This window comes from Culex pipiens, chromosome 2 (genome assembly GCF_016801865.2).
Source record: "Culex pipiens pallens isolate TS chromosome 2, TS_CPP_V2, whole genome shotgun sequence".
Lineage (NCBI taxonomy): Eukaryota > Metazoa > Arthropoda > Insecta > Diptera > Culicidae > Culex > Culex pipiens.
The window spans coordinates 188,489,070-188,610,965 of record NC_068938.1 but is presented as its reverse complement, the minus strand read 5'-3'; the positions used below and the strand labels follow the sequence as shown (position 1 = coordinate 188,610,965).

The window sequence follows — 121,896 nt, the reverse complement described above, 5'->3', positions numbered from 1 at the left end:
GAGAGGTCTTTAGTCTGGTGTTTAGTGTTAAAGCGAGTGGTGTTGTTTTAAGTGGTGGGTGGTGGGATCTTGGAACAACAAAAGACTTTTGCTCGGTTAAGACTTGATGCGTTCTAAATCTACGACACCAAGCATGAGGAAAAAAAAGGCAGGATATGTTTTCGATTATCGACAATATTTAAAATATACCGTAAACATGACAACTTTATGTGTTTTGAAGTTCTGCTAGTACTTAGTTACATAGTCTGTATAAAAATAATAATTACACAATTTTTTCTATTGATTTGTGAGACATTTCCATACAAGGAACTGACTTGCCTTTATTTTGCATATGGGACAGCACCAAAGTGATTTTTGTTTTGGTATTTTTAGAACAAACATAACTTTTTTTATTAAATAGGCTTGATGTAGATGTTAAAACAAGACCATTCTTAGGTTTATCTCAAAATCGACAAAAATACATATGGGACGGACTTGCTTCGAGCGGCAGTACCCAATTTTATTTATATGAATAGTTATTTTTTTAATTTTGTTAGTTTTGAATTTTTGAACTTCTTTTAAATTCTTCTTTTAAATTCCTATTTTTGTAATTTGAAAAAAAAAAACATATTTTAGTATCAAAATTCATGTATTTTTGCAAAAATAACATGATTTTTATAACTTTTCCCACAAACATGTCTTTTCCTGTTCCTGGCTTTAGGGCTTTAGGGTTGTTATTTTGATTAAGCGATTATTAAGCGAAAAAATAAACACTTTAGTGATAACAAGTTCGATAATAGACCTGTTTTGGCGGAACGAAAGTTCACTACAAAGCGATTTGGCGATACATAATTTTGGACAGATGTCAGAATTTTCTAGCTAAATTCTCACAGAAATCTACTAGATTTCACTTCACTAAATTATTCTGGCCAAATTCTCACATAATTCTGGTACCCAGTCACGAAATATTCTAGAAGAGCTGGTTTTGTCAGAATCCTGCTAGAACGGTGGAACATGTCTGCTAGAATGTTGTAAGGAGTAGGGGGTCACTCGTGTGGGAAATGATTACGGTATTTGTGAATGACCCCCGGACAAATTTAGGACTAACTTTATGTGGAAGGGGGAACACGCCCCCTCCTGTTACCGCCAGTGATTCCGGCAGAATCAGCTCTGCTAGAATATTTTGGGACCGGGTAGTATCAGAAACATTCTAACTTTTAAATTACAAATTTTGAACTTTCTACGAATATTCACTAACTTAAACTTTTAATCCAACAAACGACCTTTTAAACCGAAAAGTTTATTTTTCTTTTGTGTAAAGAAAGTTTGCTTCAGATATTTGATAAAAATTTCTCGACTTTTTTTTATAAGGTCCTATAAATATATGAAAGACAATAGGTTATAGGACCTTTAAAAAACCACTGAATTTGTTCCTGGTGTCATGTCCGTTGATCCTTATTGTGTCCTTATTGCTTTTTGTTTATGTACAAATTGCACGACAAATTGCCTTTGTGCTCAAAAAAATAAGGCTTTCTAGGCCCAGTGAAAAAAATATAATTTAATTCTCCTCGTTACAGTGTCCTGATGCAAACAATGATCGAGCTCGAGCTGTTACAGCCCTGCGAAGTATGTTGGCAGACATGTCGAGCGGTCAGTAAAAAAACCAGCTAGAAGTTGCCTGACAAAAAACTTTTGCCAGAAATAGATAGGAAACCTGATGCAAACAAATGTTCAACTGTCATGTAAACATACTTTGAATGTGTTGGTAATTTTCTGACTAGAAAGCCTTATACGCCTCATCGTTGAGTGTTATAAAATATATTTTTGTAATTGGGTACTAAAGCCCTATTTCAATTTTTATGTACAACGGAAAAAAACACGATTAAAAACCATTTCTGATCAAGGGGCTGGAAACTCTAATATTACTTAGGAATACTGAGTATACTAACGATATTCCAGTATACTTGTTAGTATACTAACCGAAAAGCAATAAACGGTTAGTATATTAAGATACTCTCAGTATATTGGTAAGTATACTGGAAATATGTAAAGGAAATAATAAGTATACTAACATATATTTTGATATACTGAGTAACATAATAATTATAGCTCTAAGAGTTTCCAACCCCTTGTTTCTGATGACTTTTTTTTCATTTGAATGCAAAAAAAAATACAAGACAACATTTTTTCGATGGATCAACTATGGTCCCCTTAAAACGAGCTGTCAAGTAGAAGCTTTTCTGTCAAGAAGAACCGCGAGGTTAATTTTTCAAAATTGATTTAAAAATCCATTTTAAACTCTTTGTGGTCGTACAAAGGGTCATTGTACTCAGAAAAACAAGCTTTATCACTGTATACAATAATATCAGCAATCTAAGCTTCATTTTAGGACCCAATTCCGTCGTGAAACTACTTACTTTTTCTGTCATTCTTGAACGACGAAATAGTCTACTTTTTTGTACCAAAAATGACAGAATCGAATAGCAACACTTTTCAAAATAAATGCTGAAAAGTTCTACTTTTCAACACTGAAATGGGTGAACTTTTCTGAACTTTTCAAAAAAATGTTACTTAATCCACCCTAAGGTGATTGGCGCCTTCCTCACATTTAAAGGGTGCTATCCAAAATGCAAAAAGTGCGTAAATAACACTTAAGTGCTTATAACTTTTGATAGGGTTGTCAGATCTTCAATGTTTTGGACGCGTTGGAAAGGTCTTTTGAATACCTATCCAACGATAGGTCGCATGAGAGATCCGGACAACGTTTTCATCAACATATCTGAGATCTGGCCTCCAAAAAGCGTATAAATAACACTTAAGTGCTTATAACTTTTGATAGATTTGTCAGATCTTCAATGTCTTGGACGCGCTGGAAAGGTCTTTTAAATATCTTTCTGAAAATGTATAGCATGACGGGTTTTCTTACAAAAACCACCCTTTTTACAATCTTCCGGACTTTTGTTAAATTCGTTTTTTTAGCATAACTTTTGAAGTAATTAACTAAACTGCATAATTTTTAATAGCGACTTATGGGACCCCAAGACGAATCGAATGACGCCAAAACGGACAAAATCGGTTCAGCCAATGTCGAGATAATCAAGTGACAATTTTGTTGATCAACATCCCACCACACACACAGACATTTGCTCAGAATTTGATTCTGAGTCGATAGGTATACATGAAGGTGGGTCTAGGAGGTCTTATTGAGAAGTTCAGTTTTCGAGTGATTTTATAGCCTTTCCTCAGTAACGTGAGGAAGGCAAAAATTGATTTAAACGATTTATTGACAAAATACATGAAAATTTGATTTTATAACAATTATTTCACTCAATGGGTGTTTTTCGGAATTGCAAACAATGTTTTATGGAATTCGTTGCAAAACTTGTTTTTTTCGGTAAACCTCGTTGGATAAATGTACGACTCGTGCTGGAAAAATCCTCTTTTTGCAACTTGTTGCATAAACTACTACTGAAAAATATTTATAAAACATGAAATTTACTATCTGTTTTCCGTGTCAAAGAGATTTCCTCATCGACCAAAAAGCAAAATTATCTGCGATGTTTTCGCAAAGTGTCACACTTTTGATGTTGCGCTACATCCTTGACATCTGTTTGTCACAAGTGTTAACAAAGGTTGTTTACCAATACATTTTGAAGGATTCATTAAAAGTTTCAGAACAGTTTTGTGTCTTTTTGTAATTTCCGTAGTTATGTTCCGATAATTCCTCCAGAAATAATGCATTGCTACAACATTCCAACGATCGACCCGGATCTGCGCCACGAAGAAACCATTCTGCAGGCGATCAATGTGTTTGAATTTCTGAATCAGGTGATTGATGATATTTTCGGAAAGGTCAATGCAAGAATCGAAACGAACCGCACCCGGCTCGATAAGATAAACGGCCGCATCGAAAAGGTCAACGAGGATGTGGCCAAACTGCGCGAGACGAAAGAGGCTATTGTGATCTACTCGCCGTGTCGATATCCGGCAGCGGATCTGGATGTGACGGTTCTGCCGACGTTTACTCCTTCGAATGGCATCCGGATGAAGGAAAACGACTTTGTGCTGCAGGACAGGACGTACGTTCCGACGCATTCGTACCAGGAGAAGATCCAGTTTTATCACGTCAAGAGTTCTACGGATCGACATCGGATTTATTCGTTTGATGGGACATCTCAGGAGAGCCGAAACGTTCATGAAGGAATCCAGTTTTTGGACTCAATTTTGCTGTTTAACAGCAAGGATTTTGCCATAGATTGCTCCGGGGCTGTCGATCAGTCAAGATCGAGCAAAAAATCCGGCGCAAGTCGCATTCGTGAGGAAAAGATCCTCTCGGCTTCGTCTCCAATCATCCGCAATCGTTCCCGCCGAAAGGGACAGGAAATATTTTACACGCCTTCGTTGAACGATGCCCCGAAAATTGATGTTCCCGTAGATTTGCCAGACCTGCCGGGAATCGTCACAAACATTCAGTATGCTGGAAACAACACCCTGATCGGTCCGTCTCTTCAACTGGCCCAAATCGCCGATCAGCTTCCGGAACTGGACACTTTGGTGGCGACCGAAGCTAAGGAAAAACCTCCCCAGAATGTTCCGCTACCATCGGTCCCCCTCCCCACTCCGATCGTCAACAGTCCAACAGTTTCCGCAGTCGCTGCTGCACCGCCACCACCTCCTCCGCCTCCGCCACCACCCCCGCCACCGGAAATGCTTGTCAGGAAGGACGACGAAAGTGATGGGGCAACGCGCCCCGTGAAGAAGGAACCGAAGACACCGGTTCCACCGACGACGCCGACCCCCGTCGATGCGCACTTTAATCTGATGGAGGCGATTCGGAATGCTGGCGGCGTGCAGAAAGCTAAACTAAAACACAGCGAGCCCAAGCAGGGCCGGACGGATTCGGTGAGTGAATTTGTAATGTTGGTTTTGAGAACATTTATTTTATTTTAATTTTTTTTTATTGAAAAGCACTTTAATAAGAATAGTTCAGACTGTTCAGCTATGTTTAATCTTAAATTTGACTGCTTTGAATTTTCAACACTAGGTGGTTTGACAAAGTCAAATTAAAAATTGACAAGGTCTGATTTAAAAAAAATTCAATATGCTGCAAAAAATCCAACGTCAAATTTAAGATGGTATTTCCTTTATTGATTTGTATAGAATGCTATGTATTCTTTAAAATAAGTTTACCCTTAGTTATTTACTTTTCTTGATAATTATAAAGATATGGAGATCGTTTTCAAACTTATGATCTCATTATGACCAAATATCTATTAGGATTTTTTGTATCGTTTGGTCGAGTATCTTGTGAAATAATTTTCAATAAAGTTTGTTTTTTTTCTAAGTCAGTTATATTAGTCCAAAAGTACTATTTCATAAGGTTCTATAATTGCCCAAATGTTACTAATAGGTTTAATAAAATACTCTCGAAGTGTAATCATTTTCACTATCCCAGTGAATTATTTTGGCTCGAGCCTCGAGTCGACTTGGCTCGAGTTCGAGCTATGATACCGAATCGGATTCTTTTGGCAAAATTCCACACAAAGCAGATGAAATGTGTTTCCTAAATAATAAGCTAACGGGAACATATCAACCATATTATTTAAACATTTACGGGAGCGAATTAAAAAGTGTTGATTGAAATACTTTATAATAATAAAATAAATGTAGAGATTAACATTGTGCTAAAACCAAGACGAACAAAAAACCAAAGTTTATAATAGTTCAAATTATATTTGGTAGAAGAATAACTTTTATTATCACATCCTTTGAAATTTGTTATAAATTGCTGATTCCGAAAATATTTTATTTTTATTTTAAATAGCGTTTATTTCGTAGTAATTGATGTAACAAATCTTTCAATTGTTCATAGTACGCTTTTCAATTGAAAACTATTTATTTGAGCGAGTCCACGAGCAAAGCATACCCATCTCGCATCGTCCTCAGCAATCTGCCTGAAATTTTCAGGGGTTGTTTGTACATATGAAACTAGCATCTGGCCAAAATATGAGCATTCTAGGTCAACGGGAAGTGGGGCAAATCGGGACACAAAGTTTGAAGGTTCAAAAACGTCAAAATCTTAAAAAGGCTATAACTTAGGCAAAATTCAATTTATTTTCAAAATTCAAAATGCACCTGAAAGGACTTAAAAAATGCAACAAAATTTTAACAAAAAATGAAAGTTAAAAAAAAATAAGAAGCTCCTTTTTCCTGGTGGCATCTAGTATCTTTGGAAATGAACTTAATTTTCAATAAATGTGAATCGAAGATTTTTTAACTTTCATTTTTTAAAGTGTTATGATGGATGAAAATAAATATTTTTATGCATGTTTCGATTGTGAAATTGTCTTAGGAACATTAATATGATAAAATTATCACCAGAAAATGGGATCTAAGGGGTCCCCCGAGCAAAAATATACAACCAAAAAATTCACTAAAAGTAAAAGAGTCCGTCGACCTAGAATGCTCATATTTTGACCAGATGCTAGTTTCATATGTACAAACAACCCCTGAAAATTTCAGGCAGATTGGTGAGGTCCAAACGACGTCCCATACAAAGGGGTATGCCCTGTTCGTGGACTCGCTCGTAATATCATTAACATTAAAAGGCTTTGATGAAATATATTCGTTGAATTTTGTTATTTTTTTAGCAATAATTTAAGAAAGTAGGTTTATTTTCCTGGTTTCACGGAAATTTCCTTATTTCATCAATTTTAAGCTGTCCTCGAAATCGAGAAAATTCATGAAACCTAGTGATTAGTTAGGTTTTTAATGAAAAAAAGTTTGGAGTTTAAAAAATCAAGCCTAAAATTTTAAAAAGTCGCATGAAAACTTAAAACATTTTGCATATGAGTCGTGCTCTGCAGTAGAAGATATTTGAAAATTTAAGAATTTAAAAAGTTTTAAACTTTTGCTTTTTGGGTGTTTTTAAACTGCTTATCCGCTTTTTTCTAGTGGTGTTCCTGTATTTAACCCTGTAACGCCCATGGTTACTCCAGAGCACCATTAATTTTTGTCTTCAAAATTAAATTTATCTGCGACCATGCATTTTTTCAACCTGGATTAGTTTAGTTTATATAGAATGTTAACTTATAACTATTGAAATTTCATACAATTTGGTCGATCCAGTTACGAGTAATGGTGAAAAAAATCTCAATTTTGCTCTGGGCAGGAAGGGGTTAAGAATCAAAGAGTTGAGGAAATTAAAAAAAAAGTAGAATTTAGAAAAGGAATTTGAGAATTCATTAATTTTATTTTTTAACCTAGAAAATTTTAACAGTTAGTGTTGCACAAAAAGACGACATCCATGGTTTTTAATTTCTCAGTGAATTCTTTATGCTAAATGAAGATTTCTGGAGTTTTTTTAAAAGGTCGAATAAACCAAATATTCAGTTTTTGCTTTTTGGGTGTTTTTTAATACCCCTGACTCGAGGCGGTTTTTAAAACACTCAAAAAGCAAAAACTGGAAGTTTGGTTTATTGGACCTTTTAAAAGAAAACTCTAGACTTGCAGGGTTGTTACGGAGAAGTCTAAAAAATCCGCGCCATGTAATAAATAATAATTTCACGAGAAACAAACAAGACAGTTTCATAATAATTTATTTTTTTATGAAAAAAAATGTTTAAAGGCTTCGTCGGAACGCAAAAATCACAAACGTTTAAACAATATTGTACCTATTTAATAAATACAATTTTAAATCCAGAATAGCCTCATGAGGCCATATATCAGAACGCAATTCTTGAAACACCGAAAGTTATACAGACAAATTTATTGCTGGGATGAATTTAACAGAGGGAAAGCCATAACAATAATTTAAGCAAAAAAGGATATCAAAAATAAAAATTTAAACATTTACAAATTTAACAAATTAAAAAAAAACATAACATTTTTAAAAACTAAAAAAAAATCGAAGCTAGAAATTTGTATAATTTTTTTCTAACCAAATTTCTGTAATAAAATTTAAAATTTTCTGTAATCTAAGATGGCGACAAAAATGAAAAAATGTTTTTAAAATTAAAGAATTTAAGATTTTTAAAATTTAGGGATTTCAGATTTAATTTTTTTTAAATTTTTTTATTTACATTACATAACTTTAAAAGACAAAAAAAGGGTTTGGATTTAGGAATTCCTGAAACATCAAATTTTGTATTTTGATGCTTCCTTTTTTGAATGTTTTGATCTTTTTATTTTTTTCCGAAGAATGTTGAAATTTAGAAAAAAAAAATATTTCTACGGGTTGTTCCATCTAAAATTCAAAGACAGAGAGCCAGCTTTTTTTTATAACTTAAAGCTTATTTTTTCTCTCTGAATAATTGATTTATTCATTTGTTTATCAAAATTGCCATCCGCGCGAAATCTGCGCTTGAGCAAAATTGGTTAGCAATTCCGCGCCGTCCGTAACAACCCTGGATTTTAGTCGTTACAATCAGAATTGGTCTAAAGACCTTTTAGTTAAACTTGAGATACTAACCGAATTAAAAATTCATCTAATATATCCAAAATTTCACCTCCACAGACCAAACCTTCTGCTGCTACTGCTGGCGGTCCCCAGAACTTCATCGACGATCTGCACAGCAAGCTGCAGATGCGCCGCAAGGGCATCTCCGGCGCCCGCGAGAACCCGGACCAGCCGGGCAACGTCATTGACCGCCTTTCGGCGCTGATTCCTCCACCCCCACCCAAGATGGACGCCAGCGCCAGCGAGAGCAACGACGAGGAGGATTGGGATTGAACATGTGCATTTACGATTTTTGTTTTTTTTTTTTCGTGTTACAGTTCTTTATTTTTTACGCAAAATTGTTACTGATTACAGTGTGTTTGTGTGTATGTGATTGGGAAATTATATATCATTCGTCAATTCGGTTACACACGTTTGTTAGAGGAAAATATAATAAACCTACACTTTATTTTACGCGTTGATGATGATTTGAATATTGTTCAGTAAATGATGTCCGAAATGTCCAGACAACCGGCTCCCTTCTTAGATGGGCTTAATCTTGAAGTGCAAACCAATCAGGGAAAATACTAAACATTTCAGATCCTGCACCAGATAGTAGAAGCAACGAAGTCCTTCGGGATCTTTCGACTGGTTGACGTCCACCAGCGAGCCCGTCTTGGAGGTAGTGAAAGAGATGTGCTCGTCGCCGATGACGATTTCCAGTTCCTGAAAATTTAAAAATGTTTTTTATCAACCAATTTACGCATCACGCCCAACTGACCCCACCCTCCCGTAAAGTCAAACATAACCTAACAACAAAACTCCCAGCCCAACAAAACAGTTGTGTTTACCTGCCGTCCGACGCGATCCGGCGGCGGCCACAGCGAGTCGTCCTCCTGCATGATCTCCGAGTCGACGATGACGCGCTTCAGCTCCTCCATCACGGACTGGTGCACGTACGCCTCCTTCCGGATCATGGTGTCGTTTTTGTAGTTGGAGTTGTTCGCGTACCGCAGCTTGCCGTCCGGCCGGAACTCAAACTCGAGAAACTCGTGCCCGAACTTGCCCTTGTGGCCGACGTAATAGCGCAGGTAAAAGTCCTCCGTGCTGGAGGCCATCGTGCGGGGGAATTGAGGGTGAAATCCTGTGAAAATCCGGGTTTTTGTGGGTGACCGACTTGGCAAAGCTGATGAAGAAAAACTTTCTCGGGCGTTTGACAGTTCGCTCGCGCTTGTGTTGCAGTTGCAGCCGCGCGGTGACATTACGGTGCGATGTCTTTTTCGGGTGCAGTGAAGGATGTTGCGCGACATTTTTGATGTGACAACTTTTGTTTCAAAGTAGAGTAGGGTCATGCTCCGTTTGTGGATCATCTTCATATTTCTTTTATAAAAAAATCTCAGGTGTGCATTTTTATAACAAAACGTAATGTTGCATTTTGGTTCGATTTTTTTATGGAAATGATTTTTTTCATATTGATTTAAACATAAGGTTTAGTTAAAGATTGTATAGAATGCTGCAGAAAGCAAAAGTAACTTTTTCGCAGGGTTTCCGAGGTATCGTCAGTTGGAAATTACAGCCTAATTAGATGACAGGTTAAAAAAATCTTGTTCATTGATTCGAATTCTTTTTAAGGCTGTATCTCTGAAATGTATTGCCCGATTTTCAAAATTCCTGAGAGAAAATTGAGGAATTTTCTTTGTCTTTGAAAACCTAAAAGCAGCTTCAATACCTTCAATATGAGCACGGTACATTTTATCCAAAAAAATAAAATACGATTGCAAAATCGGTTTTTTTTTTAACTTTTTTTCACTAAAACTCAATTTCCCAAAATACGTATTTTTTTGATTTTCGAGATTTTTTGATATGTTTTAGGGGACAAAAATCCGCAACTTTTGAGCCATAGAGAAACATGTTCAAAAAATCTGCCGCCGAGTTATGAATTTTCTAAAAAACTGTGATTTTTGGAAAAAATCGAAGTTTCATGCAAAAACAAGTTTGATATTATTTTTTAATGTAAAATTGAATTTGCAATCGAAAAGTACTTCACAGATTTTTTGATAAAGGGCTCCGTTTTCAAGATATATCCACCGAAAGTTTGATTTTAGCAAAATATTTGCAGTTTTTCAATTTTAAAAAATAGTAACCATAAGTGACCATTTCTAAAAATATATATTTTTTTTGAGAAGTTCAGAAAATTTGCAATAAAATTGTCTAAGAGACATTGAAGATTGGACCTCGGGTTGCTGAGATAGAGCCGCTTTAAGAAAAAGAAACACGAAAATTGAAGTTTTCTTAATCTCACCAAAATAACCCACCATTTTCTGATGACGATATCTCAGCAACTAATGGGCCGATTATCAATGTTAATACATGAAACATTCGTGAAATTTTCCGATTTTTTCGAAAAAAATATTTTGAAATTTTTTGAATCAAGACTAGCATTTTAAAAGGGCAAAACTTTGAATATTACGCCCGTGTACCTATTTTTTCTCAAAAGTCCTCAACAATACCTACAACTTTGCCGAAGACACCAAATTGATCAGAAAATTCACTCAAAAGTTACAGCTGTTTGAATATTTACATACCATTTTTGTATGGACAGCAGCCAAAATTGTATGGAGACTTGTATGGATGAACCAATTACATAAAATAGATTATGTGGTCATAGGGAAGGCCCCCACAAAGTTTGAGCCAAATAAAAAATACAAATAAATTTCATTTCCGGTTTTGGTAGAGAATTGCTCCATAGGAAATTGATGGACAAAATTTCATCCAAATCAAAAAATGTAAAAAAAGTCGATTTGTAAATATTTTTAAAGTTTATGTCGCCCCTTCAATATTGCCTCTAGGGATGCCACATGGGTTTATAAAATGTCTGTAAAAAGACTGTCTGTGCATTTCTCTAAATAAACTTTAAATATATCATTTAATATTTAATATACCATGACTTTTAGAAATCATGGAAATTTAATTTAATAAAGTTTGTCATATAAAAAAAGTCCAAAATTTGAAAATTCAAAGTTAAAATTTTTAAAAATTTAATTCAAAAGTTCTTTAATGTCGCCATCTTAGATTTAGATCTGATAGCTTTAGAGCATTTTGGAGTCATATTTTAGATAGGATTCAGATAGATAAATGTTTAAAAATATAAAATTCTTGTATCGATTTTCCCGAAATGTTCATATCCCTAGCCTTTTTTAAATTTTATTTATTTGATGATTTGGAACTTTTTAAAATTTTAATTTCAATTTGTTTCAAATTTATTTTGCTATGTATTCTGCGTTTTGAGATTCAGCTTCATGAATCAATTGGGTCCTAAAATGAAGCATAGATTGCTGATATTATTGTTTACAGCGATAAAGCTTATTTTTCTGAGTACAATGACCCTTTGTACGACCACAAAGAGTTTAAAATGGATTTTTAAATGAATTTTGAAAAATTAACCTCGCGGTCCTTCTTGACAGAAAAGCTCCTACATGACAGCTCGTTCCAAGGGGACCATAGTTGATCCATCGAAAAAATGTTTTGCAAATTTTTGCATTAAAATGAAAAATAGTGATCAGAAATGGTTTTTAATCGTGTTTTTTACCGTTGTACATAAAATTGACATAGGGCTTTAGTACCCAATTCTGGATTCCATCTCGGGACGTGACATTCAAGTATCTTAACCCTCTAACGCCCAGAGCTTGCATATCGTAAAAATAGTAAATGGCTTAATTTTGGTACAATAATGCAGGAAATACTTTACTTTGACCCACAAACATCGAATTGGGGCAAAAAAGTAGAATTTGAAGTGGTGCACCAGAGCACCATCAGGAAGATGAGCAACTTTTTTTTAAACCACAAAATCTCGTTTTCTTCAAATCTATTGGTTTATTTGTTTGAAAACGCTTCGAAATGTGTTAAAAACTACTTATTCTTTGCTGTAAGACCATATTTCTGAAGTATTAACTACAAATTCTAAAATCTCTGCATTTTCAGGTTTCTTTGATTGACTCATTCAAAACCCACAAACAACCATTTTCCTGAAAAATGAGGAAAATAATAAAACTATCGGTCTAATAACAATGTTTTTTGTCTTGTTTATGAATAGTCAAAACGTTTATAAACTTTTGTTTTGATAAAAATAAGCTTTTTCTGTAATTTAGAAAAAAGTCCTCCTGAATATTTAGTTGCTCACATGCCTAGGTGGTGCTCTGGTGCACCAAATGAAAAAGGTTGAAAAACACTTAAAACCGGTCCAAACTCATAATGTTATTCACAAGGGTTCTTGTCCATGGTTCAAATGATAGCAAAATATTTTTTGTTTCATAAAATTTTGTGTTTGGTAATTTTTACGGACTTTCGAAAACAGGTCTTATTTATTTCCCTAAAATTGGCCCATTTTTGTTTACATTTCACACTGTAACTTTGCTTGTGCTTAACCAAATTTGATGAAATTTGGGGATGTTAGTATACATTCTACATGAACACCTGCAACTTAAAGCACCATGAAAAGTTGTGTCAGTTCCGAGATATTTGAGTTCAAAGTTCTGGTGCTCTGGAGTAACCATGGGCGGGAGAGGGTTAAGTTCTTCGTCATGTTGGTTATCATTGTAGCATTAACACTGCACCTTTTTATGTGGAGTTTTAAGTTTCTACCAAGCTAGCTCTTTAAAAATAAACTGAGTTTGATTTGACTTGGAACACAAATCCACTGGGACAGAAATATACCGTTAACAGGATCTACCGAACAGGAATTTCCCCTTTGAGCGAAAAAAAATATAGCGACACTTTCCTTATAACTATCTTCTTGTGCCGAATCACGTTTGTTTTTATGCATGAATTCTGCAGAAAGCTTCATTACTTCGAAAAAATCTTTGGTACCGACAGTCACAAACGATGCTTAAATATTTATCCGACATAGTTTTTTTCGGTCGCCCGATTTTGCACAGCTGAATTGGTTCTCCTGGAACAACTTCATCTTCCTGTTTTCATTGTTGTCAAAAAAAAAAAAAATGCAAGAGCGATTAGCCTTGATGACAGATAGCACAAATGCGCTTTCCGCTAAAGTACCTAATATTATGTAAATATCGCCATTTTCGCGAAGTGGCACTAAAGATTACAAACAACATTTTCCACTAAAAAGTTAATCATCCATATTTTAAGTACATACATTGTCTTTGCCATCCAGGCATGGTATCTCCTCCAAGAAATAAAACAACCAGCTAAAGTAGTTTTGTGGCTGTTTAACGAACATGCAAGTCAAGCAGAAGTCTAAAACATTTTGGCGCCAAGGCTTAGTCAGTTTCCCCAGTGTTGTAATCTGCAACGGTGGCTTCGGCGTTCGATGCTTGAATAAAATGCTTTCAAGCAAATTAAACGAGGACCTTCGGATTCAGTTCGTGCCGACAAGTTTTAGGCTGCTCAACTTAGTGATGGACAAGTATTTCTTTCGCTTCTACAATTTTGAGGTTGCATCTCAAATGGTCAAACACAGTTGCATTATTTTTCAAACAGTTCGTTTGTCACGTTTATTCATATACATGTAAGATGTTTTTTTACTGTGTTCAGAAAAAAACGGTACTGGTCACTACTAATAACTTTGTTTTGTGTTTTTTTTTTTGTTTTCACTAAGTATATTTACGCTTCCATTTTGTGTTTGCGCGTGCACGCGCAAACGCTGTGTCTTACTGTTTGCTTTTTTGTTTCTCCCTTCCTCCTAAGCTTACTGTGTTTTGTTTGTAGGGGGTGTTTTTTTTTGTTTTCACTCCGCGCCGTACACATTTCCGCAATCAACTTAAAGGTAGGTGTTGATTTTTTGTATTTTTTTTGCTTTTAAAATTTTTTCTCTTACTTTTTCTTCTTTGCGTTAATATTACATGGCCTTCCTTAAAAAATAAAGGGGGGGAGATGTGTGTGAGTGTGTGTGTGTGTTTTTTGTAACTTTTCAGTGGTGAAAATAGGGGTAAAAAGAGAAAACGTCCGGAGTTGGTGCCTCTATTTTCTACGTACTTTTTGTTGTTGTTTAAAGTCAAATGTATTCGAATGTATTCTTAAGTCAGATGTGACGAAGGGGAAAAAGAAAATCAAGATCGTGTGTGAATTTTGGGCCGCGTCAGCCGCTCGCTCGCTCGTTTCGGTGGTTCGAAAAAAATAATTTTGCGTTATTTTTCCTCCCTCACGACAACACACGCCGGCCGGCCGGGCGCGCACTCAAACACTGCTTTTTTTTCGCTCCCTCTCTCTCTTTCTTTTCTGCCTAAAAACTTCGTGTGTGAGTGTGTGTTTGAGTTGTTTGTTTTTGTCTATCGAGTTCAAAGTTTCTTTTTGTGGATGATTTTGCTGCTGCTCTCGAGAAGTAAGGCCCCGAACATTTATACAATAAATTAAAAATAATCTTTTTTTGTTATTTTTTTCTGGCTTTTTGTAAGGTTTTTTTTTCTCTCTTCTCTTAGCTTCTCCTGCCGCCGCTGCTCGACTTTTTACCCATTGTTCCCTCCCGCGTACCTACATGTTATTTTTTTGTATCGCTCTCTCGCACACAACATACTTTTTCTTAAGGGTTAATTAGTTCAGTCGCTCTCCTCTCCGGACTCATCGTCGTCATCGTCCGAGTCCTTCTTTTTGCTCTTCTTGGGCGCCTTCTTGGCGGCCTTGGCGGGCTTCTTGCCCTTGCCGGCGTCCTTGCTGCCACCGTTTCGCTCAAACTCCTGGACGGCCTTGTTGTACTCGTCCTTCATCTTGGCGGCCTTGTTCTCCCACTCCTGTTGGAAAGCAAAACAAAAAGACAAGGTTGGAATGTTAGTACTGCTGTTGATTGGGTGGGCAGATTTGTGTTAAAACTTACGGTCTTGTCCTTCATGCCTCTCCATAGCTCACCACCCTTCTTGGCGATCTCGGTCACCTTGATGCCGGGGTTCTCCTTCTTGATTCCCTCGCGGGCAGAGTTCAGCCACAGCATGTACGCGGATAGAGGACGCTTCGGTTTCTCGGCCATTGTTTGTGTGTGTAGGTTTGTTTGTTACGAAAAAGAGATCTGGAAAAAAAAAGCAGAAGAAAAAACCCGTTAAAATCTCGCTCCTGGTGAATGCCCCCCTTAAACTTGTAACGGACAAAATTTGAATTTCTCAAAACTGGCAGCATAGTAGCAACAAGCTGTCGACATTTCATCACACACTCACAAGCGCGCGCTAATAAAGCGACCGGTTCGGGGTGGAACGAAGACACGAAGAAAACCCGAATTTTATCTCCTCTCCAACCAGCTAGAGGTATGAGAAGCCGTTGGAGATTCAACGCACAGTAGGCAAAGAAGGAAAAAATCAATTTTCATAAAACGCGACCCAAGTAGGCTGACTGAATGTGTGCGTGTGTGTGCGTCACTAAACACTCAAGGGTTCTCCGCCGTACAAAATGGTGAAGCGAACAAACACAAAGTTGGCTGCTTGGCATTTTTTCGTGTGGACGAGAAGGAGCAGCGGGAAAGGGAATAACGAAATTAACCGTTTATGATATTTGATCGGGGTAGGCTGTGAGAAAGCCAGAGGAGGTTCTGCAAGCTGACGGCATATATGCTGGCAAACAGCCTACTATGGGAAGAGAGCGAAGAAGAGGGGGTGAAGCGTTGCTTGCTTGTTGAGTAATGTTAAAAATGGCGCGCTTTTGAAGCGTTCGTTCAAGCGACGCTTCGACGGGAAGCGCGTGCGATTTGAATGAAATTTTGTTTCGTCTGATTTTGGAAGGAAGAAATGCCATTTTCACGGTTGTTTTTTCACTGTTTAATGGTACAACACTAGAATCAAAGCCATAATGATTAAAAATTTCAAACAAGCCTGAAATGCCTGCAGTTCTGAACGACTATTAACTTAGTTGTGACAAAATAAGAGAATTACTGAATTAAATCAAGCTGTAATAAACAACAAATGAGCACAAATTGAATCAAATTAACAAGCAAGCTTCAAACAAGCACTAATTTGACTAGTTCCAAACTCAACTCCTTGTTGTAGATTGACTGCTCAATGGTTGCTTTGATTGTTGATGACCACCAAGCTTCTTGTTGAAGTCCCGTAAAATATCACTTTTAAAAGGACACAACTCGTAACAACTATTTTCAAACACTTTCACTTCCTAACAACTTACAAGAGACTTCCTTTCAGGACACGAGAGAGTTAAACCAGGAGACAACCTTCCTCAACAGGATCGAGCACGGTACTGCCAAACTGTTTACAAACACGGAAACTGGTCTGCTCTGGTTTCCCCCTCTCTTTCTTCACACCCTTCCTTCCTAGGGTAGGTAGCCCGGTGTGTGGCACAGATTTTATGCCAAGCACACACACGCACGCACACATACAGGACACAAATGGCGGCCGCGTGCGTGTTTACGCGCGCTTTTTCTAACAAGAACACACACACATGAGTGTGGGTTTGTTTTTTTAGAAATGTCCCAGAATGGGACGCGCGCGAGCGTCCCACAATTTGGTTATGTAACGGAAATTGACCGGACCTCTTAAACGTTTCAAGTTATTAAATGAGCGAAAGGAAATTCGGTTACAATCTCGGAGCCTGCTTGGATCGAATGACCTAATAGGTCATAGCGAAAAATCCAAGCGAACACAGCCCAAAAAAGCGCGCCATCGCCCTCAATCAATTTGTATGACGCCGAAGCGAAATTTGGACCCGTTACAAAAACCACGAACGATGCCATCTTCCGGGAATTTCAGTCCCAAAGAGGGCAGCACACGTCTCTCGCTCTCTTGAACACACGCGGTGCTTGGCTCGTGTAAAACTCGTCCATACAAAATGGACGCCTTGTATGAAGAGCAAGCGCACCTCTCCCGCCTGCGCGTCCCCCCGCTTCCCAAACGGCCCGGGACCAGGTCACCTCTAGTGGCTCCCCCCTCTTACTCGTGCACAGTTGAAGAAACGCGCGAGATGAGCCTGTTATAGAGTCGCTCTTCAAGCAGCTTGGGCGAAAATCGATTTTTCAGCTACCGTTGCAGTAGGCTTTGAAATCGCTGGAAAATTCGCGCCTAAATTTTGACAACTTCTACAACCGACGAATTGTTTCAATAGTAGAAAACCCGGAAAAGATGCCGGTAATAAAAACGTAAACACCACCAACACAAAGAAGATTCTCACTCTTGTGTGTAAAAACGCACCTCTTTTCTTGTTTTTTTTTCCCAAGTGTTGGGAAAGCTTCTTGCTAGAGGTTTGAACACACTAACACTTGTACTTTTTCTCTCACTGAAGGTAGAGCTAGAAGCAAAACACAACCGACTGGATCAACGAACGAAGCTACGACTGAATCGTACCAGCTCGAACAAACTGGCTCACGGTCCCAAGCTCCTAGGTCGACGGCTCTACGAGGCACGCACACCACCACCGCTCGAACGCCGTGTACGTACACGGCCCGCATGAACTCCATTCATCCCTTCGCGGTGAACCGCTCGCCAGTGTCGGGCGCGGCCGACGGCGTCGGTAGCCATTTTGAGCGCGGCCTACTACAAGTACCAGCCGAAGAAACGCGCGCCAACCCGGTGAAAACTTTGCAAATGTCAAACAATGCAAAATTATCAATTAAAATCAGCTAGATTTCAACCGGACTCGACTCCAACCCCCTCAACGCAGTGTCAGAAGCCCTCAAAACCACAAACCACGCGGTTTTCCGTCGTATGACGCAAACGGTGACCACTTTCCGGTTCCGACCGTCAAACCCAAATTCCCCGAAAAGTACCCCCAACCAAGCCCGGAAACCCACCCCAATCAACCATCCAAATGACCCCAAACCCCCCCGGCAAACCCATAAACGCCCAAATCTAACCCAAAGACCCAAAAAATCAATCGAATTCACAATCTCCACCAAGTCATTCAGTCACACATGGTACAACCGCCATTACTTCGCTCAGCGGAGGACGGCTTGGTCCAAAGCAAAGGAGAAATTTCAAAACGGAGCGCGCGCGCGATTGCGGCGCCATTCGGCGACCCAGACACAGCCCACTACTACAGGCCTGAACAACGTACCGAAGAGCGCATATTGGTGGTACCGTAATCTGGCCGAACGAATATCATGAAAGAGCGGGTCCGCTCGTTCGTTCATACGGACAGTGCGCAGGGATCGCGTGGGGACGCCTGACGCGATGAATTGGGTGTTCATTTGTATGGGACGCTCGCTGCGCGAGTTCATGGGTTTCGAAGGGTAAGCCACTGAAGCGTCGGTTGGAGGGATCTTTTTTTGGTGGGAAATGTTTGGTGAGTCTACAAAAGTAGTTAACTTGTAACAAGCCAAGGAAGAACATTTTAAATTTTTGAATTTTTACTTGACTTTTTTTTATCGTATTAATAGTGGATTTTATCAAAGTTATAAGTTACGCCATAAGATTTTAGCTAAAATTTAAAACCAGAATTTATTTTTCAACTCAGCGCCGCAGAAATCAAAACAAATGTCAGGCGACAATCAGACAATCAAACATTGTAAACAAAAATAAATGTCGGTCATTGCACAACTACAGTGGAAACTCGTCCGTTAAAAATAGAAAAGAAGGCGCGCAAACCCTCGGTTGGCTCATGTTTGTTGCATTCGTCGGTAGGCAACAAAATTAGTTGATTCTACAAGGATAAATTGTTGAGATTGGTTTGATTATTGAACACCAAATTGTGAGATTCGCTTTCTGATATTTCCAAAAAAGTAATCACGTGATTAATGGAGTCATATTATAGTTTTGTGACCCAAATTTTTATTTGGAGTGAAATTCAGGTGAAGACTTCGAATAATCAAGTACAGTCATCCCACATATTCGGAACACTTTTGTAATAATTTGTCAATAGCAAAAAAAATGCATCTTTTCCGGTGACCCTACTTTTTACTACTTTTTGGGACCTTTATTTTTACATTATCTTGCTATTCCACAAGTAAAAGTAGTACTTTTAAAACAAAAAACTGCAATTCAAGACTAATTTATTCGGAGCAGCAAAACACTGCCTCCAAATTGCCTATTCCACGATTGTGGGATGTTATTTTGGCTCCTACAATTGTGGAACACCTGAATTTAACTGATATTTTCACAAAAGATTTATCAGACCATTCATAACTAAGCTTGAGTTTCGTTGGTTTTAGTGCGTGAAGGCATTATTTTGTAAAAAAATATGTACTCCTGGAGAGAACTAAAGTTTGTTTACATCCGTCCTTGGGCACTCTCCTGGAGAGAACTAAAGTTTGTTTACATCCGTAAGAAAAAAATGTTTCGAATTTGTGGATTTCGTGAGTTGTTGTTTTTCTTTCAAAATTTGATATAAAACGTAAAAATTTACAGTCAAATTTGCAATTTCTTATGAAGGTAAAAGCAAATCATTTTGTTCAATTATCGATTTCCTATGATTTTTGAACGTTGGCCGATCTATAAACTGTTCCGAATATGAGGGACGACTGTAGGTACGAACTGTATGGCAATTTCTAAAAAAAATCTTAGTTTTTTGTGTTTTCGTTTTTTTTGGATTGAAAATTTATAAGGTTTTGATTTCAGAATTTTAATATTATTTTTTTTTATTTTAGCTTTTTAAAACCTTTGAATTTATTTTTTTATTTACGTTTGAATTTGCGTGTTTTTAAATTTTAGAAAGTTTGAATTTTAATACTTGAGCGAGTTGTGGCGCTATAACCACGGCATGTAATGGCCTGGGCATCTGTGGAAATACGATGTCCCATCCCAGTGAGTCCCAAAACAGCACATGGAACACGGACACTTTTCCAGCATGATGGCTTCAAAGAATTAACGTTTAAAAAAACTGTATTGTAAATTGAAAACCATATACTAATAACTTCCATTATCTCATCAACAGTGAGCGAGTTGTGGCGCTATAACCACGGCAAATAGTGTCCTGGGCATTCGTGGAAATACAATGTCCCTTCCTTGAGGGTCCCGGAGCACCAAAACTTCTTAGCATGGTGCTCCCAACGAATAATAACCTAAAACCAAAACTCGGAGCGTATGGTGGTGTGTCCCCACGCTTCTTCCTCCCCTGTAGATTCAGAACTGTATTGTGGTTTGAACACACACCCTGTGCTCAAACTCAATCCAATTCAACGAATCATCTCTGCGGTAAACTTTACGCAGTAGACCTGGCCGGTTTAACGTTTTGTGATGTTTCAATGCATTCTAATGCAATGGTGCACTACAAATGTTAATAAATGACAAGAAGAGGCTAGGCGTCATCTAACCTAAGGCACTCTCCAGGATCCCTTCGAAAGATTGGCTGCGCTAGGGTTTGATTAGATTATATTAGATTTAGAAAGTTTGAATTTTAATATTTATATATTTAAAAATTTCAGTATTTTTTTATTTTTGACTTTTAGAATTTTGAAATTTTTATTCCTGAAATTAAGAGTTTTTGAAATTATTTTCTTAGAGTTTTTAAATATTTTTGTTTTCAATTCCTCAATTCTAGATAACTATTTCAAAACAACCAATGCGCCATGGGTATCATAATTTTTAAAATTTCAATATTTTTTAACATCACGTACAGTCCAGACTCTACCCAGATTTTTAAGCGAAGATGGCGTTACGAATGGCGAATGCCCGAAATGTCAAAATTCAGGGTTGTTACGGAAAAGTCGAAAAAAAATCCGCGCCAGATCCGCGCCGACCCCAAAACCCAATCCGCGCGAAATCCGCGCCATATAAAAAAAATTGCGACAAACATAGAAGAGAGTAACATAATGAATGAAATTTTAAACGAAAAAAGAATAATACAGAAGGCATTTGGATCAGTACCGTTGATCAGTTGTGGATTCATATCCCACCTGTACCAAATGGAACCTTTATTGCCATTTCTGAAACAATATTAGCATTTTTTGCAACACTTTAAATATCGTTGCTTTAAAACAAATTCAGAAAAAAAAATTAAAGCCATAAAATAAATCACCAAATTATAAAATCTAGGGATTTAATACTTGATAATTCTCGCCAAAACTTAACTCTGGAAAATCGAACCACGAAATTTCTATTATTTTCTTCTCTAAATTTTTCTAAACTAAAATATGACTCCGAAAATTATCCGAACTAAGAAAATGGCAAAAAAATAATAATTTCTGCAGTTTTTTTTTTAAAGGACCAGTAAACCAAATTTTCAGTTTTTGTTTTCTGGGTGTTTTTCAATACCCCTGACTCAAGGCGGTTCTAAAAACACCCAAAAAGCAAAAACTGGAAATTTGGTTTATTGGAACTTTTCAAAAAAACACCAGATTAAATAATTTAAAAATTTAATAATTTAGTACTTTAGAAATTTAATAATTTAATAATTTAATAATTTAATAATTTAATAATTTAATAATTTAATAATTTAATAATTTAATAATTTAATAATTTAATAATTTAATAATTTAATAATTTAATAATTTAATAATTTAATAATTTAATAATTTAATAATTTAATAATTTAATAATTCAATCATTTAATAATTTAATAATTTAATAATTAAATAATTAAATAATTAAATAATTTAATAATTTAATAATTTAATAATTTAATAATTTAATAATTTAATAATTTAATAATTTAATAATTTAATAATTTAATAATTTAATAATTTAATAATTTAATAATTTAATAATTTAATAATTTAATAATTTAATAATTTAATAATTTAATAATTTAATAATTTAATAATTTACTAATTTAATAATTTAATAATTTAATAGTTTAATAATTAAATAGTTTAACAATAATTTAATAATTTAAAAATTTAATAATTCAATAATTTAATCATTTAAAAATTTAATAATTCAATAATTTCTTCTTAAAACATTAAAAATTAACCAAACAATCAATTGTAATATTTTCGTAATTTTTCAATTGAATAATTCGTACTTTTAAGTTTTTTGAGTCTGTATGTTTTGACAAGTTCAAATTATGAATTCTTTTTTTATGATTTGAACTTGTAAATTCTGATGTTTCAAATAGTTGAATTCCAGATTTCTTTTTTTTTAAATTTTAACATTACATTTTGCTTTTAGACGGAGATTTTAGCAGATTTCTAAGTGGATTTCGTCATGTTGTGATAATTGGGAATAGAATCAATTCTACCTGAATCAGAGTGGCAACAGAATTTTTATTTTTTTCAATAAACCAAAAATTAAAAAAAAACATTTTTTATATTGAAAAAACATAGAGAATCTAAAAAGTTTCATAGCTTCAAATTTTTAAAATTCTGTAATTTTTCGAATTTTGTTATTTTGATTTTAAAAAAATTGGTATTTTTTTGAATTGTTAAGCAGATGTTTTAATAATAATGAGTTCTAATGTTATGTTAAATTTATATAACAAATTTCAATACATTAAAAAAATCGCTCCTTGAAGATTATTTCAAAGTTTCGTATTAAGAAAAAAAGCAATCAATAAATTTTAGAAGAAAATTTTCTTCATTTACAACTTCTTAGAAATTGATATTTTCGCACTTAACGAAAAAGATTGAATTCATTTAATTCCTAATAATATTTTCCTTTGTAATGTGAAAGAATTTCTATCGTTTTCAATTATTTTGTTTATCAAAATTGCTATCCGCGCGAAATCCGCGCCTGAGCAAAATTAGCCAGCAAATCCGCGCCAGATCCGCGCGATACGCGCCATCCGCGCGATCCGCGCCGTCCGTAACAACCCTGAAAATTGCGCAGTGGTACCAACATTACAGAAAAAGTGTGCCATATGGCATGACAGCCACACTTTTTTTTTTCTAATGTTGGTACCACTGCGCGATTTCGACATTTCGAGCGTTCGCCATTCGTAACGCCATCTTCGCTTAAAGATCTGGATAATCCGAAGGCCTCAGAAAAATTTCACCTTTGATAATCACATCTTCGGATACTTTTTTTATGTTCTGATTCGATTAGATCATTTTTTTGAAAAGGTCCAATAAACCAAATTTTCAGTTTTGCTTTTTTGGGTGTTTTTGAAACCGCCTTGAGCAAAAACTGAAAATTTGGTTTATTGGACCTTTTTTTGTAAAAAAAAACTTCAGATTATATCGAACCTTAGGATGATCGAGTTTGGACTGTACATGATTTCTAAAATTATTTATTTTTTGGATCTCCGAATTTTAAATTTCCAAATTCTTAAATTTCTACACTTTTTGAAAATGTTAAAAGTTTTGAATAATTTAAATATTATTTTTTTAAATTTTTGTATTTTTGCCTCCCTTAATCGTGTAAATTTTGGCCAGAAAATTTTATGCTTATTTGTTATGGATTTTTCCTGTTTTTTTTTCATTCTGAGCAAAAACTAAAATTCGGTCTTATAGTTTTCGGCAAAACTCTTTTTTTTTATTTTTTTCTTAGATTTTTTTGATTTATTTTTTAGCATATTTTTGATTTCCAGATCTGGATTGGTTAAATATTTGACTTATATTATTTTTAATTTATGAATTTTCAAATTGTTTATGAAGCAATTTTTGTTTTTCACCACAAAAAAATATTTTAAAATTCTCAATTGTTAGATTTTGGAATTTTTAATTTAAAAGTTTTATAATTTCAATACATTATCCGATTTTTTTTCCGGATTATCCGAAGGCCTTGGCAAAATTTTACAAATTTATTTTTCGTTGTCTTATTTCTGATTGTTGAGCTTTAGTATGACCCTAAACTACGCCAAAGTGATTTAGAATTTTTAAATCCTAACCGGTGGTGATGAAATATTGAAAAAATGCATTTTCTAAATTTAATCAGCCATTCAAATTTTACTAAAATAGGGTCGCAGAACTCGAATTTGATGTTAAAAGTATTTTTTTTTCTTTGTTCGTGATTCGATTACCCAAAGTCCCATACAAATCATCAGACAATGGAGGCTTCTGATAATTGAGTCTGGACTGTATTTTTGAATATTTTAAGTATTTATTTTTTAAATATTTGAATTGTAGCCTTCATAAATTTGTGAATCTTTGAAATGAATGTTTCAAGATTTAATGGTAATTGAGTTTTTGAGAACTGAAATTGGCAACTAATGCGGAAGGCTTGAACTAGGTACTTGTTTAACACAGCTTTCGAACGAAGATAGGGCTGTTTTTGTCAACCGGCCATGAGCAGTTCCTTAACACCGACTGGTAGGTCATGTTGTCATGTACCTAGAAATCATTAAATTGGTACTCGTAAAAGTCGATGTGAACTTTAGGTACGAACAAACAACAAACCTTATTTATTTCGAAAATTGAAAAAAATTACACATTGCTTGAACTACTGAAGCTTAATACTTTATTTAGAAAAGGAATCGAATAAGGATGTGGGCCCAAGAATTGTCCTTTAACCCTATTACAAATAGGAATAGAAAAAGGCATACCTTCGTCTAATTAACCCAAATAAATCAATATATTACATTGAATTCACTTTCAGTTCCACTTGCACCACAATATTGATAACAGCAATTTCCCCATATGTTTATTGTTCCCCTGCACGAAACGCATTTCCATTGGCTTGAGTTGATGTTAGCAACCAAATTTCGACAAACAAAGCTCGATTGATTTTCGCGCCCTCCGAGAAAGCTTGAAATTTTGACGCGTCAATGGCATAAGTTTTACAAAGCTTATTTAAAACTAGAAATTTACGTTATTTGCGACGCAAAAGTAGCTAAATGTATCACTAAAACGCAAATTTTCATTCAAAATGCCACCGTTGAAAAAATCGATCCATCGCGCCAAGAAAAAACGGTAATCCAATCAAGTTGAAGTAGGCGACGACGACGAGTTCATTCCCCGGGGTTTGCTGGCGTTCACCAAACCACAAAAAGGTTCAACAATGAACCCATCACCAACACACACACGAGTCGCTTTCATTCACAAATGAACTCCGCATGCCTGGTGGTGTGCGCGCGGCGCGCTATCAGCGCTTCATTCTGCGTGGTGGTGTTGGTGCTCGAGATGAATGAAGACTCACCAACACCACCAGGAACCAGACGGGCCAAGGAAGGCCGCCGTCATCTTCGACAAAAAATTCAGCCTCGCCTTCTGCGACTTCGCCAGGGCAAAGGAAAAATATTTTGGCGCGAAAGCGGCCAATCTCGGAACATTCCCACCGGAGACCCTGGAACAGTGGTACCAATCGACGGGGAACGCCAAACTAGGACGATTGTGGAAGACGGTCCAGCGATTGGGGCCACTTGGTTGAAGAAATTTATTTTTCAAATTTCGCCCCATACATTTTGTTCGAGCACTGGTACCAAAGTGGAAGCCATGATCGAAGTTGGCTGTGCCATTTTGATTTTCGATGAATTTTTCTCTTCGACCGAAAATGGAAGGCGGTGCCGGAGGTGGTCTCGGCGGCAGCCCCACATTGGCCCCGGTCCGGTTCCGGAACGATCCGCCCGGAAAGGGGTCCGCTCGCGCCGGAAATGGACACTTTTTCCACCGCCACCACGGCACTCACAATCGCCATGGCGGCCATAGAACAAATTTGTTCGAGGACCCACGCCAGCACGGGCCCCGGAAAATGGCCATTTTAACCCGGAACGGGGAACCGGATTTTCGCGGGCGTCGCGGAAAAAACCCTTCCAAGGATGTGGCCAGCGGCCGTAGAAGCACAAAATCCACTTACCGGAGCAAGTTGTCGGAGAATTTCACCCTCGAAGTAGCACTAATTTATGACCAACTTATTTCCTATGGCGGACACTTTCACGGAACGAACTGCGCTAGCTGGCTATCGAACAGAGAAGAGGAGCAAAGCACCGACCAGAGCTTTGAACGAATCCAATTTGAACCTGGTCGCGAAGGCACGCACACAACCGTGCGCGTTTGGTGGTGTGGGTGCCGCACGGCGCAAAACAAAGGTGAAGGTTGTGACGCAATGGCGCGATGCGTTTACTAAAAATTGAACATTTTTAAAAATACAACTTAAAATTTAGCACAAAACACCATAAAAATGTCCAATATAAAATAATCAAAATCCTAATTACATCAACGATTACGCAACCCGCGCTGCGCATCCCTCTGGGTGGGCCTTAAGCGCCACGCACCAACAAAAAAGCTCTCCGCACGCAGGGCCGCTAGAGTAGGAGGGACAAAAACGGAAAAGCTTTTGCATCATTCGGTCGTGTGTGTGATGGTGACAGCGCCGTTGACTTTACGGCTGTCGTCGCCCGTGTTGTCAAATTGGAAAATCACGCGGCTGGGATGCACCCAAACAAATCGCGCAGTGGGAATTTTGAAATTATTGCCCGTATTCCCGAAAAAGACACGCGGCATACCAGCCTCGAAACGACGCGCCGCACTTTCGGCAAATGCGCGCTGTCAAATCCCATACTGCGCGTTTTGTTTTTGTTTATCTTCTTCTTCGAATCGCTTGCCATTGCTGCCAGGTATGTTTTTTATTGCACAAAAAGTGCAGAAAATCGCTGGCAACAATGTTTATGGCCCATTCTGAAATGTCGCGCGGCGTGTACCTTTGAAAGAAACGGACAATATGCAAATTTAAATTTGCGTCATTTGCATAATTTAAAATTTATAAATCCAGAACACGTTTCAATAACATAACTAAATTTTTTTAAATCGATTTTTTTTTTTAAATCGACTTTATTATGTATAATCAATTCAATATACATAATGCTTTATAACATTTCGCGTACGCACACTAGCGCACCGTTTGATTTTGCTGGCCAGCCAGGCGCACGTAGATATTGACTCTATTGTAATCAATTGACTAAAAAATATCATTTGTCATTACATGAGAAAACCGCGACCGAGGAGAAAACCGTTGATTCCGGAGACATCGGATTGTTTGAAAATTGCGCCAGGTCTAGGGACAACGAATCCGTATGCTCTCTTCGGGAAAATTGTTCTCCAGACCATTCCCCTTAGGCCTGACCATACCAGAAGTTGGCGCGTGATTTTCCCAGACCTGTAGGAGCGTTTGAACAAAAAGTTCCAATTTCCCATAGTAATTCCCATGTAAACTTTAACCCTGATGCGCGCAGCCAGTTTACAACCAAATGAGCTGATATTTGGCATGAAAGTCCCTATGGGCATGCCCTACTAGGGGAACCCACCCTAATAAATATAGCTGTTTCATGTTAAAAGTACCAAAAAATCCGAAGCCGTAAAAAAATATAATTAATCAAAACTATACTGCCCCTGATCGCATAAATGTCCCATATGCATTTTCATCGTTTTTGAGTTATTGATGCAGTTTGGTTCAGAATCCTGTCAATTAAACTTAACTGAAGCATCATAATTGCAGTTTGAAATAATATTTTAATAAATTAAGAACAAAACATTTTTTTTCAAATAAACATGCATGGTTTTATCAGCAACTGTAAACAAATCTATTGTTTAGTTTCGGTCAACCATTTATGTAATTAATATGAAAAAATGTGCATCAAAATTACTTTTTTTTATTGTTTTTTTTTTTTTTTGTTAACAGTGGTTTTTGAAACGTTTTCTCTGATTTTTTCGGAAATAAATGTGTTTAAATGTCTGTAATTCTTTTATTCATTATATCTATCATAAGACCTCCACCATGCATCAAAACATCAAATATCGGTTAAATTTGGTATGAAAATAACAGTTTGCCCTCGAGTTTGCCTATATTGGACCCGGGTCCACAATCGGATTATGGACCCGGGTTCACTATCGAGAAATTAAAAGTGAGAGTGTGTGCGTGCAACATGGAGTTAAACTTTTCAAAGTGCCATGGCAACCTTCACAGCAACTTCATAGAAAGTTTAACTCCATGTTGCACACACTCTCACTTTTAATTTCTCGATAGGAAAAGGGGGTCCATAACAGGCAAAAAAAACTTTTTCTGCTCAAAAACAAATTACTGATGAAACAAATAGTCAAAATTGTTCAAAAGACTTCAGATTTCATTGTTTTGTACAAAGGATTATGAAAAAGTGCTTAGAATATTGAAAAATTGTGAAAATGTGCATCGGCTCTACTAGGGGGTCCACTAATGGTTAAAATACCCTAAATACAATCATAAAAATTACATGTTTTGAACATTTAAAAAATTTTATTGGTTCATTTAAAATAACACTCATATTGCTTTTTTAAGTTAGTGCTATGCTTTAATGTGCTATTTTGTATGAAAAGGTTTTATTTTGTCTGTTGTACAAGTTATAACCACTTTGAATTTTTTTTTTTCAATTAAAATTATCTGGAAAACTGAAAATTCAATGAAAATTGCATTTTAAAGTTTAAAGTGAAAATAGTTTTCAAGAAGAAAAAAAAACAATGTTTATGTTTAGTTAACTAAATTTATATGCTTTTGATCAAAATACAAATAAATTTCAGGTAAAAATGTTAAAAAGTGAGAATTTTGCCAGAAATTTGGCAAAACTGGTTTTGTTCATAAAATTAAAAGTTTTAACATTTTATATGAGAAAATCATGACATTTTGAGAATATGTATTTAAACTTCCCCCGTCACAAAAAAAAAACGTTACAGTTGACAATCGTCGTTTACCTCACCATGAAGCAACAAACTGCCGACTGGTCCTGATTTCTCCCCTTTCTAACAGCGGTTCGCACCGAGCCGAACAAACAAGTACAGTACTTATGATGAGAACAAAAAAAATGTTGCAAAGGATATCCTTTTTTTTCTCTTGATGCGAGCAAACCATTTGTCCCATAGCCGGGTGGCAACGGTCGTTTTCAGCACGTTTATGCTCTGCTTTGGTTGGGCCTTCTCTGCTGGCTGTGTCCCGGTCGTCGTATGCTGATATTTGGATTTTTGCTTGCATGCGTCCTTTGAGCATAAGAAGCATTCCGCCAAAGCATAAAGGGAACCGAGAAGGTAATCGTTTCCTTTGCCTTGGTTTATACTTCACGGCGATGATGGACTATGCTGTTGGTTAGGAGATTTGAGGCTGCTTCTCTGTAAGGAGAGCCCTTTGCATGAAAATGTAAAGGCCCAAGCTAAATCGCTTCTAGTGAGGACTTGCTATGGGTGATTTTATGAGGAGGGTTTGTCGAAAGAAACAAATTGAAGAAAGTTAAAGATGAATTCGCAGAAGGAAAGAAATTTTACTCTGTGGGATGTTTAAATTTGGTTCAGTTTTACGTGGGAAAGACGAGATGAGAGAATATTACTTAAAATATTGTTAATTTTGACTTAAATTTAGTCGCAGAACTCGAATTTGATGTTTAAAGCAAGGTAATAAAAAAATACGAAAACTATTTTTTTCATGATTCGATTATCCGAAATCCCATACAAACCTTCGGATAATCGAACTTTGGATAATCGAAACTTTGGCTAATCGAGGCTCGGATAATCAAGTCTGGACTGTATATAGATAGATTTCACAGTTTTAAAAAGTCTTTAAAAAATGGGTTTTATCTCAAAATTTATTTTTCTTAAAAGAGCACTCGACTAGGGAATCATCCATAAACCACGTGGACACTTTTTTGAAGTCTCTTTTTTTGAATGAAGCGTGGGTTATCGCTAAACCCCCCTCCCCCCTAAGGTGTCCCACTTGGTTTATGGATGGTCCCCAGCAAAACCTTAACTAAAAAAAATGCACTGCAAGAGCATGAGCATGAGCATGAGCATGAGAGACCACCCATGGTTGTCCTTCTCCGTTGCTGAACAGGACCGTAATATCCTATCAATACAACCGACCATACGCTTGAACGATCTAATGGTGTTTCCCTTATCAACAGCATGTATGAATGCGCTGAAAAGATAAAACATCAAGATCATTAAAACTAGATCTGGAGCAAATAGGTAACAGTCATTGGCCACCAACGGCGCCCGCCATGTCAGTTTGTAGATCTCGGGGGATTGGGACGGGAATGTTAGTTAGCACAGGTTGCTACAAAGGGTGGGTTCTATACGATATCCACACCCCCACGTGTGCCGGAAAACTACTTCTACTTGGGATATTGTTAGTGGGTAAGGGTAATGGCCAGGATTCAACATAGAGGATGATGATGCGACCCAATAATCAATAAATTTTGTTTAATGGTGTGATGTATTATGCATTCTCAAGGCAAACAGTCGGAGTATGCGGATGAGACTATTCCCGGTTATTTGGTGTTGAGTTTAGCATAAATGATTCAATCTTAGACAGCCGGCTGTGGAAAGATAAAACCAACTAAAATGCGAAAACGCGAAACCGCCCGGACCGAAATACACACACAATCGGGAGGAAAACAAAGACGGAAACGGCAACGAAAATCCGGCGTGTTGACCGCGACCCGCACCGTTCAAATTCTCCAAAGCAACTGTCAACATCGCGAAATCGTCCGGGTCGAAATACACACACAATCGGGGGGACAACAAAGACGGAAACGGCAACGAAAATCCGGCGTGTTTACCGCGACGCGCAACATTCAAGTTCTCCAAAGCAACTCCTAAAAAAAAAAAAAAAAATGCACTGCAAGAGCGTACGAACTAATCTTAGTTGAGAGTATGTCCAATCCTTGTGTATATAGCGGTTTTAAAAATAAAAATGTTGAAAAAATAGGTTTTTTTGAGGTTTTTGTTCATTTCTATATGACAGACTTGATTTTTCAGCCTCGAAAATATTTTAACCTCGTCCAATTTCCTATAAGTTTGCAAATGATTTTTTTTTTAATAACATCTTAGGCTATTTCCTCGAAAATATTGAACGAAAAAAAATCGTGGCATCACCTTCAAATTTAATTCATAGACATAAAAATAAAAAATCTCATGGAAGTGGTTTGTATTTTTCATAAAGTGTATTTTTTTTTTTCAGAAAGCCCATACAATTTCCTACAATTTTGTCTTTTGTAAAATGGCTTATATAGGCCTAGGATAACATGTCTACAAAAAAAAGAAAAAAAAAAAAAAAAAAAAAAAAAAAAAAAAAAAAAAAAAAAAAAAAAAAAACAAAAAAAAAAAAAAAGTAACATGTCTACAACGTTTCATAGAAATCGGAGAGGGTCGAGTACAAAAGTACCAGAAAAAACTGGATTTGAGCTGGAATTGCTCTCCTTCAATTTATCCCACTTCAAATCAATAAGCTGTTGAAAACAAATCCAGTTAGTTAATTAGTCAATGCGTGGCTAATCCTTATCTCAGCTCAGGATAACCCGGTCACGACGTTCTCGCAGGATTCTTACAGAATTCTAGCAGAGCGAAAATATTCTTACTAGAACGCTGCCATCATCCTGCTAGATTTTCTCAACAATTCTTTGAGAATTCTAGCTCAAATGCAATAACCGGTTCTAGCAGGAGCCGGCGAAATTAACGGTTATGTGAGAATCCTGCTAGAATGCTGTTAGAACTATTCTGACAGACCATTCTGTTAGAATTCTGTGAGAATTTTGCTAGAATTAAATGGCAAGCATTTCGGCTAGAATCCTGCTAGAATTTTACTAGAATAGAATGGATAGAATTTTTTTGGGTGAAATTAGCAAATAAAACCAATTAAAAATGTCTTTATTAAAACTAATCACATCTTACAACACGTTTTCATGCACACACTTTTTCACTTAACCACTTTTAAATTCACGTGTTCTGGAGGGATGAATAGGGTTGAAGCGAACGCTGTCAGCATATTTTTTCATACGCTGTCAGCATCTTGCATGTGTTGGCGTTGATGGAATCGGAATCAAAATCCGTTGCTGTGCTCCCCGGCTTCGTTTCGGGAACAATCCGAGCTCCCATCGGAAGAATTCGTCTCGATATGATTCCTGTGGATATGAAAGGAGAATGTTATTTATTTTGGATTGATTCAAGCTACCCCAGTTCAAATTAGGTACTTACCTAAATTTAGCGGCGCAGAAAAGTAATGCATTTCCATCAACGGCAGAAAAAGTGAACTTGTTTGAACAAGTTCAATGACAAGATGGTAATGGCGGCAACCACATTCGCCACAAAGCGGTTTGGCGAAAATGACATCATTTTCGACAAATTTTGCTCTGTCAGAATTTTCTCACAAAATTCTAACACGATTCTTACAGGTTTTGCTCTGTGAGAAATTCTAGCAAAATTCTAACAAAAATCTGGCAGGCCTGCTAGAATCATTCTAGCAAGATTCTAACAGAACAACTTCTGCTAGAAATTTCCGTGACCGGGTTGGTGAACACTCGTGGTGAACATCATCTCATTCTATTGCTGGCATATCAGCACATTTACGTTCAATTACGGCTTATACAAATCTGTAGTTTTTTTTAAAAAAGGTCCAATAAATCAAATTTTCAGTTTTTGCTTTTTGGGTGTTGTTTAATACCCCTGACTCAAGGCGTTTTCAAAAACACCCTAAAAGCAAAAAATGGAAATTTGGTTTATTGGACCATTTCAAAAAAAAAAAAAAAGCTTTAGAAATCTTTTTCAGCTGCAATCGAGTGATGAATAACTCAAAGCAAATTTCTGTCGAAAGCTTTACAAAATCAGTTGTTTAAATAGTGAAAATCAGCAAATTTCAGCGAGTGTTTAACCCAAGGGGTAGGACAGTGAGTCATTTTGAGAAATCTTGAATAGAATTGAGTAACATTGAGCCACTCAGAATTTCTCAATCTTAATGTATGTTCACAACCGACGTAACAAATTTTGACACTGACATTTGAAAGCGAGACAACTGACGTTGATAAATAATGCAAAACAAAATCAACTTGAAGCTGAAAAACCCCAACGAAACAGAAAGATATTGAAAATTCCGTTAGATTCGGCGGATGCAAAGGCCGATTCATTGGGAAGGATGGTTCCGGAAGCAATCCTGAACAGTTTTGGGCGACGGCCAGTAGAATGGTAGAATAATTCAGGCAGTTCCTTGTACTTTTTTTTTGATTCCGTGTCCGTGGAGGAAAGGAATTTTAGTGTCCAAGTTGGCACAAAAACAAATCTAACTATTTTCAGGTTCCAGCGATAGGACGTCAACCTGGACAAAACCCACAGGCCGCTTAAACTACCCCCGGAAGGCAATTTGATTTATAGAAGATTTATAGAAAATGACGCCATCAACAATCGGAACGTGGTCAAACCCCGGTCCAGCAAACATCTCCGATCGACATGGACATACACTCAAACCCCGATGGTTTGACACCTACTGTTGTCAAACTAACGGGGTCACTTTTTAGTTTGACACCCATTTTACACGGAGTTCACACACACTACCAAACGTTTGTTTTGATAGTGTGCGTGAGCGCCGTGTAAAAAGTGACAGTTCGTCACTTTTTAGTTTGACTTTGACCAACCAACGGGGTACAAACTAAAAAAGTGTCAAACGAAAAAGTGACCAACCACCGGGGGTTGAGTGTACTTTGATCTTGCGAAACAAAGGTGTACAATACGACACGGTAGCCAGGATTACGGTTGCCGATGTGATCGTCGATTTTGTGGACGTGGAATCGATGAGAAATTTCGTGCGCGGTACGAAGCATTTTATCCCGTTTCGACCAACCTGAAATCAACGATTCCTTGAACGGGATACGTTCGTAATAATTTGTTGCAGGTGATACGCGTAAAGTTTGGATTTATGGCGATGACTCCACCTCAAGAAGTGCTGAAAGCTCTGCTGGCCGGAATCTACCCAGCACAAACCGCTCCTTGAACGCGCCGAGGTCATCACCGGAAGTAATGATAGCATTAATTATGGCCAGACGAACGGGAAGGAAAAATAATATGAAAGAAAAACGAGGCCAAGTCAAAAAGTGCCTCGTGGCAATGACCGGAAAGGTCCTGATCGACATTAAGACCGCAAAAAGGAATTTTTCGCGACCAAGCGAATCGAATCCTCAACAGAAATAACTGGAAACGGGCTGACACGATGGACTGCCGGCCGGCCAAGCGGAAGGATAAATATCTAGACGCGAGAAATGATCTACTAGATTTTCTGGCCATCTTCGGTCGGACCCCCAGCAGAACAGATGGCATTCCGAGTGTACGGTGAGGTGGATCTAAGCTTCAAAGCCAAAAAGAAATGGTAGACAATACGGAACAATCCGGCCAAACGTAGTGAAAACAATGCAAATTTCTGCCCATTTCTAAAATTTACCAATTTTTCTCCCCTAAACAGAGGGGTCTTGAAAAACTGGACTGGCTGTCAGGTGGCCCGATCGGTGCTGGCCACGATCGGATCGAGGAGGGCGATGATGGTGCGGATTAGATTTTGTGGAACCGGTTTCCGAAAGGAAGGCCATTACGAACACCTTCCCGAGAACGACTACAAAAAGCTGAGCCAAGAGGACATTTGACGATGACTCAATCCAGCAATGACCGTTCTTCTGCAGCTTTACCCAAACATCAACCTCCACTAGCAAAATCATTCATCAATAAAGTTTTGTTCAGTTTCTTTTTTTTCATCCCACTATTCCCCTCCGACTTAGGCCACTTACTGGCAGAATGTTTGATACTATAAGCAGCCCGTGTCAGGTTCTGGCCACCATGATAAGAACGCGAACGACATAAGAAAACAGCTCCTTGACTCATCCAGGCGGGTGAGGACCCCTTTCAAAATGATTGCCACTTCGATATCCGGAAGCACGGCATCCGCCGCGGAACAACCGCCATATTCGAGTCGTAGTAAGGGGATCCCGAGGGTCTTCCTCGTCCGCCCATTCTGATGGGATTCCAAAAATGGTGCTAGGTCACTTTGGCACGACGAGGTCAGCAGCTTGACGGAACGGTCGAACGGTGACATTCAAAGAGCGTGAAGCTTGGCTAGGCCAGCAAACCAAAAACCACTTCGTTGTAAATGATCACGTGCGGCAACGGAGAAATCTTCCACCTTCCGCATCACAATCCGGAACATTTTTTTCGCAGCAAAAACCAAATCGAAAAAAAAATGCGACAGCCTCTTGGGATGAAATAATTTTTTTGCAATCACGCTGATCTGTCAAAACATCTATCCACAAATTCCGTAACCTGGCTTCCAATAGAGCTTTATGACGTTTCGCGTACACACACTAGCGCACCATTTGATTTTGCTGTCCGGACAAAATTTAACCTCAATCTTTTTCGTGTACGTACACGCAATACATGCGCACGTAGATTACTCTATTACTCAGGAGAAAAATTGAGTAACATTGAGTAAGATTGAGTAACTTTGAGAAATTGAGTCACTCAGTTTCTCTCTGTCCTACCCCTTGGTTTAACCTGCTTAACATATATCTAGAGTTTTCTTTTTTTTCTGAAAAGTACTCTAGATAGGGGAAATATACCCTTTATAATCAAACACCTATTTTCGTCATATGGAGAGTTTGATGCTCGATTAAAGCTCCAAAAATACTTTTCAGGCTATAAACTTACCAGCAGCAGCACCGTCTCGAGTAAGCACGCAAATTTATGCCACTTACTGGCCAAAAAGATCAAATTTAATGCTCTTTTGATCTCGGTTTTCTCTCAAAAAGAATCAACTTTTCCTTAGCATGCTATGAAAGCTTGATGAACACCGCGACGCCATATGTTAGACAGCTACCACGTGGTTGAAATATTTGCAAAAAAAAAAAAAAAAATGCAAATTTGCTATGCAAAGATTTTGAATTCGACTAAATAATATCAGGATTACTCGAAATGTTCATTTTCTAGTTAAAAGAAGGTTTGCAATTAAATATTCCAGCTGTTTCTCACCCACGTGGTAGCTGTCTAACATATGGCGTCGCGGTGTTCATCAAGCTTTCATAGCATGCTAAGGAAAATTTGATGCTTTTTGAGAGAAAACCGTTGATTCCGGAGACATCGGATTGTTTGCCGATGCGCCAGGTCTAGGGACAACGAATCCATATGCTCTCTTCGGGAAAAGTGTTCTCCAGACCATTCCCCATAGGCCTGACCATACCAGAAGTTGGCGCGTGATTTTCCCAGACCTGTACTGCCCATGATCGCATAAATGTCCCATATGCATTTTCATCACTTTTGAGTTATTGATGCAGTTTGGTTCAAAATCGTGTGCTCTTTCGAAAGAGCCCATAACATCCAGTACTTTGCTTATAGGACCTTTTCAAAACAATCTCTAGATTTGTAGACAACAACACGCTTGAAATTGTGATTTTATTGATTTTTTCATGAAAAACCCTTCAGAGGGTCCACTATAGGAAAGGGGTCCACTAATGGATAACGTACCCTATGTTCCATCAATACAGTCCAGACTCGATTATCCGAAGGCCTCGGAAATATTTCACTTTGGATAATCGAATCCCGACAAATGTGCTGTCTGCATTTTGCGTGTAAAACCAAAATTATCAAAAATCTGGTCTCAAAATACAGATTTTTAGTTATTTCAATAATATTTTTATGTATAGACAGCTCCAAAAATTGTGTTATCATTTTATTTACAAAATAACGTTTAAATTTATTTTTTACACGCGAAAAAAAAGTTGGAACGATGTTTTAAAAATTACAGATTTGATCAAATTAAGTTCTTTAAATTTCTAGAATCATCTCGATATCCTAAAAATCACTGGAAAGAAGAATAATCATCTTGATTGGTTGAGTTATGCCCGAGAATCATTGAGTTGAAGTTACCGTTCCAACTTTGCCTTGGGCGTTGTAATGTTAAGAAGCCTCCATTTGTAAACCACGTGAACTTTTTTTCTTACTTCAGACACCTCCCCTTGTGGACAATTGTTTCTAGAGTGTACACGTGGCACCTTATCCGGAATTCTTAAAAAAAAAACAAAATTATAAAAAATCCAAGATATTAAAATCCAAAAATTCAAAAATGGATAAAAAGTTCAGATTGTTTCAAAATTTTAAATAAAAAAAAAACAAAACTTATGAATTTTAATAATTTGCTAATTCTTGAAATTCTTTAATGTTGTAAAATTTATAATTGAAATTAAAATATTTGATTTTCGTTGAATTTTTGAAATTGCTTAAATGTTATAATTGCAAAAAATCTAAAGTTCTTGAGGTTTATAAATATTCTTCAATTTTTTAAAATTTGTGTGATTTATTTTTTAAAAATTTGTAAATTTTTAGAATCTATAAATTCTAAATTTCAGTTTTAATATGTAATTTTGATTTTTCTAAGATATTTAAGCTTTGAACACATATCGAGATTTTCACGATTGTCAGTCGTAGTTTGTCGATGGAAGATCTAGAAATTAGGATCGAATGATCTCAAAATACTATGACAAAATATATGAATTGTCTTCAATTATTTTTTTAGCAGGATTGAGTTTACTCTTCGGAGATGGTTCGGGTTGTATATTTAATTTGTAAAACAATAGTCAAAAGGGACATTTTCGGATCAATCAGCACACCAAACCAAAGCCGATAGCGAAATTTGTACAAATAAGTCTGTTAATGTTCATAAATCTTATCCGCTAGCGTAAAACATCATAAAACAATGACGACGTTCCTCCTAATACTAAAATGTTTCTTTTTTTCTTTTCCATTTCGGCATGTTTGCCAATCGCAACCGCGCTTGTTTTAAACCAGCATCGAATGTTCTTTTTTATTGAGTGTTGTAGGTATTTGTGAATGTGTGAAAACGAGTAGTTGTTGGTTACCTTAATCGCGTAAAGATTCGATCTAATCACTGCCCTCGTCCTCTTCCTCTTCTTCCTCTTCCTCCGACTCGCTGGCCGATGCTTCCGACTCGGACTTTTTGGACTTCTGTGAAAAGTTATGGTTAAAAATATGTTAGATGGGTAATTTGCGCGATTCTTACCTTCTTATCGTCCTTCTTCTTCTCGCTGTCCGAGCCCGATTCCGCCTTCTTCGCCTTCTTGGAGTCCTTCTTGTCGCCGTCCTCGCCATCGTCGCTGCTCGAGTCGTCGCCGGAGATGTACTCCTTGCTCTTGAAGCCGCTGCCCTTCATGGCGGCGCCCGTCGAGACGGTCTTCTTCGGTGATCCCTCCGATTTGCGCTTCTTGCCGCTAGCCTTGCCGCCTTCGTCGCCACTTCCGCCACCACCGGCGGCCTTGTACTCCTTCATAGCTTCCACGTACTCCTCCTTGGCCTTGGCCGCCTTGCCCTCCCACTCGCTCTTGTCCTTGAGCTCCTTCCACATCTCGCCGCCCTTCTTGGCGATCTCGGTCACGGAAATGCCGGGGTTTTCCTTCTTGATGCGCTCGCGGGTCGCGTTCAGCCACATCATGAAGGCCGTCGACGGACGCTTCGGTCCACCGGATTTGGACTTTTTGGGCTTCTTTTCTTTACGTTCTTTGCGCTCCTTTTTCTTCTCTTTCTTTTCCTTCTTTTTCTCCTTGAGTTTTTTCTTGGCCTCGTCGTCGGATCCGCCACCGCCGCCGCCTTCAGAGTCCTCTTCCGAGCTGGACTCGACGTTCGAATCGAACTCTTCGGCCACGTCCGACTCGGCCTGGTTCGGGTTGAAGTCTTCGTCCGTAGATTCCTCCGAATCGTCGTCGTCGTCTCCGTCGTCATCGCGCTCCTTGGCTTCGGCCTTGACCCGCGCAAGGTACGCGTCCGGTTCGTTTTCGTTGTCCGAGTCGGCAAAGTCCTCCTTGTACGCGTTCTTGCCGTCCTTGCCGGTGTTCTTGACGTGCAGCTTCTTGGACGAGATGAAGTCAAACAGCTTGCCGTACTCCTCCTTCTCGATGCTGCTGAACGTGTAGATCGTGCCGGTCTTGAGCTCGATCTCAAAGTCGAAGCTGCGCGTCGATCCACCGCTGCGGGCAAAGTTGACCGAGGCGATCTCCTCGAACCGGATGTGAACAGGCGGTTTGTGCACGTAGATGAAGCCTCGCTCGAGGGGGTAGATGTAACCGGCGGCGGCCTTGTACGAGCATCCGACGGCGGGTGTTCCCGAGTGGCCAATGAACGTTCCCGGTCCGGTCAGCTTGCGGTTGTTGATCACCTTCATGATCTTGCCGAGCACCTCGTAAACCGGCCCCGACAGCTCCTTCGTCAGCTTGTCCTCGTACTTTTCCTTCAGCTCCTCCTCCGTGAACGGCAGCTCGATGTTCGTCTCCTCGTCCATCTGGAACAGCGTCACCAGGAAGTGATAGCGCGTCTGGCCCTGCTTGATCGGCGGATCCAGCGAAATGACAAAGAACATCTGCCGGTTGTCCTTATGCGGCAGCAGGAACAGTCGCAGCACCGACGAGGTCGGAATCTTGAAGTCGTACGTCTTTCCGTGCAGCTGGAAGAAGCTCTGGAACACCTTGATGTCGTACCGACCGCGGGGCGTCAGGCAGTGGATCTCGCGGAAGATCGCGATCGCGTCACCGGACGCGGAAATGACCGAGGCCTGCTTCATGACCTGCTCCTGGAACGCCTCGACCGGGTCGGTGTCGGCGGACTCCGAGATCGGAATGTGGAACCGCATCTCCATCAGGCTGACCGGGGCGTCGTCGTTACGGTGGAACTCGACCGTCACCTCGTTCTTGCCGGTGTTGCACTGCGACACGTGGTTCAGCGGGATTTCGAAGCTGGTCTTGTTCTCGACATCGAACGACAGCACGCTGCCCTTGAAGTGGACCGTGCCCCAGTTCCAGCCACGCATCGACAGCTCCTTCTCCAGCATGTCCAGCTTGTAGTTCTTCTTGGCGAAGCTGGCAATCTTCTGCTCGTCACCAGTAAAACCCATGAATCTAGAAGTCAACAATAGTTAAGTACACCACCATGACTATGACCTATCATGACCATTCACGTAATTACCTGTGCAGCGTTCCGTTCTTCAGGAAAACGCGCAGCCCGAAACTGCCCACACAGCGCTGGTAGTTTAGCAGCTCGATGTCGGACGCGTTAATCTGCTCAACCCTTCCGGTTTTCTCATTCTTGAACACGATCGCCGTGTCCGTCATCTTGAGCTTGCCGGGACACTGAAATCGACAAACAGGTTAACATTGTCCACCCGAAATTCCGAAACCGTCAACTCACCAACGCCCCGCGCACTTCCGAGCTGATCGAGCCATATTCCAGGAAATCTGCCATTCTCGGCGAACAACAGCAGACTCACTTGCCGTTCTTGCAGGGGGAACGCGAAAAGGAACCTCACTTTTAAGGGGGAAATACGCCGTCGGAATGGAGAATCTGCCGTCTGCGGTTTTTTTTCTTGTTTCGCGCAAATGCTGAAGTTTGAAGCGCATCGGCTCGCAGCGGCAGAGGTTATGTTGTGACAGATGGACACACCAACACAGGCGCGGAGCAAGCTTTTTGGTTTGCAAGCTGTGGCCCCGGTGGAAAAGAAATGGCACGGAGGGAAAATAATAAACTTAAAAATTGCAAAAATTATAAAAATGCTAGTACAAATGTGTCAAACTTTGGAAAAAATAATTTCAAATTGCTAAAAAAAACCTACCACAACTTTTAAAGTTTTTGCTTTCTGCTAGACTTTATATATTTTAAAAATGTTAAAAACAGAATCTGGAGTTTTTTTTGAAAAGGTCCAATAAACCAAATTTTCAGTTTTTGCTTTTTTGGTGTTTTTTAATATCCCTGACTCAAGGCGGTTTCAAAAACACCCAAAAAGCAAAAACTAAAAATTTGGTTTATTGGACCTTTTCAAAAAAAAAAACTCCAGAGATCAACATAAAAATAATTGTTTCTAAAACCCAAAAACATAAAGAATTTAAAAAATCAAAAATCTATCGAAGCGAACTCTTTGTCAAAATTTACTGCAGGTAATCGAATCAAGATTTTTTAAATTTTGACTAAATTTTAATCTTTTACCTAAACTAAAAATCCAAGTATTCTTATTTTCATTTATTTGAAAAGACAGTATTTAAGAATTTAATAATTTAGGAATTGAGGAACTTAACGATTTAAGAAATTAGGAATTTGAGAATTTAAGAATTTAAGAATTTAAGAATTTAAGAATTTAAGAATTTAAGAATTTAAGAATTTAAGAATTTAAGAATTTAAGAATTTAAGAATTTAAGAATTTAAGAATTTAAGAATTTAAGAATTTAAGAATTTAAGAATTTAAGAATTTAAGAATTTAAGAATTTAAGAATTTAAGAATTTAAGAATTTAAGAATTTAAGAATTTAAGAATTTAAGAATTTAAGAATTTAAGAATTTAAGAATTTAAGAATTTAAGAATTTAAGAATTTAAGAATTTAAGAATTTAAGAATTTAAGAATTTAAGAATTTAAGAATTTAAGAATTTAAGAATTTAAAAATTTAAGAATTTAAGAATTTAAGAATTTAAGAATTTAAGAATTTAAGAATTTAAGAATTTAAGAATTTAAGAATTTAAGAATTTAAGAATTTAAGAATTTAAGAATTTAAGAATTTAAGAATTTAAGAATTTAAGAATTTAAGAATTTAAGAATTTAAGAATTTAAGAATTTAGGAATTTAAGAATTTAAGAATTTAAGAATTTAAGAATTTAAGAATTTGTAACGTTCATGTATTTAAAGCGTTTGTTTTTTGTAATTGTAATGTTTATTTGTGACGAGAGCCTGTTAGTTTACAACTTTTTATCAGGTTAAGGAGTTAACTTCTAACTTTTTTCGTATAAGGCTTTCTAGTCAGAAATTTACCAACACATTCAAAGTATGTTTACATGACAGCTGGACGTTTGTTTGCATCAGGTTTCCTATCTCTTTCTAGCAAAAGTTTTTTGTCAGGCGACTTCTAGCTGGTTTTTTGACTGACTGCCCGATATGTCAGCCAACATACTTCGCAGGGCTGTGACAGCTACAGCTCGATCATTGTTTGCATCAGGACACTGTGACGAGGAGTTCGTCATTTTTGAGTTAAATTATATTTTTTTCACTGGGCCTAGAAAGCCTTATTGTTTGTTTTTTAATTTTGTCATTAATTTTTTTTTTTTGAATTTTTTTTTTTTTTTTAATTTTAAAATCAGGTTTTATGTTTGCTTTTTTGCGTTTGAGTTTTAATCGGTTTTATATAATTCTTTTTATTTCAGCATCTTTTAGAAAGCTTCAATCTTTTGATTTTTCATCAAAGAATCTCGAGCGCACCTTTTTTTTTCACTGGGCCGAAAGCTTTTCAACGAGATTTTGTAGCTTTGGTCAACGATGTCAACAGGGATGCCAGATACACAGATTTGTCTGTGTTTCACAGACTTTTGAGCTTGTGCCAGACATTTTTTGAGGTACACAGACTTTTAAAAAACTTCATTGAATTAATATTTTGTAATCTTTTTCGTCGAAACTTATTTCGTTAGACTTCAAATGCTTAAAAACGCGATTTCTGATCGATTTCAATGACTGTGAATTGGGTCCTAAAATGAAGCTTAGATTGCTGATATTATTGTTCACAGCGATAAAGCTTATTTTTCTGAGTACAATGACCCTTTGTACGACCATAAAGAGCTTAAAATGGATTTTTAAATCAATTTTGAAAAATTAACCTCGCGGTCCTTCTTGACAGAAAAGCTCCTACTTGACAGGTCGTTCCAAGGGGACCATAGTTGATCCATCGAAAAAATGTTGTCTTGTCAAAAAAAAATTTTGCATTAAAATGAAAAAAAGTGATCAGAAATGGTTTTTAATCGTGTTTTTTACCGTTGTACATAAAAATTGGCATAGGGCTTTAGTACCCAATTGATATATTTGAATTTTAGACAAATGCACAGACATACACAGACTTTTTTACAGACATTTCAAAAAACCAAGTGGCATCCCTGGATGTCAAGTCAAGAGCTTTTAGTTCAAAGTTTTATTTTCGTCCAAGTAACCGGTTCGCGCTGAAATTTTGAAATTCGCGTCAAATTTTGTGTGAAATTCGTAGTTTTTGAAATTTTGGTGTGAAACTGTTTTAGTGAACTGGTGAACTGGAATATTTAGAGAAACTTTCAACACATCAGGGCTGAATGGACTCACCGGTGAGTAAACGGAAAAAATCCGCATTTCCAATCATTTGATGTCGAAATACCCCCAAGAACTCAAGTTCCGGTCGGCGTTATTCCGGCCACTCGTCGGATGCATCCTACGACGAACGGTACAAAACGGCCGTAGCGGCTTATCAAAATTACCTGGAAGGATTACAGTTGGTCTTGTCCGAAAATGGTTCGATGCTTTCTTTGCACACTGAATCAACTGGCTAACAAAATGTCCAACATTTCAGAACTCAAAATGCAAAAAGTCCTCAACCGTCACTCGGTGCCACTTTGGTTCCAGGAACTTTCCAACGAACAGGTCCAGGCTGCGGACGCCTTTCTCGAAGCGCTCCGGGACGATCGGGACGAGGGAACGCACTACCGGTGTCGCTCGCTAATCCGTTCGCTGGGCGTTTATCCCCTGTGTCCGGCTTGGGTTTTAAAGGAAGCGGTGCAGATGTCCAGCGGCAGTGACATTTCCTTTTTATGGTTCCTACTCGGGTTGCACTACTCGAAGAATGCCACCAGTGATTACTCTATCAACGAACGATTGATAATGTCTGCGATTTGCCATCTGGACATGATGACCACACTCCGTGGCTTGGAGGAGGTTCTGCCTCCTCGAGCTCAGGAAAAATCCTCTCCTGAAAGTTCGCTTAGTTCATCCTCCCACGACTGGCATCGAAACGTCGATCATTGTTCGCCCTACCTGGCACCACTCCGCGTTCCGGATCCCCGTCCGAAAAACTGGACCGGAGTACGCAATTTCCACCCGGAAGCAGCCTTTTCCCTCTCTCGGTACGCCCCGTACCAGGATCCACACTTCATCATTCCGAACGAAGCGTCCCGATGGTTTGCCAAGCGAACCGCCGGCAACCAGACGACCTCGTTTGATGAAGCGGTCCAAACGGAGGAGGCGGAGAACCCGGCTCCGGAGGTTTGCGATAGTGCGGAACAGATCGTGAGGGAACTGCTGAACGATCAGCTGGGGTTGATGGTGCGAAAGGAAGATGAGAGGGCGGATCTATGCCGGAAGCACCGGGATATGGAGAAAAGACGGCGGAAGTTGCTCGGGTTGATCACGAAGCGGTCGGAGAAGAGGTGAGATTTGTGGGCGTTCGGGTGGCATTGTGCATTTTTTTGAATTAAAATTAAAAAAAAACCAAAACGCTTAACAATTTGAAAATCTAAAAGTCATAAAAATTTTAAAATCTAAAAGTCATAAAAATTTTAAAATCTTAAAATATAGAAAAATAAAATCTAAAGATCTAAAAGTATAGTACAAAAAATTAAAAATACAAAAATCTAAAAATATAGAAATCTAAAAATTTCAAAATCTAAAAAAAATTAAATTAAAGAAATCTAGAAATCTAAGAATATCAAAACTCTAAAAATCATAAAAATTAGAAAATCTAAAATATTAAAAAGAAATATAATCTAAAGATCTAAAAGTACAGAAAAAAATTAAAAATCTAAAACTCTAAAATCTAAAAATATAGAAATCTAAAAATTTTAAAATTAAATAATTTTAAAATGAATTTTTTTTTTTAATCTAAGAATATCTAATAATCTAAAAAACCTTAAAATCTTAAAGTTTTAAAATCTGAAAACCTAAAATTCCAAAAATCAAAAAATTTAAAAATCTAAAAATCTAAAGATCTAAATATCAAAAAATCCAAAAATCTAAAAATCCAGAAATCTAAAAATCCAGAAATCTAAAAATCCAAAGATCTAAAAATCTAAAGATCTAATAATCTAAAAATATAAAAATATAAAAATATAAAAATCTAAAAATCTAAAAATCTAAAAATCTAAAAATATAAAAATATAAAAATCGAAAGATCTAAAAATCTAAAAATCTGAAAATTTAAAAATCTAAAAATCTAAAAATCTAAGAGTCTAAAAATCTAAAAATTTAAAAATTGAAAAATCTGCAAGCTCTAAAATATAAAAATTTAAAAACCTAAAAATCCAGAAATCCAGAATTCTAGAAATCTAGAAAACTAGAAATCTACAAATCTTAAAATCTTTAAAACTTTTGAATTCTAAAAAATTGAAAAATTTAAAAATCCAAAATCTAAAAAAATATAAATCTAAAAATCTTGAAAACTTAAATATCATAAATAAACATATTTAAAATCTAAATATCTAAAAATTTAATAATGTCAAGATCAAAAAATCTTAGAATTTTAAGATCTAAAAAATTCTCGAATGAAGATATAATCTACTTTTTTTTCGCCAAAATAAAAATAAAAAAAAATACTTTTCGATACTAGGGCTTAAAAGTTCTACTTTTCAACATTCAAATGGATGCTATACCTGAAGTTGAACTTTCCAGCACTTGAATTTAAAAATACTACTTTTAATATCATTTTGATGATCGTTGCAAAACTTGATTTTTTCAGCACTCAAAATATTTACCCAATTAGGTTAACGTCGTTAGATAAATACACGGTTCGTTCTGATTTTTCTTTTTGCCACTTGTTGCATAATAGTAGTTTATGCAACAAGTTGCAAAAAGAGGATTTTTTCAGCACGAGTTGTACATTTATCCAACGAGGTTCACCGAGTTGGATAACTACGAAGAGTGCTGAAAAATCAAGTTTTGCAACGAGTTCCATACAACATTTTTTTGCAAATCCGAAAAACAACCATTGAGTGAAATTTTAAGTCGAATTTTCATGTATTTTGTCAATAAATCGTTTAAATAATTTTTTTTTTTGAAAAGTTCTGCTTTTCGAAACAAGTGCTGAAAAGTTCAACTTTTCAGCACCCATTTCAGTGCGTGAAACTACTTACTTTTCCTGTCATTCTTGAACGACGAAATAGACTACTTTTCTGTACCAAAAATAACAGAATCGAATAGCAACACTTTTCAAAATAAATGCTGAAAAGATCTACTTTTCAGCACTGAAATGGGTACTGAAAAGTTGAACTTTTCAGCACTTGTTTCGAAAAGTAACACTTTTCAACATTTTTTTGATTTAAACGATTTATTGACAAACTACATGAAAATTCGACTTAAAATTTCACTCAATGGGTGTTTTTCGGATTTGCAAAAAATGTTGTATGGAACTCGTTGCAAAACTTGATTTTTTCAGCACACTTCGTATTTATCCAACTCGGTGAACCCCTTTGGATAAATGTACGACTCGTGCTGAAAAAATCCTCTTTTTGCAATTTGTTGCATAAACTACTTTTTACCCAGTTGTTGCGTTTCCAACTCACTCAACGATTTTAGTAGTATGAAGTGACATCTAGTGGCAACTAGCTAAACTAGATGGAGGAAAATGAATGAATCGGAACCAACGCACACTACGATCCCAGTTTTATGAATGAGTGGTAGTCGTGTCACCTCCCCGAAAGAGGAAAGGTGTTTTGTTTTGGTAAACATTGTCCACCTTGCCCGCGCGGTTATCAGCAAGGACACTAAAATCCCGTCGCTTTATATCCGTAATGTTGCCGGCAGTTCCATGACAAAATGTGCGCGTACCGTGTCGTGATCGTATGGTGTTGCACCCTGCTGCTAACGGTTGGGGCCCAATCCTGCGCGGAGGAACACTGGGAGGTGGTGCATCGCCGGTTGGGCACGAAAACGCCCTATCGGCATGTGTTCCGCGAGGTGGACCGCAATCCGGTCGAGCTGGAAGGATGTCGTGTGACGAAGACGTGGGGTCTGTTCCGGCATGGGACGCGCAATCCCAAGACCGAGGTGATCGATGCGATGCACCGGGACTTGGTGGAGATCCGGAACGAGATTCTGCAGCACAAGCGGTTGTGTCGGCGGGAGTTGGAGCTGTTTAGGGCGTGGACGCCGGCGCGGTTGGACCCGGATTCTGACGAGAAGTTGTTGGTGGGCGAGGGAGCTGACGAGTTGAGGGAGATTGGGCGCAGGTTTAGAGTGCGGTATGGACGGGCGTTGCCGGAACGGTACAACCGCAAGGATTTCTACTTTAAGTTTACCAAAACGGAACGAGCTGAGTATAGCGCAAGGAATTTTAGCTTGGGGTTGTTTGGAGTGGAGGAGCACATTGAGTTTCCGGAAGCGCTGGCAAAGGATCCGGTGCTGCGGTTCTACAAGCTGTGCGAACGCTGGCGGTTGGACATCAAGCACAATCCGGAAGCTTCGCATGAGGTTAACTTGTGGTACAAGAGCAAAATCATGAAACAGCAGATCAAGCATGTCTCGAAGAAGATCGGAACCTACCTCGATGCGGACAGCATCTACTTGATATATCAGACTTGCGCGTTTGAGACCGCTTGGACCAAGCGACACGTGTCGCCGTGGTGTCTGCTGCTGGACCGGTACACCTTCGAGGCGCTGGTATTCGGTGAAGATCTGGAGTACTACTGGATCGATGGGTACGGGCACGAGTTGACGTACGCTCAGGCATGCAACGCGTTCAAAGATCTTTTCGAAAGGTTCGACAACGAGGATGGGACGAAGGAAGCGTTCACGTTCTACTTTACGCACTCGGGAACTTTGCTGAAGGCGATGGCCTTTTTGGGGCTGTACAGAGATGATTTCCCTTTGACTCATCGGGACTTTGAGCGGAAACGGCAGTGGAGGGTCAGCGAAATCGATGCGTTTGCGACGAATTTGGTCTTTACCAAGCTGGAGTAAGTTGAAAAATTTCTACAAAGTTGCTAGATTTAACAATTTCAACATTTTTTTTAAGGTGCTCCAACGCAACGAAGGTGCTGCTGACGCACCAGGAACGACCGGTGCCGATTCCCGGATGTTCTCAGCCGGGACAGACGCTGTGCAGCTACGAGGACTTTCGGCAGTTGTTTAGGGAACGAATTGAGAGCTGTGCATTTGAGGGCATGTGCGCACCGCGGGACGTGCCTAAGAGGGAAGAATTGTGACTATATGAACGTGGGTTTTAAAATTGATGATCGTAATTTAACGTTAACGAATATACATAAACGAAATTAGAGAAGCTTTTTACAAATACGAATAAAAAGATCAGTTGCTTATTTTATGTGGCTTTATATTGTGTGTAATTTATTTCGTGTGAAACATTCGTGATGATCTTGATCAATAGAATCTTTTTGCAAACTTGCAGACTGATATTGTAGAAATTATAAAAATCGACATCGTCGCGGTGATTGTTGCACTCGATCGTTATTTCCCAACTCACGATAGAGATTTCTGGATCTCGATCTTTGAAAAATCAATTAATCAAAACAATCAAAAAACATTAACATAAAAAAAGAATTGAAATTAAACAAAATAAAAAGAATAAAAAAATTCAACTGATTCTCAAACTAAAAATAAATTTAACAAATTTAACAAATTTTAGCAAATTTAACAAATTTTAGCAAATTTAACAAATTTTAGCAAATTTAACAAATTTTAGCAAATTTAATAAATTTTAGCAAATTTAACAAATTTTAGCAAATTTATTGAGGTTTTGCAGCGCGACTGTGTTTCAAATGTAGGTGGCGCCAAAATGAGGTTACTTGCCAAAAATCGCATTTCTTTCTGCTGGATTGAAGAACAAAATCGCTTATTTCTCATGATTCCCTGCATCAATCTTAATGAAACTGGTTGCAAAAGACGAGAAAATTTTTTTGCTTTAAAATAATGAACATCATTTTTGGGGCGCGCAAAAATTTATGACCTTTTTCTTTAAAAAACATGTTTTGGAACACGAAAAAATAAGTTTCCCCGTTTGAATCAATGAAATAAACAGTTATACAGTTGATAACAGATGTGTTAACGTATATTCAACAATTTTTATTGATTTTTGACAGACTGTCTTGCCAAATACTCCAAATTACTACCTTTTTCTAAATTTACAGTTTTCTCATAGAAAAAATCAAACAAATATTGGAAAGTTGTACACCAAATTGTTGGAAATAATTTTTCTCATTCGAATCCGGCATAAGTTTCATAAAAATGTTGATTGTGAAGGAAAAAACACATTTTTTCAAAAAATCATAGGTTTACGCTATTTGTTCATAGGTGGCGACATGTGTCTTTTAGCTTTGCTGCAAATTCTCTATCAAATTTTAGCAAATTTAACAAATTTTAGAGAGAATTTGCAGCAAAGCTAAAAGACACATGTCGCCACCTATGAACAAACAGCGTAAACCTATGATTTTTTGAAAAATTGTGTTTTTTTCCTTCATAATCAACATTTTTATAAAACTTATGCCGGATTCAGATGAGAAAAAATATTTCCAGCAATTTGGTGTACATTTTTCCAATAGAGGACTTGCAGCAAAGCTAAAAGACACATGTTGCCACCTATGAACAAATAGCTTAAACCTATGATTTTTTGAAAACATGTGATTTTTCCTCCATAATCAACATTTTTACAAAACTTATGCCGGATTCGGATGAGAAAAATTATTTCCAACAATGTGGTGTACAACTTTCCAAAATTTGTTTGATTTTTCTATGAGAAAACTGTAAATTTAGAAAAAGATAGTAATTTGGACTACTTAGCAAGAAAGTCTGTCAAAAATCAATAAAAATTGTTGAATATACGTTAACACATCTGTTAACAACTATATAACTGTTTATTTCATAGAAATATACGGGGAAACTATTTTTTTCGTGTTCCAAAACATGTTTTTTAAAGAAAAAGGTTTGTGACCTCGCGCCCAAATATTGATGTTCATTATTTTAAAGCAAACAATTTTTCTCGTCTTTTGCAACCAGTTTCATTAAGATTGATGCAGAGAATCATGAGAAATAAGCGATTTTGTTCTTCAATCCAGCAGAAAGGAATACGATTTTTTGCAAGTAACCTCATTTTGGCGCCACCTACATTTGAAACACAGTAGCGCTGCAAAACCTCAAGCAAATCTAACCAATTTTAGCAAATTTAACAAATTTTAGCAAATTCAACAAACTTTATCAAATTTAACAAATTTTAGCTAATTTTACGAATTTAACAAATATAACAAATTTTAGCAAATTTTACGAATTTAACAAATATAACAAATTTTAGCAAATTTTAATTTAACAAATTTTAGCAAATTTTAATTTAACATATTTTAGCAAATTTTAATTTAACAAATTTTAGCAAATTTTAATTTAACAAATTTTAGCAAATTCAACAAATTTTAGCAAATTTAACAAATTTTAGAAAATTCAACAAATTTAACAAATTTAACAAATTTTAGCAAATTTAACAAATTTTAGCAAATTTAAAAAATTTTAGCAAATTTTTTTTTTTTTAGCGAATTTAACAAATTTTAGCAAATTTAACAAATTTTAACAAATTTAATAAATTTAACAAATTTAACAAATTTAACAAATTTAACAAATTTAACAAATTTAACAAATTTAACAAATTTAACAAATTTAACAAATTTAACAAATTTAACAAATTTAACAAATTTAACAAATTTAACAAATTTAACAAATTTAACAAATTTAACAAATTTAACAAATTTAACAAATTTAACAAATTTAACAAATTTAACAAATTTAACAAATTTAACAAATTTAACAAATTTAACAAATTTAACAAATTTAACAAATTTAACAAATTTAACAAATTTAACAAATTTAACTAATTTAACAAATTTAACAAATTTAACAAATTTAACAAATTTAACAAATTTAACAAATTTAACAAATTTAACAAATTTAACAAATTTAACAAATTTAACAAATTTAACAAATTTAACAAATTTAACAAATTTAACAAATTTAACAAATTTAACAAATTTAACAAATTTAACAAATTTAACAAATTTAACAAATTTAACAAATTTAACAAATTTAACAAATTTAATAAATTTAACAAATTTAACAAATTTAACAAATTTAACAAATTTAACAAATTTAACAAATTTAACAAATTTAACAAATTTAACAAATTTAATAAATGTTATTAATTTTACAAATTTAACAAATTTAACAAATTTAACAAATTTAACAAATTTAACAAATTTAACAAATTTAACAAATTTAACAAATTTAACAAATTTAACAAATTTAACAAATTTAACAAATTTTACAAATTTTACAAATTTTACAAATTTTACAAATTTTACAAATTTTACAAATTTTACAAATTTACAAATTTTACAAATGTTACAGATTTCAAAAACTTTTTTAAAAATATTTTAATAATTTTATGATTGTTAAACATTTCAAAAATCGACTTAAAAAATGTGTTTAAGAATGCACCAGCACGGTTGTTTCGCTAATTTCACAAAACTTTTAAAATATTGAAATATTTAATCGAACAAAAAACATGAAAAATATGAATTTAGGGAGCGTTATTTTATTACGTAATGCAGTTTGGGTGAAGGGCGGGGGGCGGTCGAAGGCTGTGTTACGCTCTATATACAACTGTTTGTATGAAAATTTGGTTACGAGGGGGGGGGGGCGGAGGGGGTGTCAAGAACCATTTTTTGCGTTACGTAATAAAAGAACGCTCCCTTAAACGATGGAAAATGTTTTTCGATTTGTTTTTGGTTTATTAAACATCAATTTGTTTTTAACTTATAAAACCCCTGTTTTTTTTAAATTGTTAAAAATTCAAAAAAATTGAAACGATTCAAATTTTTATAATTTTTGTATATTTATGATTTTTTTTTAATAGTCATCATATCAAATTTTGATTATTATTTTTCGATGGTAAGTCGTGATTTGTCGATGGTAGATCGAGATTTGCCGCTGGTAGATCGAAATCTTGCCATTGAGGTTTTGCAGCGCGACTGTGTTTCAAATGTAGGTGGCGCCAAAATGAGGGTATCTGCCAAAAATCGTATCCCTTTCTGCTGGATTGAAGAACAAAATCGCTTATTTCTCATGATTCCCTGCATCAATCTTAATGAAACTGGTTGCAAAAGACGAGAAAAATTGTTTGCTTTACAATAATGAACATCATTTATTGGGGGCGCAAAAATTTGTCAACTTTTTCTTTAAAAAACATATTTTGGAACACGAAAAAATGAGTTTCCCCGTATATAACAATGAAATAAACAGTTATATAGCTGGTAACCGATGTGTTAACGTATATTCAACAATTTTTATTGATTTTTGACAGACTTTCTTGCCAAATAGTTCAAATTACTATCTTTTTCTAAATTTACAGTTTTCTTATAGAAAAATCAAACAAGTATTTGCAAGTTGTACACTAAATTGTTGGAAATAATTTTTCTCATCCGAATCCGGCATAAGTTTTATAAAAATGTTGATTATGAAGGAAAAAACACATTTTTTCAAAAAATCGTATGTTTACGCTATTTGTTCATAGGTGGCGAAATCGACGGTAACATTTCAAAAGGCATCATGTACATTTTGACACATTCTGGGTTATTGCATATTCTGAAAGTACTCCTAATAAGCTACCTCTCCACCAAAAATGAGCAAAAGTTACTTCAGTGAAGTCTGATTAATCATGATTTTAAATAAAGTAACATAAACAAAATCTCTGCCATCAGCAGTCCCTGTTTATATAGCCCTGTCAACCTGTCAAACAAAAGACTACATAAACCTCGTGACGAAAAATAAGCATCATGAACAAAGCGCCATGTACATTCGGCGAAGAAAAACGAATCATAACAAAGCGTCCCCCTCAATGACAGCAGGGTGATATAGACGTTGGTGATTTCAAAAGGAGTTATGTTTGTTTTTATTAAATAAAACGACAGAAATAATGTTTTATTGAATTTGGATGATCAAGTATCAATGAAAGCAACGTTTTTCATCGTTTGTTATTATTAGAACATCTTATTTTGCTTTTATATTAAAATGGGAATTGAAAATGGAAGCTCAACATTCAAATGCGTTTTTCTCAAAACGCATGGTTTGTACATGATGCTTTTTGAAATGTTGGCGTCGACATGTGTCTTTTAGTTTTGCTGCAAATCCTCTATTGAAAATTTTCGATCGTGAGACGAGAAATTACGATCGAAATAATCAAGCGACTATGCTATGGAATGGGCTTGACTCACTTTGAACGCATAATTCAAACCTGCTCCCCGCAATCCCAACAGAGCGAAGATCGACTCCGCGGTAGAAACCGCCCAAACCCATGCGGACCTGGCCACGCAAAAATCCCGCGATGCTCACATGATCAAACTGCTGCTGCGCAAGCTGATCGACGATTCGATCGCGTCCTGCCTGCTAACTCCGCGCAGCAACTGCCCGGAATGCTGGCAAGCGTACGAACACCAGCGCAAGCTTCAGACCCGTGCCAAGTGTGGCTGTCCGGGGGCGTCGAAACCGTTCTGCTTCCGGAACATGTTGGACCGCTCGAAGGGGGCGGCAACGTTGCAGCGGTTTTTCCGCTGTTGTCGCGGCAGAGATGTTCCGTACGAGTTTGACTACCGGAAGATCTTGGAGGATGACGCCGTGCAGCCGGTGCAGTGTCCGATGAAGCGAGCCATTCGGGTGGCGCTGGAGATGGAGCGGGAAGATGCGGACGAGGGTGTGGCTATCGATCGGTGCATGAAGAACATGTGGCGCTGCGAGTTGAAGCTGTGGAACGAGCAGTTCTTGAAGGGGATGGAAGAGGTTAGGGAGAAGGAAACGAAGATTGATTTTTTGGACTTTCCGTACGTTGATTCGAAGGATCCAGTGTTCTTACAACAGCTTCTCAAGGTAGACTTCTCCCAAATCTTGTAGAAAACTTTATAACTCATTATTCAATTCCTCAGCGAGCCCTACTAAAACTCTCCGAAACCCCCAAGTACGTGCTGGCCACTTTCCCGGAAGCGTACAAACTCCCATTTCTGAACGCGTGGATCCGGAACCGGTACGGAGTACGTATCTCCGCAAAACGCAAGCAAGAGATGCTCTACGAAAGCAAGCACTTTTGGGAGTGGCTCATCCCGCGCGTCACCGCGATGCGGTGGCCAATCTGCGCCGACTTGGGGCTGGAGGGTCGCGTCAACTGGAACTACAAGCGACGGCTGGATGAAACCGTGAGATCAACTCAACTCCACCTCTAAAGATCTTAACAATTTCTTCCCAAAGGCCCAGAAGCACCTCGCCAAATTCTATCGAAAGTTCAAGAAGATTCAAATCCAGGAAGGGCGTCTCTACTGGTCCACGATGGACGCGTACGGTACGAACGTGGACCGCTTTCGGCAGGTCTTCCTTGACTATCTGCCCAACTGTGAGCCGCTGGTGGGGCCGATGGTGCGGCCGTGGCAAACGTACGAGCACCGGAACGGTGCGGTGTCGGGTAGTGATAGTAAAACGCGTTGCTGATTGGTTGAATGCTTTATTTTATTGATCGGTATACATTTATATAAATATGTAGGGGTTTCATAAAACTATTTAGATAATTTATTAATTTTGTACGTGGCTTACAATCATTTTAATTTGTAAGATTTCTACGCAATTGAATAAGCAGAAACACTTAGCGATATTGTCTTTTGCTTTGAAGGTTTGTATTCTCATTATTTCAAGTTTGATCCATTTGTATTTTTAGCGTTTTTTTATGTAAATAGTATGTGTATCAATACTTTTGTTTTAACTTGTATTTAGCTTACAATCTCCCTGGGCTTTGTCATAATGAGTGTCATAGGTTTGATGCTTGTTTGGCAAAGAGTATGATTTGATTCGATGTGGAATTAAAATCGAAGTTTTCAGTATATTGCTGAAGCTTCCATTTTTACACATGGACACCACTTCATGCTGCGAGAACCCACTTTGGCGCAGTCTCAGGGCTTAATCGATGGCCGGTAAGCTGTCATCGAGACAAGGAGGTTCTCCGATAGTGGAAATATCACATTTGTACAATGAACCGCTACATATGTGATTTTTCCCTATCTTAATGTGGGTGTCAGGTTAGGATGCGGGTTTTTAAAAAAATAGTTTTTGTAGAATTTAGGATTTTAACTATAAATATCAACTTTTAATATTTTGCCTTTTTTTTGACAAAATTAGTAACAGTGAATTTAGAAATTCTGTCAGAATCGGTGATTTTCATTCAAGTAGCATAAAAACCATTATGATTTGTCAAAATTTCCGTAGGGTCTCGATCAATCAATAGTGAAATGATATCGGACTAAGTTCATTGATCTGTTGAACTAACGGTTGTCGGATTATGATTGTATCGACCATTGTTGCGAATCGAGGATCTACTGGAATTCTGACGATCAAATGGTCGTCTCTATTTCAATTCATGACTTGTAAAATATGAACTGTTAATCTATTTTTTTGTTTTTGTTTTTTTTTTAAAGAAGCCAGACAGGTTTTAAAAGAAACGTTTTTTTGGCTATTAATTAAAATTTCGGGGATTTGAGATAAGAGTAGCTTTCGGATAGGTTACTTTAAATCTTGTATTCAATTCAAGTTAGGATAACTATCCGCAAATGAATATTTGGACTTATATGAATAATTGAAAATTTTGGAGTTCTGAATAACACACAACTGTGCATTTATTCTAGAGTCAGATCCATACAGCGTCAGTGTTTATTTGGTCGAAGTGTACTAATTCATTGGCAGATCTGATTCTAGTTGTAATGTACGACAAGACTACTGACGGACGTGACAGGACGAGGGCCCAGTTTAGAGGTTTCGACATCAACGATGTGCGGCTGGATCACCCTCCCAAAAAAAAAAAAAAAAAAAAAAAAAAAAAAAAAAAAAAAAAAAAAAAAAAAAAAAAAAAAAAAAAATAAAAAAAAAATAAAAAAAATTGTATTTAGCTTACAATCTAACAAGTAATATCACAATAGCTTTTCTACTCTGTTTGCACACTGGGAATGATTTTTTTTTATTGAGGTTGGCTCTATATTTCACTGATTTGTTTTTTTTTTGTTTGTGTCTTTTGTAGATTACATAATATATATATTTTGTTTATTTATTCCAATGATTCTTAGTCGATTCATTTTTCATGAACGGGCCAATTTGCGTCATTGGTTTCTGCTTACAAACTATGTTGTTCATACAAAAGTTTTAAGAAAATAGTTCAATATCAGTAGGTATCTTCAGGAGTTTTTTTTTCCCAAATCAGCTATCAAAAATTCGGACATGGGTCCAAAAACCGAAAAAGTGCGATGAGTCCCAATTTACTGAAAGGTGCAGTCTTCCGCATAGAGATTCTCAAAAGCACAAAACACGCGTCAAGTGCGCAACCTGTGGTGCAAATTATACGGCAAATTTTCGTGGCTGTGCTGCGCTGGAGTACACAGTACAGGTCGAAAAAGTGAAAATTCTAAGATATTTTGTTAGTTATTTTTTCTATTTTTAATAACAAACTATTTTTGGATGTCGCAAAATTTTTGTGAGTTTTTCTGTTTCTTAAAATTTAAAGCTTGTCTTTAAAATAGTCGAACTTCTAAATTATTTTGTGATTTTATTTTATTCTTCAAAACAAAATTATTCTCGCTTGTAGTCCTAAAATATTTTGTGAGTTTAATCATCATTTAAAAAACAAGCTGCTCTTGATGGTTGGAATATTTTAGTGACTTTTCCCATTCTTTCAAACATAAGCAGTTGCAAGTTTTATTTTTTTATTTTTAATCATGAAGGTTGTATCGTTTGTTTGAAAAATATGGCTTTAAAATATAAATACAGCAATTCCATTTGAGAAGAGCCTAAACCGAAAAAAAGTTCTCCGATCGGGCCGTTAAGGTGACCTACACCGTTTTGAAAAGGTCTCCTAAAATACAAGGGATTTTAAAAACTCTTGATATTTATTAAAATATCAGTAAAATTGACTGAAAACCGTTCAAAACACCTTTTCATGTCTTTTTTATTTTCAATATTTATGCATTTCGGCTCATTGTAAAATATATTGTTTTGAAAAAAATATAAAAAAAACTTTCGACAAAAAAAAATTAAACCTTTTGTCCATTCGACCTTTTGGCTTTCAGTCTTCTGCCTATTCGACCTTATGTCTTTCGACCTTTTTTCATACATTCAAATAAAAAGTTGCTAATTCTGTGACAAAATGTAAAATTTTTGAAAATAAATTGATGACAGTCTACAGTTTTTTCTCAAAATTTATTTTTCCTGAAAGAGCACCCAGCTAGCAAAATCTAAACGTAGAAATATGTACCCTCCCTGCAAAGGCTTATGAATTGATCTCAGTTGAAAGGTTCTCTAAATCTCTGAATTGCAAATGTGCCATCCTGGAACAGAACTTCTAAATTCTAATAAAAACACAAATTGAAAAAAATAGATGAAAAAAAATTGCGACAAAAAAAAAGTTTTAACAATGCTGTACATTTCATAAAAATTTCAAAATGTTTTAAAACGAGCCCAAATATACTAAATATGATTATCAATACAGAAATTTGCATTTCAGATTGTTTTCAGTTTATTCAACTTCGATTTCCATTATTAATTATTTTCAATTGTTTGAAGATATATTTTTTTGCCCCCTGATTTTACGGACTAATTTTTCAAGGGGGAGAAATAAATTTTGAAAAATATTTGCAACAGCCTAATTTTAATAAAGAAAGCTAGTCTGCGATCAGCAGAGCAGCGAGTCAGACGTGCGTCCCTCCAACACCAAACAAGTGCTTAAAAAGTGCAAAAATGCCTCACGGCAAGAAAAAGAGGCGGTCCTCACCTGCAGGATCGGCAGATTTGAAGAAGCTAAAGAACGCCGAAGCGCTACCTGCAAAGCCAGGCAGTTTAAGCAAGGACGCTCAAAATTCGTCTGGAAACCAGTTCGCTACCCTCCCTGTGGACGTGAGCGAGATGGAAGAATTTGAACGACGGGAAAAGTTGCCCCCCATTTTTGTGAAAACATCGTCATCGGATTCGGTGTGAAAGTGGCTGACCGGGTTTATCAAATCTGGTGCTTTACGAGCTTCCATTCGCTTGTGTGCTGATGGACTCAAAATTCTGCTACCTACCAGAAAGGATTACAACTACGTTCGGGATTTCCTGAACAACACCAAGATTGAATACTACAGCCATGACGATCCAGGTAAACGCCCCATGAAACAGGTCCTCCGAGGCCTGTACGACATGGATGTAAGTGTGCTGAAAGAAGAGCTCAAAACTCTTAAGTTGAACGTGATCGAAGTCTTCAAGATGACGAGACACAACAAGGACATCAAGTATCGTGATCAACTGTACCTGGTTCATCTCGAGAAAGGATCGACTACGCCGTCTGAGCTGAAAGCAGTTCGGGCAATTTTCAACATCATCGTGACTTGGGAACGTTATCGTCCAGTGCACCGTGACGTGACGCAGTGTTCGAACTGTTTGCAGTTTGGACATGGTGGAAGGAACTGTTTCATCAAGAGCCGTTGTGCAACCTGCGGAGGTGAGCACAAAACTCAAGCTTGCGAAACAATCAACGAGAACATCGAAGCGAAATGCTTCAATTGCGGCGGCGACCATTCTACCAAGAATCGAAGCTGCCCAAAACGAGCTGAGTTTGTGAAAATTCGGCAGCAAGCGACGACGAGGCACCAACCAAATCGTCGCAAAACACCACCAACTTTCACGGACGTGGATTTTCCTGTTTTGGCGTCACCTGGAGCGGGATCTGTTCGAGTGGTTCCAAATCTGCAGCCATTGCCGTTGTATCAGCGGCAAAAAGTTGCAGAGAATACAACACCCCCTGGCTTCAGCCAGCAACCGAGGGAAAACCAACCAGCATCAACGGATGAAGGCAGTAGTGACCTGTTTTCACCACAAGAACTTCTGAACATTTTCATCGAGATGACAACAACATTGCGTGGTTGCAAAACTCGTGCGGAACAAGTAAGAACGCTTGGAGGATTTATCTTAAAATACATTTCGTAGTTTACTCGTTCTAATGATTTTGAATATTTCAATGAATTTACATTTTTTAGTTTTAAGTTAGGATTAGTTGTTAAAGTGATTTTTTTCTTTTTTACCCAAATGTATTCGATTTAATGCAAAAATGTAAAACAATTTGAAGCAAATAAATGAATGTGAACAGTTAATAATAAAACGAAAAATACAATAAAGATGAAGAGCATTTAGCCATACCACTTAGAATGTAAATTAAATGTAATAATATAAGAAAGTTCAATAAAGACATATTTAATGTAAAAAAAAAATAAAGAAGGCCGTGAAACTTTGAGAGTCAATCACATATTTTTCAATGAGTATTTATTTTGTGAAAACTTGAGTTTTCTTACACATACTCTAATGTTAGCAAAATTCATTGTATACTTGCGTCATTTGATATCCATATTCAAAACTAGAAAAGATGTGTATTTTTCAAAATTTAGGTTTTGTGAAAATTTTACCAAAATCCTTAATGTTGTGGAAACCCATTTAAATTTTACGACGTTTGATATTGCGCGTACTCCCTAAAAAGTCACGCGGCAAACCAGCCTCGAACGACGCGCCGACGAACGAAAATAAAAATATATAACAATTTAAATACTCCTAACATTTTAACATTTGAAGTTTTTTTTTTAATATTTGTTTTGCTCCCTGGTTTTTTTTTGTGGGGGGGGATAAAAAAACTTTAAATAAAATTTTTACCAGCCTTAAAAATATTTTAAAAAGAGTCTAAGTTAGTCAAAAGAAAACTTATAAAGAAAAGATTCTGATCAATCCTTCAATTCCTTCTCAAGAAACAGATTTTCGAATATTTTCAAAACGCTTTTGTATGGCAAATTACAACATTGTATGGTTTTTGAGTAATTCTACAAATTATACATTGAACTTATTCCTATAAAACAATTTTAATCTACTTTAAATTACATTTTACTTAGAGAGTTCTACATGTACTGTACAATCTATCATACAATTTACCTTACGTCCTCACGACGGCCTTCAACGGTACGCCCTCTTCCGCTTCCGCCGATCCTTTCGGCCGTCGCTCCTCTTCGGCCGTCCGCTTCCGGGTGATCCACAGCCAGTTGGGCCGCTGGAAGTAGTCCTCGATGTCGTGCAGCGTTCGGCCTTTCGTCTCCGGCAGCATCAGGTACAGCAGCAGCGAAGCCCCGAACGAGGCGATTCCGAAGATGAGAAAGAGGCCTTGCGTTTTGAAGATCTGCTTCGCGTACAGGAATCCCTTGGCGACGCCGAACAGTAGCAGGTTGAAGATGGTGAAGAGGTTTCCGGCGATGCGACCGCGGATTTTGGCTGGGAGCAGCTCGCCGATCATGATTCCGGGCATGGTCATGAAGCCGGTGTTGGTTCCAATGTAAATGAGGATGAAGACGGCGGATATGTACGTGTCCATTGGGGTTTTCACGGAATCTAGACGGATGTACATAAAGATGGCGATTGCCAGACAGCTAATTCCGGACCCGATGCCACTGCCAATGACCATCATTCGACGAGGCATCATGAGTAGGAGGAAGCAGTACAGGAAGGTGAACGCAAGTCGAACGGCAGCTGTCAGGACGGCCGCTTGCAGCGAGTTGATGTCACTTCCGCCCATGTCGGAGATGATGTCTACCGCGTAGAACACAACGAGGTATGTTCCGGAAAGGATCTGCAGTATGTGGAACCCGTTGATGATGATCAGCGGCTTTATGAGGGACACCTTCGTCAGGGTCTGCCACAGGCTCTGATTCGCCGATTCTTCGGACTCCGTCTTGGACCGATCGACCAGCTGTTGGAGTTCGCGCTTCGCCTGGATCGGACAACCTCGCAGCCAGGTGAGCGCTCGACTGGCCTTCTTCAGCTGGTTGTTCCGAGCCAGGAAGACCGGCGTCTCCGGCATGAACATGATGGCCACGAAGGAGAACAGCGGCAGGATGGTGCCAGCCCAGGCCACGTGACGCCAGTGGAAGTAACTGCCGAGGGCGTACACCAGTAGGATGCCCATCGAGTAGGACACGAACGGGGCACCGATCAGCAGTCCACGAAGTCGCGGTTCGGCGATCTCGGCCAGGAGAACCTAAAGCGAAAGAGAAAGACGAAGCTGAGATTAATCAATTTGCATATCATGATTGGAGGGGAACTTCCACGACTTCCGTAAAGTCCAAGAATACTACATCAAGAGGGACGTTATTTTTGGAACGATCTTGAAGCGGAAGAGAGTTATTGAGTGTGCGGTTGATTGGATTGAGCCGGTTCTGGTTTTTGGGGTGCTGCCTTAAAGTGGCCGTGCGGAGACACGTGCGTTTCATTTGCGGAGTGGATGGGCACTTGAAGGTTTAACGGACGGTTGACCTTGGCCTAATTTGCTGTGACATAGTCCAATTTGGAGATTTTTGGAGCCGTGTGTCACGTTGACTGTTTTTACGTTTCCGATTATCCAACAATAATTTTCTGGTTTTTATTTGCTTGTTTTCTTTTTAATTTCCAGGATGAAGCTTCTACACACTATCAATAGGAGGTTAGTGATCTATCAAGAATCAACTTAAAAAAGTAACCTTACAAATTTAAAGTTAAACGGGCATTGTCTCGACAGCAACATCAGATGGTTGCCTTGAGAATAATACTATAACCCTTACACATATGATCGCATTAATCCAAACGCTTTCCTGGAACGTATCCTAGAACTTATACCTTCCCAAAATCCGTCCAACTTTACATACTTAGGGATGCCTTGGAAATTTTCCCTTATCCTCTTAAAAAAGTGGAGCATCAACAATTGCCGTCTTCCAATTCCCTTTCTTTGTCTCTGGTGCGTGGTGGAGATCAGAGTGGCGGGCAATGGATGGCTGGTATGGTGTAAGAGCTGGTTCAGGTGGAATTGATTCTATTCCCAATTACAGGAAACTTGGGCTTAGACAATCATCACATCACATGGCGAAATCCAGTCTGTAATTTGCTAAAATTACCGTCCGCAGCGCAATTCATTATGGGAGAACTTGTCATTTCCAACACTCAAATCCGGCACACAATTCGTAACGTTTGTCAAGACCACACCAATCACTACTGATAATTCTCTCTTCTGTTCTCCCTGTCTCTATCTAATGAGTGATAGAAAAACCTATCATTTGATGATTCCTGCGACAAAATATCCAAGAGTATAGCGATCGTCACTATAACTTGTGGGTTTTCTTTTTTTTTATCTCGTGATTGTCAGCAAGAGCATTCCTCTCCATAATTAATTCTCTATTCCTCGTTCACAGTCACTCGCCCAAGACTATTTTGTTTTCTCAGAAAACCGCAAAGAAAGAAATCGAGAGGACGATTTGGGACCGACCCTCGATTACTGCGCTTGCATTTTTTGTGGCTGCTTTTGTGGCACATCGGAAGGAACCGGTGAAGAAAAAAAATCAAATGGACAGCTGCGGCGGCGAGAGCAAGCCAGAGAGGGTGTAGAAATGCCCCAAGAAATTTCTCCCTCTGCTTTGTTCTGCTGTTCGTGAAGCTGTTTTTGACCCCTTTCCTTCCGAACTCTGTACTAGCCTCACGCTATGTTGAGTGAATGAGGGAATGAGAGAAAAAAAGAGAATATCACGCGGGATTGTGTATACACGAATGTTATATATCTGACAGACCGATTGCGCTTTGTCGATCAAAACTGATTTGAAAATCAACTGTGTTTTGTCATTGATTCGACTGTTTAAAATCAATGTTTTCAAAAATATTTCGATTCGCTCATCTCTGTGCATTTACTTGTGTGAGTGACTTTGAGTGCTGAGTGAAGCATTAACACGATCGATAGAATCGCTAACTGCTTGCGAATCGTGGTAGCTCACGATTGGGTGCACGCGATTTGATCGGCACCGAGTGAGTGATTCCTCATCTTTGAACCAAAAAAGTGAATTGATTTTTGAAGAGTTGAACTATCCGTTGAAGCTATGTTATGTCTGATTTGTAATGTATGAAATCTTCACGATTAAAATCAGCTGATGCCCACACCTTTGCTGCTGAGTCTTTCCCCGCAAGAAGTGTGGTGTGTCCACAGTCCGCCGTAAAACGTGCCTCCACTTTTCAGTTTCAGTTTCGTACATTTCCATATTCACGATCAAGAGTGAGGTTCACGGCCACTCTTTCCATAACTCGCAGTGGACGACTGCGTAATGGGCTTTGCACTGTGCTGGACTGTTCCAGCAGCAGCTCAGATGAACATTGTGCGTGGGTTTGTATACGATCTGTTGAAAGGGCTGCACAGAAAGTGTTCAGATCTGCCAAACGATCTGCCTGGATGTTGGATGTAACAAACGCGAGTAAATCTCTCCAGTCTTGTTCAGTTCACGCAAACAAATTAAGATTTGTTGAAGTCTAGTTCCTGGTTTCAAGCGCGATCTGTCGGTGTTTATCGTTGCGCATTGTTGCGTGATTTATGTGGCGCTTTTGTCAAAATAATTGGTCACCACCGTGGCAGATTGCACATCCCTTCTTTGTGGGGTGGGGTGTTCAAGAAGTGGTCACTTCTAGAACCTGTCACTCCCATCTCAGACTGCCTGGCCATCCCCATTGAGTGCGCACGATCTCGTCACACCGCGCGCACCGTTTATCCCGTTACGGAAGGCGCGCACAGCTTCTTTTCGAATCTTGAAAATTGCCGATGGATTATGTCGTGGCGCGTCACGTCGTCGTCGTCGTAGGATAACTGTCCGGCAAGGTCGTTCGTTGGCACTTGATGACGAAGAGACGGCGCAGATGGTTTGCGAATTATGGAAATTCAACGGAAACACCCGCGCAGCATGCAGCAACCTGACTTGCAAAAAAGAAGATGCGGTGATCTTCGAGAAGGTGCGACATTCAAGAGCCAAGAACCGGTCTTACCTGGGCGGGGGCGGCGATCAGGCCGACGGAAATACCGGCGACGACTCGTCCAACCAGGATGAGGAAGTGCGACGAGGCGGTCGCGAGAAAGATCCACCCACTGAAGAGGGGCACGATCGCGGCGAGGAGGGCCGGTTTGCGGCCCCAGTGGTCCATGATGGGACCGGAAGCGAACGAACCGATCGGGGTGGCCAAACTGTGGACGCTGGCTGGAATGGAGAAGGAAGAAAAGAATATTGAAAAATATGTTATTGTTTTAGGATTTAGATAAATAATTTTGTAGTTTTTTTTAGTTTGTCCACGAAACGATAATAATAAATAAATAATAAATTTGTCATGTTGCATTTTTTTTATTTGGGTGTCACATTGTCCATTTATTCTCTATGTTAAAAGAATCCATTTTACATCATTAGTTTTTGCATACAAGGCTCCATACAATTTTTGGTATGTGAATTTACCGAAAATCTATATCTTGAGAAGGGATTTTCTGATCGATTTGGTGTCTACAGCAATTTTGTGGGTTACAATTAGGATCGCAAAAAAAAAAACAAAAAAATGATGGTGCAAAATCTGGTAGCCAAGATATGAACTTAGAAAAATCGAAAATTTTGGCAGACAAAATTTCAAAACTATTGATTATAGATTAGGGTGGGGTGACAATAACAAAACGATATCAGGGATTCTATCTGACTCGATTCCTTATAGATCGTAAAAGCTGGTGAAAAAAAAATCTTTTTATGCTAAAACGACTTTTTCAAATCGCTAATAACTCGTCAGGGTTAACTCGGATCGTTTTGCGGTCATCAACAGAGTTGTACTGTCGTTCTACGCATAATGGTCCCATGTTCAAAAAAGTGCAACTGAGAAAAACGCGATTGAAATTTTTCGACCGATTTCTGTGGTTCTACGCATAATTGTCCCGTCGGTTCCTATTCAAGTTATGTGTCCCTAATCGCCCCAGTTAGCAGTTTATTACCCTTATTTGTGATCCTCTTGCTATACAATAGGTAAACAAGGCATAATGCTTAGTAAAACTAATGATTCCGTGTAAGAAAATACTTGGTTGGACAATTATGCGTAGAAGTTCAACGATGGGACAAACAGACTTGGTGTTGTTTTTGATGAGTTTCCGAACAAAGTACTAGATTTTATGCGTTTTTCTTAAAGTACACATCAGACTAAACTTAAAAATGGCATAAAGTCAAAATCGTCAAAAACTGACATGGGACAATTATGCGTAGAACGGCAGTGTAGGTAATAAAATTTTACGTAAGAATCTCACACTTGACAAGGATTTGACACATTTAACGCCACCTTTTGGTGGAATTTTGAAATTTTTGCTTTTCTCAAAATAAGCAGCTAGATATGCACAGTTACTTATGTTTACCTAAAAAATCGAGCTAGAGGGTATCTCTTAAAAATTTTCAAAAATTTCAATTTTTATTGTCACCCTATTATAAATGCTAAATCAAATTTGCAATCGAAAATGACTTTATACTTTTTTGATCAATTCCACCGATTTTAACGTTTTTGGGTATTTTTCAAGGTATTTTTTCGAAATTGTTATTTTTTTGCAATTCAAATATATTTCAGAATTTTTTTGAAATTTATATCTCCTGTGCCAGCGTTCAACCATCCAAAACTTTAGCGCATAAGAGATGCCTTTTTTGTCTCACATTTGGAAAATCGACATTAGAAAACACTTTAAACTATGTCAAATTCTAGGGGGCATCATAAAATATTACTGTATATTATAATTTTCATTAAAATCTTGTTGAATCATCGCTTATTTGTGTGTTTTTAATCCTACGCTGCGACGCGATGACAGATGTGAAAAATTTTCGTTCTAAATACGCAGACTTTCCTGCGAGTATCTATAATGGGCTGCGTTGGTTGATGTGATTTCCCATTTGGAACTGTCAACGCAGAAATCTTGCGAAAAATTTTCATTTCAAAATTTAGAACATGCGACCTGCGGTCTGCGTTTTTAGTACAGAATCGCAGTACCGCAGCATTGTCATTGTAGAAGATCAGATTGATTTGCGCTTGCATCTGCGATCCTGCGAGTTTCCTATTGTAGACCAGGCTTAAGTGTCAAAAAGTTTGTTTGCCTTAGTCTAATAGCTGCTATAGTTCGAAGGAAACGGAAGAATTTGAAAACAATCAAGAATTAACCACCAAACTTTTGTACTTTTGTACTTTTGTACAAGGAAGTTTTTAGTTTTTAGTTTTTAGTGTTTAGTGTTTAGTGTTTAGTTTTTAGTTTTTAGTTTTAAGTTTTAAGTTTTAAGTTTTAAGTTTTAAGTTTTAAGTTTTAAGTTTTAAGTTTTAAGTTTTAAGTTTTAAGTTTTAAGTTTTAAGTTTTAAGTTTTAAGTTTTAAGTTTTAAGTTTTAAGTTTTAAGTTTTAAGTTTTAAGTTTTAAGTTTTTAGTTTTTAGTTTTTAGTTTTTAGTTTTTAGTTTTTAGTTTTTAGTTTTTAGTTTTTAGTTTTTAGTTTTTAGTTTTTAGTTTTTAGTTTTTAGTTTTTAGTTTTTAGTTTTTAGTTTTTAGTTTTTAGTTTTTAGTTTTTAGTTTTTAGTTTTTAGTTTTTAGTTTTTAGTTTTTAGTTTTTAGTTTTTAGTTTTTAGTTTTTAGTTTTTAGTTTTTAGTTTTTAGTTTTTAGTTTTTAGTTTTTAGTTTTTAGTTTTTAGTTTTTAGTTTTTAGTTTTTAGTTTTTAGTTTTTTAGTTTTTAGTTTTTAGTTTTTAGTTTTTAGTTTTTAGTTTTTAGTTTTAGTTTTTAGTTTTTAGTTTTTAGTTTTTAGTTTTTAGTTTTTAGTTTTTAGTTTTTAGTTTTTAGTTTTTAGTTTTTAGTTTTTAGTTTTTAGTTTTTAGTTTTTAGTTTTTAGTTTTTAGTTTTTAGTTTTTAGTTTTTAGTTTTTAGTTTTTAGTTTTTAGTTTTTAGTTTTTAGTTTTTAGTTTTTAGTTTTTAGTGTTTAGTTTTTAGTTTTTATTTTTTTGTTGAAAAATGTCTCTTTGAATTCCAGAAACTCATTTTTTCAAATACTTTTAAAATTCCTTAAACATCGGAGAGGACGAATCAGCACTCCATACCGGTACAGCCTCAAACGAAAATGGAAGTCTACCTGAATTCTGTGATCCTCACAGAACGTGCGTACGTGACCCGCAAACCGGCTACGTATGGAAAACTTTGTCACCTCAATCCATAATTTGGTGTGATATTGACCCTGATGATCCTCATAGATTGTTGTTGTTGCTGTTGCTGCTGTCGTCAGCAAAATCCGCTTCAAACAGCAGCAGAAAACATCGCGCTCACCTTAATTTATAATGCACAAGTTTTACTAACGGGGCCGGATTCTTCCCGGGTCGTCAGGCCCGTGCGTTGGTATAAATTCTTATCAAGACGGTATCGTCCAGCTGCAAAGCTGACGGAAAAAGAACAATCATTTAATTTTCGACAATTTTGGAGAACTGCGTTTGTGTGAGGGTTTCGTGGTGTGGGTGCTTAGGGTGATCACTATTACATTGAAGTATGTTTAAAAATCTTCTAATTTGAGGAATTGTGACATAATTTTAAAACTAAGATATTTTCTTCTAAATGTATTGCGCATACTTCAATATGACAGAATCACCCTAGTGGTGATGACTGTGTTAGAATCCGGAGTGACCTTAAAATGCCTAGTTTCGTTCAAGGATGGTTCCACCAAAAGCTAAACAGCCGTATCGTTTCAGTTTACGTCAGTGTTACCACTTAAATATGGTAGGATCCTCTGTATTTGGAACCTAACCCTTACAATAAGTTATCTTAAATCGTTAACTAGAGAAATTACCCTTTTTGTGTTGTTTAGATGAACTATAATTTCTCAAACATTGTCCCAGGGTCCAAAACAGATATTCTTTCCCTATGATCACTGCTAAAAAGTGGTCCCTCTCGGGGCATGTGGTCGCATTTGACCTACTTTTCAGCGACATCGGACTGTACACATTAAAATTAATAATGTTTTCATTTTCAATTCATTAGACTGGTATCATCTCTGTCCGTGTCCTAGGTCAGACTTGTTGCGAACGCAGCACGATAGCTGACTACTCAGGAGGTAAGATGTGCAATTTTGTACGGATGGGGACATTAAGAAAGTGGCGCCACCGATGCCAGCAGTTTAAAAATGATAAACTGCCCCGGCCCTCACGGAGTTGTACTCACCGATCCACGAGCCCATCTCGATGTCGATGACCAGCGGTTCGCTCATGTTGTAGAGCTGGGGCAGCAGCACCGCTGAGTATCCGATTGGCATCCCGCATGCCGCGGCCAGTAGTAGGACGGCACCCGTCACCAGGATCTGTGGAAAGTGACAAAACGATGTTGAGTTAACATTAGAAACTTACCAATTTTGAAATATAATTTTCTTAAATATTGTAAAACATAATCAAGAATTTTTCGGAATAAATAAGTCATTTAAGATTTATTTTCAATTTCGCCCCATGGAAACATTTAATTGCTTTAAATGGGAACGGAGACCAATAACTGGGATATGATTGTTTTGATTCAGCATCCAGAGAGTTGATCAATTTGTTGCCACGCGGCGGTGTCGAGACGGAGTCGACCAGCTGATTGGATCGAAAGTGCATCGCTGCTGCTGGGAATGTTGATTAATTGGGACCAAATGGTGTTTGTTATAACGACACACGTGACTGGGGGAATATTAATTGATTTCTTCTGTGGTTACGCATAAATAAAAAAGGTTCTTCGTATTTATTCAATTTGAATAATCGAAATTAAATAAAAAAAGATAAAAATATTTTAGTCTTTTTAACAGAAGTGTAAGAATTATATTTAAAGAATAAACGTTTTGATTCGTATCAAAAGTCATACACAGTAAAAAAATGTGTAAATTTGGAAAGTTGAATATTACCTCTTTTAAGATGTAATTTTACCTCAATTTAGACTGAAAAAGTGACACTACACCATAAAAGTGGTAAAATCACACATTTTCAGAGGTAAAAAATAAATTACACATTTTTCTGACATAATAGATTTAACCCCTTCCCAGATGTAATATTACCATTTTCACGAATGATACATTTTTGGACATTGAAAATCTGCTGAAAATTTGCCCTTCAAATACTTCAATTTTTTTTTTCTTTATATTTGAGTACAGTCCAGACTCGATTATCCGAAGTTGTGTATCGGACTTCGGATAATCGAATCATAAACAAAAAAAATGTTTTTCGTGTTTTATTTTAATTTTATTTTTTAAATATGAAATTCGAGTTTTGCGACCCCAGTCAAATTTTAGAGGTTGATTGCCAATTAAACTAAAAAATGCTTTTTTTTTAAATATTTCATCATCGCTATTTGGAACGCCATCTTGGATATAAAAATTCTAAATATTTCAAAAGGACGTAATATTGTTTGGCCTATCAAAAATATTTTTTTCAATAGTGTGCAAACATGGGCACTAATTTAAAAAAATGAAAAATGAATAACTGCGAGTTTTCAAAAAAGTTACCTAAAAATGACTATAACTTGAAAACGGTGCACTTTATCAAAATTTCACTTACGTACTTTTTGATTGCAAATTCGATTTTACATCGAAGAATGAAGTTGAAAAATGTTTGCGACCAACATTTCGATTTTTTGAAAAAAAATCAGTATTGATTCAAAAATTCATAACTCGACCAAAGATTTTTTGCACAATCAGGAAATTTTCTGAAAAGTTGGCATTTGATGCCCCCTAAAACATAAAAAAAAATGAAATTAGTATTTTTTTGCAAATCAAGTTTTAGTGACAAAAAGTGAAATAAAAAATCACCAAGAAAATTTTACCGTGTATATTTTTTTTCAGTGAACCGAACCGAAGACATCAAATCGATCAAAAATTCCTTCAAAAGATACAGATTTTTGAATTTTCACAGATCATTTTTTTATGGACAGTTGCCAAATTTTTATGGAAAATTATATGGACAAACTAATGATGCAAAATGGCTTCTTTGGGCATACCGAAAGCACCAAAAAAGTTTCAGCCGGATTAAAAAATACAAAAAATAGAATTAAAAAAAAGACCGAGGAATTCAAATTTTCGGGGCGGTTATGAGCTTTTTTTTTTAATAAAAATCGAAAATTAATTATTTTTTTCACAAGATAAACGTAAAGTGACTAGGATAAATATTCAATTTCTCAGCCCATTTCTATTATCGGCTTACCAGGCTTTGCAACTCTCAACTGTTAAAACTGCAAAAGTGATGACAATAGATCGAAAAGCATAGTTTGTCGAAAATGGGTATATTTCCCCTAGAATTCAAAAAAGGCTAACTTTTTCATATAATAAATTAAAGTACCTTTCAACTGTAATTTCAATTTTACAATAATTTTTTGCGTGAAATCCTATTTTGCTAACTTTGGCCTATGTTTCTCTTGGACTCAAAAGGTACATTTATGGTCCCCTTAGACTCATAAAAACAATATAAAAACTAAACATAAGGATTTTGAGAAATCAGAGTTTAAAAGTTTAATTTAAAATTGAATTGTTCATCAAAAATTACCTTTGTAAAATTTTGACAAAGTGCACCGTTATAGGTGTTTTTAGTTTAATTTTTTTTCAACAAAACTGTCTTTTTTTATTTTTAAAAATGGTGCCCATCTTAAAAATATATATTTAAACTGTTTTGTTTTGGAGCATTAGTTTAGCGTTATTTGGGACCATCCATAAACCACGTGGACACTTTAGGGGGGGGGGGGGGGTATGGCGATTGTCCACGCTCCATACAAAAAAGATTTTTTTTGTATGAACAATTGTCCACGAAGGGGGGGGGGGGGGGGGGTTGAGAATCCCAAAAAAGTGTCCACGTGGTTTATGGATGGTCCCTTTGACCCAATGTCTCCCCTCTAAGCGGTGGTATTGGCTTAATTTTCAAACTTTTTTGATTGGCATTTAGGACAGGTTTCAAAATTTTTTGCAAAATTTTGGTAAATGTTGATAGCTCCATGAAATAGTACTAAAAATCTAAAAAAATCAGTTGCAAATAAATTCACATCGATAATTTGAGGAAATTCTCGTTTGCTTGGCAAGTAAGATTTCGATCCTACTTTCATCCAGTTCGTCGACTTTAATTTTTTTTAAGCTTGAAATTAAGCTACAGTATGTAAAAAAAGTATTTACACCCCTTGAGCACTATACACATTTTGTGATGAAACATGTAAAAAATTTAAAGTTTGACAGGAACCTAGTACTACGTTTTGTTCAGAAACTCATGCCAGACCTTTTGCTACAAAAAGCTCATGAAAAGATGATTTCTATAAAAAGTTATATAACAAATACTATTACGAAACTAAAAAAGGTGCAAAAAAAGTTTGTACACCTTTCGAAAAATTAACATTAATAATGTTATTTGTTGACAAATCACCATACATCCAGTCTCCCAACTCCAAATAGGCATCCTTGACTGATTAAAAAAATAATTTGGATTGAATATAAAGTTTACTAACTACTTAGTATAAAAGTTTATATAACTCTGGAAATTCTATATACAACTTATCTAAACTTAATTTTGCAAACTTTTAATTCAACTAAATGTCAATATATTACCATAGAATTGCTAAATAAACATTTTGGAGTGGGTATAACACCGTTTTGGGGGTATTTGTATCGATAGAATAGATTTTTCGTTGGAATTTCGTACCAACCCGGAATTACGTCGTCGGAAAATCCGCCGGCATCCGAACCGGTCCACAATTCTTAAGTCAACCTATGTGGCATCGGAAAGGGCATAAAATTTCCGATCTTTTGATACCCATACATCTAGGTTTTCTATAAAACCCACGTTTTTAAATACCTGGGCAAAAAGTAAGTTTGATCCACGAGAACAAAAATTACGAAAATCCATACATTTTTGGCAGATTTCTCAATCGAAACCATAACAACGTTTTTACCTAGGTATTTAAAATCGTGGGTTTTATAGAAAACCTAGATGTATGGGTATCAAAAGATCGGAAATTTTATGCCCTTTCCGATGCCACATAGGTTGACATAAGAATTGTGGACCGGTTCGGATGCCGGCGGATTTTCCGACGACGTAATTCCGGGTTGGTACGAAATTCCAACGAAAAATCTATTCTATCGATACAAATACCCCCAAAACGGTGTTATACCCACTTCAAAATGTTTATTTAGCAATTCTATGGTAATATATTGACATTTAGTTGAATTAAAAGTTTGCAAAATTAAGTTTAGATAAGTTGTATATAGAATTTCCAGAGTTATATAAACTTTTATACTAAGTAGTTAGTAAACTTTATATTCAATCCAAATTATTTTTTTAATCAGTCAAGGATGCCTATTTGGAGTTGGGAGACTGGATTTATGGTGATTTGTCAACAAATAACATTATTTATGTTAATTTTTCGAAAGGTGTACAAACTTTTTTTGCACCTTTTTTAGTTTCGTAATAGTATTTGTTATATAACTTTTTATAGAAATCATCTTTTCATGAGCTTTTTGTAGCAAAATGTCTGGCATGAGTTTCTGAACAAAACGTAGTACTAGGTTTCTGTCAACATTAAATTGTTTAGATGTTTCATCACAATATGTGCATAGTGCCCAAGGGGTGTAAATAGTTTTTTTACATACTGTAGCTTTTTTTTTTTAAATTGTGCCAGCTCTGTTTGCCCAAAACACTAATCTCCTACAGGTGATGAATGACCATGTATAGGTTAAAGTCACCTTAATTAAATAAACAACAACTTATGTCCCGATACAAGCTCAATATTCAAGTCTAATTTCCATTCACGTCAACTGTCCCCACAATTAAAATTGTCACCGATATCATCTCCTCCATCACACGTCACTCACCTGGTGGAACACGCCTCTGGCATTGGAGTTGATTTCATGACCGCTGGGATCTTCGTCAATTTTCTTATCCACTTCCTGTGGCGCCGTCCCTCCGTTAAGGTACACCGTCATCAGCTGGTTACTGGGACTACTGTCGGCAGTCACTGTTTGGACCGGCAGGTTGCAATCACCATTTCGCAGCAAAGGTCTCGTGCTATTTTCGAACTCTGTCGTTGTTGTTGTTGCGTTACTGTTATCACCACCGTTCAGGTACTTCAATTTGTTTGGTTTGTCGAGGGGGCTGGTGGGGGTGGGGAATTTTAAATTGTAAGAATGCAAGCTATAGATGATTGAGCGTTTTTCTGACTGTATCGAACTTATTCATTCAAAGGTTTGAGAGAATACGTCCAACACGTGAATGTTTATATAATTCCAGTAAATAGCAAAAAAATAACATGACTTGCTCAACGACTCAACGTGCTCAACGTGCTCATCTTTTATTTATTTTCTGACGTGAATTCTGACACACGTTTTAGTTTACGTAAACAAAGCCTAACAATTTACTGAACAATCCATATAATGTTTTCCTAAAGCATGTTGTTGACGATATGCTATCAGTTCAGTAATTTAATCCACCGGTCTATTATGGTAAGTAATTGGTCCGAAATGGAAAGGGCGGACTGGAGACAACAACTTAGTGATAGAGTATTTGGGGCAAGGCCACAACGATATCGTTTTCAATAAGGTTAGCGTGATAGGATGGATGTGAATTTCGGCTCTAGGGTATTTGAAAAAAAAAAATAGTGTTAATATTTACTCCTTGATTATTTTTTTAAAAATAATTTAGGCACAGTGCTACTTTGAACAATGATAAAAGATTCGCCCGTGTGCGATAAAAAATTCACAAACGTCTTTAAAAAAAAAAGTAGACTGCTTATGCCATTAAATTAAACACAACATTTAACCGTAACTTTAAGGATCTCAAAAATACTAAAATACACTGAAAAACGGCAAAATTTAAATTGCTATTTCAGATCTCCTACATTATCTTTTCTGCGAAATTTGCAAAATTTCAATGAACCGACGAAAATATTTTTTTCTTTAAAGTTTAACGTCTTTTTTCGATACTGGGTTTAAAAAAGTGATCCATTGGATAACAAATGCGGTATAAACGTTCTGAAAGGTATTCTAAAAAGTTCAAAACTGTTTTTTAAATAATAATTTGTGAAAGAAATTGATGGACAAACTTTGCCGATTTTTTTTAAAATTTTAACGGTGCACATCATTTAGAGCTTTTTGCACCAAGATTTCAAGCCTAACTTGCAAATTTTTGCAAAATATCACAAAATGCCTTATACATTATTTCAGTTAAACTACTATCAAAAATTCGCAAAATCTTAATATATTTATGAACTTTTTTTTTTAACACTGTTTTTTTTTGTGTGGTCTTAAATTTAAAAATTGGTAAAAGATCAAAAAGTGTTCAATTAGTAAAACTACGTAAATTAGCATTATGCAATGTATAAGGAACCGTTTTAATCGATTTTACATTTATTTGTAATTAAAATGTCTTTTATAGTCAATTATATTTTTTTGATTGCATCCTGATTCAGGGAAATTTTAAAATGTTGTAAGGGAGAACACAAACTTTAGTTAAATTATAAAAATATTTTGACTTTTCTTGTTTTTTGTTAAATCTCTGTTTCGTCAAAAAACTTGGCCAAAGATGTTTTCCCAATTCTCCAACAAAAAAGAAGGCATTTTTTCAAATAAGAGATGTAAAAAAATAAAATACTTCAAATCATTTTTTACTTATGGACAGTTGCCAAATTTGCATCGAAAAATGATATGTCAAGCAATTTTGTCGAAGACGGCAAAACAATCCGAGTTAACCCTGACGAGTTATGATTCAAAATGACTTCTTTGGGATTACGGAAGGCATTCAACAAGATTCATCCAGATTAAAAAATGCAAAAAAATATGGGATAGCCGAAATATCAGAAAATTGCTCTTGTATCTTGTGATACTGTTTGCCTAGAAATTTAGAAAACTTGGTTTGAAATTTCAAAAAGTAAATAAAAAATCCGGGTGTGGCAAAATCATGAGATTGCCGAGGAAAACATAATCATTCTCACTTGTGAAAATTTACTTTCGGTTTATATCGAAGATGCTGTCAGGAAATTTGAAACTTAAATATTCTTTCCGAAAATTCAATAATATTAGTTTTAATAAATCTTGTTGGCTTTATTTTAAGTCCTTTTTAAATTTCCTTAATGACTGAAGAAAACACAATACATTCCAGACTCGATTATCCGAAGGTTTGTATGGGACTTCGGATAATCGAAGCATTACCAAAAAAAATTCCATATTTTTTTATTTTTTTTCACTTTTAACATTAAATTTCAGTTCTGCGACCCCATTTTAGTCAAATTTGAATATTTGATTGCCTTTTAAATAATAAAAAAATGCATTTTTCAATATTTCAGCACCGCCATCTTGGATTTAAAAAAATCTAAATCATTGTAGAGTAGTTAAGAGCGAGTTTTTCACCAATGTGTAACAGGTCGTATCGAGGTGCTCCGATTTGGATGAAACTTTTAGCGTTTGTTTGTCTATACATGAGATGAACTCATGCCAAATATGTGCCCTCTACGACACAGTAAAATGTTTGTTATAGAAAAACCTAAAAACTATGAGAAAAACTGCGATTGGCTAAAAAGTTAATACCATAGGCTTATAGTGCATGAAATTACCTATCTTTTGACCTATGGGAGTATGGGTGTTGGAGGCTGTTGGAAAAAGATATTAAGGTTTTAAAAAAATCAATTTTTGACAGAAATTTGCAAAAGCTAAGAGAAAAAGTCAAACCAATCCTGGATGTCTATGGCACATTTTGAAGTGCTTCCAAAGACCTTTCGAATGCATCTAAGAGAGTTGGAATTGATGAAGTTTTACAGAAATGCGAGCAATTTTAAGATTTTTTTATGTTTTTTCGACCTCAAACTTCAAAGCCCGTTTTACCCCACTTCCTTGTGTCGTAGAGGGCATCTCATGTATAGACAAACAAACGCTGAAAGTTTCATTCAAATCGGAGCACCTCGATACGACCCCTAGAACAAACCGAGCAATATTTACAAATACTGCCTCTTAATGGGTCATACTTAAAGCTCCACAATCAAAAATTGGACAACGAAAACTTTTTTTTTCGTGATTCGATTATCCGAAGTGCAATTTTTCTGAGGCCTTCGGATAATCGAGTCTGGACTGTATATTTTAAATTTGTTAAACCAGTTGGTATTTCAGTTCAAAATTAAAAAATAATATTTTCATCCGAATTTTGTTCCTTTTGGCAGATTTACTAATATGAGTTCTATAGATTGTTTCACTACTAATTTTGCATTCATTGTATTCATGCCAAAAAACTATTTTGTTCAACCATTACTCGAATTATAAAAAGGGATTCCAGTAAGTGATTTGATAAAATATTGCAATTTTGATACATAAGTTGAAAATAACCTTGCAATGAGCCTTGCAAAATCTTTTATTATTTCAATTTTATCTTCAAATTTGGTATTCTTCCTCTATATGACACCATTATCCCTGGTATGCGGCCACCTTCTTCGCACACGCACTGTCCACTCAGTCCATTCCGTTCCAGATTGCCTAATTTGTGAGAGTTTAAATTTCACCACCCGTTTGGCCTGAGCTGCTGGAATTATGTCATTGCCACCCAAACACAATTTCGTTGAACGTTGTTCTGTCTTCCTTCCACTTTCACGCAAGACGTAGATTTCGGTCCCAGGATTCGTTGCTGGATGTTTATCCTTAAACGCCAGCGAGGGTTCGAATCCTGTGCGGTTCATTGACCCTCGACGAGTTTCGCGTTTTTCCTGTTTTCCACCGCTGCTATTACCTTTCGCTGGAATTCATTTTCACTTCGGTATCTTCCTTGGTTGGTTCACTACGATGCAAGGAATCCTCACTTCTTCGCTCTACAGTGAGCAAACACCTCTGGCAAGTCACTTTGTTCACACTAAACACCTTTGCACAGTCACTTTAGAAGAAAGCTCTCAACGATAACTCCGTAGACACATCTTGTCCCGACGGCGGACACGATACGAATGCTTGCGCTGCTCAGAATCGATTTCGTATATATCCCACTTGGCGAGCTTCCGGAGCGCGCGTTGTGCGTGTCCAAGCTGCTATCACACTTCTTCCCAGTTGAACGCCTCTTCACCGACTACATCGGTCCGCCCAGCTTGCTGGTCAGCCTAGATGTACATTGGAACAGATATGTCACCGTTTGTTGCGATATGACGTTCTGCTCTTGTGGTGACGTAGTGATATATCGCGGGAGAGTGACTCTTCCAACCATCAAAAGAGTAAGAGAGTCTCGCGACGCTCTCTGTTGATGTCTCGCGGTCATCGCGGCGTCGAAAGCGAAAGTAGCGGCGTAAACAAGTAATCGACGAGGACCGGCTTTGGGAGCAGCGGATGGTGAAGATGGTGTGGAGAAACGGTTCAACAGCTGTTCGAGCGTGTTTGTTTGTAAGAGCGATACGCAGGGAGCCCTTGCGGGACTGGTGTTAAAAAGAATCGTATTCAGGACAATGTTTAAAACAAAGTCTCAATTCTGACTCGATAATTCGAAGTCTGTACAAACATTTTACTTTGGATAATTGAATTCAATTTGTGTTCGATGTCTTGATTTGGATCGTTGAGCTCAAATATGACCCCAACATGCACCTAAGAGAACTAAAACTAAAACTAAGATTTGTTTCATGTTTTGATTATTTATACAGCAATTCCATTTGAAAAGGGCACAACCCGAAAAAAAGTTCTCCGATCGGGCTCTTGCACGCAAATGAAAGGTGATAAGTTGGTCTTTCTAGGAAAAATAGTTTGAAGACCGAAAAATCTTGTCCAACATTTGAAAAGGTCGAATGAAACTTTAAAATGCCGTTTTGACTGTGTCTGGACCAAAGAGCTTATGTCTGACAATATTTTTATCGGATTCCTTGGACAATTTTACGTAACGTACTCAAAAACTGGAGGTGTTTATTAACAAGATTCCGAGATATGATCAAGAAAATGACGAAAACGGAAAAAATTGACCTCATTTTCTTGATCTTGCGCGCGGCGCACCGAAATTCCCAGTTTTTGAGTATGTTACGTAAAATTTTCCGAGGAATCCGATAAAAATATTTTCAGACATTGGTACAGACACGTTCAAAACGGCATTTTAAAGTTTAATACGACTTTTTCAAATGTTTGGCTAGTTTTTACGGTCCTCAAATTATTATTCCTTGCAAGGCCAACTAACCACCTTTCTTTTGCATCTAAGACAGCTAAAATCGGTTGAAATGGAGTGGAGTTTTGATTTTTTGAAAAATGTCTTGAAAATGTGGTTTTTGCGAAAATTTACGAAAATGACCACTTTTTGGACCACCCTACACAGAAAAAAAAATCATGGTAATATTACATCTGGGAAGGAGTACATCTTTTATGTCAGAAAAAAGGTGTAATTTTACCTCTGGAAATGTATAATTTTACCACTTTTCTGGTGTAATGTTGCTTTCTAAATTGAGGTAAAATTACATCATAAAAGAGGTAATATTTGACCTTGCAAAATTACAGCTTCCAAATTTACATTATTTTTTTCTGTGTAGCACGGTGTAGGTGACCCTAATGGCCAAATAAAAAAAAAAAAATACGGGTCTAATAATTTTGGCCAAGGAACCCCCATCAAAATTTTGAGCCCGATCGGAGAACTTTTTTTCGGTGTGTTTGTGCCCTTTTCAAATGGAATTTCTGAATAATTATCGAAACTTTTTTTCCAGGACCTTCGAATAATTGAACTTTGGATAATCGAACTTTGGATAGTCTAACATTGGATAATCAAACGAACATTGGATAATCAATCGAACTTTTTATAATCAATCTGTGGATAATCGAAATTTAGATAATCAAACTTCGGATTATCAAAACCGTGGATAGTAAAAATTGTCGCAAAATGAATCATCAGACTATTACAAATTCTGTATTTTTTTCATAATTATTCATATAACATCAAATTCGAGTTCTGCAACCCCTTTTTAGTCAAATTTAAATGCCTTCTTTTCCATATTTCATCACCGCTATCTGGCCGCCATCTTTGTTTTAAAAATGCTGAATCTCTTTAGAGTAGTTACGGGGTCATACATAAGCTCGACAGTCAGAAATAAGAAAAAAAAAAACGTGATTCATTTATCCGAAGTGAACATTTGCCAAGGCCTTCGGATAATCGAATCTGGGCTGTATTCGATTTTCCATGCAAGCCTCCATTTAATTTTGCGGGCTTTTTCTGATCGTTTTGGTTTCGTCGGCAAAGTTGTTTTATTATTTTATATATTTTTTGACTTTTTATTAGGGTTTCAATTTGGGGTAAATTCTCATATGTTTGGCACTCGCTCCTAATTCCATCCAATTTGCCGATTATCACTATTTTAAAAACTTATTTCGTAAAACTGTTGATGGAAACTTGCTATTTATCACTCGATTTTAGTTGAAAACCCCTTTAGTGAGCTGTAATTGAACGTCAAAGTGCCGATATGGCAACATTAGAGGCACGATGGAGTTAGATGCTGTTCCTCTATGAAAAACTGAATTTCCACGATACGTTTTTGTTTAATTTTCGTATGTTTGTGTTTTGTGATATGGTTTAGTGTACTAAAAAGGCATCTTTTGAAATACTGTCTGAAAAAAAAAAAACAAAATTATTTTCAAATGCATAATAAAATTCATTTGAAGGTGAAATTTTTCGGAAAATGACAATTTTTACGCAATACTATATTGCAGATTGCAGCGATTTTTAGACAATCATCAAAATCAAACCATCCACATTAACGACCCCCGGGTCTTTTGTGGTCTCTATTGCAAGTTTCTGCTCGAACCTAGGAGTCCGAAGGCTTGAATGGGGAGAGCACCCAAACTTCTTTTTACTCCAAGCAACCTTCCACCCCAGTGTTTGAACTGACGACCTTTGGATTGCGAGTCCAACCGCCGCCAGCGATTCCATCGGAGTAGGCTTGGTTTGGTGTGTTGTTTGTACTTATGGCATGGAGACGACTCCTATACCTGGAATGACTTAACGGCCTAACAACAACCAAGGCCGGGACCGACATTTTACTTCCTCATACGATGGAAGGTTGGAGCAGATGAGAATCGAACCCAGAATCATCCGCTTACAAAGCGGACAGCGTAACCATTCGACCACGCACTGCCGTCGACAATCATGCAACTTGTGAAAAGCTCTATACAAAAGTGCACACCTCAAACTACAGCAGAAAAAAACTGTCTGAGACACACACCCCTGTCTGAAACTGTTCTAAAGTGTTCGAAAGCATCAAAGCTCAGTCGAGACACGCACCACTATAGGCGAGCGGGGGGGAGAAGGGGTAGGATTTCAAGTGTGCAAATATTCGGTGTGCAGGTATTATTTGCAAGGGTGGAGAATTTGGTGCAAAGTTTGCAATATAACTTCAGGAAGGAAAAGCAGCCCTGCAAAAAAAAATATTTTGAATTCGGAAAACTTGAAAATTTCCCCATCATTTAACTTTTTTTACATTGTTGTTGAGTTTAAGCCTAAGTCCTCATCATAACCTACAGTTTGGCAGAAGACATCAAATCGATTTCAAAATCCCTCAAGATAAAGATTTCAGATTAAAATTTATTATGTATTACTATTTTACAATGTTTTGTTCGATTTTATGCTTGCATTGCGTTTGCATGCCATTTTTGTGACTCATCAACAACCAATGAATAAATCTGTTATCTCTTTAGGTAAGAGGTACAGCTAAACTTCCCCTCGCGGAATTTGGGGAACCTCACGTTCGCCAAAAATATAGGGATATAACATGTGCTATCCAAACGCAAACCAGCACTCATTCCGGAGGTAACCGTCTACCGATTCGGACAGTTTTGTGAAAAGGTCCCTAGAAATTTAGAGTTACCGATAGAAATGGATTGTAGCAATAAGGATGATCCTGATTTTCGAAGAAGAGGTGAATTTACCTATAAAACAGAGTGTTTGTGGAAATTTGATCATTGGTAGTCAACTTACAGTTCAAAATACTCCAGAACGAATCTCACCCGAGTTCTACGATGCAGCTCACAAGTCAGAACATACTTGCGTTAAAAGGATACGCCTGAAAGAGTTTGCGATCCGGGAATCTCTGCTCACCCAACTGCTCGAAGTTCCTCACATAAGATCAATCCGGCGACTCTTTGTGGGAATATTCTGCATGGCGATCCTGCTCACCGTGCTCTACAATTTGGCCGAATTCGGCACGCTGAACCTGGGTTTGGGAGTTTTCCAAGCAGGATTCGCCAAGCCCCACCTCTCGCTGGCCGTCTGGGTCACCATGCAGACGGCAACGTTTTGCGTTTATCCCTGCTTTATCGGATGGGCTTGCTATCGGAAGCGGCTCAAGCACGGTGAGTCATGTCTAAGTGGACAGTTTGTAGACTAATTTGCGATATCTTCCAGGTGTTTTGCGAGCGGTTTGTGATTACGCGTACTATCTGGGGGTTTTCACGTTCCAGTGTAGCTTCTTGGTTCTGGTGACCTGTTCCGTTGTTTTGCTGGAGCTGCCACCGGCGGCTACGGTAGCGGTGTTGATGGAGATGCTACGATTTGTCATGAAGATCCACGCGTTCTTTTGGAGTAATGTATCACGAGTTGTGGACAACTCGACTGGGGTCGCTTCTTTTAGGCAGTTTACGTACTTTTTGTTTGCGCCGACGTTGGTGTATCGTGACGAATATCCACGAACCAGTGGAATCCGATGGCCAGTGGTCTTCCGCCATTTGAAAGAGTTTGTTTGCTGTGTTTGGTTCTTCAGTTTGGTCTACGAATGGTTGGTGTTCCGACAGATTGGTAGTTTTGGAGAGGTGAAGCTGTCCGGAGGTCAGTTCGTGCTGGCGTTTTTCAGTGCAAGTGCGGCCGGACTCATGTCGGTGCTGCTGTTCTTCTACTGCGTCCAACACTGCTGGAGCAATGCCGTGGCGGAGGTTATGTACTTTGGGGATCGACAGTTCTACGAGGACTGGTGGAATGCGCACACCTTTGCGCAGTATATGCGCCGTTGGAACGGGATAGTTCACGATTGGTTGCATACGTACGTGTACCGGGAGTCGATCGAGTTGGTGTTCCGGGAACGTCGCTGGCTGGGAACCGTGCTGGTGTTTACGATTTCGGCGTTTTTTCACGAGGTCGTTATGACGGCCGCGTTTCGGAACTTGTATCCTGTAATGGCGATCCAGTTTGAGGTTGGCGGATTGACGTTCATGTTTGTGAAGGTTCACATGAGCCAAGGTTTGGGCAATACGATGCTGTGGATCATGCACTGCCTCGGTAACGGGGTCCACGTGTTACTGTACGCGATGGAATACTACGCGAGGAGGAACTGCCCAGCTGATATGGGTTCACTGCTGCATTACGCAGTTCCCGTCTCCTGGTCCTGCAACGGAATAGCGTTGAGTGGGAACTGGAGCACGTCGTGGAATTAGCTAGCATCCCTACTTTAGTAGGCTAAGCGTGCCAAGGTTGGGTTCAAAGTACAGGCTACGATCCGTAGTAACAGCGCTGTTTATTACCGATATTTACTGTAAATAACGAACCTGCGGATCGTGAAGTGATAGCCTATGAACTACTTACCTATAGTCGTTATCAGCCAGCCACGCTTTATTGTACTAACGCTGATAACGTGCCGGTAAACTAGTAAGTGCAAAAGGATTAAGGAGTTATTTTAAGCATCCAACATAGATCTCAATAAAAATACGAGGAATGTTCTAAGAGATAAATCTACAACCCTTTCAATACCTTACACCACATCCCTCAAATCCAGCTCATCGATAACATCTTTCTTCCTGGTACATCTGAACTTTGTTCGCTATCGTGGAACGTCACGCCATACCAGTCAAACGATAGCGAAAGCAATGCGTGTCGTGTGACTAAGCTAACGCTTGGACTTGGTCTGCGTCAAGTGTGAGCCGAGTGCACGCGTCCTCAAAGTACACGTGCACTCGGGGCGGTCCAAAACAACGCCGTCTTCTAATACACTGTTTTGGTTCATAGAGACACGTACACACGTACGCTTTCTTGAGAGCAGGATGGGCGATAAAGCAATCGGGATTTACTGGAGTAGGTTGGCCGCAAGAATGACGAATAAGTAGGCTTAGTGATTTTTCACGCTCGGAAATAGCAAATTTCACGGGTATCTCAATTTCAAAACACAAAATTTCACGCAAATTTCGCGAAACGAGTAAAATGTAAAAAAAACTCTGAAAATCTTATGTTAAAATCACAGAAACTACTTTTTATGCCTCATTATATATTATTCTTCAATAAACTAAAACAATCTTCACTAAATTTGAACGTGACACAAAAATTCTCTCAATTTTCAAAAATGCTGGTTTATGGATGGGTCCTATTTATATTTTGAAACAAAATGTATGGCATGCGTATTCTCATTTATTGAACTGCTTTTTTAAAATTCAACTAATAAAGCTAAAAAGTTTTCGCTTATTTGCTTCTGTTTTATCAGTTTACATTTTATTGAATCTCATATCAAAGCAAAATTTAACAATCTTGTCCAGCCAAAATGAGTAAAATAGTTTGAATTTTCTGCGACATTTAGCCCATTCAAAATAATTTTTAAGGTGTTCATCTCTCTTATCAAAAACTAAATTTATAATCAATAGACAAAAATGATATAATTTGTTACGAAATCGAAATTTTTATTCAAAATTAGAACATAAAACAAAAAAAGGTGGTATTTTTTTACTTTCACGGGAATCATCAACCCTAATAATCAAATATCGATAAAATTAAACAGGACTTCGAAAAAAAAGTGAAATCAAATGATTTTAAAATGTGATTTTAAAGACAAAAATTTCTTTGTTATTTTGAATAAAACAAAGCTTGATTCTTTTAATTTCTTTTGAAATTATACATTTCAAATAAAAAAGTAATAAAAGTTTTAATACAGCAAATGAAAATATTACTAAAATTAGTTAACTGAAAAATCTGAACAATTCTTCAAATGGTTCATATCAAGCTTTTCAATTGAAAACTAATAAAATTTACTTAAAAAGTCTTTATGGCTGAATCCTCTAATACTTTTTTTTAAATAAGATCATAATGAATAAAATATTAGAGGAAATTGATAAATTTCAAGAACTCAACGAAATCGTCAAAATTCCCTAACCCCATATTAGTAATTGAACAAGGTTATTCACTCGCTTAATTCTACAGCAGTTCTTAAGATTATTTTAATTCCTATTTCAGTTTGATAAAATATTTTGAGGAAAATCGTTACAGTTTCAAAAAACATGAAATTTCACGGGATTTCGCACCTCGAAGAGCCCACGCATTAGTATGTGTGAAGAGCCCACCATAAACAATGCATTGGATAGAGTTTGAGCATTAGTATGTGTGAAGAGCCCATCATAAACAAAGCTTTGGATGAAGTAGTATTGGTGTCTTTTGATTGTTTACATAAAAATAGGGAAATGGCGCGCCTAATCAAAAAATAATAATTTTTTGATAACATTATCACAAAATTTGATTCAAGTGGTCACGCGAGTGGTCCTGTGTATCTTGGGCATATTTCCGGACGTTTATCGTGTGTGTATGAGGCCGGAAACCAAGGAGCTCTTGAATCGGCCGTCTTGCTGGTGCAGCCGGAGAAGCAGAGTAACCGGCCGGTACCGGCCGGGTTCCTGTTTTTTCGGAGCAAGAATCCGACCGAAAGCTGCTCTGAATCGTGGAACCAAATTAAAGGAAAAATCCGAATCGACCGGGAAAATTGGGGACCGAGGATCGACAATTGTTCACCCCCCACTTTGTTTATTTTTCAAAATCTGACAGTAGACACCTTCGTTTTCTTCTTTGTTTTCTTGGTGTTCGTCATCGAATATTTTGGTTTCATAAACATGGCGGCAGTGACAGAGGGCTGGCTGTCCGCGAAATCGTGAAATTTCACTAACCCTACGAATAAGATAACTGAGTGAAACGATATGCTGGGATATCGAGCGATGTAACGACATCTTATATCACTGTAATTGGCAATAGGTTTCATCACCGGTCAGCCATACGTCGGCCATGTTTGTTTTAGAAAAACATACAAATCTTAACTAAGAATGAATCGATCAAAAAATGGTTTGCTATATGAAGGTTTAAGAACTATTTCGCATATCGTGATTTTTTTTTATATTTCAATTTATTATTTTTGAATATTATATCCAGAAACATCATTGACAGTCTTTGCTCCAAGAGTGAATGACACCATAAACGACCTTATGATTTAAATTCGAAAGCAATAAATTTTAAAATTGTTATCCCTTGGTTCAACATCCGCCACTTTAACGATCACCAGACCCCGATTAGTTCTACCACATTCACCGACCCCGCACGGGAAGAAGGGCTTCCACTTGTTACACACACAACGCGCACACAAATGCAACCAGAAAGCTGATTAGAGCCGCAACTCTAACGATCCTTAGAAGAAAAAAACTTACTCACCCAGTCCAGTATAGTGGCAAACGTACGGACTCATCCAAGTTCAGTTTGTTTTGTTCGGCCGTCGAGCCTGGAACGTCGTCTGTCGCTCTGTTGTCCAGTGAAAGTGGCCCTTTGTTCTGTGTGTGTGTTTCCATGATCTAGAATCCGGAATAGATTTGTGTGCGCAAGAAGTTCAAGAAGCTGTGAAGATGAGTGAACTCAACAGTTCAACGAACAGTGCCAGCGGATCGAGCTCCTGCGGAAGTTCCGACGGTGAAAGCAATGGCGTTGGGAAACGTGGTAGGTTTCCGTTGGATCATGATGCAATGAGGAAGTGGATACGGATTGTATGAATCATTCCCAATATACGAGGTTCGCGGTAGAAGGCGGTTTTGCTTTGATTTTCAATTAGAATACTGTCTAGCACCGCTTCCATGAATGGAAATGTAACGTACCATTGTCAGTAGAGCAAGCATGGTATCGAATATTAGGGTGATCCAACTTCTCATAGAAATATTAGTTCTTTAATTAATGTTTACAATTTAAGATCAGGATCAATCAATAAAATATCAAGCTTTGTGCGCTTAACTCTTATAATTATCTCATCATTATCTCGAATTACTACAACGAATAACTTCCTCAGTGCCATCGAACAGCGTACCGCTCTGTAAAAATGTATTCAACAAACACGCTCCCCCTTACAGCACAACGCGAACTCAAGGAAGAAGTGGTCAAAGACATGGCAATCGATAAAATGCGCGAAAAGATGGATGTAAGTTTCCCGCGAGTTACCAACTTGTGCAATCCTAATCGATAACACGCCACACGGAGAAAAAAGAGTTCCCAAAATCGTGAACAAGCGTTCATGAAAATGGGAACCTCGAACAAAGTGTTCAAATCCCATGGTACGATTTTGAAAAACGTACCATGAAATTTGAACACTTTGTTCGTGGTTCCCATTATCTTGAACGCTTTTTCACGATTTTGGGAACTCTTTTTTCTCCGTGCACCATTCCAGAGCTTAGTCCACAAGCTGGAGAAGGACGTCGAGCGCAAGCTGGACCTGCTGGTGGAGGATTTGGTGGGTGAGGTGAAGCTGTTCAATCTCAAAAACTACAAGCTGCGGGAGCTGTTCAAGGAGACGAGCTCGTCCTCGATAAGTACCGCCGACGGCGGCAGTTCCAGTAGTCGAGGTCGCAACCGATCGCGTACCGGTGGCAAGCTGCCGGACAAGGAGTTTGTGGCGAGGAACTCGCTGCTGACGGACCTCTTCGAGGTGAAGCACATCAAGACGATCTATCACATCTTCGTGGTGATACTGATTATCATGTTTCTGAATACGGTCGTGCACGACTTCGTCGATCGGGGACGCATCAATCTGGGATTCCGACCGATCGTGGCCGGATTCGGGAAGTTTCACATCGCGCTGCTGCTGTGGAGCTGCATGCAGATCGCTACCCTGTGTGTGTATCCGAGCTTCTGTCTGTGGGTGTTTGTGCGAAAGGACTGTAGGTTTTTGACAATTTTGTTAGAGTTGTCATTTGAACGATTTCTTTGATTCCAGATGAATCCCGCAAGGTTTGGGACATCAGCTCTATCTTCGGACTAGTATTATACCAGTGCACCTTTGTGGCGTTCGTTATAAAAGCCGTGCTTTGGTTGGACCTTCCACCGGCGTCTTCGGTAGCAGTCCTCATGGAAATGACCCGGTTCGTAATGAAGGTCCACGCCTTCGTCCGTAGCAACATCCCACGTGCCTTGGAAAGGACAACCAAATCTTCCTCGGAAGACAAACCTGCCCACGCCGTTGCAGTTCCATCGTTCTCAAAGTTCATCTACTTCCTATTCGCTCCAACCCTGGTATACCGTGACGAATACCCGCGCACTAAGCGAATCCGCTGGTCCGTGGTGTTCCGCCACGTTCTGGAAGTAATCGGCGTAATCTTCTACATCAGCTTCATCTTCGAACGCTTCCTGACTCCGCTGTTTGACCGATTCGGACACGCGGAAATCAGTTCCGGCAAGTTTGTCCTCTCCCTGTTCGGAAGTGTCATGCCCGGATCGCTGTCCTTCCTGTGTGGATTCTACTGCCTGCTGCATGCCTGGATGAACGCCAGCTCGGAGCTGTTACGATTCGCGGATCGTCTGTTCTACCGGGACTGGTGGAACGCGTCCTCGTTCGCCGAGTACATCCGATCCTGGAACGTGGTGGTCCACGACTGGTTGTACACGTACATCTACAAGGACGCCGTTGAGCATGTGTTCAAGGATTGCCGGTTTTTGGCAACCGTGCTGGTGTTCACCGTGTCGGCAATCTTCCACGAGGTGATCCTAGCGTTCGCCTTCCGGTTCTTCTTCCCGGTGATGTTTGTGCAGTTCGAGTTCATGGGACTGCTGCTGATGTTCGTGACGCGCAATATGAGCAAAGACGTCGGCAACATTCTGCTGTGGCTGATGCTGTGCATCGGAAACGGTATCCAGCTTAGTCTGTACAACATGGAGTACTACGCTAGGAGGAACTGCCCGGTTAGCGGAGAATCGCTGGTGGACTACTTGATACCGGTGTCGTGGTCCTGCAACGGAATCTCGCATAATCCGAACTGGACGATCAGCGCTCCGTGGGAACTGAATTGACTGAATTCCGTGAATGTTCATAGCTAGATAAGTAAACATAATTACGTCGAGATTAGACTTAAGCCATGTGCCATGAGGGTGGAATCGATTGCCTTTGACCAGTGATTGCTGAACGTTGTCTACTTCAAATATATATTTATTGCATGAAGTCTTGCAAAATCGTATTAGTTATATATTTAAATACAGAACTGTCAGTAAAGTGTGCATTTTGCCTTCCTCACTGAGGTAAGGCGATAATCCTGCTCTAAAAATGAACTTTGTATAAAAACGTCGTAGACCCACCTTCATGTATACATATCGACTCAGAATCGAAAACTGAACAAATGTCTGTGTGTATGTGTGTGTGTATGTGTGTGTGTGTATGTATGTGACCAACAAACTAGCTCATGTTTCTCGGCACTGGCTGAACCGATTTGACCCGAACCTGTTGCATTCGACTTGGTTTAGGGTCCCATAGATCGAGTTTTATACAGATTGAAGTTTCGATAAGTAGTTCAAAAGTTATGTATAAAAATGTGTTTTCACATATATCCGGATCTCACTTAAATGTATGTAAACTATGTCCGGATCCACCACCTGACTCATCGTTGGATAGGTTATCAAAAGACCTTTCCAACGAGTCCAAAACATTGAAGATCTGGCAACCCTGTCTCGAGATATGGTCACTTAAGTGATATTTATGTACTTTTTGGAAGCCGGATCTCACTTAAATGTCTCTAAACTATGTCCGGATCCGCCATCCGACCCATCGTTGGTTAGGGCATCAAAAGACCTTTCCAACTAGTCTAATACATTGAAGATCTGGCAACCCTGTCTCGAAATATGGTCACTTAAGTGATATTTATGTACTTTTTTGTAGCCGAATCTCACTTAAATGTATCTAAACTATGTCCGGATCCACCATCCGACCCATCGTTGGTTAGGTTATCAAAAGACCTTTCCAACGAGTCTAATACATTGAAGATCTGGCAACCCTGTCTCGAGATATGGTCACTTAAGTGACATTTATGTACTTTTTGGAAGCCGGATCTCACTTAAATATATGTAAACTATGTCCGGATCCACCATCCGACCCATCGTTGGTTAGGTTATCAAAAAACCATTCCAACGAGTCCAAAACATTGAAGATCTGGCAACCCTGTCTCGAGATATGGTCACTTAAGTGATATTTATGTACTTTTTTATTCCCCATCAAATCAGCCATTGTTGGTAATGAGTGAGGAAGGCTCCAACCACATAGGTGGATTAAGTTAGTTTTTTTGTTAAATCATACCGAAAATATGGACTTTCTAAGCAGTGACAACCTTTTGGTCCGTATCCATTGATCCCTCTTCTTTTGATCTGAGTACACCCAAAACCAAACACCACTTTCATTCAGTGATGACAAAGCTACTGACATCGGTTGGCAGCTTTACTGCAAATCAATGATGAACGCTAGCTTTGCAGTTCAGCAGTTCACATGTTAAGCTAAGCATATGATAATCCGTTCGACGCAGTGGTTTGCGCCAGTTAGATTTTTCCAACATCTGTCAGTCTGATAATCTACAGAGGTTGCTTTGTTTACTAGGCGATGACAGGCACACTACGATGACAGCCGCAAAGCTCTGCGTCGAACGGATAATCTTGTTCCCGAGCTTATTCCTATTGTCTTTTGCAAGCAGTAACATAACCAAACTTTTCGGCACCCTCAGCAAACGTCAAATCAGTACAAATTGCTGCCGGATCTTTTTCCGGATCTCTCCCGGAAAAGATCCGGCAGCTATTTTGTATGGTTTGACGTTTGCGGGGAGAGTCGAAAAAAGGTAAACAAATCACTTGGTGCATCAGCCAATAGAAGGAGCACAACCACGAACCATGAGGGCTTTTGTTAATTTGATTTGGTTAACCGCGGTGGATTTTCTTGAAATAATTCGAACTGTCAAAAATCCACCAAAGCATCTACCGGTGGATACTTTTCTACCACAGATTTTTGTGCGATCAATGTGGTAGATGCTTTGGTGGATTTTTGACAGTTCGAATTATTTCAAGAAAATCCACCGCGGTTAACCAAATCAAATTAACAAAAGCCCTATGATGACAGTGGTAAAGATTTAAGGAGGTATTAGACTATGACAAACAAACAAACAAACTCGCACTTTTTGACAGTTAGGCAGTTTACCTGCATTTGTTTGCAGAAACGTCTGCTTTGCTTTGTTTGCCAGTTTGGCAAACTGTCAAACACGAAAGAGTGCGAGTATGTTTGTTTGTGTGTCATACGCTAATACCTCTTTTAGACTCTCAATCGAAGCGATTTGGTTTGAATCAAAGTATGCCTAACATACAAAAAATTGGGTCCTAAAATGAAGCTTAGATTGCTGATATTATTGTTTACAGCGATAAAGCTTATTTTTCTGAGTACAATGACCCTTTGTACGACCACAAAGAGTTTAAAATGGATTTTTAAATCAATTTTGAAAAAATAACCTCGCGGTCCTTCTTGACAGAAAAGCTCCTACTTGACAGCTCGTTCCAAGGGGACCATAGTTGATCCATCGAAAAAATGTTGTCTTGTCAATAACTTTTTTTTGCATAAAAATGAAAAAAAGTGATCAGAAATGGTTTTTAATCGTGTTTTTTACCGTTGTACATAAAAATTTACACAGGGCTTTAGTACCCAATTGTATAGTCCAAATATATTGCTGTTTCAAATTTGGTAGGACCGATCTCACATCAAGCAAAACAATTTGGAATGTTCAGATGTAAACAAAGAGTGCATCCTGATCACGTTAGTTATTGTTTACATTAGGAACGAAGTGGATGGACAGTGTCAAGGCATGTAGATTAGATTAAAGGTAAGGCGAGTTTCCCAGCTGTCAACGCTTTAATAATAATATTTTTTTCGATCCAGTTTGGCATGGTTGTTTAGCCCTAAAATATCCGAAGTATATTGCCCAGAAAATGGAAAAAAATCGCTTTCTGGAAATTTTCATGTTAAAAATTTTGTGCTAATTATTTTTGACAACCGGAAAACCAGCCTTACTTTACATGATCTATATATCTAGGGACAATTTCCTTACTCAGCGTCTTTGGACCATTTACATTGTTTGACATTGGGTGTATTGTCGATCTCGTATGGGTGTAGACAGCGGAGTTGAAATGATCTTGTTTGTATGAAAGTTGTTGTTGAAGTCGTATAGGATGTTTGAGTAAGATTCCAAGTCGATAAAAAACAATCAAGTTAATTTTAAAAATCTTCTTTTATTTCGTCCTAACCAAAAAAAACATATTTTTTTTACAAAAAAAAACCCCCAACAAAACTCGATCACCACCCGGCTCCGCCGGTTATTGCATGCCTCATGGGCGGTACGGTTGCGGCCACCGTCGCCGGTCCCCCGTTGGCGCCCCCACTTTTCTCGTTGATTTCCGGACAGATCGTGCTCAGGTTAAAGTTCGCCAGCGAGCTTCCTGGCGTCGTCGTCGTCACATTCGTCGGAGGTTGCTGGTAGGAATGGTTGTTGGAGTAGTTTGTTGAGGCAGGTGCGTAGGTTGACTGCGACGATGGTTTCGGGGTGTTGAAGTTGAAGTTGGTGTAGGAAAGCGGGTCGTCTGGGATGCTGGGGGGTGGTGGGAGGATCGTCGGGAAGAAGTCGTTGGTGACGGGTTGTTTGTGGTGTTTTTTGGATTTGGTGGGGGAGGTTGTGGTGGTTTGCTGGTGGGTTCGCTTCTCGCTGGATGGGACGTAGTAGGGGACGTCTGCGGGTGTCGTTTGGTAGGATGAACTCTGGTAGTAAGTGGTGGATTGCTTCTTGTCTGTTGAGTAGCTGTAGTTGGAGTAGTTGGTAACGGATGCTGATGAGGTGGTAACGGTTGGAGGAGGAAGCGTTGGTAGTCCGTAGCTGTTGTCGATGAAGGAAGGCATGTAGTTCTGCTGACAGCCGTAGTTGTAGCTTTTGTTGTAGTCCGTCGAGTAGTCAAAGTTGAACGACAGTGGGTTGTCGGCGGAGTTGTACGTGCTGCAGGTATTGTTCTTGGCGCTAGGAGCAGCTATCAACGATTCGGCGGAATAGTTGTTGTTCAGCGGTTTCTGTTGCGTAGTCGAGTAGTTGCTACAACTGGGGTAGGTTTTGGTGGTGTTTCTTCTCGGTTGATCGACAAGCTGTTGCACGGAGAGGAAGGTGCTTCCGGAATCGTTGGCTTTCCTTTGGGAGCTGGTCTTGGTGGTGGTTGTGGGTGGTTGATAGTTGGGTAAGTTGTTCAGGGCAAGATCTCCGTTCAGGTTTGGTAGACTAGTGGCGGTGGGAGGATAGTAGGAAGACGAAGTGTCGTTCAGGATGTTGGTGAGTTTGTTTGGCGACCATGAAACCAAGTTGTCCTCTGCAGTGGGATGAGCAAAGAAGATATCCGACTTCCGGCTTAGATCGAAGTTTGTTTGATAGGAGCTGTTGTTGAATTCGATTGACGGGTGCAGCTGGTTGTAGTCCTGACTTGTGGTAGGGAGCTTTGGGTCTTGAGAAGCCATCCAGCTGACTTCGTACTTTGATTGTGTATTCGTGACGGACTGGTAATTGGTTACAGCTGGATACGAATTGTTCTTCGGCTTGGAGGAAGTTTTGTATGGTTGATGCGACGATTTTACGCTTTTGTACAAGCAATCTTCAACCTTGCTGTAGTTGGAAGAAGCGCTGCTCACTGGATATTGTACTACACAGCCTGAAGACGTTGTAGTCATTACCGAGTGCGTATATTTGGGCACACTTTTGGTGGTTGACGTCAGCGAGAAGGTGAAGCTCGTCGCAGGTTTCTCCGCTTCCGGCAAATCGTACTTCTTGGGCGTTTTTGCAACAGTCTTCGCCGCGTCAGGAATGTAGTTGGAACTGTAACTGGCAGCTTTGTTGCTACTTCTGGGTTGATGTCCGTACGTGCTGTAAGAGGGCGTTGTAATCGTTGAAGCGAATATCGCACTGTTCGTATACTGCGACTGGACGGTCTTCGGAGCGCTGGGAGTCGTGCTGGTCAAGCAGAACGTAAACTCGCTGACGATCGCTGGCTTCAGCAAGCAGTACTCGTCGATCGGTTTGCTAGAGGTCACCGGCGTCGGATAGAAGTACCCGGATGACGAAGAATGCTTGTAGTCGTAGCAGGACTGCGTCGAAACTGTGGTTGTGGAAGAAGTTAGCGTGAAGGTGAACGGAGCTGAGTTGTACCGACAGTCGGAACTACTCGTTGTACGAGAAGTCTTGTGCTCCAGCATGCTGTCGATCGACTGGTACAGGGTGGAGACATTCGTAGCTGTACTAGTCAATGGAATATCCGGCAAAGGAGGCAATATGCTCTCCAGTCCTCCGTATCCGCTGGAATTGAAGTACGACGAGAAGTTATCCAACAAAAGGGTATCACTAGCTTGTTGCGTCGACGCTTTCTTATCCAACTCCGTACAGTCTCCATCTTCCACGTCCCCAGATCCTTCGACATGATTCCCACTGGCTTTTCCACCTATTGCAACCAGTGGGAAGTTCATCAGATATGCAGCCGTCGGTGAAAGCGATCCCTGATGATCGTCAGTCTCTCCAACTGGGACTTGTAGATTCGCGAAAATATCCGCCGACAAATCTCCCTGATCAAGGTTCATATCCAAGGAATTCGCCTGATCTTCTGGTTCTGGAACATCATTCGCTTTAGTTTCCTCAACAACCTTTTGCTCAACCGCCTTATTGCACTCTTCATTCACCTTCTGTACACTCGGATCTTCAACTTGATCTTGTTCTTCCGGTTGCCCAGTCGACCCTCCCTCCTCATCAACCCTCGCTTTTTTCGCTTCCCTCCCATCATGATCCTTCACCCCCTCAACCTCCTTCCGACTTCGCTTCTTGCGGTACTGCTTTCGCTCCTTCTTCGATGGCTGTGGTGACCGCTTGAGCGCCGGAATCGGAATCTTCCCGTTCACGATCCGGCCCGGTATCACATCGATCGACTTTATCGTGAATTTTCCCGAAGATTTGCTCTTCTTCGGCGATGCTTTGGAGTCAGCGCCGGTTCGTGCTCGCCGTTTCTTCATGCTGATCTTGGCGCGAACATCCTCGTTGCTGACGATCAGGAGGGACGATGCGGACGGTACCATTGGCATCTGGAGCACGTTTCCGTTGTTCGATATGATGACACCGGTGGCCATTATTGGCGTTGGCAGCAGGGAGGATGTTACGTTGACTGAAATTTGAGGCTTTTAGAAAAATAATTTAAGAGCGTTGTTCTTCTTTTACCTCCATTCGTTTGCTGAAGCGTTCCAACAATCTGATTGTTGGCCATTACGAGGCACGTACTCGGGATGTTGACGGTGGACATTGCTGGCGTTGATTCCGCAGCAACCGCAGTATCATTGATTACGGTTGTGACAGCTGCTGGCTCTGCTGGTTGAATTTCTAAAGTCCTACATTCTAATGTTTTGTTCGAATTCGTGATATTCGCTGAAGCAGAACTCGTTACGGGACATTCCGCTACAACTTTGTCTTGCACAACATCTTGGTCCTTCGATACAGTCTTTTTGCTAACGTCGTCTAAAGGTTTAATTAGCTGATCCTCAGGTGAATCCCTCTTCGCGATCGCTTCCGCCTTACATGGTGGCACAGTGATGTTTGCTTTCTTCAGCAAGGCTGCCAGATCTTCGTTACGAGCAATCAGTGCCTGCAGACGTTCCTCCAGTTCGTCAACGTGTTCTTGAAATTAAAATAAAATGCTCAGTATTTTTTTTTCAATTTGAACAAACAAATTGAACTACTTTTCAGCAGCTCGTCCTGCTCCTCGAGGAAGGCTTTAATCTTGTCCTGTAGTTTCTCCACATGCTCGATCGTCCGCTGGAGGATCTCGATCTTGCTGAGCTGCGTAGCCGGCTCATAGTCGGGCAGCAGCTTGGCCAAGCTGTCAAACGTTTGGTTCAACCGGTCGCGGCGTTCCTTTTCCCAGATGCGGTTTTGTCTTTAAAAGTAAATTATTGATAAGGTAATAAATTTGATATCCTTACGTATCGGGTTATAAAAAAATAAATAAAAAATAATAAAATGTCTTCTTCATTCCATCACCTAAAACAATAAGATTTAAGTGCAAAATAAGCCTAATAATACTCAAATAACTGTATATTTCAAAAATATACAAAAATTACGATAAACTATATAAAACAATTGTGATTATTAAAATAACATAAATTTAACAATTTCAATCTTACGGTGATGGTTTCTTTTTTGTCATTCTAGCTAAGTTGGCAGCTGATCGGAACAGAACACATTTTCGATGTTGAATTTTAAAACTATTTACAAAAAATATACACGACTTTTTTGTCCACAAGGATTTGCGACCTGTAGGCTCTCGGTTTTGTTTTTATTTACGTTCGTGTTGTGTCAACGCAACGATTCCAACAGGTCCAGTGTGAAAAAGAAGCAGGAATGTTGATTGCCTCCTGCAGGGCACTAGCTAAACCAGCAGCTTGCACGATTTGGCCGATAGATGGCTTTATTCATGGCGATGTTAGCAATTTGAATGGACTGTTTGGTCTACCTTTGTCGTCTAAGCAGTTTTTTTTTGTATTTTTGTTAAATGTTAAATATTCGAAAATCTGTTGTTTGAGAAGGGATTTTCTAATCGATTTCCTGTTCTTCGGAAAAGTAGTATGTTATGATGAGGACTATTCGAAAAAAAAACAGTTACAGTCCAGACTCGATTATCATCCGAAGCCCTCGGAAAAAATCATTTCCGATAATTATCATTTATTAATCCAAGATGGCGGTTACAATCAGTCATTCAAATTTGACTGAAATAGGGTCGCAGAATTCGAAATTCATTTGTTTTTCCATCATTATTTTCCAAAATATCTAAGGCCGTTGCAAATATGTGTCAGTTTATGTCGCCCCCCTTCAAAATTGGCCTGAATAATCAGGGGGCAAAACAATATTTTTTTCGAAAAACTTCAAAATTTTAATGAAAATTAAAGTTTAATAAACAGAAAACCAGTCAAAATGCATTTCCCGCGTTTATAATAATGTTCAGCATGTTTGAACTCCTTTGAAAACATTTTAAATTTTCATGAAATACCAATGTACAGTCCCACGAAAAGTTTTTTCTTGCGAAAAAAAAAAATTTCGTCAATACCTCGATACTTTCAAAACTAATAATTGGAAAGCAACTGTACGCCTGTTAAATGCATTTTAAAACATTTTTTTCATCCAAATGTTGAAACCTTGGCTTGTGAGTTCAATTTTTATATTTTTATATTTTTTGGTTGCAACTTTTTTTTATGTTTGCAAAAATTGTACATGCAGTGTGTAATATTAAGTGTTTGTTTTGACGAAGGTGATGTGCATGCTTTTGCATTCGTTTTTTCCATCAGATTTTTTTCTGTGTTGTGTTAGGGACATGTTCAACATTTTTTTGCAAAAAATACGTTCTAATACAAATTCGGTTAAACACGTGTCGTACATTTATCCAACGAGGTTCACCGAGTTGGATAAATACGACAAGTGCTGAAAAAATCAAGGTTTGCAACGAGTTCCATACAACATTTTTTGCATTTCTGAAAAACACCCATTGAGTGAAATTATAAGTCGAATGTTCATGTATTTTGTCAATAAATCGTTTAAATCAAAGAAATGTTGAAAAGTATTACTTTTCAAAACTTGTGCTGAAAAGTTCAACTTTTCAGCATCCATTTCAGTGCTGAAAAGTCGGGGTGGCCACCTCGGAAAAAAACCGGGAAAACCGGGAAAAAACCGGGATTTTTATCCACCGGGAGAAAACCGGGAAAAACTCGGGAATTCGACTGACAAACCGGGAAAATATTTAAAGTTTAGTTAAAATTTGACAAAAGCCTCTTTAAATTATTCAATATGCTCTTTTCTCAATTAGAATATTATTCCTGTTATTCTAAATGAAGAATTCGCAAAAACTATGTTTGAATTTGTGTAATAGACTCATGCTTCTTGGTTATGGATGTTTCTTTTTCTGTTGTATCCTATTATATTTTTACATGGCGATTTTTTTTTTAATAAAGCAAAATGTTTCCTCTACCAGCGATTCTCAACCTGGGGTACATGTACCCCTGGGGGTACCACGAGCGGTCTCAGGGGGTCCGGAGGACAAACCCCGCAATGGCGGACATTTGTCCCAAACAAAATATTTGAGAGAAAAAAAAAACAAATTACTTTGAAGCAAAAATTAACAACCATGCTTAAGGTGCAATGAATTACGTGCGAATTGTTTTTGACCAATCAGAAAATGTTTTAAAAATATTTGAATGATAAATATATAATTTGCATTCGTTTAGAAATTTTATGAATTTGAAGTAAAGTGCACCGTTTTTTTTTGTTTTTTTTTCTACAAATATTTGTTTCAAATTTGTATATTGTGCCAACTACCATTTACTACCATGTTGGTAAAAATAATCTTATGTTTCATGATTTGGATACTTTCAATTCGACCTTTCTTTGCTAAAATATTAGTTTTGCATAAAATAAAAATTAGGATTTTTTGTAAGTGGATATTATGGATCTCATGGTACGAAAACAACATAACAGTAAATATCTCTCTAAATTTAAAGATCAAGACATTTCCTTCAAATTGTCACACAAATTACACTATTTTAAAATATTTTTCTTGGCCTGTATCTTAGCAACAAAAGAATGGATCAAAAATGTTCAAAAAAGAAAGCAGAAAAGAATTTTATAGAATAATTTTTCAACTGAAAAAAGCTACAACTTCAAAAAAAAAAACTATTTACAAATTTAAATTTACATAAAAATAAAATTTAAAAAAATATGGGGGATGTTTGTAGAAATGAAAAAGACAACAAAAATTTAATTTACAAAAAGAATTTCTCCAAATTTAAAGGCATTTTCAGTAGATAGTTTTAAAGAAAAACAGGGTACAACATTTTATTTTGAAGCTTTATTAGGAAAACTGATTTGAAGAAATGTACATGGACGTTGTGTGGCCTATCCAGTACATGTTTTTAAACAACTCTAGAAACAAGATTTACGACATTTTTAATACTTCAAAATTTTTTCTTTCTTCGTGAATTGGAATGTAAAAAAATCTCATGCAAACGAAAAATATCATGTATGAACGCTAGGGGGTACCAGCAGCTTAAGTAACACGAAAAAGGGTACCTAGCCTAGAAAAGGTTGAGAACCGTTGAATTATAATATATTTCAACTTAAAAATAATAATATCATGGAGTTTCTGTTTGTAAATATTATTTTATTTGATAATATTTGAGATTCTCAGCCAGACAAATTATTAAGGACAACTTGCAATGAATTTTTGTTTGCAAAGTTTTTTTAAATGTCGTTTGAAATTTATGTCAAATTTTCAGATATTTTAAAAATACAATATTTTTAGAATTCTGCTACAAAAAAGTCACTTGAAATACAGGCAATCACTTTTAGGTGGTTACTAAATCAACACAAAAATTGAGATCATGTTGAAAATAAGGCCGATGCTAATATTTTTCAAAGTTTTTGTCCTTCGGCTCTGGCCGGGGTCAAGTGGGGGAACAATCCATAGTCTCAACATTTGAATGCAAAAAGTGTTCAAATACATTTTACACTAGTTTATTTGTTTTGTCTTCAAAAAATGTAAGATTTGACGGTAACAAAAAAAAAACTAAAGGTGTAAAATTTAAATAAAAAAAAAGATTATTAAATAAACCCAAACATGCTTAAAAATGATTCCAAACGCAAGGGAATGCATTTTATATTGATTTCAGCTGGTTGCACTTAAATTTCAATTGAAATTTTGATGTTTTTTGAAAAATATTTTTTGCCCCCTGATTTTTCGGAAATGTTGATAACAATTTATTTTTGCAATTCTTTTCTTTAAAATTAATAAATTGTAGTAACAATTAATCTCATTCTAAAAAATAAAACGATTTTTTTATTTTGAGGTTATACAATCTACATGTATGATGATGAAAAATCCCAATCATTATGGAAATTAGATGTTTGGATTTGAAACAGATAAAAACGGCTTCGTTTACAACTTACTTAATTTTTACTCAAGATTTGAAAGCTTTCTTGAGGAATTCAAACATTGAACCAAATGTATGCGTTCAAAAAGTATGTTGGTACTAACGTTAGCCTAAAAAAACATTGTAGTTTGGTTTAAAAACATTTCGGAAAATTCCTTCTGGGCTCGGGAGAAAACCGGGAAAAACCGGGAAATTGAAAATCGAAATCTGGTTGCCACCCTGTGAAAAGTAGAACTTTTCAGCATTTGTTTTGAAATGTGTTTCTATTCGATTCTGTTATTTTTAGTAGATAAAAGTAGGCTGTTTCGTCACGCGAGAATGACAGGAAAAGTAGAAAATTTCAAGACGGAATTGCAAAAAGTACTTTTTGCAATTCAGTCGTGCTTACCTTTCCTGTCATTCGAAGACGAAATTACCTAATATCAATGGCCAATGGCACTTAATAACAAATATTGTTAATAGTTAATAGTTCTTCAATACCTTCAAAAAATACAGATGTTCGTACCATTTTTGCATGGAGAGCTTCCAAAATTGTATAGAGTCTTGTATGGGTGAACCAATAACACAAAATGGCTTTTTTGGTCATAGGGAAGGCCCTCGAAAAGTTTGAGACAAAATACAAAAAATCTTGATTAAATTTCCAAACAATCCTATCTGCATAGTAAACCATAACTCATAGGTTGTTTTGAAAATTTACTCTAGAAATATATATTCACGGAATCCGCTGAATTCGAAGATAATTGCTCATAAAAACTAAGATAACTTAGATAAAACTTAGTTAGGATCGTAGATTTGTTGATTATGCCGTTTTTTTTGAAAACCTTGAAAAATCTAAGTTGCATTATTTTCATTAGGGTTCAAGAAAGAACAAACACCATATGACACGCGTAACATTTGTTCACATTAGAAATAAATCGTCTGCTAATCAATTGGAACTACATTTTCACGCTCGATTGTCCCGATAGTTCATCCCAATTACAAAACTCTAATGTCCGTCTCCGCTGTTCCACAACTGACAACATTCATCTTGGTTAAGGGGCAACGCTCCTCAGTCCGAAGGGGTCGTCTCCATTCACGCGTAAAACAATTTGCCTCCGCGCGTGATCGCGTGCCCACGATTTCACCTCTGTCCTGCTCGCACGGGAGGACCCTAACCGATGCGTGACCATTCCGACCACTCTAGAACCATGTGGTGGTGTCACCATATCCACCACACCGAGTTTGAATGTATTGCCATTTGGAAAATGAGGAAAATTTTGTGGAAAACAACCTCCGTGCCATGGAGCGCCTCCTGTGGGGATTCGAGTTGAACTCCCTTCACTGGATTTGCATATTTTCCGCACGCCTCCGCCGACTGGAGTGGAAAGTTGGTGCTCCATTTTCCACAAACACACACATACGGGGTGAGGGAAAACCGGGAAATGCTATCACTCACGCACCTTTGCGGTATAATGTGGCCCGCCATAAAAATATACACTTTGATGAAGTCATGCGTGCTGACTAGACTCACCCCGCTAATTGGAGCTGAATATGTGGGTGTGAAATAATTGAAATTGTTGGAAATTTGTCATTTTGCTACCGGAGTTGGTGTGCCTGGCAAAGGTGCAAACTGCGTGGAAAGCGAACGAAAAACGGGGAAAATCAATTTTCCAGGGAAAGTTTGTGCTATGGAGGGGAGTAAGTTGATATCCAAATCAATTTGTTGCTTGTACGTTAGGATGTTTGTTTAATATTTGTTCAAATTTTGAATGCAAATGTTACGTGTGCCATTTGACAACAAAGACTTGCACGAAATAAAATAATAATATAAAAATTCGAGGTACCAACAAATTACTACATTAAAGTTTTTTTTTGTATAAGCCAACATAATGTTATTGTATAAAAATAAATAAAATAAAATAATCACTAAAACATAATATTTCAAATGAATTATTGAATGTCGTGTCCTTACTTTCCCTTTCCATATTCCCCCCCCCCTTTTTCCAAAAGATGACAATGACAAGAAAAAACTAAAACACAAAAAAAAAATCAAACAAAACTTCTATTGTCTGTCGTCGCAATTGACTCTTCGACTCGAAATGTAATAGATTTAGTTTATTTTTTCCCCCAAATTTTCATCGATGAGTACCCCGAGCGGAAGTACACGTTCCAATATGTTTGTCGATGATAAATTGCACTTGTTTTCCATATAGAGCACCGACTTACCATCCCACCCGGGATAATTTGTACACAATTTCTTGAAGGGCAAAGGGGTGCGGTGCGGCCCTTATCGATGGCACAATTCGGCGCAAGAGGCCATTCATTACAGTTTGCTTCCAAGTCTGGGTGGGAGTTCCGTTCAGGGCAAAATCAATGGATGGGTGTTGTCTCCTTGCCACATTTTTTTTTAAATTTGAAGAGGCCTGGCGCAAACGACAGGTTCCGCTTCCTTCGACATTTTTTTTTCGTTTTTCGCGATTCCATTTGTCATGTTTCGAAAGGATTCAGTACAGGTTTAGTGGGGAAGTGAGGGGGAAGCAGGAGTTCCCGTTTGGCATAGGGGATGATGTCCTGTTTTGGGACGAGTTGATGGACTTTAGTTAATCTGTACAAATTTTCTACAAACATCATTTCAGAATAAAATTAGCAAAACAAAAATCCTTCATCTCAATTCAAAGGTCAGTTTATAGTTAAAGTTAGATTTAGATTACAATAAAAAAAAGCGGATTGTTATCTCCAAAGTTGCAAAGTGGGGTGGTTCCTTGATGCAGCATGCAAGTCAAATGCAAGACAAATACAAAAAAGTTCATGCAAATTAAAACTCATTTCTCTATAAAAAAAATGTTTTTTAAATGTTTTTTATGAAACATTCGTGAAATTTTCCGAGCTTTTCGAAAAAAATATTTTCAAAAGTTTAAAATCAAGACGAACATTTCAAACGGGCCAAACATTTAATATTACGCCCTTTTAAAATGTTGGTCTTGATTTAAATTTTTTGAAAATATTGTTTTCGAAAAGATCGGAAAATTTCACGATAGTGAGATATTTTAACATTGAAAATCGAACCATTAGTTGCTGAGATATCGACAATAGAAAATGGTGGGTTGTTTGGGTGTGACTTAGAAACCATCAATTTTCCTGTTTTTTAACCTTTGCATGGCAATATCTCAGCAACTAAGGGTCGTATCAACAAAGGTTAAAGAAAGCATAATATAGAGAATTTTCTCAGCTTTTCAAAAATATTTTTTTCAAAGTTGGGCACTTATTAAAAAAAAAATGAAAAACTGCGACTATTTTCAAAAAAGTTACCTGAAAATGGCAATAACTTGAAAACGGTGCACTTTATTAAATATTTACTAAAGTACTTTTTGATTGAAAATTCGATTTTACATCGAAAAATGAAGTTAAAAAATTTTTGCGACCTATATTTCGATTTTTTTTTAAATCTGTATTGATTCAAAAAATCAAAACTCGGTCAAAGATTTTTTGCCCAATCTGGAAATTTCTGAAAAGTTGGCATTTGATGTCTTCTAAAACATATAAAAAATGGTGTTTTTTTTTTGCAAATAAAGTTTTTGTGACAAAAAGTGAAATTAAAAACTACCATTTTTTTACCGTGCATTATTTTTTTCAGTGTAGTCCATATCCATACCTACAACTTTGCCGAAGACACCAAATCGATCAAAAAATTCCTTCAAAAGATACAGATTTTTGAATTTTCACATATCATTTTTGTATGGACAGCTGCCAAATTTGTTAGGAAAAATATAAGAACAAACTTGTGATGCAAAATGGCTTCTTTGGGCATACCGAAGGCACCAAAAAAGTTTCAGCCGGATTAAAAAATACAAAAACAAAAATCGAATGACCAAAATCTCAGAGAATGGCTCTTTGTAACCAATGAAACAACAAATTACAAATTAGGATAGCTAATTCTTAAAACAACTTTTTTGACACCCTGGTAACATTTTAGGTTTTAAGTAAGCTTAAAAATTTTACTAGGGCCATGAAATTCCATTGTTTTGCAATATGCCAATTGCAAAACAATGGAATTTCATGGCCCTAGTAAAATTTTTAAGCTTACTTGCGAAATTATTTTTTTTTTTGCCGAGAAATCACTAGCCCTAGTGAGGACTATCTTGAGAAACATTGTCTCATTCTGAAAAAGTTTCCCGGTATATCCCAAAATCCTTATTTTTTGATTTTCGTTTTTTTAAATATATTTAGGGGACCAAAATAGGCATTTTTCCATTTGCATCATGTTTTAGTCACTTTTAGTTTGACTTTGTGAAACAATATTTTTTGCTCACATAGTGCCTATTTATAAAAATATGTTTTTTAAAAAGCTGAAAAAATTCCGATAAATTTGTATTTTTATTCTTGAGAAACAGCCACTCAAATATAAAGAAACAACAAAATTAAAGTTTTTTTTAAGTCTCAGAAAAGGTTGGTCTGAAGCGAAATATAGAATTTTTTTTCATTTTCCTCTTTATTTGTAGCATAATTCATCATACAGTTTGGTAATATTTGTAACAATGTAGTGTTATCGGGTAGTCGAACTTTTCAGCACTTAAATGAGTGCTATAATGATTTTTTCAGTATTTTGTCACTACCAAATGACAGGAAAAGTAAATATTTTAGAGGGAATTGCAAAAATGACTTCACATATTTTTTGTAGGGGGAGAGGGGGTAATATGCACACCCTAAGGGAAAACTGTGATTGCTCAACCATTACAGCATTACTGTGGAAGAATTTTGATCGATGTCCTAAAACAACTATTATTCATCGTCATCCATGTGAAAAAAGTCTTTAAAAACTTCGAAAATATCAAATTTATAAAAACATTTCTGATTCATTTCAAACAACCATGTGGGGCAATATGCACCACAACATTGGGGCAAAATGCACTACAACAACGGGGCAAAATGCACCGGGTTAAAGCAGTTTTCACTAATCACCAATAGATGACACCGCTTTTTTTTTTTTAAAAGGAGCATCACAGCGGTGCATTTTGCCCCGATCCCGCTTTTTGCATAAAATTCAATTAAAAATACATTTTTTATGTTTTTGGACTCATTTATTTATAGAATAATGAAGATTATTGCAAAAACTATATAAAGAAACCATTACAACATCAATAAATGCTTTTATATTGTCCAAAAATCACACGGAAAGTTTAAACATAATTTTTGAGTTTTGCAAACAACTTAAGCTGTTTTTATTCTATGGTGCTCAATTTTTTCCAGTATGGTTTTGCAATGAATTTCTATGAATTTTTTACCGGGAAATTCTTCACAAAACGCAGGGGGTGCATTTTGCCCCGGGGTGCATATTACCCCCTCTCCCGCACTGTTTTCAAATTAGAGATATTTTTGGGTAAAAAAATACTTACCTGCCGATATCTCGGCCATTGTTGGTTTGATTTTAATATTTAAAAATAATGTTTCCTAACGTGTCTTGTGATACGTCTGATGTATGTCTGCTTGTATGCTATCTCGTGAAATTTCACGAGATAGCATACAAGCGACCATATTTAAAGTTCGTCGCCGTCGTGCTAACTTGTCGTACGTGCATTTTGGGCCAAATTGAGTTAAGAACGCCATTTTGTGCAGCTCACAATGCCTCACCTTTTGACCTTCACAGATCCCCAAAATTCGATTTGAATTTTTATTGATATTCAATAAAAACGAAAAAAGCTCCGAGGATTTTTGTCACTTTTCATACGAAAGAAGTTTCAATCTTGTCTTGCTATCTTGTCACTCCCTGAAAACTGATGTAAGTGCGAGAATTGGTCAAAGGGATTGCAGGTCAGGATGCGTTTGACGCACATACAAGTAAGACTACCGTAAACATTTGTAATTATAACTCGGGACTCCAGCAACACATTTCAACCAAACTTCGGAGCAACGCACTGAATGGACAACCAAACAAAACGTGTTTGTCATTGTTTACATAGCGTGCTCTCGTTTTTGTTTATTCAAGGTCAAACATTAAAACGCGTTTTTCTCGGAACGTCGAAATGGCGGGTGCGACCTGATAGCACGACAGCGTCGAGTTGACAAATGAAAAAAAAATAAATAAATATATAAATCAAATATTTATCAACTACCCTAGCCCTATTGACAGCCAGCCAGAGCTGGAGGACTTATTGGGGATACACTTTTTTTTTCGATAGCAAAAATATTACGTTGAAGTACGACGACGATTGCAATTTGCCAAATACTTGAAGAAAACCTTTTTTCACGAAGGGAGTGGGATAAAGTATTAGACGCCAAAACGACAGGTTCTTGCGAAAAAAAAGTTGTTGCTTTGGCAAACTGAAGTTTTTTATTTCGCTTCTAAACCGATCATTGGAAAAGCTTTTACGACCCAGTTTCGCCAAACGGACCTGGTTCCAGAAATCACTTTCGCACTCAGGAACTGTCACAATTGGAGGGTTTCCGCCGGTTTTTCCGGTGTCGGACGCCTGTCTGGGATTAACGAAGGTGAACGACTGTTTTAAAAAGGCTACTACTGTTTGATGTTGCGAAATTTTCCAGAACCTCGTTATGCAACCGGGATGATTCTTGAACCAGCACGCTGCACAACTTTTGTAATCACTGCTCTCAATTTGACCTTCACCGGCGGAGGTTATCACACGGTACGGGGTCCAGCGAAGAATTTGTTTAGAGTCGGAGCGCCATCAACGAGACTCCGTTTGAGACGTCTGTTGCCATCATGGCCGGGGCAGGTCAAAAGGTTATCCTCCCCTGGCTCGAGCTCGACAAATCAACCAACGGCGACGAAGACGGATGATAACGGCGGATGCTGGAATCTAGGGCGCAGGATTCAAGATGGACGGCGGCTGTTGGCAAGCAATTCATAATAAATCAGTCTTCGAGACTCGCGTCTAATCGCTGCGCATGCTCTAATTAAGGAGGGAATCGGCTCGTAAACAGAGAGTCTTTGAAACTAAACAGGAGAGCTGATTGGATGGATGCTGCAGCGAATCTTATCGCGTGACAGGTCATCACGATGAGGGATGCATGGCGACGCCATTTTGGATGCTGGAGCAACGTGATAGGTTGGAAAGGATGTTCGACGATTCTGCGTAATACTCAAGGAATCGAACTTTGATACCAATCGAAAAGACTCAAACTTGAACTCGTGCAAATGTGCAAATGCTCAACCTCGTTTAAACTTGAAACACACATTAATTTGCATAACTAATGTCGATCGTTGCACTGCACTGCACCCGCCGACCTGACGACCTGCAATTGCAGCAAGGACTCTTTTTGTCCGCTGGTGTATTGGTGCGGCGTACGTGTGTGCAGAACAATACCCTCCTCAACCTCCCAAACCAACAAACAGAAAAAAAACAAGGGATTGCAGAGTGGGGTCACGGGAGTAACGAGTCCCGTTACGGTTGAATAGAGCTGCATATCACAAACTGTCCCACCCCGAACGCGGGAGTCGCGGGTTGAGGTGTTGAAAAGGACACCTTGGGGAGAGGACCGCGTGGAGTTCCGGACAGATGGCGTTTCTGTTGAACACGGGTTGTGGCCATTTGCAGCTGTGGCGGCCAATGCAATGCAATGAATGGAAGGAAGTAGCAGCAAGGACAATGCGACAGATTTGCAAGGGAAATGCACACTTGCACGTACACACACATACTGGGCGAGGGTAATTTGTGCCCGATAACATCTGACCCCTCACTGGTCGTGCTGGTGGTGAAAGTGGCTTGATTTGCTGAAAAGCGATGAATTAAAGAACGGTGGAAGTGACTTTGATGATCTGACGAGGGTTTTGAATGAAGGAATTTTAGAAAATATTTCACTGTCGAACCTTTTAGATAATATTTAGATTAAACCAATATAAAAGGTTCGACATAAATAAGATTAATTTTTAATGCATTAAGGCCGTTCGAAGTATTTTTCAATATTTATTTAATTAACATTTACATTTCAATGAAAAACAACTTTTCAAATCAGTACAGTTGTTTAATCATAAGTTTTTTAAAAACCTGAGTTTTGACGAAACTCCTAAATCCTGTGCAAAACTCTATTCGAAAGTTGAGTAATTCTCTAGAATTTCCCATCATACATTGATTATTTTATTGGGAGCCTTTTTGCGTCATTATTTTTTCATAGAATTCTCCATACAATTTTGCGCACTGTTCATACAAAACGGGCATGTGAATATTCAAAAAACTGTATCTTTTGATTTTTTTTCTGATCAAGGTTGTAGGCTAGGACTTCTCAGAAAAAAAGTTTAACAGAAAAATATATTGATCTTTAAATTTTATCTTTTACTAATAAAAGCTACATTCCCAAAATACCCAAAATTGTTTTCGAAATTTTGTGACATGTGCAATTTTTGCATTGCAAAATCTGGTACCGAATCCATATCATTTTTGGAATATAGTCAAACAAAACATTCTTATTTTTTTGGATGCAAAATCAGATTCGTTATCGACCAGTCCTTTTATTGAGTGCGCTGTTTTCAAGTCACAGGCATTTTAAACTGGTTATTTTTTTGCAATTTCAAATATTTATTTTAAATAGTTGCTGATATACAGTCATTCCACATATTCGGAACACCCACAAATTTGGAACACTTTTGTGAAAATTTGTCAATAGTATGCCAAATGAATCTCTTCTGGCGATCCTTCTATTTTTAGGACATTTATTTGGACATTCTCTTGCTGTTTCACTAGCAAAAGGAGTTCTTTTTGAATAAAAAACTGCATTTCGAGACTGTTTTGTTCAAAGCTGCAAAACACTGCCTCCAAATTGCCTGTTCCATGATTGTGGGATGTTATTGTGTCTCCCACAATTATGGAACAGCTGAATTTAACTGATATTTTCACAAAAAAAAGTCATCAGACCATTTATAAAACATTATTAAGCTTGAGTTTCATTGGTTCCAGTGTGTGAAGTCATTATTTTGTAGGAAATATTTACTCCTGGAGAGAATCAAAGTTTGTTTCCATCCGTAAGAAAAAAGTGTTCCGAATTTGTGGATTTCAAGGGTCAAAGTTTTTCTTCAAAAACTTGATATAAAAGTTAAAATTTGCAGTTGTTCGAAAGATCGCAAGAAAAGCTTTCAAATGAAGGTAAAAGCGAATCATTAAGTTCAATTATCGATTTTATATGATTTTTTGAACATTGGCCGATCTGTAAACTGTTCCGAATATGAGGGATGACTGTACTGCAAGTAATTTTTTTTTGATAAATGTTTTTTCTCAGTGTCACCTAATAAGCGCCCACATTTTTCATTTGCTCTGAAACTTTTGGATTGATGTTATATTTTTTCCATGCAAATAATTTCGAAATTTCCAAATCAAACCTTACGTTCAACAATATTTTTTTATTATAAATTATAATTTTAAATTAAAGTACATGAAAAGAACAGTAAATCTGCAAAAAAAAAAAACAAATTATTCACTATACAGCAATGCCTTGTAGTTCTCGATTGCGAGATTCCTACTCGAAACTAGGTGTTCGAAGGCTGGATTGTTGAAGCAATTGCAAATCTCTTTTAACCTTCCCTTGGTATTAAAAATAATCACACATAAGGTATTGGGGTCCTTTTCGACCCCAAACTTTAAAAAATCGTCAAAAATCCAGTTTTTGACCGATTCCGGTTCTTTTGGTCACAAATGAAACCAAATATTCCGGAAGTGTCCCCAAGGCGCCACCGGTAACCGGTTCCAGATTGGCCATAATGGCTCAGGGATTAATTTCATGAATTTTGATATGCAACATGATGGGTTGTGGAAAAAAATCAAATTGGCCGTTCATCGGGTACCCGGGAACCGGTTCCAGGTTACCCGGAAGTGGCCACTAACACTCCAGAGTGGTTCTGGCAATCGTGTATTGTGTTTTTAGTAAGTTTTATGGATCAATTTCAACTATCATAAGAGTATTGGTATCAAATATACGAGAAAAACAGTAAAATATGAACTTTTCGGATGTTCCGGATTTCCGGAACCGGTAGGTCACCTGGCCGTGATATTAATATTTGTGGTCAAAATACAGATATATACCTGTCGAATGCAATCCGGATCATCCTGAAATTTGCCGGAGATACAGGTCGTCAAAGTTGGGGTCTCAAAAAGGCCTTTTTTCGGTTGTAGCCGATTCCCGATGGCCACAGTGACCAAATAAGGTTTTCCAGGACGTTTTCGGAAAGGGGACGTTCAAAGCTTTCATTTGTGACCAAAAAAACCGGAATCGGTCAAAAACTGGATTTTTGAGTATTTTTTAAAGTTTGGGTCGAAAAGGACCCCAATACCTTTAAAGTAACTTTTGTTATGGATGCTCCCCTAGGGGTCGTCCAAAGATTATTTGTTTTGTGAAATGTGTATTTATACTATAAATTTAATGTCAGAAAATTTCAAGGCTCTAGCATGTATATAGCAAAAGTTATGGAAAATATAATTTTCAAAAAGGCCGAAAAGGACCCCAATACCGACTACCCATGAATGCATAAATGTCCCATATGCATTTTAATCATTTTTGAGTTAATAATGCAGTTTGGTTCAAAATCGTGTGCTCTTTCAGAAAAGCCTATAACATCCAGTGCTTTGTTCTAGAAATCAGGAGGAAATCCAGTTTTTTCACGAAAACTTAACACGTAGCCTTATGTATGAGACAAACTTCAAAAGCGTTTTTCTCAGCTTGCTGTTTTTGCATATGGGACATTTATGCGAACATGGGCAGCGTAGGAAGGTTAAATTAGCTAATAGTTTAATTTCGCGGCAATGAAAATCAAAACAATAGTTTCCGTGACATCGGTAGTTGAAAAATGTGGACTAATTTGGTGAAAGTGAAGTGCACTGAGGAAAACTCATTTTTCGCAATTTTAACTATAAGAGGCTCAGGCTCATTTTTCGCAATTTTAACTATAAGAGGCTCAGCAGCCAGCAGTCCGACCAACCTAGTCTTAAGCAAAAATGTTAAAACAATTCTCGGCTTTTTAAAACTATTTTGGTAAGGTTGTTTTTCCTACCTGGAATATTTTTAAATTGCAAAAAACTCATCATTTTTAGAAAAAAAAACAGCCCAGCATTTTTTCGATATATTAACTATGGTCCTCTTGGAACGAGTTGTCAAGTAGGAACTTTCCTGTCAAGATGGGCCGCGAAGTTAATTTTTGAGAATTGATTCAAAAATCAATTATAAATCCTAAAAAAAATCTATTAAATTATGCTTCGAATCTAACATTTAACACCCACACCTCAAACTCATGCAAAATTTCCCAAGGATTCTGAAAATGTGAAAATTGAGACCAGAAATGCAGTTTTATACGACAGTGTTAAAATTTTTCTTTTCATTTCATGTTTTCATTTTTCGAAAAATTATGAGAACAACTGCCGTTGTCCAAAAACTGTACCAGAGCTTTTTCTGCCCAAGAGATTATGGGTGTTGGAGACTGTTGCAAAAAGATAGTAGAGAATTTCAACAAATACGTTTTGGCAGTAATTTGTTAAACCCATGATGAAATGTCAAACCACCCCAAAATCTTTATGGCACATTTTAAACGACATATAACATGCGATTTCTTTAAGTTTTAAGAAAATGCGAACAATTTTATTTTTGTAATGTCTTTCGGACCCCCAACCGTTTTATCTCACTTTGTCGCCGTTTAGAACGCCATTTTGTGAAGCTAACAATGCCTCACCTTTTGACCTTCACAGATGCTTAAAATTCGATTTCAATCCTGAGATAATCAATTAAAACCAAAAGAGCTCCGTGCATTTTTGTCACTTTTCATATGAAAGCAGTTTCAATCTTGTCGTGCTATCTTGTCGCTCCCTGAAAATTGATGTAAGTGCGACAACTGGTTCAAGGAATATAAGGACAGAACGCGATTGACGCACGTACAAGTTGGGCTACCGTAAACATTTGTAATAATAACTCGGGACTCCAGCAATCAACTTCATCCAAACTTTGGGACAATGCACAGAATGGTCAGCCAAACAAAACTTGTTTGAAGTTTATGTCCCTCGCACAGTGGTCGGAATCGCAAATTTAGCAGGAATAATTTATTTCCGCTTCAGGGATGCATTTTCGAGCTTCGGTGTCTAAGAAACATTTGTTAAGAATGAAATTCTACATCTTTGGCTCAAAACGATATTAGAGTGGTCCAACAATTTCTAATATTTTCAAAAACTATCTTCGCTTCTAGATGAGATAGAGGTATACTTTCTTCGGCAATATTGTAGTACTAGCAATTTCAAACAACTTTGTCCAAGAAACCAAATCTATATCTCTTAATCTGATCATTCTACAGCATTTAAATGAAAAGCAGTAGGGTGGCCCATCAAAAACGTGTTTTTATTGCGTATCTTTTTTGTATTATTTTTGGCAATTTTGGTGTCTTGGGGACACATTTAAAGTTTTTAATAGGCCTTTTTCAAATGTTTGTTTCAAAATACATTTTACACGCGTCCATTAGCGTCCCAATCATTAGTTTTCAAAATATCGATACATTAACGGAATTTTTCGCGAAAAAAAAACTTTTCATGGGACCTGTACATTGGCATTTTATGAAAATTTTAAATGTTTTCAAAGGAGTTTAAACATGCTAAATATGATTATAAACGCAGGAAAATGCATTTTAACTGGTTTTTGATTAATTTAACTTTAATTTTCATTGAAAATATGAAGTTTTTCGATCAAATTTTTTTCCTTCCCCTCTATTATTTAGGCCGACTTTGAAGGCATAAGCTTTGAAAAATATTTGCAACGGCCTAATAATAAAAAAATCTGGTGAATTATAAAAAGTATTTTCATGGATTATTTCTGAATCACTCGGTTATGCTATCTATAATTTCTTCAAATTAGTCATACATATATTACTCCTAAAGTTACCGTCAAGACCAAGCTTCTATCCCCATAATGACGCGACGCAGCTCATTTAACCCGGGTGATATTAGTCACCTCCAATGACAGTTTGCCCATTCTTTCGGTCCACTCTCGAACATCTTTGCACTGCTGATGCTGCCCAGGAGGGGGTCAGCGAACACAACCGGAACTTGGTCAGCCTCACAAAGTAGAAGAAAGAAGAGAAATATAACCTAGAAATTACGAGACCACATGCCATCTTTAAGTCGCCAAAAACAGTGCAAAGTGTAAAATTTATCTTAATAAATTTGCAACCCGCAAAAGTGGGGCCGGCTTGGCCGGTTTGATTCTTTGCTTGCTTTTTCGCAGATTTTGTCTTGTTGGTGGGATCAATTTATTGCTTTTAGTCGTATTACTAAGGAGGGGGAGAAATAGTACCAATAAAATTTTGAATATTTTGTGACTACTTGGATTTGAAGTTGAAAATGGAATCATTCAATGAAAGTTCTTCAACCTCGTATTGAGTCGCAATTTCCACCGGTTCAAGGCTCTCCCGAGAGGGCACTTACTTTTACCATTTCACGCAGTAAAATAATAGGGTTGTGAAAATAAAACAAACAACAGTTTTCCGAAAGTGGTGCCGGCGTTGTCGTCGTCACCACGAGAAAAGCGTGACAGTAATAAAATAAACGCGCCACGGATGACGATAATGTATTGGCGACAGCTGTCCTGCTTTTTTGAAATCGAAATTTTCATTCTCATCTCTGCTCGGTTTCTTTCGAATTTTGACAATGGAAACAAAAGGCCGCGTTTTGGTAATTTACAGAAAATGAAACTGTAAAAAATCGCCCGAAAAATTGTGTCACGGTCGTAAAACTTCTCGACAATCCCTTGAAAACATTCCATCAGGTCGGGGTTTTCCTCAGAAAAAAAAACACAGAATCCATTCGAAATGACTCAATCAAACTGTGGCGATCTGCAACCCACGAGACACGAATTGACAAATGGATTCCGTCACATTCCCCAGGGTTGTGTCAAGAACCGCATTGGCCAGCCAGTATGTAGGATCATTTGCACCAAGTTCTCGTTCGTCGTTCTCCCAAATCGAGACGAAACCTCAAACATCCGAGAACATGTGTTCTCCACGAGGACACTTACACGCAGCAGCAGCAGCTTCTCTGCTGGCCCAATTTGGTGAGAGAATAAAAAAAAACAACAGTGAAACATTGTAACTTGTCTGGTCGTATGAATTGCTGAAGGTTTTTTTTTCTTCTGGTTATCATTTTCCACGTGTTTGAAGAGTTGGGAGAGACGTTCACTTGATAATTTAGGCATTTTTTTCATTCCAGATGGAAAGCCACGAGGGGTGATACGATGGATATGAAAAGAATTATTAATATTATTTCAAACATTTTTAAAACAATTTTATGGACGAATTATCCGAATGTTAAAACATTTGATCGCAGATGATTTAAATATTTTTATTTATCTATTTAAAATATGTTGCATCACTGATCAGATTTTTTGTTGCGTTTTATGTACTTGTGAAATCTTTTTCATTTTTAATTTCGTGTTTTTTGATAGCTCATGATGGTTACAAGCAAACCCCTGATGTTTTCTGGGCAGATTAGAAAAATACCAAGTAACATTTTTAAACCAAATAGTCACCACCTAGTGTTATTGAGGTTTTATGGTAGCATCTGAGCAGTTCTCTAGGATTTCGGTCATTCGATTTTTTTTTGTATTTTTTAATCCGACTGAAACTTTTTTGTTGCCTTCGGTATGCCTAAAGAAGCCATTTTTCATCATTAGTTTGTCCATAAAATTTTCCATACAAATTTGGCAGCTGTCCATACAAAAATGATGTATGAAAATTCAAAAATCTGTATCTTTTGAAGGAATTTATTGATCGATTTGGTGTCTTCGGCAAAGTTGTAGGTATGGATACAGACTACACTGAAAAAAAAATGATACACTGTAAAAAAAATTGGTGATTTTTTTATTTAACTTTTTATCATTAAAACTTGATTTGCAAAAAAACACTATTTTAATTTTTTTTTTTTTGATATGTTTTAGAGGACATAAAATGCCAACTTTTCAGAAATTTCCAGGTTGTGCAAAAAATCTTTGACCGAGTTATGAATTTTTTAATCAATACTGATTTTTCCAAAAAATCGAAATATTGGTCGCAAAAAAATTTCAACTTCATTTTTCGATGTAAAATCAAATTTGCAATCAAAAAGCACTTTGGTGAAATTTTGATAAAGTGCACCGTTTTCAAGTAATAGCCATTTTTAGGTAACTTTTTTGAAAATAGTCGCAGTTTATCATTTTTTTTTAAATAGTGCACATGTTTGCACACTTTTGGAAAAAATATTTTTGAAAAGCTGAGATGATTCTCTATATTTTGCTTTTCCGAACTTTGTTGATACGACCTTTAGTTGCTGTGATATTGGATATTGCAATGCAAAGGTTAAAAAAACAGGAAAATTGATATTTTCTAAGTCTCACCCAAACAATCCACCATTTTTTATTGTCGATATCTCAGCAAGTAATGGTCCGATTTTCAATGTTAATACATGAAACATTTGTGAAATTTGTTTTTTCAAAATTTTTAAACCAAGACTAACATTTTGAAAGGGCGTAATATTGAAGGTTGGGCCCTTTTGAAATGTTAGTCTTGATTTGAAAATTTTGAAAATATTTTTGTATTTTTTTTATGAAAAAATGTTTTTTTTTTTAATTTTGAGTACGCCATCAAATCGGGCGTCCAATTTTACATAAAAGTCAAATCTCGTCCAATTGTCATTCTTATGCAAAATTGGCTAAATTTTTCGAAAAAAAACTTTGAATAACTTGTGGTGGTCAAAATCATTACTTTTTCAAAAAAAACTTTTTCGTAAACTTCTGATAATCCGTAAAGAATATATGAATCTCCGTAATTTTGTACATAATTTTTCTGAATTGTTTTCTTTACAACTTTGTACAATATTGCACCATGCATGAGAGCAACACAAAAATAGCAAGAAGCTCAAACGAAAACCACCTCACCACGTTTAATGCATTTTAACATTTTTGAAGACATGTACGTTTCTTAATTGAATAAATAAATTAAATAAATACACTCTAAAAAGTAACCTCACAAAGTTACAAGAAGCACGAAATTTGAAAATGAAAATATTTTTTCAAAATTGAAAAAATACCTGATTCGAAAACTACATTAAGTTTCCCATAAAATGACATGTATCATGATTTTCGAAAGTTGAGTAACGAGAACAGGCAGTGACTTTAAAACTATTTTTAAACATTTCTGATGAAAATTACATTTTTCTGAAATTTTGAGTATGCCATCAAATCGGGCGTCCACCAAATGTCTATCTCTTTAGGTTTCGAGTTATAAGTCACTGAAAAAACGTGTCATAATAAAAATCCTGAAAAATGAAAGGGCCGCCCCTCCGTCACAAGGTATTAAAAATGTTACCTCGAATTTGTTATCAGGGATCAAAAGTACCCTTTATAGCAAAGTTTAACGGAAATCTAAGAGGGGTCGGGGCAACTGCTGTGTTTGTTGGCGGAGAATGACCCTATTTAGATATCAATTTTGTATGGAAAGTTGTATGGACAAACCACACAGAAAAAAACAATTCTCGTAATCATGATTATGGTGCATTTTTATACTATAAACTTTAGAGCGTCCAATTTCCCGGAGTTACAAATTTCCCGGGGAACGGAAAATTTTCAACCAATTTCCCGGGAAATCACGGAAGTTCCCGGGAAATTTAAATTTATTGAAAATTGTTTTAATCATGGTTCTGCTGCAACTTAGTTGTTTAGAATAGCGACTGAAAGGCTAAAACAAGTGTGAAGATCAATTAGCAGCTTAACTGCATGTAAAACATCATAAAACTGCAAGAGAATGTTATTTTTTTCTTATTTTCTAAGCTCCAATAGTACAATAAATCAAAAAATAATGTCATTTTTTAGCAAGGTAATTATACAGTGAGTAGTGGAACAGCATCTAATTCCGTCGTACCTCTTATGTTGGCAGGTCAGCACTTTGACGTTCAATTACAACTCATTGAAGGCGATTTCAACTGAAATAGAGTGATAAACAGCCCAATAAGAAGTGAGGAAGCAAGTTAGTTTTGCAAAATTAGTTGTTTAAATAGAAAAAAATAGCAAATTGGATGGAGTTAGGAGCGAGTGCTTAACCTGCAAAACCTACGAGAATTTCCCCTAAAATGAATCCATACTCCACAATCATACAAAATATTTAAATAACTTTTCTAAAAAAAAAAGTCATAATGGTTTCAGTTCATGGACAAAATGGCAAAGCAAAAATCAAACTTTGCTTGTTTGTTTTACTTCAAACAACTCAATGTTTTCAAACAGTTGGAATTAACATCATGTCACATCATGTTTTGATATTTAACCTTCTAACACTCATTGTTACGCCAATGCTCCATTTTTCTTTTACTACATGTTGTAATTTCTTGTATACCAGGTATTTAATGAATTGAAATAATTCTTCTTGCACAAAACTATTTTAAAAATGTTCAGATACCAATTTGATTTTCAACTCATTAGATCATGATAAACAAAAACGTAAAAATTCTCAATTTTATATATTTTGTATGAAATAACTCCAAATATTCTTGAAAAACCTTACTTAATTTTCCCGTAGCTTCAAAAAATAATATTATCCGATATAAAAGTGTCTGATAATCTGATTAATTGTATATGAGCTATAAAATAAATTTAATTGAACAAAATCATCTTAATTTATTTTTCTCTGAGCATCTAAAAAAATGGTTCCAAAAAGTATAGAAAATGTGTACTTTTGCTTTAATTTCGGGAATTCCCGGGAAATTTACAAATTTCCCCGGTAACGGGAAATATATTTTTTCGGGAAATCCCGAGAATTCCCGGGACGGAAAATTGGACGCTCTAATAAACTTGAACATATACCTTCGTGGTTCTCAAATTCATGAACACAATTCATGGTTACGGGAATTGATTTTTTTCCGTGCTGTGATGCAAAATGGATACTTTGGTCAAAGTGATTGCCCCTACTAAGTTTAAAGCAAATCAACAATCAGAAATATGTCGATGACCAAAATTCTGGAGAATTGCTGAGCTAAAAAAAACGAAACTATTGGCACTACGCCCCCCGGGGCATGGCCTTCCTCTAACGTGGGATTTCTGCTCCAGCGCCTCTGACGAGACAGGAGAAACCGGGACCGACGTTTTACTTCACCATCCGATAGAAGCTCAGTGGATAAGGCGGGAATCGAACCCGCGTCTCATAGCATCATCGGGATCGGCAGCCGAAGTGCTGAGCTAATAATCCCTGAATCCACTTGAGTGGGGGATCATTTTGACCCTCGGGTGGAATCCAAGCCACCACAACTCAAACACAACACAACTCTCAAGTGTAGGACGTCGGTCGTCTCGTCGCGTCGTCGTCGTCGTCATATAGGTATTTCATCTCCAGGAACGCACAGTTGACAGCTTTACGACTGCGTCGGAATGCAGTTCTGCACCACCAGCTCGAGCCAGAGTCACAGTTTGAGTTTGTCCACTTCTCTAGAGCATTGTGCTGAAATTTGCCGTTGACGCACGTAAAATTCCTTGCCCTGCTCCAGTTAGTACCAACGCGGTTGGTACTTTGGGTGTTCTGCTATGAAGAACTTTGGGAAATAGAACAGAGTACCGCATTGGATATTCATGTATTCATGGGATGTGCTGTTTGGTGAAATGTCCGCGCAGTAACCAGCTGATGGGGCCTCGTTCCGATGTTGGAGATCCTTATCAGCGACGGAGTGGTCACACCCATCTTCGGCACACGCGAACTCCATTTGGTCAACAAAAGTCATGCGTGCACGCTTCTTCAAACTGTCATTAATCGTTGCCAGAGGGTGGAGTTTTGAACACATCGCTAAATTGAGTCCTTCAGTGAGATGTCCACGTATTACAGTTGATTCCAACGCTAAACTCATTAAACAGATATTATCCCAATATCCAATAGCTTTATTGATCCAACTACATTGTATGACGGATGTGCAATTGCGGCCACCGGGAATGCCAAGGACGCTGTCAGAATCGTCAAACAGTTGCTCTCATTGTCCCTGTCCAGCTCATTATACACGTCGAACGCTGGCCAGAAGTCAGGTCCGACGCATGGTCGCCATCCGCATTACATCATGCGAAAAGGTGATTATAAGGAATGCTGTTGCTGACTTAACCGTGCTGAGGAAACGAAAGAAAGGACGTACGTAATCGGTTTCCGAATGAAAGGCCATTAGCCAGACCCAGACCGACCGGTCAGCAGCAGGAGGCAGCAGCAACAAGCACACACACAAACACACGGTTCTTGTTCCTTTTTTTCTCCTTCACCATGTGGACCACATGGCACATGGCAGGCAGCAGCACCAGTAGCACTTGTGGAAGTTTGAAACGTTTTTTTTTCGAGCGATTGATATGCGCCTGAAATTTTGAAGTTATTTAAAATTCATTTTTGCAGTTCAAATCATCAAATTAAGAACTAACATTAAATAATTCCTGAAACATAACAGTCTCATCAGTTAGAGACCAACGCATTTTAATTACAAGAAAAACTGAAATTAAATCATGCTTGAACAAAGATAAACTTTGAGGTTACAAAACTTCAGAAAGCAATTATGAGCAATAGGGTTAAGCTCTATTAGCTCATACTTCCAATTGAAAAGCTGTTAAAGGCAAACTTATGGAAAATTTTAAGAGCTTTCTGGTAAAATTATTTTCGAGACTAAAAAATAAAGTCTCTCACACATGGAAATGGCCAAAAATCACCACACAATGGACAAAACCTCTTTTTTTCAACATTTTTAATTTTTATCCTTTCAAAGATTGGACTTGGGACAATGGTCAACATGGAGACTTTTTTTGGCATTAATACATGGGTAATTCTCTACCAACTCACACGAAATCGGGAAAAGTTGCCCCGACCCCTCTTCGATTTGCGTGAAACTTTGTCCTAAGGGGTAACTTTTGACCCTGATCACGAATCCGAGGTCCGTTTTTTGATATCTCGTGACGGAGGGGCGGTACGACCCCTTCCATTTTTGAACATGCGAAAAAAGAGGTGTTTTTCAATAATTTGCAGCCTGAAACGGTGATGAAATAGAAATTTGGTGTCAAAGGGACTTTTATGTAAAATTAGACGTCCAATTTGATGGCGTACTCAGAATTCCGAAAAAACGTATTTTTCATCGAAAAAAACACTAAAAAAGTTTTAAAAATTCTCCCATTTTCCGTTACTTGACTGTAAAAATTTTTGAAACATGTCATTTTATGGGAAATTTTATGTACTTTTCGAATCTACATTCACCCTGAAGGGTCATTTTTTCATTTAGAACAAAAATGTTCATTTTATAATTTCGTGTTTTTTCTAACTTTGCAGGGTTATTTTTTAGAGTGTAACAATGTTCTACAAAGTTGTAGAGCAGACAATTACAAAAATTTTGATATATAGACATAAGGGGTTTGCTTATAAACATCACGAGTTATCGCGATTTTACGAAAAAAAGTTTTGAAAAAGTTACTTTTTGCGTTTCTCTTTGTTTCGTCGTCCGTGTCTGCCGCGGGTGACCATGAACGGCCATGATCAATGACGACCAACTTTTTCAAAACGTTTTTTCGTAAAATCGCGATAACTCGTGATGTTTATTAGCAAACCCCTTATGTCTATATATCAAAATTTTTGTAATTGTCTGCTCTACAACTTTGTGCAACATTGTAACACTCTAAAAAAATAATCCTGCAAAGTTAGAAAAAACACGAAATTTTAAAATGAAAAATTTTGTTCTAAATGAAAAAATGATTCTTCAGGGTCAATGTAGATTCGAAAAGGACATTAAATTTCTCATAAAATGACATGTTCCAAAAATTTTTACAGTCGAGTAACGGAAAATGGGAGAATTTTTAAAACTTTTTTAGTGTTTTTTTCGATGAAAAATACGTTTTTTTCGGAATTCTGAGTACGCCATCAAATTGGACGTCTAATTTTACATAAAAGTCCCTTTGACACCAAATTTCTATCTCATCACCGTTTCAGGCTGCAAATTATTGAAAAACACCTCTTTTTTCGCATGTTCAAAAATGGAAGGGGTCGTACCGCCCCTCCGTCACGCGATATCAAAAAACGGACCTCGGATTCGTGATCAGGGTCAAAAGTTACCCCTTAGGACAAAGTTTCACGCAAATCGAAGAGGGGTCGGGGCAACTGCTGTGTGAGTTGGCGGAGAATTACCCACATATTTTTTGAGAGCCGTATCATTCTGCATTTTTCGAGAGGCTTTGTGCAACATCTTAGGCTTATTTCACAAATAAATTGAGCGGAAAAAATCGTGCGCAATTTGACAATAAAATCATTAAATCTCATAGAAATAGCGTGTATTTTTATTTCAGTGTCAAATTTCCTAAAAGTTTGTCTTTAAACACTTTTTGATACTGAGTTTCTCTCAACTATTTCGCAAATCGAAGTATGCAATAATTTTTGGAGTGTCCTAGACTATGCCTCGACGCATTTTTTACAATTTAAATGATAATGGTGCCATTTTATTGCTGACAATGTTAAAAACAAGCAAAAAAATGAAAACAGTGACTGTAAAAACATGAAAAAAATTTATAGGCAAAATGTAATGATAGGAGGTGATAGATAAATGCAAATTAAAATACTAAAAATGAAACAAGAAAAACATAGAACAAGAGAAGTTAAGTTTTTCGTAGAACAAAAGTTGCTCAAAATGACCTCCTGAACACGGGAAAAATAAAAATTTTCGAAAAAAAATTTGGGCAGTAGAGGGTTAAAAATCGCGAAAAAATTGCAAAATCGTAGAGCTATTTTTTTGTTGAAAACATAGAGTAAAAGTTGAATTGGCCTGATACGCTCTTAAACTTGTAATATTTCATCAATTTTTCAAAACAGTGATTAATTAATGTAAAAAAAATGCGTAAAATATCTAAGCTGTACATCTGCTGATGATTTCTGAAAAAGCAATTCTTTCAGACAAATTCTAACCGATCCAACTGAATTCCATTAAAATCTCAAAGGACATCCAACCAAATCCAAATTAAACGGGGAGGTCGGATCAAGTTATATTATTTTTTATGATTATTCCACCCCGAGAGGGCACCTCACGCGATGTAACATGAGTGTGTTTGCCCCCACGTCGGACTTTTTGTTCCCAACCTCAGAGCCCGCTATCGACGACGTGGAATAAATTAATCTCTATCGTCCTAGCAAAAATCCTTAGTCGGGGAAGGGTCTCGTGGGGTGTGAGGGGGCAAAGGGAGGAAATTTATGTGCTAGGATGTGCCACAATTAATGTAATTAAAATTACGTGAAAGCGAGAGCTTGGGTGCGTGCTGTTTCCAGGGCTTTGGTGTGACAAATTGAACAGTAGTAAAATTGTAATTTACTGAAGAGGTTGATTTGAATTTTGGACAGTCTTTTTTTGTGAAACATTTAAGCAGGACGTAAGTAATGTGGTCTCAATCTGGGGGCATAAAAATGTCAGCAATGCACCGGTCTTGTTCGTGTTTATCTGCTACAATAAAGTATTTTTTCAGTCGGGCGAGCAAAAGTCCTTTAAGCGATAAGGAAAACCCCGGAGGACACTCCGGCAAGGTGGTCCAGGTCGCGGCAGCGGTGGCCAGAAATGACCAACAAAAATTGTAGAATTATATCATGCATCATGCCATATATTCCAGCGCCAGAGGCAAATAAATCCTTGCTGCGACAACACATGGTCCGCCTAGAGCTAGAATACCTGGAACTCCGTGCTGCACGGATGGGAATGTCCTTTTCGAAAAAAAAAAACTCCCTCGTGTGTTTGTCTAAGTTCTTAAGCACTACTGGCTTGTCGACCGGCCTGCCTACCAGTGGAATCTGATCTCCCAAAAGTGAAACACTAAATGTATATGAAATGCCAAACGAAACCAAATACCTCCGCGAACGAGGGGTCCTCCGAAACGACAAGTCCCCAGGTGACACACCCCTCGCACACTAGCTAGTGAGCAGCCCCTCGGGCTCCAAATCCAGTGTCGTTTATTTGGTTTGTAAAGCCGTGGAAAACTGCAAGGAAAAACAAGCCAAACACCAGCAAGGAAAGGCGGAAAAACACTTCAATATACTCTCCACTAGTGCTGGCACTGTGGTGGCCGCCTCTTACTTATCGGATTACACGTAAGCTCCTCTAGCAGTGGCGTCCGAAAGACTGGGTCATACACCAGGCAGAGCGTGGTCATGCCACACGGGCACGACAAATGTCCCACTGCCGGTGGTACCAGAGTAATACGACCGCGCCGGTTCCAGAGGGATTTGGGGACACATGCACCGCGTATCCTTTGCCATACAAGCCCCGTTGGTTTTCCATATAGTGCAGCACCATTCCGGTTCGCTATCCAGCAACTCACGGAATGCAGAGTTTTACCAACGGAGAACCACACATGATTTAGC

General features: G+C 37.4%; 9 protein-coding genes across 10 annotated transcripts; 4 read left to right on the top strand and 5 right to left on the bottom strand.

The window, feature by feature from the left end:
- The first annotated feature begins 3,621 nt into the window (after positions 1-3,621).
- On the top strand, positions 3,622-8,894 carry LOC120415131 (WASH complex subunit 1). Its single transcript, XM_039576557.1, has 2 exons — positions 3,622-4,881; positions 8,495-8,894. The coding sequence occupies exons 1-2, from the start codon at positions 3,715-3,717 to the stop codon at positions 8,708-8,710; spliced, it is 1,383 nt and encodes a 460-aa protein (XP_039432491.1). The 5' UTR covers positions 3,622-3,714; the 3' UTR covers positions 8,711-8,894.
- LOC120415132 (protein mago nashi) lies at positions 8,866-9,643 on the bottom strand. Its single transcript, XM_039576558.2, has 2 exons — positions 9,268-9,643; positions 8,866-9,142 (listed from the first exon to the last, which is right to left on the bottom strand). Exons 1-2 carry the CDS (start codon positions 9,532-9,534, stop codon positions 8,960-8,962), a joined length of 450 nt encoding a protein of 149 aa, XP_039432492.1. The 5' UTR covers positions 9,535-9,643; the 3' UTR covers positions 8,866-8,959.
- A 5,079-nt stretch (positions 9,644-14,722) lies between these two features.
- Positions 14,723-26,121, bottom strand: LOC120415123 (high mobility group protein D-like). 2 transcript variants are annotated; one of them, XM_039576544.2, is made up of 3 exons: positions 25,966-26,121; positions 15,246-15,434; positions 14,723-15,162 (listed from the first exon to the last, which is right to left on the bottom strand). In XM_039576544.2, exons 2-3 carry the CDS (start codon positions 15,393-15,395, stop codon positions 14,971-14,973), a joined length of 342 nt encoding a protein of 113 aa, XP_039432478.1. In that variant the 5' UTR covers positions 15,396-15,434; positions 25,966-26,121; the 3' UTR covers positions 14,723-14,970. The 2 variants fall into 2 exon arrangements, with proteins under 2 accessions (XP_039432478.1, XP_039432480.1); XM_039576546.2 differs by lacking the exon at positions 25,966-26,121 and adding an exon at positions 17,554-17,679.
- An 11,431-nt stretch (positions 26,122-37,552) lies between these two features.
- LOC120415124 (FACT complex subunit Ssrp1) lies at positions 37,553-40,350 on the bottom strand. Its single transcript, XM_039576547.2, has 4 exons — positions 40,119-40,350; positions 39,897-40,060; positions 37,945-39,829; positions 37,553-37,889 (listed from the first exon to the last, which is right to left on the bottom strand). The coding sequence occupies exons 1-4, from the start codon at positions 40,170-40,172 to the stop codon at positions 37,806-37,808; spliced, it is 2,187 nt and encodes a 728-aa protein (XP_039432481.1). The 5' UTR covers positions 40,173-40,350; the 3' UTR covers positions 37,553-37,805.
- Positions 40,351-46,374: 6,024 nt separating this feature from the next.
- Positions 46,375-48,023, top strand: LOC120415120 (multiple inositol polyphosphate phosphatase 1). Its single transcript, XM_039576539.2, has 2 exons — positions 46,375-47,648; positions 47,708-48,023. The coding sequence occupies exons 1-2, from the start codon at positions 46,510-46,512 to the stop codon at positions 47,895-47,897; spliced, it is 1,329 nt and encodes a 442-aa protein (XP_039432473.1). The 5' UTR covers positions 46,375-46,509; the 3' UTR covers positions 47,898-48,023.
- Positions 48,024-53,330: 5,307 nt separating this feature from the next.
- Positions 53,331-76,742, bottom strand: LOC120415121 (facilitated trehalose transporter Tret1-2 homolog). Its single transcript, XM_039576540.2, is given in 9 exon segments — positions 53,331-53,501; positions 53,700-53,899; positions 54,082-54,230; positions 59,713-59,764; positions 59,767-60,808; positions 63,598-63,806; positions 67,797-67,932; positions 72,442-72,721; positions 76,334-76,742. Coding segments are annotated over 9 exon segments (2,256 nt in total). The 5' UTR covers positions 76,351-76,742.
- A 3,507-nt stretch (positions 76,743-80,249) lies between these two features.
- Positions 80,250-82,255, top strand: LOC120415150 (sterol O-acyltransferase 1-like). The gene is made up of 2 exons (XM_039576584.2): positions 80,250-80,895; positions 80,948-82,255. The coding sequence occupies exons 1-2, from the start codon at positions 80,439-80,441 to the stop codon at positions 81,967-81,969; spliced, it is 1,479 nt and encodes a 492-aa protein (XP_039432518.1). The 5' UTR covers positions 80,250-80,438; the 3' UTR covers positions 81,970-82,255.
- Positions 82,256-85,010: 2,755 nt separating this feature from the next.
- Positions 85,011-87,801, top strand: LOC120415133 (sterol O-acyltransferase 1-like). The gene is made up of 4 exons (XM_052708781.1): positions 85,011-85,264; positions 85,669-85,736; positions 85,983-86,472; positions 86,529-87,801. Exons 1-4 carry the CDS (start codon positions 85,174-85,176, stop codon positions 87,596-87,598), a joined length of 1,719 nt encoding a protein of 572 aa, XP_052564741.1. The 5' UTR covers positions 85,011-85,173; the 3' UTR covers positions 87,599-87,801.
- A 3,052-nt stretch (positions 87,802-90,853) lies between these two features.
- LOC120415130 (mucin-4-like) lies at positions 90,854-94,953 on the bottom strand. The gene is made up of 4 exons (XM_039576555.2): positions 94,794-94,953; positions 94,350-94,546; positions 93,835-94,287; positions 90,854-93,781 (listed from the first exon to the last, which is right to left on the bottom strand). Exons 1-4 carry the CDS (start codon positions 94,814-94,816, stop codon positions 90,900-90,902), a joined length of 3,555 nt encoding a protein of 1,184 aa, XP_039432489.1. The 5' UTR covers positions 94,817-94,953; the 3' UTR covers positions 90,854-90,899.
- Between the last annotated feature and the right edge of the window lie 26,943 nt (positions 94,954-121,896).

Coding starts and splice junctions, on each gene's coding strand:
- LOC120415131 (XM_039576557.1), top strand. CDS start 3,715: ATGCATTGCTACAACATTCCAACGATCGACCCGGATCTGCGCCACGAA. Junction 4,882..8,494: donor AGCAGGGCCGGACGGATTCG/GTGAGTGAATTT, acceptor TCACCTCCACAG/ACCAAACCTTCTGCTGCTAC.
- LOC120415132 (XM_039576558.2), bottom strand. CDS start 9,534: ATGGCCTCCAGCACGGAGGACTTTTACCTGCGCTATTACGTCGGCCAC. Junction 9,143..9,267: donor CGGATCGCGTCGGACGGCAG/GTAAACACAACT, acceptor TTAAATTTTCAG/GAACTGGAAATCGTCATCGG.
- LOC120415123 (XM_039576544.2), bottom strand. CDS start 15,395: ATGGCCGAGAAACCGAAGCGTCCTCTATCCGCGTACATGCTGTGGCTG. Junction 15,163..15,245: donor GAGGCATGAAGGACAAGACC/GTAAGTTTTAAC, acceptor GCTTTCCAACAG/GAGTGGGAGAACAAGGCCGC.
- LOC120415124 (XM_039576547.2), bottom strand. CDS start 40,172: ATGGCAGATTTCCTGGAATATGGCTCGATCAGCTCGGAAGTGCGCGGG. Junction 40,061..40,118: donor CGGAAGTGCGCGGGGCGTTG/GTGAGTTGACGG, acceptor TGTCGATTTCAG/TGTCCCGGCAAGCTCAAGAT. Junction 39,830..39,896: donor AAGAACGGAACGCTGCACAG/GTAATTACGTGA, acceptor GTTGACTTCTAG/ATTCATGGGTTTTACTGGTG.
- LOC120415120 (XM_039576539.2), top strand. CDS start 46,510: ATGTGCGCGTACCGTGTCGTGATCGTATGGTGTTGCACCCTGCTGCTA. Junction 47,649..47,707: donor TTGGTCTTTACCAAGCTGGA/GTAAGTTGAAAA, acceptor ATTTTTTTTAAG/GTGCTCCAACGCAACGAAGG.
- LOC120415150 (XM_039576584.2), top strand. CDS start 80,439: ATGATCCTGATTTTCGAAGAAGAGGTGAATTTACCTATAAAACAGAGT. Junction 80,896..80,947: donor TCGGAAGCGGCTCAAGCACG/GTGAGTCATGTC, acceptor GATATCTTCCAG/GTGTTTTGCGAGCGGTTTGT.
- LOC120415133 (XM_052708781.1), top strand. CDS start 85,174: ATGAGTGAACTCAACAGTTCAACGAACAGTGCCAGCGGATCGAGCTCC. Junction 85,265..85,668: donor CAATGGCGTTGGGAAACGTG/GTAGGTTTCCGT, acceptor TCCCCCTTACAG/CACAACGCGAACTCAAGGAA. Junction 85,737..85,982: donor AAATGCGCGAAAAGATGGAT/GTAAGTTTCCCG, acceptor GCACCATTCCAG/AGCTTAGTCCACAAGCTGGA.
- LOC120415130 (XM_039576555.2), bottom strand. CDS start 94,816: ATGACAAAAAAGAAACCATCACC. Junction 94,288..94,349: donor GCAGGACGAGCTGCTGAAAA/GTAGTTCAATTT, acceptor TTTAATTTCAAG/AACACGTTGACGAACTGGAG. Junction 93,782..93,834: donor GCTTCAGCAAACGAATGGAG/GTAAAAGAAGAA, acceptor CTCAAATTTCAG/TCAACGTAACATCCTCCCTG.